Source organism: Trachemys scripta, chromosome 15, assembly GCF_013100865.1.
Source record: "Trachemys scripta elegans isolate TJP31775 chromosome 15, CAS_Tse_1.0, whole genome shotgun sequence".
NCBI lineage: Eukaryota > Metazoa > Chordata > Testudines > Emydidae > Trachemys > Trachemys scripta.
In genome coordinates, this window is record NC_048312.1 from 948,514 (window position 1) to 1,089,436 (window position 140,923).

Sequence of the window (140,923 nt, forward strand, 5' to 3'; positions counted from 1 at the left end):
CCCCCCCCCCCCAGTTCCGGCTTTGTCCCGGGCCCGCTATCCCCCCCCCGTTCCGGTTTCCCCTCGGTCCCGGGCCCCTCACCGCCGCCAACCCGCCCCCCGTCCCGTCCCGGGCCCGTCGTCCCCTTTTGCCCCCGTCACTGCTGCTGTCTCGGACTCCGCGCCGCCGCCGCTCCCCCGTCCCGGCCTTCCCCATTCCGGGTTGCTCACTGTCCCCCCTGCGAACGGGCTCCTGTGATGCTTTTCTGTCACCCTGTTGGGCCCTGTAGTATCTGCCCCAGTGGGCTTCCCCGTCACCTCTCTGGGCCATGTTTCCATCTTGCCAGCCACTCACCTGCTTCATGCACCTCAGCGATACTGCCCCCTCACCCATTAGCCTGGCGCCCCTCTCCCACCGGTGCTAACCCAGTCTGTAACATCTTAGGCCAGGTCTACACTACCCCCCTAATTCGAACTAAGGTACGCAACTTCAGCTACGTGAATAACGTAGCTGAAGTTCGAAGTACCTTAGTTCGAATTAGTTCGAACTTACCTTGGTCCACACGCGGCAGGCAGGCTCCCCCGTCGACTCCGCGGTACTCCTCTCGGCGAGCTGGAGTACCGCAGTCGACGGCGAGCACTTCCGGGTTCGACTTATCGCGTCCAGACTAGACGCGATAAGTCGAACCCAGAAGTTCGATTTCCAGCTGTCGAACTAGCGGGTAAGTGTAGCCAAGGCCTCAGACTGTCACTGACCTGGGCACATTGTGTCTGATATGGGACTGAGTGCCTTGTTCTCAATAAGTAATACTCAGCAAGCCATGGGTTTAGGGCTGCCCAAGGCGGATGAGATGTGCCTTAACTGTGATCTAGGTTTCTGCTGAACTCTCTTGGGAAAGGGAAAAGTAAAGAGGAGATTCTGAGCCTGGACTGTCTTGGAGGGATGAGCACTGAGCCTGATTCCAGAGAGGGCAAGAGTGAATAATTTTCAATAAGTCCTGAAGCACTGGGGAAGATCCATAAAACTGGAAGAAAGCTAATGTTGTGGCAATTTAAAAAAAGGGGTGAATGGAATGAACTGAATAATTATAGGCTTGTGAGCCTGCCATTGATTGTAGGCAAGATATTGGAGCAGCAGATGCTGCACTCCATTAATAAAGAATTAAAGGAGGGTAATGTAATTAATACAAATCAGCATGGGTTTATGGAAAATAAATCTTGTCAAACTATCTCCAGATCTGTGTTCATGAGATTGCAGGTTTAGTTAATGAATAGTGTTGACACACTTAGATTTCTGTGAGGCATTTAACTTTGTACTACATGACATTTTGATTAAAAGGATGAACAGGATAAAATTATTGTGGTACACATTAAATGGATTAAAAACTGGCTAACTGATAGGTCTCAATCTAATTGTAAAAAGGAATAATCAAGCAGATGTATTTCCATTGAGGTCTTGCAAGGGTTAGTTCTATGCTATCTAGAAGAAAATGTAAAATCATCACTGACAGTTTGCAATTGAGACACAAATTTGGAGAATGATAAATAATGAAGAGGGACAGGTCACTGATTCAAAGCGATCTGGGATTGCTTGGTAAATGGGGCAAAAACTATATGTTTTAATATGGCTAAATAGAAATGTATACATCTAAGAATAAAACATATAGGCCATAGTTACATGATGGGGGACTCTGTCCTGGGAAGTAGTGACTCTGAGAAAGATTTGAGTGTTGTGGTAGATAATCAGCTGAATGTGAGCTCCCAGTGTGATGCTGTGGCCAAAAGAGCTAACTAATGCAGTCCTGGGGTGCATAAACAAGGGAATCTCTAGTAGGTGTAGAGAGGTTATTTTACCTCTGTATTTAGCACTGCTCTAGTGCTGCTGGAATACTGTGGTTCAGTTTTGGTGCCCACAGTTCAAGAAGGGAATTGATAAATTGGAACAGATTCAGAGAAGAGCCAGGAGTGTGATTAACGAATTAGAAAACCTGCCTTATAGTGATAGACTCACAGAGCTCAATCTCTTTAGTTTAACAAAGGGAGGTTAGGGTGTGACTTGATTACAATCTAGGAGTATCTACATGGGGAACAAATATTTAATAATGGACTCTTCAGTCTAACAGAGAAAGATCTAACATGGTCCAATGGCTGGAAGTTGCTGCTATACAAATTCAGACTGGAAATAATTACCCTGTCAAAAATGTATAACTTAACTACTTGAACAGTTTACCAAGGGTCATGGTGGATTCTCCTTCACTGACTATTTTTAAATCAAGGTTGGATATTTTTCTAAAAAAGATGCTCTAGAAATTATTTTTGGAAAATTCTGTGACTTGCTTACAGGAGTTCACGCTAGTGATTACAGTGGGCCCTTTTGGCCTTCGAATCCATGAATCTGAATTACACTTCAGAGCAAACCGATATTTACATTAGACCTGAGTGACTGAGTTTTAAAATAACCCTGTGAACCTGGCCTAATAATTGCCAAACAGACAATGTTGATGATTTTACTTCACATGTTCTTTAGTCCTTTTTCACTTTTTGTGGCAGGAGAACCAACTAGAGGTTTTTTCTCTAAAGGAAAGAATGTTCCCTTGGCATCACTGCAGTGTGTTGGCCACACGTTTTAACCAATATGCCAGATTTATCTATTCTGTTTTATTGTTGTTTATGGAACAAAGTGTAATTGTTGAGATTGTACTATAAATATGCAAGTGCAGACACCTATAGTAGTTTTAAGTATGGAAATACAACTTGTGATGTTATGCATCCTTTAACTGTTAGATAAAGGAAATGCTAGAAGTGCAAGAAACCGCAATGACAGATTGGGATGAAATAATTGTCAATTGCAAAGACAGACTCAAACTTTTGCACTTTCTTGGATGAAAACTACATATTCTATCTGACAGTGTCTCTGAGTGCTCAGCTTCTAGAGCCCTTTCATACAGCAATGCCTTAAAGTGTTGGTTTTGCTCAAACTCGAGGGATGGAATTGGCAGCGGCTGGCTTAAAGTGATGGTTCTTTGTTTTAAAACAATTAGCTCTTTTCACCTGTCCAAAGCAATGTCAAAGTTGGTGTTTGGAGGCAATGTCTAAAATATCTTAGTAGCAAATGAAATTGCCTCATTCCCATTATGTTGAAATGTCTCTTCCTCTGCTGGACACTGCACTGAATTTTGTTTTGTTGAAGAAATTCCCATTGTGTCCAGAATAAATCTTCCTTTATGTTGCATTTCCAAGTCAACTATGGTGACTTGTTAAAGGAACATATTTCTTTCTTGTACATAAGAAACCTGGCCAGAAGTTCAGGTTATGTTTGGAGCCCCAGCGTTAGCTTTAGGAATTAATGCTGTGACAACTTTAAGCAATATTTAGCGAATTCCTCTGCCAAGCAAAGGAGTGTCAAATGTGGATCACCACCAACAGTCATAATGTATAGAATAATGCTTCAGCTCTTGTCCTTATAGCACAGATACTGATAATCTTGTTGATTTGTAGTTAATAGGCACTGTCATCCTGTGCTTTATTGTGTTCTATCCACTCTTGTTTGTCCTCACAGTCTCCATGAGAGGGGAGGATTGCATCCCAGTAGAAATGAACATTGCAGACTGTGCAGAGCATCACTGCACTGAGACTCTGTGTTTAGATGGCCAACTTGTTGGAGAGAGAGGGAGGGGTGGTTGGACTCATCTAACAGTTCCCTTCTGATGGGTTATGAGTAATCAGTCAGCTAAAGAAACCTCCCTCTTACAGCAGCAGTTGGGAAAGAGTCCATAGATTCTGGGCTGCAATGTTGGCACAATGACTCATAGACGTCACTGCTCGAAAAGACCAGTTTCATTTCTCTCCCTCCCCTGACCAGTGCAGGCTTGTTCCCTACATTGTTTTCTAATGTTTTTTTTAGTGTAGTTTTGAAGGGCTCAGTTATGGGGCTCTCACCATTTCCATTGGGAGAGTGCTTTTCCTGGTGATGTACAGAAATGTTTCTGTTGCTTAGCTTTATATAATTGCACCTAGTTATGCCCGCTTGGACTCCTCCAAATAATTCCTTGATTCTGGTGTTTATACCCATTCAACGCATTACAACATAATACAACTTTATTTGCATTTTGTATTTGACACAAACTGTGTCCCAAAACCCTTGGATTAAATTTCACATCTGCGTCATTGTCATACTATCCAAACTATTACATACTTAATTTTCACTCTTTTGGCATAAGGAATTATTTCAACCTGTTAACTGTTTATGCTGCTCTTATCAGAATTTGCTTCAGTTTTTGATTTTAAGCATCTTTGCAGTGCTTGAGATGTGGAACAAAGAGTTAAAAATATACAGCATTAAAATACAAGTAAACACAAGATGCCAAGAATCTCCAAATAATTGCTCTCCAAAACCCAGTAAATGGTACCCCATCATCGTCCTCATCTACAAATTAATCCCATCATCCCATCTCCCCATATGCCTAGGGGAAAACATGAGCCTGGGAGAGTGTCCAGAAAATTAACAAATCTGAGGAGTGTCCAGGAGTGCATTCTGGAGGAAGGAGCACCACCTTCTCCTATTTAGACCAAAGGGGCTCTAGTTTGAGCATTTCTGTTGCTTGCAACCACCGGCGTATGCATAGGGAGATGGGCTGTCACTTAATGAGCCATAATAATTAATTTTATTAACCACTTTGCACTTTATAGGTCAAAGCAGCTCTTTCAACTCCACCTGGGAGTCAGTAGATGGATTGATCAGCTATATAATGTGCTCCCCGCAGGAAACCCCATTTAGCAAGTGGACAGCCACATTTGCCACTAACTTTAGCTTCCAAATCATCCCAAGGTCTGACATCACGTGTAGCATGCTGCAATAATCTGAGCTCAGGGTGTCAAAGGCATGAATAATTGTAGCAAGGTCTGTGTCTGATAGAAACACTCACTCCTCAGGCACAGATTGGGTTGTGGAGGCAATGCTCTTGGCCAAAATTCTTAGCTGTGGGTAGTCCCAGAATTTATAAAGAGCTGTGTATTGTAGATCTATGAGACAACTGAACAGGTACCAGTAATTTCAGCAGTCGGGTGCCCAGAATTGGATGTATACAGCATCCTAGCCTAGTGTCTGTGTCTGCATGCCAGAGCTCTAGTGGGAGAGACAATCTCCTCCTGGCTACAAAATGAGGGTGGTGCTACTGCTTTACACATGCCCCAAAACTTCATTGGCCTTTTTTGCTATTCTATCCCATTGCAGTATCTCATCTGGTGTGCTCTCTGCTATCTATAGGCCTTGCAACTACTGCTTCCCAAGCTTTTGCTTCCCACCAACTATCTGTATTTCGGATTATTTTTTCCTGGGGTATTTATTAGCTGTATTTTCCCAAATTGAACCTCACTTTGTTTTGCCTTGTTATAGAATAGGAGAATGAGTCACTATAGTGAGGTTGCTTAAAAAATAATAATTCATCCACTCTAATTCATTTAGGACACAAACTGGTTTCTGTTATTCACCCTGTTTCATTCATGTAGCTTTCCAAATTATTCACCTTTAGGGCTAAAATCTTCTGTTCTTGGTTTCTGTTTGAAGGTGAAATTTTGGAAAGCTCAAGCAAAATGCTTTCAGTTATGGGATAGGATAAAAAATTCTCTGTGGGAAGGCGAATTTCAAAGATCCTTTTACGTCTGAAGTATAAAAAGTAAAACTATGGGTAGTCCAAGATTAAAACCCTATCTTGTTGGGTTGAGGCAAAGGAGAAATAATTTTTATAAGTAATTATAAACCACTTCTAAGCATGCATAGTGAGAAGCTAAAATTGTAGCAAAGCCTTTTGAATCTTGACCCCCCCTTGTGGCATCACTGCGAAATTCTGCTTTACTGGAGGCTTATGCAGGCACAGAAGCTGTAGCTGGGGCATTTTGTGTATATTTAAAAAAAAAAAAAAAAAAAAAAAAGTTTGCAGGTGTCTAATTGAAAACTCCTCCGCTCGACAAGCGTCTTAACATTCGGAGCAAGAGAAAATTATGGGTGGCAAAAAAAATAATAATAATTCACAGCGGTTGATCTGTGTGCAATCGTTCCTGCATTCTACAAATACAAGCTTTTATTTACAGGAAAACTGCCATTCTGTTGCAGAGATGCAGCTCTTCCCAGTGGCGACTGATGTGCTGTAGTTTTAGTAACCCAGTTTGATTTGACAGTGTGGCCAAACAGTAGGAGCAACAAAAATGGGGTATTAATCCCTGTCATCTTTCCATATACACTTTGTTAGTGTAGTATTTAAATTGAGTTTAAATACAGAAAATTCTCCCATCCCCTTTTCTTGGGAAAAACAAACATAAAAAAATTGCAAATTTCTTAATGCAATATTAAGTTGGTCAATTCTTGGGTAACTTTTACATTCCAGATAATTGAGATTTTAAGGTTATTTCAGCAATATTAAGTTGGCTGTATTGCACGTGTGCTTTTAGTGTAGAACAGAATTGGTAAATACTGTATGTACAGAAGCTTAACTGTGGCTGTTGAAATATTAACATTTCCTGATATTTGTGATTTTAACTCTGCTATATTCCATGTATCAACACCATATGTAAAGTACCTGCCCAGTCATACACTCCCTTTGCTCTCCCAAATTCAATGAGGCAATCTGTATTTACTTTTTGTAATGAGTACTTAATAGTTGCAATAATTAAAGAAATTCAGTGCACTCAGACTTGTGGTCACTCTCATTTATTATCTTAGGGCCAGTCTACACTGGCAATGCTAAAGCGCTACTGTGGCAGCACTTTAACCTGCCTTGTGTGGTTGCGGCGCGGCGCTGGGAGAGAGCTCTCCCCACCTCCACAAGGGGTGTAGCTCCCAGCGCTGGTGCACTGTCTACACTGGTGCTTTACAGCACTGAAACTTGTGCTCAGCAAGGTGTTTTTTCACACCCCTGAGCGAGAAAGGTGCAGTGCTGTTGTAAATTGCCAGCGTAGACAAGCCCTTACTTTGCATCATCAGCAGCGGTTATTCAAGGATCTCAAGGTATTGTACAAATCTTCATTCCTTTTTTACAGTCGAGGAAACTGAGGCCCATGAGTGCTGGGTGGTGGTAGTGGCCTGAGATGTACAGGAGGTCAGACTAAGGCAATAAAGGATGGTCAAATCATTTAAAGGCTGACTTTCTGAAGTGACTTGCCTGAGGTGTCACTTCATGTCAATGGCAGAGCTGGATATAATTCTTGGGTCTCCTTACTCCTCCCCTGCTTCAACCACTCAAACTTTTTTCCTTATAACAAGTATCTAACATGGGGTTGTACTTGATTATTTTCTACTTATATAATTTTGTCTTAACTAGTATTGTTTTGTAAAAGGTCAATGAACATAACTGATTTTGCCATTTTTAAGAATATCTTTATAAAGGCTAATACAGATATTGCCTGTGGAACAGATGACTGACTGTTTAGATGCTTATTTTATACATTCAGTTTGTTCCTTTTCTTTTTCAGCCGAGTCGTTTTACCATGCTCAGTGCAAGAGGTATGTACTCTCTACCTTTCTTGTTGGGCTTTATGGTCTTATTTTAAAAACTGATTAGCCTGGATCCAAATGTTGGTTCTGTACTGTGTGTCCATTAGTCTACCAGATGTGAGTTACTGTCCCATCAGGGAGGCAGAGCAAACTTGTCTCAGCTCAATGAACTTCAAAGCAGACAAATGACTACAGGTCAAGAAATGTTAGCTGCTTCCAAGTCAATCCAGTGCTTATGATCAAGAAAAGGAAATTGTAAATCTCTTCATTGCTGCAGAAACTTCCTGCTGATGAGGCATTGTGTGACTCTAGCTAATATACTTCTGTATCCCTTCAAACAGGGATAGGGACACTCTTTACGTGTCTGAAACTGAGGATTTAAATGGCACTGAAATGCACTTAACTAAAGCTCACTCCCCAGAGTCCAAGTTGAACAGAAAACTTCCTGTTCTAAGGGGAAATGCAGCCTCTTTTGTTTACCATCTGGCAGCTAGTTCCAGCCACCTAAATAGCTTTTTCCAAAGAAAGCTTTGTTATATACATGTGTGGTGACCTCATGAATAACTGTGCATGTTAAAGCTAATCATTTAACAATTTTACATGTAAACTAAAAACATTTAAATAGCCATACTTGCATGTCTTTTGCTAGAACAGAAATAGTGTTTTGAAGTTCTCTTGGGTATCATGGAAGATTGTATGCTGTTGTATTAATGTGGAACAAAACAAATAGAGCCCAGAGCCTGTTTTCATGATCCATTAGACATACTTTCCAAAGTTTTGTCATTCTCTAGTATGCACTTTCCTTATAGTAAAGTGTCCATTCGCTTGCATGTAATTATGTCCATACAAAGTTCTCTGGTCAAATTGAAATATCTAAATTCTGACACACTAAACAGTTTTCTTCTGTCACAGTTTAATGTTGAAATTTTGCGTCTCTTAATTTCAGTATCAAGTTGGGCAACTTTACTCTGTGGCAGAAGCTAGTAAAAATGAAACAGGAGGTGGTGAAGGAATTCAAGTCTTAAAGAATGAGCCTTATGAAAAGGATAGTGAAAAGGGACAGTATACCCACAAAATCTATCACTTAAAGAGGTAAGGGATCTATTTGTGTTCTTTCTGTGGGGGAACTACTGACCCATGATTTCCCAGCTTCTATTTTTATTATGTAAAAGTACAATACACTTCAGTCTTGACCAGGAAATATTTAGAGCCAGTTTGGAATTTTATGAAGGGTAATGGGGAAGAAGAGGAGCACACCATAAAATAAGTCTGGACATCCAGAAAGGTAAGATTTAGGCATTTCATTCAGAGGAGACTTTTCTGCTGTTTTATGCAGCTCATCAAATTGCTCATGTTAAATACATGAGTTTTCCCAAAGCTTGTGATACTTCAGCCTGTGCTTTTGTTAGTGAAGAAATTCACGGCAGCAGCATAGCCCTGCTAACATGTATTTCTGATAAGACTTCACTTGATACCTTTCCCTGTGCGACGTGAACACTACCTCAGTCAGGCTACAGTTCCCTAGACTCTTTGTGAAATTGGGCCATATTTGCTGCCAGTGAGCTATGTTTTGTTCTTTTTACAGTTATGGAAGAGGATTTCATCTGAGGTCATTTGCTTGCTTACTGTTTTGACACACGTGCACCAGTGTGATGTCTAGTATAAAAAGTGGTTTAGTATCCTGGCTACAATTGTCTTCCACATCTACTCTTGAATGGGAAATGTTCATTAATATTTGCCTATTAAAGTTGTTGCTGGAATCTTGCTACAGCTACTGGGACCCCTGATCTATTTTGATCTTGTCACTACTGTAAACAGACTGTCCAGAGGACCAAAGAGTATAGTTCTGTATCTATTACGATTTTCTTTGAAGGCTTAAATAATATAGAACAGAAGCTTGTAGTTAAGACCTAGAAAAAATTGACTAATGAGAAACTGAATTGTTGACCAGAACCAACTCCTAGGTCTCTGTGATTGGTAATGTCAAAGTCTTCAAAGTTAGGAACATAACTTTCTGACCTAAGAAATTCCGTCTTGGTTGTCTTTCATTTTCCTTACCTAAAGTGGATCTGGGATTCAACTAAGCCCATGCTTTGTGCTAGTGTTTAATTTGGTAGGTGTATGCAGTACAGATTAGTAATGAAGATGTGTGCCAGGGCTTCATTTCATCAGGAAGATGAAGATTAAGATACTGGTAATTTGTGTTGCTACAATTTTGTGGTGTATCTAGTAGAAATTGACTTGTGTGGAGTTTGATGACCTAAGTTCATGAGCAGTGAAGCCCTCCTCCCTTATTTTCTGTTGGATTACTCACCATGATAGTTGCTGGTGTTGTTTTGCGTGGCTTACTATATTTATTTTACCATTTTACAAGAAACCAGAATTTTCAGCTCTCTTGTAATTGTTTAAACTGCTCTTTTTTTTTCCCTCCAAAAAATTATGAAAGTTGTGGGTATGTTGGAACAGAGTCTCCCAGCTGGCCTGTCATATTTCTAGAGCCTCTGTTGCAATACTATTTCTAAATCACTTAGTACCGAAATGTATATTAAATAAGGAGTCTTAACTTGGGTCATTAGAGTATGACTTGTTTGTAGACTGCCTTTAATGTGGGGTTCCTTACAGCTTTCCAGTTAGTTCACTGAGCTCTAAGAATAGGTATTATCTTTTTTTAAAAAGAGCTCTGAAACTCAGTAATATTTCACTTTTTGATTTGGTTCCCTCAGAATATATTACTCCTGGGGGAATTCTGCGCCACTGCGCAATGCAGAATTTAGCGGAATTCCCTGTTTACTCTGCAGAATTTCTGGCTGCCACTAGGGGCCGCTGGACTCTGCAGAGCCCAGCTCAAAGTGAGCAGATTGCCCTGCCTGGCAGGGCTGGATGCTGCACGCTCTGCTCGATCCTCATTCTCCTGGGACGGAGAGAGCCTGGGAGAACCAACCAGCTTTGGCAAAGGGTGACGAAGGGCAGGGCTGCATCACAACACGTCCCCTGGTGGGACAATAAAGAAATTGGAGCGAGTAAAGGCTCTGAGTGTGCTGGTGCCTGGGGGCTGCCCGGTGGCTGGGCTCTGCGGGGAGGGGAGTGCGGGTATCTGAGCTCTGTGGGCTCCACACAGCCCCCTCCAACACCCCCAACTGAAACTGGGTTGTTGTAGGGGTTTCTTTAACTCTACTCCCGGGGGAATCCTTTTTGCTGTTGTCTGTATTGTTGACATGTTGACAGGTATTTTGAAATAAATTACCAAAATTGAAACTGGAGTGATTATATTGTGTTATTTTGACAAATAAAATATGCAGAATTTTAAAATATTGTGTGCAGAATTTTCAATTTTTTGGTGCAGAATTCCCCCAGGAGTTGTGTGTGTAATGTAATATATAATATATATACAGCCACTTTCTGTGATACATGAGGATGTAATTCCTATGTTTGTTTAAACTTCAACATTTTACATACTTAAAACTAGAAAACTAGAGCTGGTTAAGCAAAACTCCAATAATTTAGCTAACTCTCTTCCATCAGTTCATGAAGAAATTATTCATGAATCACTTCTTCTGTTTGACCAACTCCTTAAAAAGTAAAAAAAACCCAAAGGCACTTTTGCGAGTGCATGCACATTTATTAAACTAAATGTAGAGTTAGGTATGTCCTAGTGCATATTAATCTCTGGATGGAAATATCCCTTAGAAAGGAAAGTATGCCATATTTGAAGGATTGTAGCCTAAATGGGCACAGGGACAATAGACAAACTAGGGTAAGGCAATAATAGCAGGGAAGGCTGCAGATCTCCTTGTCAGACCTGGGCACAGTACAGTACAGTGACTACACTGGTGGATGTTGTTGAAGGTCTCCTGGCAATGAAGATCCACTGTCCATTGCTGATGTTTTCTATCATTGGCTTTCAATACCATTAATTATGAGGTATTGCTGACTTGCTGGAGTGGATATGACTTCTCTCAGGTTGCGGACCATTCCCAAAGGAGGAGGATGGATCCTTGTTCATCATACTCCCAGGTGGAATCAAACAGCTTTCAATTTTATCTCCCTGCCAATTCAAGACATGCATGGAATCAGTGGTGGGGGAGGGATGGTGTTAATGAGGAGTATTTCAATATGTTGATGTGTGCTTTCTCATTTGACCCAGCCAGTGCTGTCCAATGCCCGATTCAGTGTCTGTGGCAGACTGAGGTGACATGAAAATGAGACCTCACTCCCAGCAGAGAGCCAGAGCAGGAACCCCTTTGGTTTAAAAGAGGGAGCTGCTGACAGGGTCCTGAAGCGGTGAATGCATTTCTTAAATAGCCAGATTTGGTGTTCTTCAGCTTGTGCTACCTAGGCATTTGGGGAAGGAGGGGTATAATAAGAGCTAATGTTTATGGTAAAGGCGGGGAGTGGTGGCTATTTGTCAAATTTTAATTTAATCTTTGGTTAATTATTTTTCTGGTTTGGAGTGAGGAGCAGCTACTGGTTCAGCCTTTTTATGTGGCTTTTGTGTTTGTCAGTGGTGCATAGAGCTTGGATGTGTGTCTCTTTTGTATATAAATCAAATAAATGTTGTTCAGCTGGCTCACGTCTGATCCTTAGGTGTGTTTCCTTTTGGTGGAAGAGTGGTACGGGCACTCTTCAGTGTACACTGTAAATTGGGAGAACTTCAGTTGATGTATAAATGTTAGGATAGCCAGATCTGCATGTCGGGGGTGGTCCCGTTAGACTGGAGAATAGCCAACGTGGTTCCTATTTTCAAGAAAGGGAAAAAAAGTGATCCAGGTAACTACAGGCCTGTTAGTTTAACATCTGTAGTGAGCAAGGTGCTGGAGAAGATTCTGAAAGAGAAACTAGTTGAGGACCTTGAGGTTAATGGCAATTGCGATAAATTACAGCATGGTTTTACGAAGGGCAGATCGTGCCAAACGAATCTGATCTCCTTCTTTGAGAAACTAACGGACTTATTAGATAAGGGAAATGCGGTGGACCTAATATACCTGGATTTCAGTAAAGCATTTGATACTGTACCCCATGAGGAATTATTGGTTAAACTGGAAAACATGGGGATCGATATGAAAATCCAGAGGTGGATACACAATTGGTTAATGGGGAGAATGCAGCGGGTCGTATTAAAGGGTGAACTGTCGGGTTGGAGGGAGGTTACTAGTGGAGTGCCTCAAGGTTCGGTTTTGGAACCCATTTTATTTAATCTATTTATAACTGACCTCGGAACCGATTGTAAGAGTGGGCTGATAAAGTTTGCGGATGATACGAAGGTGGGAGGAGTTGCAAATTCGGAGGAGGATAGGGATATTCTGCAGGGAGACTTGAATGAGCTTGTGAATTGGAGTATCAGAAATAGGATGAAATTTAATAGTGAAAAGTGTAAGGTGATGCACTTGGGGATGACTAATAACAATTTTATTTACAAGATGGGGACGCATTGGTTAGAAGTAACGGAAGAGGAGAAGGACCTAGGGGTCCTTGTGGACCGCAGGATGACTGAGTCGACAATGTGACGTGGTGGTGAAAAAAGCCAATGCGGTCTTGGGATGTATTAGGCGAGGTATATCTAGTAGGGATAAGGAGGTCCTGCTTCCGTTGTATAAGGCGCTGGTGAGACCTCATTTGGAGTACTGTGTGCAGTTCTGGTCTCCCATGTTTAAAAAAGATGAACTCAAACTGGAACGGGTGCAGAGAAGGGCGACCAGGATGATCAGAGGAATGGAAAACCTGTCGTATGAAAAGAGATTAGAGGAGCTTGGGTTGTTTAGTCTGACAAAGCGAAGGCTGAGGGGGGATATGATTGCTATCTTTAAATATATCAGAGGGATAAATACAAGGGAGGGAGAGGAATTATTCCAGCTTAGTACTAATGTGGACACGAGAACGAATGGATATAAACTGGCCGTGGGGAAGTTCAGGCTTGAAATTAGACGAAGGTTTCTGACCGTCAGAGAGGTGAAATATTGGAACGGCCTTCCGAGGGGAACGGTGGGGGCGACGGACCTGTCTGGTTTTAAGATTAAGTTAGATAAGTTTATGGAGGGAATGGTTTAGTGGTAAAACATAGTAGCCAAGGAAAACCAAGCAATGGTACGTAAATAGTATAATGGCCAACAAGGGTCAGGCTAGAGACTCTTGCCTACATGCTTGGGGTATTACTGATCGCCATATTTGGGGTCGGGAAGGAATTTTCCTCCAGGGTAGATTGGCTGAGCCTCTGGAGGTTTTTCGCCTTCCTCCGCAGCATGGGGCAGGGATCACTAGCAGGAGGGTCTCTGCCGATTGAAGTCACTAAAACACAGGATTGGGGACTTTAACGGCAGAGTCCAGGGAAGGGTCTTGCGGCCTGCAGCATGCAGGGGGTCAGACCAGATGATCATAATGGTCCCTTCTGACCTTATAGTCTATGAGTCTATGTCTCTGCTAATTAGAATAATTTGGTAATAAAGTTTAGTAAGTAATACCTTATCTATTCACTTTAAATACTGAAATCTCATGTTTGCTATCAAACCAATCAAATCAGTGTCTTGCTATCCAAGATTAAACTTGTTCAAGTCAGATAATTTTTTTTATTGCCAAACAGAGGTTCCAGTTTGGCAGCATGAGCCAAAATATGAGCTGATCTGTTGGGACTAACTACAAGCACATGGAAAATGATATCCAGAACTTGATGTACAGGGTTGCTGTGGCTACTGTGAAGTTGTTAAAATATTTTTGTTGGGTTGGCTCTGGCTGGCCCATCTCCAACCTCAGTGCTTTAAACAGATTTAAATGAATATTTGAAAATAACAATACGTTATTTTGCCATTTGTTCTGGATCGCTCGCATGTGGTCAGTCACCAGTGGTACCTGTAGAGTGAGTGAGCTCCCACTTCAACAATCCTAGTGAAAAGGCGATCTTTACTTACCAGCCATTTTTTAGGGAAAAGATGACTTTTTCCATTCCATTTGAGGTAGAAAGAACCTTGAATGTTTGTCCAGAGTGTTGGACTTCAGCCCGGGTTGCTGGCCTTGTTCTTGGCCCCTTCATTCCTTTCTTGGAGTAACTTCACTGACTTTTCAGCTTGCTTTCTTGATCTAACAGGGCATGGGACACTGAAAATATTCTCCATTTAAAAGGAATCTGTTCAGGAACTGGGAATCATCAAACAGTAGTAGTGAAGTGATTATAAGGAATTAAAGCAGGCCATAGAAATAAATTATTGCATAAGATGGCACTTGAGCCTTTCATCTTGAGAAATCAGATAAAATCCTAACTTGAGTTGCAAGAGAAATGAGTTCAGTAGCAATCTAACTACATAGCAGATAACTGTTACTCACAAATGCCATGTTATGTGGGATTAATTGGTGTCAAAAGGAACAACTAACTCCTGGAAGATTGTTGCAGGTCATTCTTTAAGTGGGCATGGGCAGAGCTGAGTGCAGATGTCTGTACTATACCTAGCTTAAGTCTGTACCACTGATTACAATTGTATAAGCTACAAACTCGCTTGCAGTCTTTAAAAAAAATGTTTGTTTAGTGGTGGAGCTATTCCTGATCCATTAGGGATAATGAGAATGTCCACAACTGTAGATAGAAGCTCTCTTGCTTCAGGGCATAAACTAGGGTTACCATATTAAACAAATTTAAAAAAGAGGACCCTCTGCGGGGTTCTGGCTCCGCCCTAACTCCGCCCCCTCCTCCCTTCCACTCCCAGCCACGCGAAAAGGGCTGCCCGAGCGCTACCGGCTTCATGGTTTGCTGGGCAGCCTCCAGACCCTGCGCCCCCGGCTGGGCGCTTCCCCTCCCAGGCTCCGGCGGCGCAGGGTCCGAAGGTATGGGGGCTGCCCGAAGCCCGTAGCGCTTGGCTCTTAAACAGAGCTGAAGAGTCGGGAGGAGCAGAGCCGCCGCGGCCGGAGGCTCTGCTCCTCCCCTGACTCTTCGGCTCTGTTTAAGAGCCGAGCTGCCCCAGCGCTACCGGCTTCGGGCAGCCCCCATGCCTCCAGACCCTGCACCACCGGAGCCCAGGAGGGGAAGTGCCCGGCTGGCGGCTGGGGTCCGGAGGCAAGGGGGCTGCCTGAAGCCCATAGTGCTCGGGCAGCTCGGCTCTTAAACAGAGCCGAAGAGTCAGGGGAGGAGCAGAGCCGCCACGGGAGGGGGAAGTGCCCGGCCGGCATTTTCCCGGACATATTCGGCTTTTTGGCAATTCCCCCCAGACGGGGGTTTGATTGCCAAAAAGCCGGACATGTCCGGGAAAAACCGGACGTATGGTAACCCTAGCATAAACCAATCACCAGCTGCCTGGGTTTCAGAAAAATGTATCTTTATGAGGTTTCTGTATTTTACTCTGAAGCATCTGGTCTGACCACTCTTGGGGAGAGAATTCTGGACTCGGTGAGCCTTAGGTTTAATCAGGCCTGGCAATTCTTATAGTAGGAAATCAATATTTACTTCTTAAGACATAACTGGGATAATTTAATCTATTCCTTTTCAGGTTCTAGATCAGAACTAACTGAGTTACATGACTTGATCTCTGTTATGCCATGCTGCTAGAGAGCTCAGCAGACCAGAACCTTAGAGCAGAGTTTCTTTAGACAATGGTGTTTCCTGTAGGTGAAGAGAAAGGAAAGCTAAACTGAATTTGATTGAGATCATGCTGCTGAAAATATGCTTAAGTGACTCAATTACTTTGGGAATAGTAACATTATTGCAGTTCATACAAATTAAACTGATTGCTTGTGCATCATAATTTTTAATATGCTTGGGTAAAAACATGTGCCTTTTCAATTAGATTGCTAGAAATCATTGTGGAATCTCATTCAGTTGGCAAAGCTGTAACAAACGTACAATATTTTGCTCTTCACAGTAAAGTTCCTGGGTTTGTAAGGATGATTGCTCCAGAAGGCTCCTTGGTATTCCATGAAAAGGCTTGGAATGCATATCCATATTGTAGAACAAGTAAGCTTGCTCTGAATTGATTCTTACATTTTTGCCATACTGCTTAGAGATGCTATCAAGTGGTTTAGGCCCCAAAGTTTTGTAATTGGGTGGAAAATATCTTACAGATCACTTTTTGGCAAACCTACTCTGGCTGAGCTATGCAGCCATGAAAGACAACGTAAGTTAACCAGCAGATTCTAGTCCCAAGACATAATTATGTGCTAGTGCTTGATGTCTCCTGTACAAGACTAAAGAGTCTGACTAACGTCTCTTTCCAAGTCCAGGATAAAACTTGTTAGGAAAGAGACCTAATTTACAGTCCCTAAAAGCTTCTGCAAAGGATGAGCGTAAAGGTTAAAAATTACAATTGTAGATAGCAATCAAAGTTCCTTTGATTTGATGCCATATTCATGTTTACTGTCCAGAAAACTCTTTGGTCTTTAGAGGAGGAAGTTGTGTAAAGGAGATGCATTCACCATATTCCATTTCTGAAGCTTTGATTTCTTTAAGTTCCAAGAATCCTGTCCCTTTTTATTTTTTGGCCTGTCTTGTGTCAAAGTGTTTAAAATACCTTAAAGCATACTTCATCTTTAACAGTAACAAGTTGTTTCACAGAAGTATGCTGATGAATGGTTTTATTGTGGGGTTATTTTATTGAACAAGGGGTTTTTAATGAGCAATTGTTTTATACCTTCTATATATAACTCCATCTGTATTACAGATTGCTATAGAGTTAATACTTTTGTGACAGACCTGTTGCACATATTAACACTATTTTGAATGCCTTCTTTTCCTTTTCGTTGCATGTCCCTCTGGCTTTCAGTTGTGACGGTGAGTACCTGGATTATTATTTGTTTATGAAATGTGTTTTAATGTGGCTCTTGGCTATTAAAGTTATAACTGACTTCTGATGCTGCATATCTGCCAATCCAGACTCTGGTTTACTGATTAGGTAAGATTTCACCAGTCAGAAATCAGAATTTTCAATCTGATACTTGCCGCTACTTCTCTCCTTATTCTCTTGTTCTGCTCTCATCACTCACTCTGCTCTTCATAATTCCTGATATTGGAACAGTACACCATGCTAAATGATTTAATAACTGTGAATATACAGCTTAAAATGGCAAGAGTTCCACAGGAAGCTATCCAGGAAAGGGGAGAAAGTGCCTTGGGGTCTACTTTCCTCCAGCTTAGCATAGCAGACTAGCTTTGCCCTATTGCATCAAGCACTCTCCACACAGTTACGGCAGAGTCTGGGCATGGGACCTGATCAAATGGACAGACAATGTCTCTGGAGGAGCTTTCTTTTCACCAGAAAGTGGTAAGTACTCTCAAGGATAGTCAGAGGGGTGCAGGCTTTCTCTAGTTCAGTGGTCCTGTGTGGTAAGGTCTTTGTGAAGGCTGGCACTAAGGAATGCCAATTATGTGTCCAAAATGCAAGTACATAACCTCTTCCATTAGGGAAAGCTGAAGTGAAAAAACCAGCCAGCCTAAAACATCCCCCAGCAATCCCTTATAGGATGCTTTAGTTTTCACCATAGTCTTCGAGAAGGGTAAAACCTCCAATAACTCCTGAATCCGTGTGTGTATATATACTGAAAACTGCTTAGTTATCTGAGCTATGACACTCTGTTCCCTGCATAAGGCCAAATTAGCCATACTGTACTGTACTTGTTGGATTCACTCACTGAATTTAGAGGTGAAAAATAATTGGGTCTTTGAACTTCCAGGAGACAGAATACTGTATTAGATGGAGCACAAGTCTACTGGAGTGGCAGTTCTTGCTGTAGTTCCACCCCAGAGCCAGCTGCTGAATTTTCCTGCTGAATGTCCTGCTTGGAATCATTCAGGTTGAGTGCAGCTGTAGAAGGGGAAAGGATTAGCACTTCCTCATTTGATTTGTAGACGTAGACAAGACATGCTCAAAGTAGTGTTATTGCACTGAGCAAAGTTAGTATCCTAAGTGGGAATGGTTTAATATAGCGGACACACAACTGCTATCATAATTTAATGGGAATTTATGTAACCTCGTGCATCACTTTGCAAATTTGGCCCTATAGGCTGATGTGCAAAGTACTTCCCACTGGCAATGCAGTAAAGTGCATTTTAAATGAATGTTAGATTTCTATAAATGAGCAACTTCCTTTGTGACTCTAGTTTGGCCCATCCTGCAACATCATAAGCCAGTGTGTTAAAGCTGGACTAGTCAGAGTAAGAATGACACCAATGGGTATTTAAACATTGAGCTAATGGCAAACAAAAAAGCCCTTCTCATTGTTAAAAACTGTTGCTGTAAAGTGTAAACCAGTTTTTGGGTCTTTTCTATAGTATATAGCCACTGTAGCTTGAAATTAGTCAATTGACCCTGGGATGGTTGGCAGAAACACACCCTGTCAGCATCTGAAAATATCATGGATCTTGCCTACAGAGATAACACTGATTCATAGATTCTAGGACTGGAAGGGACCTCGAGAGGTCAAGTCCAGTCCCCAATGGCAGGACCAAATACTGTCTAGACCATCCCGGATAGACATTTATCCAACCTACTCTTAAATATCTCCAGAGATGGAGATTCCGCAACCTCCCTAGGCAATTTATTCCAGTATTTAACCACCCTGACAGTTAGGAACTTTTTCCTAATGTCCAGCCTAAACCTCCCTTGCTGCAGTTTAAGTTCTGATACTGTCAGAACTTGCAGTCCAACCTTTCCTCCACACTGAGAGCTAAAATGTTTGTAAGACGTTGAGGTGAGGGCATCTTATTGTCCCTTGAGCAGATAATGGATAATCCAGCACGGAGTGAGTTGAGCTTTCTGTTACAGAGAAGGGCTGGGGACCAGACTTTCTCATTGGGAAACTCACATTAACTCAAGCTCCACTTCTATAGTGCAGAAGATTCCTTCCTTTTATGTTTGCCTTGCCAAGAGTTCATAGTTCTTTGTGAGACTGACATCCTGGATAATAACTGTAATTTAAAAAGTGTTTTTTCCTGACAAATGAAACTCCTTCATTTGCCACTTTTTTTTTTTCAGTCTTACCAGTAGGCAGTTAGTCTGAAAAGTCAGCTCTGAGGCAGTATGATGGAGGATCTCAGGTCAAATATATAGGGTTCCTTGACTGTGGGAAGAGCAGGATAATAAGACTGGCTCATATGTGCAAAAATTCCTATTCCTGATTGGTGAAGTCCGGCTGATTTGAATGGGTTACCTAGGGAGGTGGTGGAATTTCCTTCCTTAGAGGTTTTTAAAGTCAAGCTTGACAAAGCCCTTGCTGGGATGATTTAGTTGGGGATTGTGCAGGGGGTTGGACTAGATGACCACCTGAGGTCCCTTCCAACCCTGATATGCTATGATTCTATGAAATGGGCTAACCCAGAATCTGGATTGGTATCACAGAAATCTGTCTTAAATTTGAAACTAGTGCTTGTCATAATGGTAAGTGTCTCTTCAAAGACTGTTTTTTTTTTTTTTTGTTTTTTGTTTTTGTAAAGTGCCTTGTGCCCTTTCTAATGTCTTATTAGTTGGAAGTAATGTTAAATTGCCTGACCTACTCTCTTTCAAGCAGATTTCATTTCTGAATCCAAATTTATTGTAGTCACCACTGTGGACACTCCATGAAAACAGCTCAGCTCTCACTAGAGACCAGCTATGCAAGGAGTTGCAGATGGGGCTGTAAATCAGGTTTAGCCTGATCAATAGTAGCTTGTGTGCACACACACGCATGCAAATGCATGCTTTCCCTTTGTATCAGTAACTGCTTTCCTTGCTGCTCGGGGGAGAGGTGGAAATTTGGTCTGTTAGGTGGAGTTAGCTTTGTTACGTTAAACTTCATGTTCCCTGGATTTTAGCACTAACTCACAGAATATTTAAAAAAGAAGAAAGAAAGAGAAGAAAATTCTTTTGGAACACTTCCTACATTTTAGTACTATAGGAAAGATCCCACAGCAGAATAGTATTTTTGCATGGAACCTTTTGTTAAGACTTCTGTGGTAGTCAGTCTTAATAAAGAAAAAATAAAATCCTGAAATAGAAGAAATAGAAAACTTGCTGTGACATGGGGTGGGGGGGATACTGAAACCACTTGGAGGAGTCCAACTTAGGGTTACCATACGTATTTCCCCGGACATGTCCAGCTTTTTAGTTAATTGCCATCCGGGAGGATTTTTTAAATGTATAAAAACGTCCAGAAAATACGGACGTATGATAACCCTACCCACTGCCCCCCTCCTCTTGGGGTGTCAGCTTGCTCAGCCTGCAGATTGCAACCCCCCCGTGCTGCTGCAACCCTGCGCCCCACGGTTAGGAGCGGTGGCGTCTCGTGCGGGAGACCCGCGGCCACTTCTCCCTCCTCCGAGCATCCCCCGAGGCTCTGGCAGAGCCTCAGTCTCCCCATTCCGTCCCGGCCGTGCAAGGAGCCCCCCCGCCAGCGGTCCGTGCAGCCGGGGCCGCCTCCCCACTGGCGGAGCCGCTGCCCTGGGGCGGGTCCTGGCGCAGAGAAAGTTTCTCGGCACGCGGCGGCTCCCGGGAGTGTGAGCTCCCCTACCCGGGTAGGGCCCGCGCTGCAGCGCCTCCCGCAGCCTTGCCGGGTCCGGCTGGGAGTGGGGTGGAGGCTCCCCTGAGGGAGGTGAAGGGTGGGGGACTCTGAGGTGGGGGGGATTCTGAGGGTAGGGGACTATGGGAGGGGGTGGAGGGCTCTGAGGCAGGGGCTGTGGAGAGTGGGGGGGCTGCGGAGGGCAGGCTGTCAGGAGAGGGGGCACTGAGGCAGGAGAAGGCTGAGGATGGGCCCTGTGGAGAGCGAGTGGCTCTGGGGTGAGGCCTGGAGGGTCCGATGGGTGGGTGGAAGGTGGCTCTGGGGTGAGGCCTGGGGGGTCCGGCGGGCAGGAGGCAGCTCTGGGGTAGGGTTACCATATGTCCGGATTTGCCCAGACATGTCCGGCTTTTTGATCCTCAAATCCCCGTCCGGGAGGAATTTCCAAAAAGCCGGACATGTCCAGGAAAATAGGGAAGCATGGTAAGGGAACCGCCTTTTCCTCAGCACAGCAGCAGCCGGGGGGCGGGAGGGAGGAGGGGGAATGCGGGGTGCTCAGGGGAAGGGGTGGAGTTGGGGCGAGGACTTTGGGGAAGGGGTGGAGTTGGGGCAGGGCCAGGGCCCCATGGAGTGTCCTCTTTTTGCAGTATTGAAATATGGTAACCCTAGTCCAACTGAAGTGTTTACAGATTCTCCATATTTGTATGGGTAGGTGTCATGGGTATCTAGATTTATTAAATGACCATCGTTCAAGTTACATCTTATGCGCTAACCAATATTTCAGGTTGAGGTATAGGGCATCTAAACTTGTCTGTTTCCATGTGCAGTAGTGGGGCCTCTATTTCTGTTTCTATCAGAGTTAAAATGGGAAGCAAAATTGCTAGTCAAGGCCTACAGGGCCTCCCCTGGTGGAGAAATCAACTTGTTAAATGTAAGATTTAAAAGGGGGGAAAAAGTATAGTCACCCTTTTGCTGCCTGGTTTTGTTTTTTTTACAGAATGAATATATGAAAGATGACTTCTTCATAAAAATCGAGACCTGGCATAAACCAGACTTGGGGACATCAGAAAATGTAAGTCAGGGTCCAGTAGTAACCCAGCATTTGCCATACTTACTGCACACATTGAACCTGGTGGACCAGTATTCCTTTTCTGGCTGTGCCGATAACTGATGCTTAAAGGAAGGCAGCCTCCCTCCAATAAATAATATGTACTCCTCTAAACCAATGAAGCTATTTCTCCTACAGCCGTGGAAGGAAGAGGTTGGAGAAAGGCAGATGTTTTTATTTTCAAAGTTTGAGATCTTCAGATCATACAGTAAATGGGAATTGTGTAGCTACCCAGATATTGTTCCTGAACACTTGTGGAAGGAAACCTCTTATCCTGGATGTCTCCTATCCCAACGGCTCCAGCAAGGGTTTTAAATGAATCGTACTGGTCACGTTGAAAGCATACAGTCTTCTTTGTTCAAGCATTTTATTAATGTTAATGTTGAAATTCCTTTTTCAGTTAATTTTCTATCTGGAAATATCCTGGATCAGTCCCTCTCAGTGTAGTTGGTTCAGTGCCAGTAGGGTGGTGTGTGATTTGGACTGTCCCCTTTCTCTTCTCTAATGAAAGAGTAGCCAGATACTAATGGTGGGCCCCTATATAAATATAATTGTCCATTTTCAGTGTTTGGATGACTTGCCTGGACCATTGTTTCTCACACAGGCTAGAAACCTGCAGAGGTGATGACTTATGCTAGTGAAAATAGAAAGTAAAAAGTGTTCCTAGACAATTCTGTGTGTGCTTAATCTGAAGTGTATCTATGGCTAACAGCTATATGTATATGACACATGCTATGTATCTGGGCCCTTCAGTTTGCATTAGGTTACGTCTTTTGAGAGATGCATGTTAATGGATACATTTCAAAACAGTATATGGCTAGCCAACTTCAAAATGTGCTGGAGTCTCTAATGAACTCATTTGATGTATGGCAGGTTACTAATAACTGGATCACTTGCACTTCAGAGCTTTATGTGAAGGTTGCTCACTAAATAATATGTCTGCCTAGCCTATTGAATGCGTAATGATTCTAATTACAGTGTTTGTTGTCCTTAGCTGTAAGGAAAGTGGCAGAAGAATACAATTTAATCTTAAAACCAAGCTCCTCTGAAAGCACAAGAATTGGAGGTTTAATAAAGCTACAACTAACTTCAGAATTGCTTAATTAATTAAATAAGTGGTAACTTCGGAGTGTATTCCCCAGGTGATTCTAAGAAAACTATCCATCTCTGTAGAACTCAGAAAAACCTGGGTAATACAGAACTAACGCAGTGGCTGCAATAAGGCGACAAAGGGTTAAGCCCCTTCTCCCCGTTGCAGGTGCACGACTTGGATCCAAACACGTGGAAGAGTGTTGAAGTTGTCCATATTGACATTGCAGACAGAACTCAAGTAGAACCAGCGGTAAGTAGACACTGTGCTTATTGGGAGATGGTTGTCCTATCTAGCTAATTACTTTGGCCTTTATTTGCACCTTAACATTGTTTTCCATTGATTGTAAATAAACTAATATACCCAATGTATTTGATCCCACAGGTAAATATAAAATTGCTTTAAATAGAAGTATTGATCTAAATTAGGGGATGTCAAATTATTTAAAAAATTAAGTCATTAATCACGAGATTAAAAAAACTAGTTGCAGTTTTATTTGCACTGTTAAACAGAATACTAATTTAAATTTTTTTTGTTTTTCTACATTTTCAAATATATTGATTTCAATTACAACACAAATACAAAGTGCACAGTGCTCAGTTTACATTATTTTGATTACAAATATTTGCACTGTAAAAATAAACAAAAGTAGTAGTGTGTTTCAGTTCACCTCATACAAGTACTGTAGTGCAATCTCTTTATCAGAAAAGTGCAATTTACAGATATAGAATTATTATTATTTTTTGGGGGGGGGGCTGTTAATCACAGTTAACACATTATTTTTTAAACTAGTGTTAATCACACACCTCTGTTTTGACCCTCTTCACTTACGGTAGTTCATCACTTGGCTGACACTGGCACAGTTCTACTGTGTTCTTATGATCTGGAGTGATTAAATATCAGAAAGTTAATAGAGCAAATCAGCAAAAGTTGACTTCTTTTGAATGGGAAGTTTATTTATAAAAACTTGCAGATGGTTCTCTGGATAAAGAGACGGTTATCTGTAGCCAAGGCAAGGCTGAATTCCACTACCATTGAAGTACTTTGAGTCTGCGGAAGCACCTATGCTCTAAACATGCTTTCACCTCCAGTTCTTGTGCTACACATAACCCACCGAGAGCAAATGAATCCCACCAGCCGCAACAGAGTACACTTACAGAGTTTCAAGATCACTGCGATCTCATGGATCAAAGAAAGTATAACAGCTTAACCAATTGTATTGCAAAGTGGATAGCTATCGACTGCAGACCACTCATCATTGTAAATGACAGAGGGCTAAGAAGTGTTATTCAAATTGCATCTTCTAATCAGTCATACACCCTGCCCTCCTGAGGAATCTTTGCATCAGGAATACGTGACCTATATCATAATGAAAAGACTACAAATTTGGAACTTCTAAAAAATGCACTAGCTGTTTGCTTTGGTGATCACTGGACATCCTTGAACGATCACAGCTGTCTTGGCGTCACGACACACCTGATTGATGCTTCATGGATGCTACAGTCGTTTGCTTTAACAGTAATACATAAACCTATGATTAATCACAACTAATTTTTTTAATCTAGTTAATTTGTTTTGCATTAATGGCAATCTAAATGCTCAGTACTTTTAAATTTTGTGGGTATTTGCTAATCTATCAGGTTTGATTTTTATTGGCACATTGAGGGAAATAGATTTTTGGGAAACAGACAGCTTTTAGTTTTAACAATACAGTAATTGACTTGATGAACATTTGTGTGCTAGTTTGTGTGTGAGGCTGAAATTGAAATAGGAATTGAATCCAGCTCTTCTGCATAGCCTGACACAGAGCTCTGACCTGGCCATCCCTTTTTGTTGCTGTTTTAGGAATATATTCTTAAATAGCCCTCAGTTGGGTTATGGCAGGTTCCAGCAGGTCTGTCTTTGCTGCAGAAATCTGTGTTGGAGAATTGCTATTGCTTCTATCTTTTCAAACTTTATTGAACACTTCTGCCCTTCAGTGCAGCAATTATCACCAGGTGAGCTGGTCTTTCATCTCTGCTGACAGATCGGCCAACTGTAGTTAAGAAACACCACTGTCATTTCTTCAGCTTCCCCTCTCCATTTACTGTTTTGCTGCTGCTATTATTTTGAAGCACGTAGTATGCCAAACACCTCCCATGGTCGCTGCCCTGAGAACTTACAACCTAGTTTCAGATGAGATGCAATTCAAGGATAATGCAACAATGAAAATGGCAGAGCGTATCCTGGTAAGGTTACACAGTTACTTAGTGTAGCAGTGTGTCGTTTGGGTGTTGCAGTACTGGAGGTGTTCAAGAAGCATAGCACATAGAACTGGAAGGGATCTTTTGGGTCATCGAGTCCAGTCTTTTGATGTTGGCAACCCCGTCATATAATCATGTTCATAAACTTAGCAAGCTCCGTCTTAAAACTAGTTCGGTGTTTTCCTCCCACTACTCCTATTGGGAGGCTGTTCCAGAACCTCCCTCCTCTGATCGTTAGAAACAATCTTCTAATTTGCAGCCTGGCTATAGGCCTCGCAAGCTAACTTGGGAACGGCAGTGCATGTGTAAGGGGTGGGTGAGAGAACAAGGCATGGAAATGATTGCAGAAGTATTAGATGTCCCTTCAGAAGCAGAAAGAAGATGCTTAATCCCAGGCATGCACTTTTATACAGCATTTAAGCTTTCAATTCATTGTGCTGTCCAGTACATCTCACGCGCACATAAAAAAAGTGATATATTGAATCCATGATTGCATCAGACTGCACTGTAATGAATAGGTATAAGGACTACGCATTCTGTCTTAACCGTGCTCTGTCCTGACTTTGAATATTGAATGTTGCCCTCTTACCATTGGCTTAGCATACTACTTGAAATGTGTATTTTTCCCCTAAGTTTTTGACTCTATGGATGTCCATTCTCCACTGACCAACTGCTGTTTGGTTACATCGTTAATCTGAAGAAGAATGTAGAATACCTTGATTTGTAGGTTAGCTGCTAGACTGCTTAGAACAGAGTTTTGCAAGAAAATTTGAGTTCTGTTCATGTTGCTGTCTTTTGTTCCTCTTTTACTTATGCATGCGTGCACACATACACATACCCTTCTTCCCCACTGCATATCTTTTTTCACTTCGTTTTTTCCAAAGTCCTCTTTCATAACTGTCCTAACCACTGATAGAAGAGAATATACTGTGTATTCATGTGTTGCTTACGGAGGGAAGGAAAATTTTACATCTTAACTTCACAATTCACCAAGTTGTCTTTTTCAATAATTTTTGTTTATTTTTAGAATATTCTGAGACCCTCCATTTAAATCAAGTTAAATATGTCTTGCATATTTTCATGCAGTGAGGAATCACTTTACTGTTACATGTGGTGGTTTTGTCATTGTATAAATGATCTGGAAAAAGGGGTAAATAGTGAGGTGGCAAAATTTGCAGATGATACAAAACTACTCAAGATAGTTAAGTCTCAGACTGTGAAGAGCTACAAAAGGATCTCTCAAAACTGGGTGACTGGGCAACAAAAGGGCAGATGAAATTCAATGTTGATAAACACAAAGTAATGCACACTGGAAAACATAACCCCAACTATACATATAAAATGATGGGGTCTAAATTAGCTGTTACCACTCAAGAAAGAGATCTTGGAGTCATTGTGGATAGTTCTCTGAAAACATCCATTCAATGTGCAGCGACAGTCAAAAAAGCAAACAATGTTAGGAATCATTAAGAAAGGGAGAGATAAAAAGACAGAAAATATCATATTGCCTCTATATAAATCCATGGTATGCCCACACCTAGAATACTGTGTCGCCCCATCTCAAAAAAATCTATTGGAATTGGAAAAGGTTTAGAAAAGGTCAACAGAAATTATTAGGGGTATGGAACGGCTTCTATACGAGGAGAGAGTAATAAAACTGGGACTTTTCAGCTTGAAAAAGAGATGACTAAGGGGGGGGAATATGATTGAAGTCTATAAAATCATGACTGGTGTGGAGAAAGTAAATAAGGAAATGTTATTTACTGCTCATTACACAAGAACTAGAAGTCACCAAATGAAATTAATAGGCAGCAGGTTTAAAACAAAAGGAAGTATTTTTTCACAGAACACAGTCAACCTGTGGAACTCCTTGCCAGAGGATGTTGTGAAGGCCAAGACTATAACAGTTCAAAAAAGAACCAGATAAGTTCATGGAAGATAGGTCCATCAATGGCTATTAGCCAGGATTGCAGGGATGGTGTCCCTAGCCTCTGTTTGCCAGAAGCTGGGAATGGGCAACAGGGGAGGGATCACTTGATTACCTGTTCTGTTCATTCCCTCTGGGGCACCTGGCATTGGCCACTGTTGGACGACAGTATACTGAGCTAGATGGACCTTTGCTCTGACCCAGTATGGCCACTCTTATGTTCTTATGTATATAACCTTAGAAAAGATGAAGTGGCAGGTAAATATGTTGTGTATTTCCTATTCTAAGCCTGAAATTGTGGCAGGCAATACCAGTGCTGTCATCTGTAAGAATGCTGGTTCTGACCACAGTATAGTTTCTGTATAAATAGGAAGCTATGGTAATTATTACACTCCAAGGAAGTGAGTAGTACTTAAATCTTTCCACTCTGAGGGATTCTCTTAGTGTAAATGTTTGTTTACTATATGCCCTTCATGCACCATCAGAGAATGGGTACTACTGTGCTTAGCTGCAGTATCAATACATTTTGTATTGAAGACTGACCAAGCAGTGTAGCTAAATATCTGTGCTCAGAACTCCACTCCCCATCTGTGGCTTTCTTTGCCTGGTTCCTTTGGATAGTCTGTGGAATGCTTTATATTACTTGGCCTATTTTTCCTTTAGTCCCATTAGTTTTGGTTTTGTTGGGGGCTGGGGATAGTGTAAGTGCCTTTCCTGTCTTTGTGTGGTATCTTACTGGTACACTACGGAGAGGGCTTGCCGCTCTCCTGTCTGAGCAAAGTTGTATATATTTTTCCACTACTTCACAATTTTTTCTGAAAATAAGGTAATTACATTTGTAGTTTTCTAGCAGTTTTTCTAAAATCCTTAAACTTTTGTCCTCCGTACTAAGTGAGTAAACTTTAGCCAAATTCTATGCTACTTTCTTTAGTTTCCAACTATAATCAAAACTGTAACATATAAATATAAAAATAGTAAATTCCTTAAAGATTCTTATGGCATGCATATGCTAACCCACACCCATGTAAAAATGTATACAAATGATTCAGCAGACATATGCTATTCTCTTAAGGTATACATTTAAACCTGGCCTCTTAATCATCTCCAGCACTTTGTCTAAGTAGCTTTTGTGATTTGTATACAAAAGTCACTTCCCAAGAGAGGATGAAGCTTTAAAGCATAAGCAAAAATGTACATACAATTAACATGAGAAGAGGTTACATTTTTGGAAGTAATCAGAAGGAAAACAAGCATAGTGAAAACAATAAAATTGAAAGCAGGTTTGTAGCTATTTCTGTGCACTGAGGAGATTACATCTGCCTTGTTCCAGACCATATTTGATGCCTGTTTTGTTTCTAGAACAGCATCTATGTTTTAGTAATATCATTTAGTATAGATCAGTAAACTTTCTAGCAATGGTGCACAAATACCTGACAGAATTTCTATGGAGCATGTGGCACCATCCCTGTTCTGTAGTTCTGACTAGAAATGTAGCTTTAAAATTTGAAATAAGCTTTTGTTAAGTTGTTAAGAGGACTTTTAAAATATTCCCATTTGAGAATAAATACTTGTCTTCTGAAGGTAGAATGGAGCTCTGCTCTGAGGACTCTATTCATGGCATGTTGTTAAGCTAAAAAATTCTTTTTGTTAGCCCAGAAGCTTGGCTAACACAACGTGTGTTGTTGGAAGTGGCCTGGGAACTTCTTGTCTGGGTCACGAAAGTTGAGAGTCTACATTACAAAAACAATCAGAGCATACCCAGTGGCTTGTAAAGGGGTATAGACATTGCGCCTGGATGAAGGGGTGAGTGAGAGCTCTAGTTGTTCCAGGCTGGCTCCAGATCCAGACCTTATCTTATGGATCTCTCCATTTCCATCAGGCTTGGGTAGGTGAAGCACTCAGTGCAGACTGTGTGTTTAATCAAAAAGTGAACTGCAGAAGCTTGGGGAAAAAGAGCTAATCCTATAAAGTGCAGATGTTTCTTCACCAGTCTCATGAAGCCCAACTGCCTACCTCCCTGAAGTGCTGTCACTCTAGAACACATTGGTTTTGAAGAGTGTTTTATTTTAAAGATGGTTTGAAGTGCTTGCTCTTTTTAACAATGTTTGTTTAACCACTGCTGGCCTGAGCCACTGTGCTCTGACTCCATTGCTCCAGAAGAGATATTGGGAGCTGTGCTGTCCCCAAATGATCCATCCTAAGGTGTCAGTGATCAGTAGCCAAGCAGCAGGGTGTCCTGGAACCTAACATTGTTAACAGGTTAGTTTTGTGGGGGGGAAAGGCTGACTTTATTTCAGCACTCTGCTACTTGGACATTCAGCACAGAGTGGTGGGTTAACTAATGTTCCAAAAACCCTTGCAGTTTGCTGTATTTTCTTGAAGAGCTGTTATCTAAGATGGTTTTGCCTGTGGTCACCAAAGTTCTCCTGTCCCTTCAAGTGCCCAGTAATGTTTGTAATAGAAAGGACGGAGGCAAACCTCACTCTTCGTGCCCAGGGTTTCTTCCCTGCTTTGCTCAACATTTCTCTTCTATTCCGGAAGACTGGGCTATGAACTGTTTTGACTTTTTTTTTTTTTTTTTTTTTAACAGAACCAGCAGAGATTCAGTGTTTCTCTTTCTCTTGGAGTACGGGTTGAAAGGATTAGATTGGTTTGCTGAGCTGATATCAAATGCCACATTTACCTTGTCTGCTGTGTACTGCACAGTGTAATTCTCTCAAACTTCAGCCTGCCTATAGGAAGGGTTGTTATATCTCCGGTGGTGCTGACATCAGGTATTGGCTTTGAAAACTGAACAGCTTTAACATGCCTTCCATGATTTGGTCTCCCCTTTTCAGTTCTGTCCTATGGACCCTAGACTATATACCTTATGGTACAAGCGTACCTGACCTTGTGTTGTTCCATGTGGCTCATAAAAACCATGGGGCTTGGGTCTAACTTATTCTTTCCACTTCTCATTATCCTGTTTTTATCTCCTTCATCCATCCCTATCTCATGTCTTCTTCCAGCTTGCCCTGCTTGCCTGAAATAACCTCCGTTCCCACATTTCCCCATCTGTCAACTCATTTAAAATGCTTCTAAAAGACAATCTCTTCCATGAATCTGTCAACGTCTGAATGCTGCTCCCCTCTCTTCAGGTGTGCTTGTACTGTTTCTTTTGCTAGTATATTTACATTATAAGTTAGCCCTGTTACCTCAGATATGAGACTTAGCGAGCAGGAGACAGAACTGCGACTACAGGATTGTTCCAGAAGAGAGCCTAATGAAAAGATTAATCTTGCTAATTTTTTGCTTAATGCTCTCAGCATTTTTACCGTGAAGTGTAACACTCATTGCTTCAACCAGTCTTTACAAAATACCTCCACCAAAACACTCATGCACACATTCTTCCTGGTTGTTGGAGAATGAGCAGAGTAGTGGTAAAAGCTTGTGTATATTTGTACCTCCCTGAAGCACCATGGTGAGAGGGTAGGCAGTATACCTGTAAAAAATCTTCTTGGTGCTGACCTGTTACTGTGTAGTGAGATCTGTGCATTTGAAGTACTGGCATTCAAGCTCTGCCAACAATGGCCGTGTAACGTGTCTGCTAACCAACAATGATGACGCTTAACAGTCTAAAGCTTAAAGGTAAAATTTAACACAGGGCTGAGGTGACAACTTTGAGAGATTCTGTCCATCTGAGCACCCAGCACTGCATCAGTTCACATTCAGGAGGTTTTCTTGAGAAACAGGCATATAGAATCCTAACAAAAATATGAATGGTGCCATGTAAAACTGGCTTAAGTTAAGCCCAGGGATAGAATTTTCTTCCTTATGTACCTTCCCTTTTTACACGTGCCTTTCAGGTCTTACAGTGCCTGGGAGGCGAACGGAGGTATTTGCTCAATTATAATTCTTAGCAGTTGTGGTGACACAAGCCTGTACCACCTCAACAGTACTGTTATCTTTTACTCCCTTGGTCTCTGTTGGCCTGGCCGCTGGCCCAGGTTTTAAAACCATTTCTCTGTGGAGCCTGGGATGGGTCTCTGTCACTCTGAAAAGAATTGCAAAGACCGAAGCATCTTGGTTCATGGTTTCATGTTCTTATTGCTGTAATTTATATAAATAAAGGCTGAAGTTTCTTTGAAGAGTTCTCTATTGCACTGTTGCAAATGATGCCAAAGGTGCCATTGAAATACTGTCCTTGAAACAGCCTTTGAATCCTCCACATGCTGTTGTCCTGTTGTATTATAATTTTTTTTCTGTGTCTCTTCAGCTTTCAAGAAGCTTTCCATTTTTTTTTAGCTGTACTGTTTATTCAACAGTTGCCTGTTTCACTTCCTAAGAAGGACTTGCTGCTGTTGGGAATTATGCTCTGGCTGTATATATATTTTCCTTAAACTTTGAAAAGAGCTTTTGTTTATTTGTGATCTGGCTCTAGTCCAGGCTCCTTCTTTCAGGCCTGGGAGAAGGGCCTGTGTCTGAGAAGAGTGCCAACAATTCTGTCTTGTGCATCGAGAGGTTTTTAATCCAGACAGTCTCACTTTTTCCTTCTACTCTTAACCAGACTTGGGTTAAGTGATTCAGCATCTTTGCACAAATTGGTCTCTCTTGTTCCAGAAAAAAATTAAAATGGATTAATCATGGTAATTTTTGCTTAAATACCAGATTTTACTTATCTGTGACTCTTCATTTGCAATATTTTCTCTCCTGTCTCATCTCATATTGCTGATCTTTCCCGTCCTGCCCAAGAGCAGGTAGATCTCCTCCCCCCCCCCCCCCCCCCCCGCCTTACCCTGTGCAAAGTGCTAGGAGCAGGCCAGACATCATTTGTAGAATAGGGTGTTCTTATGTCTGGCCAAATAATTTCGAAAGAGAATGTATTTTTCATAGACAGAATTTATAAAGCTGCATATTTAGGTATGCAAAAATGCTGACTTGCCAAAACTAAGGTTGCACATGCAACCATGACTCTACCCCTTAGAGCTCATTTACATGGAGGAAAAAGCCTGGAATAGTTATTTCTGAGTAACTGCTCCTCACTCTCCCTCGGTGAACATTGATTCTCCACTGAGTGTCCTTATGTAGTTTAAGTTAATGCATTTCGGAAGCTGATTAATCTAATCCACAAAGAGGCATTCTCAGTCCCGGATGAGAACTTCTACATGGGAGTTAGTGTGGAATAGCTGTTGCACTTTAAATTCACACAAACTTCCCCATGATTTCTGTTGTAGGCAAGACCTTAGTATTCATTATGATGTCTGTTTACATGATCCCATACAGTTTCTCAAGTATAATGTCCTACAACTTTTTCTGCAGGCTTGCTGGAGAGATGCACAGGTGCCATGTCTCATTTACTGCAGATATTGTATGATGAGCTGAGAGTAAGCCCTTGCCTTATTAACTGACATCTTATACGTGCCTTGCATGGACTCTAGCATTCAGTGTACTTAGTAGAAGATGCTACATGTGTATCTAAGATTATGGAGAACTATGGGTGGGACAGTGAGGTTATGTAAAGACTGTTGCAATGTAAATGCACAAGAGGGCAGAGATCAGGTTGTACAAACCCACCTGGACTCCCTGGGTACATACTCGGGGTGTCTAATATGTGCTACTGTGGGTTGTGATCTTTGATTTACATATTTTCAATTAGTCTTTTTAAATATAAATAATACCAATAACCAAATTTAATTCTTTAGGTTTGAGTCTCTGAGGCAGTCACAGATTAATTAAGTTTAGTGGAGGACTGAATGATACAATGATCGATACAGTTAAAGACTTTATTTAAAATAAAATAGCTAAAACAGGCATTACAATATAATCATAGACTTCATTTTAAACTCTCATTCTAAGATGAAATGATGATCCAGGGGTGAAAATAATGGGTATATAGTCCTTTTCCTAATGGTACCCTCATGGTGGGTGAGCACTTTAATCTACCCTTTTTATGACACTCCCTAATTATTTAGTATTAAATACCCTTATTAGCTATTTAATATTAAACATTACCTTAATTAACATCTGTATAGACACCATTCTACTATCAACATAGATAGTATCCTTCCAAAACATTTGCATTTTGTCTAAAATATATTTTTTAAACCAGTTAGAACCAAACTTGTTTACATCATGACCTAGTGTTATGTCCTAACTTATCTCTAGCTTGTCTCTGAGCTGTCTCACTTCACTTCCCCCACAATTTACCAGGTCTCATTGTTCTCAACCCTATATTTAGGCCCCAAAACCTGTTCTCTACTTACATTTAGCTCATTTCTATTTAACATCACTTTTATAGGTCACAGGGCACCAGCACTGTTTTTAGTGCACTGGCTTGATGAGCTAGCACAAGTATGTCCGTGAGCAGGAGGTCACACCCGTGCTCCAAGTGCAGACGTAGCCTCAGATTTGCATGTCGCTAGATTGTCCCACCACTGTGCTGATTGGATCTGCCCTCTGACTTACCCAGAATGGATTATTATAGCACTAATCCTTTTAAATCGGCTTTTTCTTGTTTGAACATTTGTTGCTTTAGTTTTGATACCTTAAATTAAGTTATGATAATTGTGAAGCAGCAATTTTGCTGAAGGCAGTGCTCTGTGTTGACATGGAGATCTTACTGACACAAATACAGCTATTGACTTTAGTTTTCACAATTTTTGAACATTTTAAAGAACTTATTAGCAAACACATTAGATTGCTGAAAATACAGTGGAGTTCACTGTCATCTTTATAGAAATACTGTACATGATTCTTAATGTTAAGTAGAACATTTTAAAAGAACTTTCACTGTAACTAGAATATCACTTGTGCTTCAGACATTCATCATTTATTTAGCTATCGGTGTTGTGTACAATAACATTCCGCTAAGTGTGCTCGTCATTGTAAAAATATTACAAATATTATTAGGGGAGGGGGTTGTGGCCTGCCCCATCCACACTCCCCCTGTTCCCTGACGTTGTCTCCCCCCCCCCGACCCCTGCCCCATCCACACTCCCCCGCTGCCCCATCCAACCCCTCCTCTCATTCCTGATGGCCCCCCCGGGACCCTTGCCCTATCCAACTACCCCTTCTTCCTGTCCCCTGACTGCCCCCCCCGCCCCATCCAACCCCCCCTCCCCAACTCCCCTCATCGGATCCCTACCCCCATTCAACCCCCTGTTCCCTCGTCCTGCCCCCTGACCACAACCCCGAATTCCCCTGCCCTCTATCCAACCCCTCCTGCTTCCTTCCCCCTTACTGTGCTGCCGGGAGCACCGGTGGCTGGTGGCGCTACAGCTGGAGCCAGGCCACACCGCCACCACACAGCACAGAGACCGGGTTACGCCGGGCTCTGCAGCTGCGCTGCCCCAGGAGCTCACAGGCCCGCCACCCAGAAGATTGCGCCAGCAGCGGAGCGAGCTGAGGCTGTGGGGGGACAGCAGGGGAGGGGCCAGGGGTGAGCCTCCCGAGCCAGGAACTCGGGGGGGCCGGGCAGGACAGCCATAGTTGGCCCACCCCTGCTCTAGAGTATGCTAGCAGGGTCCATAGGGGAGAGTTAGAGTACAGCACGCAGCCTGTGGCTTTCACTGAATTCACTGCCCCCAAACTCCACAGGTAGTTGCTGCAGCTTGCCTCTTGTCACACTCTCACTGAACAGCATGTGGGTGAGGAGAAACCGGAGGGGCAGAAAGAGGTGACTGCACCAGAGGAGAGGGGGATACGAGGGGAGGTGGGGGGGCCCAAGCCTGGGACTGGCTTAAGTAAATAAGAGCCCTAGGTAGCAGTGGAGGGCAGCTTTCCTAGGGTCAGTCCTCCCCTTCTCGCTGTTTGGCGCTGGGGGCCAGGGGTGCAACGAGTAAGGGGCCCAGAGGATCCAGACCACCCCTTGAGGAGAAAAGAGATGGGAAAAGAGAGGAGAGGTCCAAATAACCTAATTACTCCCTAATTTTCATAAACCTCCTGAAAAGTCTCTGTAGAACCACATGATTTATCCATACCCCAAATTAGCAGTTTGTAAGCTCTGTTGCACAGAAGCAACTTAAGTGACCATTAAGACCAACATGAAAAGCCTTCCTCCCTGCATCTTCCTTCTTCTGCATCGCGGCGTTCCAGACAAAGAGCTGAGGAGCAAGCTCAACGACAACTTCTCTGGGCTTCCTGTGGTGACTGTGATGGTGGCATAGGGGACTAAATGGTGCTACCTCATGCAAGCATCCACGTGTACACTCCTTCAAAAAGGGGCGTCCACGAGAGACTTTTGGGACTAGTGCGTGAATGGGTGGATCCTTCTCTGGGCTGGGAGTGCAAAGGTCATACTGCATAAGTGGAGAACACAGTAAGCTCAAAGTTATGTCCTAGTGCTGACAAAGTGCTTGGGATGCTGAAGGGCTGCTTACATACCAATTCTAAGAGTCTGGGTAACAAGAGGAATTGGAAAGTCTCATTAAGAAGCAATTTGATATAATTGGCATTACTGAAATCTAATGAGATTAATTGCATTGTTGGGATGTTAAAATCACTGATTATAACCTGTTTAGGAATGATAGAATGGGTAGAAGAGGGTGGAGCTACCAAAGCCCAAAGGGGTCTGGGTGGAGGTCTGTTGGAGACCAGAGAATCAAACTAGGGAACAGGATGAGTTACTGCTTAAGCAACTTTCTGTAAGGTGTGGAAAGAAAAATTGTGGTATTATATGGGACTTCAGTTTGGAGAGAAATATTCTGAATGTCTCATGCAGCCAGTACTAAAACATTATAGATTATGGTTTTGTAACACAAAAGGTATTGCACCCAATACAAGGTAACATTATTTTGAATCTCTTTATGATGGATCGATATGAATTAAATTGGACTGAAAGTTGGTGGTTACTTAGGGACTAGTGGTGATGACAAGATTATATTCAATATGGACAAGAGAGGACAGTCTCCACCAGTACGATATATATTCTTGCTGCTTCAAAAGGGCAAATTCCCCGAAGATGAGGGAAATTGATAGCAAAATTTCACAGTCAAAAAAAGAGGACAATTTTGGTTAAAAATCAGTCTTAATTTAGCAGCAAATTGAACGCAGCAATTAGAACTAAAAAAGCAATATGTAACATGGAAAAAATGGGAAATAGTCAATATAAATGAATAGTTATGCAATGTAGAAGGAAAACTAACGTCATCGGGGAAACTCCATCACTGGCAGGGATAAGGACAATAAGGAGTTATATTAGGAACAAAAGAAATCCTAGTCATGGGATAGACCCATTACTACATCGCTACCTCAATATAACGCTACCCAATATAACACGGTAAAGCAGTGCTACGGGGGGGGCGGGGCTGCGCATTCCGGTGGATCAAAGCAAGTTCAATATAACGCGGTTTCACCTATAGCACGGTAAGATTTTTTTGGCTCTCGAGGACAGCGTTATATTGAGGTAGAGGTGTGTATATAGACATGATAAAATTGTTAATTATTCAGAAAAGGCAGAGGCGTACAATAAATATTTCTGTTTTGTATTTGGAAAGAAGCAGGATGATATGCTTGTATCCTGTGAGGATGAAGTATTTTCCAGTCCATTAGTAACTGAGGATGTTAAACATCTACTAGGGATAAACTTTTTTAAAATCAGACCCAGATAACTTACACCCATGAGTCCTAAAAGAGTTGGCTCTTGGGATCTTTGGCCCACTGATAATTTTTAATTAATAGGTTTCAGTTAATAGAGAGATAATACCTGTCAATGTCATTTTATGGAAAATAGGTCTTGTCAAGCCTGATGTAATTCATTGAGATTACAAATTTGGTTGCTAAAGGTAAAGATCCACTGGAGTGTGCGCGCGCGCGCACACACACACACTTTCTCTCTCTCTCTCTCTCTCTCTCTCCCGGAGCACTGCTTTACCGCGTTATATTCGAATTCGTGTTATATTGGGTTGCGTTATATTGAGGTAGTGGTGTATTACTTAATGATCTCAAAGTAAATATAAAGTCTCTGCTGATAAAACTTGCAGATGACACAAAGGTTGGCAGAATGCTGTATAAGACTGCCCTGTTATTTACCAATCTAGATTGCTGGTTAAGCTGGTCCCATTCAAAGAAAACGTGTTTAATATTGCCACATGCAAAGTTATACATCTAGGAACAAGGAATGCAGACACTATTTACAGAATGGGGGACTGGAAAGCAGGGATTCTGAAAAGAATGTAGCATTATAATGGACAATCAACCCAATAGAGCTCCCAGGGCGATGCTGTAACAAAAGGGGCTAATGCAATCCTCGGATGTATAAACCGGAGAGTAGTGAGTAGGGAAGTGACTTTAGTTCTGTATGACATTGATGAGGCTGTACTGAACGCTGCATACAGTTCTGGTGTCAACTTTACAATTATATGGAAAAATTGGAAAATGTGCAGAGAAGAGCTACAAATTTTTCAAGGCTAGAGAAATGTTACAGTAAGCCTTAAAGAGCTCAATCTGTTTAGCTTTTCGAAAAAGATTGAGGTGACTGATTTAAAATGTTTAAATGCCTTTACGGTGAGAAAAATATCAGGTATTTAACCATGGGAGCACACTACCCAAGGAAGTGGTGAGGGAATTCTCTATCCCTTGAGTTTGAGAACCACTGATTGCCATATGTGGGGTGATGAAGGAAATCCATCCTCCTCCCCCCCCCCCCCCCCCACCTTGTCAGTGGCCTCCGGGAGGTTTTTGCCTTCCTCCACAGCATGGGGTGCAGATAACTTACCAGGATTATCTAAATAGGTCTTAATCAATTTTCTGCCCTTGTGGAGGTCCTCCTATCCTCTCCCTATAGCACATTATAGTCTGTTCTCCTATGGGCTGTAATACCTGGTCTAATTTCAGTTGTTGGGTTTGGTGTGCGGGTGTCGGTGACCTGCAATATATAGAAGATCAGACTCGATGTTCTGGTTGTCCCTTCTGGCCTTAAATGCTGACTCTAAGTTCTGTTGAAGGTGTGGGGTGAGATGGATATTGCAATATACCCTACAGTGTGGAACTTGTCTCCTCCAACAAAGGACTTGTTACCTGCCAGCCTAAGATACAGCTCTGAATTTGCCTAAAAGTCAGGTGATGTCAGAATGCAGATATTCATTAGGTCAAGGCTCAGGGAGGGAGTCTTGATTTTCGTCTTCATATTGTAGTTCATTATAACCTGTAGACTCATAATAGACAGCCACAAGAAATTGGAGAATAGGAAGGAAAGTTGTTTGCAAATTCTACGTCCTACTCCCTGGATGGGGAAAAGTGTTGAACTTTCTGCCTGTCAATGTCCCTGAATGAGCCCTTGCCGTTGTATTATGGAAATGGTGAATAGCAGTGCCCAAACTACATTCTCTGTACCATTCATTATTTTATACATCCTTATGTCTCTTATTTGTCCCTCCTCTAATGTAAATCTCTTCAAACTCTTTATATAGGCATTCTTCCAGGCCTCAAATCAATGGGTATATCTTTATCTGGAATGTTACTTTCTGGTCATTATATCTAGGAAGAGAACAGAATTAAAGGGATTCAGAGATGAACGATGAAGATAATTAATGACACACTTTCAGTATATGCCATTCCGTTATGTATCCTAACATTTTGTTCGCTTTTTTGTCTACATTAAGCAAAGATCTTCACTTAGCTGTCCACAAAGTTGGCTAGGGTTTTCCCCCTAAGCAGGGCCGGCTCCAGGCACCAGCCTACCAAACATGTGCTTGGGGCGGCGCTCCGGCCGGTCGGGGAGAGCGGGGCCCCAGCCGGGCTCAGCGCCCTCCCTGCCGCGCTCCCCGGCAGGAGGCTTTTTTGCCTGGGGCGGCAAAAAAGCCAGAGCCGGCCCTGCCCCTAAGTTGTTAGTTAGGTTGGAATCCAGAGTAAGCTATATGAACAGTTCAAATTATTTCTTCCAATGTTTATTAATTTGCATTTATCAACAGAACTTCTGCTATTGTGTTGTCCATTCACTTAGCAAAATAATATTCTTTAATTATTAGTGGTAAGCCCCTGACTGATTGGGGAGCGGTATGAACTGCATCAAGAAGAGAGTTGTATCCTGTTCTGCCAGTAGGGAAAAACTACCACAACATGAGATCTGTTAGCAAAAAGACATATATTTCAGGAAGATGCATTTTCTGCTAATGACTGGATTCTGACAACTTTCTGACTTGGTTATAGTCCTGTAGGACTTGCCTGGTGTTGAAGAATGGACAAAAGAAAGCCAGTGCTATTTTCTTGAGTCTTCAAAGGCTAGTTTATTGCTAATGAAAAAAATTTTAATGTTACAACACAAAGGTGGAGTCTGAACTCGGATACTACTGTTCAGAAATCATATTTTTAATAATTATATTTGCATATTCAGTGTTACTGCAGATCAGGCTGAAATGTCATTTGTTAGACTGGCTTATGCTGTAGCTTGATGTGGAAGTTACTCGATTAAATGTGAAACACAGGTTGAAACTCTCTAGTCCAGCACCCTCGGGACCTGACCGGTGCCGAACCATGGGAGGTCAATATGTAGCAAGCGGGTCTCTTTATTTTTATCTTGCCAAGACGAATAAACGGAAAAATGCTTGCAATGGCCGCTTACCCAAGCTTTACCGGCTCTCTTCATAACAAAGTGTTAATGTTGTTACACAATTTTACTGTATTTGCACAAGGAAATAAGTAGATAAAGCATAAAAAACAAAATAAAATCATGCCAGACTACGGATGTTGCTGGACCAGAGTGTGACGGACTAGAGAGGTCCAACCTGTACTGTCATCATTCAATATCCTGTGACTTTTTTTCCACCCAACTCTCTTCCTGTAGCTTTTATTTTCAAGGTGAGCAGCTTACTTTTAAATATATTAGTAGGAATTTTTTTAATAATCTCTCACAAGACATTTTTCAGAGGCACAACTTAATTCACAAATTTTATAGAGCAATTTAGATAAGAGCAGCCTGCAAGAAATTATTTTTGGTCTGGATTCAAATTGAAGAGGGCTACTCAGTACTCACTTTAAAAACTCAAAAGAAAAAAAACAGCATTTACCAATACGTGTATTGCTTATGTGCAACTTAGACTAAAACTCTTCACATAATGGCAATTTTTACTTAACAGGCGTCAGATTTAAAAAAAATTCTCCACTAGAAAAACTTTCCTCATTGGCTACCTGTAGCACTCTATTTACTTTTTTTTTTTGCTAATTTAAAGAAAAACACACCCCCAAAAAAACCAAAAAAGGTAAATAGATATTTTTTTTAAAGACTGTAATGGCTTGATGGAATTTTTTTTAAGTTGCTATCTAGGTACAAAACTGCCACTGCACCCTTAAGAATTTGGGGAAGGAAGGACAACAGCATGAAATAAAATTAGTGGCCAAACTCTGCTGGAATGGTTAGGTAAATGGCAGAGTCATTTGGCTGAAGGCTAACTCCTAAGCAAAACTAGGAGGGGTCTTGGTTGCACTCTAGAGAGAACAGTATGTGGGAGATAGGAGCTACCCTACGAAGTGGAACTATGGTTGTAGTTGTACAGAAAGGGCCTTACAGTCCTCAGTGCTGACTTCTCTTGAAATAGTTGCTGCTTTGTGTGAAACATACAGACCAACAAACCCTTGAAAGTCAGTGCAATTACCTGGGCAAGTTGTTGACTCAAAGGTTTGATTGCTTAGGGTTCAGCATACATGATAAAACTGCAGGTCCAGCAATCTGGAGACCATATGCAAATGAGGTCACACCATAATCTCCATTTTGATATGTATTACCTCATTTACACAAAGTCATACTCTTCCCAAAGATTCTCTATATCCCCTTGAGGTTCCCTCTCTTCTGCTTCTCTCTGGCTCCCTCTTATCTCAGTTTCTTCTGCCTGCCTCCCCTCCCCAGTGAGTTTTCATACTGAACATAGCATGCTCCCCAAACAACCCATGTTCATAGAGATAGCTAGAGTGACTGCCTACATAATACTGCTCTAGCTGCATCTCTGTGGCTCTGGGCTCTAGGCAGGGTGTATCTGGTTGTTACTGGAGGACTCCTACATGTCTCCAGGCTTACAGTCCTAGAGTAGTCCTCAAAGATTCTGACCGTACAGATGCGTATTAGAGCGTGCGCACATTCACGTATGCAGCTCCCTGGCTCTTTTTCCGCAAGGTACTGAGGATAGGGTGGCTGAAATAAGGAGCGTCAGACTACTGCAGGAGGCAGACGAGCGCTGGGTTTGGGGAGTTCTTAACTATGAACAGAAAGAGTTACTTGTGTTGGGAGCCACCATTGACTCATTTGACATCAGAGATGGCCAATGAGGAGACAGCTTGCTGGCTTTAAAAAGTGCCATATGAGACACTGTGTTTCCAGCGTATTACAATAACAATGTCTATCTATTTGTGTAATGGGATAAGGGCCCTTGCAAATTGTTCTGCTGCATAATTGCATATTTTATGTAGATAATTGAAACTGAGACAATTAAAAACATAGTAATAAACCGTTGTTTCTTCCACCCTCCCCCCCAAAAGCCTGTCTTCTAAAGTCTATACGTGCACAAATCTTAACTGTTAAAATTCTCAGCTGATCCTTTTTGAAGATTTTAAAAAAACGTAAAAGTCTCAGAGTTCACTGTTCTGATCAGTTGACTATTGAAGAATGACTGTCACAGGTCTCCTGATAATTAGCTTCTAATAATTTGGTATAGTTGATGATTCTGTAAATTTAACTTGAAATGGTAATTGATTTTATGCTTACTTCTAAGTTTAGCGTTTATCTGACTTGAATTATTCTATTAGGCAGGTGGCCACATGCTGGTTTTACTTCCACCTCATCCTCCACTTTCATAGATTCCAAGATTAGAAGGAACCATTATGATCATCCATTCTGACCTCCTATGGCCTGTTTCACAAAACTTGCCCCAAATAATTCCTAGAGCAGATCTTCTAGAAAAATATCCAATCTTGATTTTAAAAATGTCAGGGATGGAGAATCCACCACAACTATTGATAAATTGTTCCCGTGGTTACTCTCGCTGTTCAGTATTTATGCCTTATTTCGAGTCTGAATTTGTATCTAGCTTCAACTTCCAGCCATTAGATCATGTTATACCTTTCTCTAGTAGATGGAAGGACCCTTAATTAAATATTGGTTCCCCATGTAGCTACTAATAGACTGTAATCAAGTCACCCCTTAACCTTCTCTATATTAAGCTAAATAGGTAGACTCAAGGAGCTAAATCACTATAAGGTATGTTTTCTAATCTTTTAATCGTTCTCCTGGCTCTTCTCTGAACCCTCTCCAGTTTATCAACATCCTTCTTGAATTGTGAGCACCAGAACTGAACGCAGTATTCCAGCAGCAGTCACACCAGTGCCAAATACAGAAGTAAAATAACCTCTCAACTCCAACTCGAGATTCCCCCGTTTATGCATCCCAGGATTGCATTAGCTCTTTTGGCCACAGCATCATAGTAGGAGCTCATGTTCAGCTGATTATCCACCACAACCCCCAAATCTTTTTCAGTTATTGCATCCCAGGATAGAGTCCCTCATCCTGTGAGTATGGCCTACATTCTTTGTTCCTAGATGTGTACTTTTACATTTAGTCATGTTGAAAATGCATGTTGTTTACCTGTCTTCGTTATTTACCACTCCCCCAATTATTTCATCTGCGAACTTTATCAGTGATTATTTTTTGTTTTGTTCCAGTTTGATTAAAAATGTTAACTAGCATAGGGTCAAGAACCAATCCTTGCAGGACCCCACTGCAAACACACCCACTCAATGACAATCCCCTATTTACAATCACATTTTGAGAACTATCAGCTGACTTTTAGTTTAATGTGTGCCATGTTAATTTTATATCCTAGTTTTTTAATCAAAATATTGTGCAGTAGCAAGTCAGTAACCTTACAGAAGCCTAAGTACATTACATCAACACTTTTATCAACCAAATTTGTCATCTCATAAAAAAAAAGATATCAAGTTAGTTTGACAGGATCAATTTTCCATAAACTTTCCTCCTCCTCCATTTGCTTGTATTTGGTCACCTAGTATAGTAAATTGTAATCCAGACTGTAAAATCTTTGGTACAGAAACTATCCTTTTGATAAGTGTTTGTACAGTTCTAGCACATTGGAGCCCTGACTGCAATAATATTTATGCAAATAAATAATGTCCCCAGTTCTGTCAGTAGTTTCCAAACCTATCCAGAAGGAGAATGGCATATTTAGCAAGAACTTCTGGCCCAGATTATGGGCGTTGTTATTTCCAGTGTTAGCCATGTTTGTTTGGGCTTCCAGTGGCTCGTCTCAATTGTTCTGTGCATTTGCTGGCTTCTCTATAAATGCTCTTCTAGCCTGTTCTCTAACCACGAAATACAGGTCATATGTTTAGGCTCCTTAAAATGATCGCACTCACTTTTCCAAGGAATTCTACTGAGAAGTGAATAGATATCAAAACATATTTTTATAACATTCCAGGTAAATAAAGTCTAATGCTGCAGTGGGAATATTCTTCCAGCCAGGGTTGTTGGTCAGCAGCACGCTTCAGAGTAGATGCTGATGCAACTGGAGAATCTGTTGATGCACTTGTATGTACCTGAAGTGACCTGTGCCGTTGCTCACTCAGAATGTATACAGACCACGTTTGTAGCACTTTAGATCACCACCATCATAGGAGATTCCAGGCTGTTTCCAAATGCAAAGAATGTTCTCATTTGCAAGCACTAGGATTTGTGCAACTACGTTTATTCATTCACTTTCTATTTTATTTCATTTTTTTGAGAATGAATAGCTTTTATATGACAGTATAAACCAACTTTAATTTTTGAAAAAAATTCATTTAGTATATCCCTAAACCTAATATGTTAGCATTCTTACATAGTTTAATAATTAATAATTTAGAGCAAAACATTTCTCGAATAAATTCTATTCAACCCTTAATATAATTTTATTTAGTAAGTCCCCTCTCCTATGCCACCCAGTCAATCTACTACACGAGCACTTTAATTACTGTTTATCAAAGTTGTATTTAAAAACATGAAATACATTAACAGTACAGAAGTTATTGTGTAACTTGAAACTCATTTAAAATATGCTTCTGTTAAAAAGCAAATTTGCTTTTGTTCTTTGCAAAGGATTTCAGAAAGTGCATACCAAATTCAGCCTTCAAAATACCCAGGAGCTGGAGATTCAAGTAGGCTACAGCTGTCTTCACCCCCGGTATTCAAAAATAACTAATGAGATGCAAAGTCTACAGCTGGTGGCAAGCACCATAAACCGTGAGCCAAGGGCTTCTTTACGTTCGATCCTCCCTTTCCCCTGTGAGATCCTAAAGGAGACAGAATATTAACAAAGCCAGCAGGCTTTCTCATTCCATGCTATTGCTCATTTGCAGCTATAATTGGGAGTTAAGGTTGCGTACTGTATACTGAAACTCGTATATGAAGGATTATATTTGCTCACTGCAGTATGTTTATAGAAAGGAAACATCCAACAACTTTCACTGCTGTATTCCAGCAAAAACACAAATGAACATAAACACCGATATTTAAAAAGTCGATATTTTACTGTTGTATCAGATACTGAGATTATTATCATAGTAACTCAGTCTCAGGGTTAAATATGTGGGTATGCATTTAACTGACACAGATTTTGAATGCAAACATGCAATGGTTATGCTCCTTTCTTAGTTTGTCAGTGTGGTGGATAAAGCACTTTGACCAAAGTTAACACCATTGAGAGCACTTGTGTAGAATTGTCTGGTTAGTGGTTTTGCTTGGCCTTTTAATGTTTTTCAAACTTTTTTTTTGTATCCTTTTTGTTCAGAAGTGAGACAGGTGAGGTGGAAAATACCCTTCATGAAAGGTTATAAAACATGGTGATTAGACATGAAAACAGATTGATTTTGAGCCATCCTTGTCTTTGGATAAAGAAGTATTTAGGCAGTTTTTGAAGTGCATCTTGAATACACCGGTGGACAAGGAAATGTTGCAATCTATTGAATTCATGTTCATGCATCTTTTTTTTTTTTTTTTTTTTTAAAGTGTATTTACTTGGTGGCCCAGAATAGCTTCAGAGCAGCTTCTCCAGTTTATCTTGTTGATGTGTGCTGTGTTTATGTATCAGAAGCAAAAATTCTTGGGGGGTACAAAGTAACTGCACATGAGCAATAGCTGAATTTCCATGGATATCAGTTGGTTGAAGAGGACCTTCTGAGTCTTCCAGTTCATGTGTTACAAGAAATATGTAGTAGTCTACTACAAAGTCCGCATTGTCTGAACTCTATTCTAGCCTAATGATCTTCCATAGTCTTGTTAACCTGGCTGCTAGAAAGATGTCAACCTAACATTTCCTTTCTTAATGTCATTATTTCCAATAGTACTTCAGTAATTTGTGGTTTTAGTTATCTTTCATCCCCTCATCTGTTCTTACTGCAGTATTAAAATACAATCATGAAAACATTTCTATTTAACTTTTAAAACAACTTTTTCTACAAAAAGAACAATCTTGCAGTGTTTCCTCTTATGAATTCTACAGTGAGGAAGAAGAAGAATCTAAGTTAGTCTCAGGCATATGTAAAATTTCCATTGTGGTCAATTTCTACTTCCATTCTAAAGCTCTCAAAATGGGGATTATAAGTGGTATCACTGGCAATTACTACCTATAGTATTGGTAAAGTATCTTAACTATTAGACACCTGGATGAAAACTACTCTAAGCAGGATCTCCAATAGGCAACCCCACTCTTGAGAACTTTTAAAAATATCCTTAGTTACTATTGACCAGTTGATAGACTCATCTCTTTTGTTCAGACTTTTGCTAGTCCTTTGGATTGTTGCTGAAGTCAGGCTTCATTGTAACTATAAAATTAGATACATCTTTGCCATTTAAATCAACCCAGTCATTTGCCTCATTATTACAGGTGTCTAGTTAGTGATTATTTACACACTATTTTTGAAAAGTAGGGAACAAGTGACTCTGTTTTAGCTGCTAGGTTTTTAAGGGGATTTGAGACTTCCACTTTCCAGGGTGGTAACAATTATGCATGTTCTATGCTAAACTGCACAGCATTCTTTGATCGTGAATCTTTGCTGCCTCTCTTTTCATAGACTCATAGACTTTAAGGTCAGAAGGGACCATTATGATCATCTGGTCTGACCCCCTGCATGCTGCAGGCCACAAGACCCTTCCCTGGACTCTGCCGTTAAAGTCCCCAATCCTGTGTTTTAGTGACTTCAATCGGCAGAGACCCTCCTGCTAGCGATCCCTGCCCCATGCTGCGGAGGAAGGCGAAAAACCTCCAGAGGCTCAGCCAATCTACCCTGGAGGAAAATTCCTTCCCGACCCCAAATATGGCGATCAGTAAGACCCCGAGCATGTAGGCAAGAGTCTCTAGCCTGACCCTTGTTGGCCATTATGCTATTTACGTACCATTGCTTGGTTTTCCTTGGCTACTATGTTTTACCATTAAACCATTCCCTCCATAAACTTATCTAACTTAATCTTAAAACCAGACAGGTCCGTCGCCCCCACTGTTTCCCTCGGAAGGCCGTTCCAATATTTCACCCTTCTGACGGTCAGAAACCACAGCATGAGCAGTGGCTTCAAATTGTCTTACTTTTCTGGTCAGGTAAAGCCACATGAGCGTCACCTTTTGTGGATGAAATTTGGACATAAAAGCAGATAACTAATAACAAACAATACCACGTATTTATGAACAGTGTGGGGATGTGCCTAGCTTTAGGCTGCTCCAAGACACCCCATGCAACCCCTCAGTGTTTAAGTCCAACTCCAACAGTTTAGGTTCTTCTAGGCTAATCTTCTAGGCCACTCTGACTTGCTGACTAGTTACCTTGATAGCTAAGTCCATAGTTTTCAAAAACTTTGTTTTGGATAATGCTTGCTTTGACTGCAGTAGATTTCTGAGGTAAGAGAAGCAGTGTCTCCTGAGATGGTTATAAAAAATATCAGTGTACTTCTATAAGAATTTTGTATCTTCTTTACATTGCCAATAGTGTGGATTGTTGTTTTAATGCAAATGATTCGAATCCTTGTCCCAGTTCTGATCTGCCTTATTATATGGCATTAACGATATATGACGATATATATAAAACCAGTTTGTCATACAGAATGTTGCAACATCACTTAACAGTGAGACAATATGGGCTATAATTTCTGCTCCCAGTGGATCTGTGCACATAGTTAATTAGTTTCCAGTTTGATGATTCCTATTTGGATTAGGGAGCGCAGATTTCCCATTAAGTTTGTGAGCAGTGATGCTGACCTCCTAAATGGTTTTAATTTGTGTAGCAAATGAATATTAAGAACTGACTAAAACCAGACAAGGGCTTAACTTAGAGACTTAAATGTGCAACCAAAATATTTAAACAAATAACACTTATTTTTTCTAACTTCATTTTAAAATTGCTATTGAAGATTTTTGTAAACCCAGTTCAACTCATCTCTTCATCCTGTCAGCTCATCCAGTTTCTCTGCTTAATACATTAGTCATCACTGAAGGTATGTCTACACTTAAACTGTTGCCGCTATAGCACTTGAGTGTAGACACTACCTATGCCAATGGGAGGGGTTTTCTCATTGGCATAGATAATCTGTCTCCCTCAGAGGTGGTAGCTACGTCAGTGGAAAAATTCTTCCATCGACATAGCACAGTCTACACCAGGGGTTAGGTTGGTTTAACCACATATCTCGGGGAGGTGGATTTTTCACATCCCAGAGACATAGCTATGCTGATGGAAGTTCCCAGTGTAGACCAGCCCTAAAATGCCACGGTTAGAGTATTTTTAATTTCATTATGTAAATGAGCAGCGTGAATTTATTTGAGAGAAACTCCTTCAGTTGCAGATGTATTTTGATATTCACTTCTTTTCTGAAGGATACCAGACTGCCTTAATAATTAATGTTCAACCTACCATCATCAATATTCCCAAGCACATTTTAACCCCAGACTAGATTTTCTTCTTCTAAAAACTTCATTCTATTCTTTATCCAACCTTTTAATTATTTTTTTGAATGATTGCTGTAAAATTTTCATAACTAAATTTCTATTTACCCACTAAAAAGTTGAGTTGTTTTATTTTGTGAATGCTCATCTCGTGCCACCCAATAAAATGATAGTTAACTGGAAATTCTTAACTAGCTGTGTTGGATCCTGTTTTATCAGACAAGTCTTGCTTATTAGCTGTACGTTGGCAGTTGAATAAGCTGCCATGGTCCTGTGAAGTTGAAATTTCAAAAGTGGAGCTAGTTTTAGCTCCTTTCTACCTGCAGTGGAGAATTCTAGATTTAAAAATCCAATATGCAGTTGAGTTCTGGGTATGGTGGTATGCCACCAACTTCTGTGTAGAGAAAGATGAATGCCACAGAATTTTCAGTCTTAAATTAGTACTTCTGTCTCTTGAGTTCCTGTGGCATTTGTTGCAAATAAAGGATGAAGGAACAGAACTGGTTCTGATGGGTTGAGAAATGCTCACCAGAGTTGTGACCATCGTACGCTGCTTGTTATTTCCAGCTTGAATTGTGACTTTGCCTTGCATTCCACAAAAATGAATGGTATAGAGAAGACCTGCTGGGAGCTCCTACTTTGCCCTATCTTATAATAAAGATCAAGGGGAAATCCAGTAAAATTTAAAACAGGAAAAAGTTTTTTTCTGCAACATGTAATTAACCAAAACAACAAGGAGTCTGGTGACACCTTAAAGACTAACAGATTTATTTGGGCATAAGCTTTCGTGGGTAAAAACCTCACTTCTTCAGATGCATCGAGTGTAATTAACCAGTGGCACTCACTGCCAGAAGAGATCACTGAGGTTAAGAATTTATGGTTGAAAGAAAGGATTAGGTACTTATATGGCACCTTTGCAGTTTCATTAGACAGGTTTGTTTTGTTTTTTTTAAGTGATATAAACTCTTGTGGGGTAAATCAACCACTGACTGTTGTTTAGAGTTATTCCATGATTGTCCACAATGGAATTTTTGGTAACATTTCCTGAAGCATCCAGTACTGGCCACTCCGAGACAGGATACTGGGCTAGTTGGGCTCTTGTGTTAGTCTGTTCTGGCAGTTCCTGTTAGTAAGATCACTTTGTATAAACAACTCTGTGTGTTTGTATTATAAGATCCTGAGTGCTATATTATGTTTGTGCCAAATACAATAGATCATGCTCTTGACTACTGGGACCTGATCTAGCAACAGAGAAAATGGACTTTTCTAAACTATGTACTTTCTGCAATTGACCCGTATTTGGTTGTCTTAAACTTTTTTTCCAGGAAGGAGGAAAGGAAGGTGTTCTAAGTTAGAATTAAGTGACTTGTTTGATTCAGTTACTTTGTCTCTGCCTAGGGATTGATCACACTTCATTTTTAATCTTAAGGGATGCAGTAAAAGGTGACAGATTAATTTCACTTTTCATCTTCAAAACACTCTGCAAACATGATTCCCTGCAACAGCCTCTGAGGCAGGCTTCGGGAAATACCAGTAACTTCTTTGTGGTAGTTCTCTCTTCTCACTCCACAAATTTTATCCTGATAAGCATCAGTCCTATCCCCTCAATCTTTTAAAAAATTATATAAACCAAGCTTCATTTACCTTGTCATAGTTATATCTCCTGTCTCTCTCTACCTTTCTTGTCTTGGGGTTTTTTAACAGTCTGCCACTTCTGTATCTAATTGTTTTGAACGTAGGATAAAAATTTAATGAAGTATTAAAAAAAATTATTTTTAGCAATGTTAAGTTAGCATTTAAATGTGAATGTTATTCAAGACTGAATAGTTACAAAAGAAATTAAATTAAACAAAACAATCACATAGCAACTATAAAAGGGAAAAAGTCATTAAGTGGATTTATGCAACATAGGCAGCCTGCCAAGTCTTAAAGCATCTTGCTTTTCATTATTATCTACTTCATCTGTATCTTTGTGGTCATTGCCTTCAAATTCATCAGTAGCTCAGTCTTCCTTTTCAACCATCTTGCTTTTTCATTATCTTTTTCTGAATCAGCTTCAACTGCTTCATCTATATCCTTGTCATCTTCAAATTCATCATTATCTCCTTCTTCCTCTTCATCTGATGAATATTGAGTCAACTCTTCATCTGTCATTTTCTTCTCTAATTTTAAATTATGATGCATGGTCACCAGTGTCCCAACAGTAGAGGTCTTCAATCTGTTTCTGATTTTTGACTGGATGACTCCCCAAACTGACTGTTTTCATTCCCCACATGCAGTAGTATATGGAAGTGTTAAAATAATTTTTGCCCCCATAGCTAGAATGCAAGGATGCAACCCTTTCCACTATGCTGAATGAGCAAGCTGTTTAGGTTAAACTGCTGGGCTTGCATTCCACATTGTTTTACAACTTGGTGGGATACTTGTTGCTTTATAACTTGCTACTTCCATGAGAATAGTTTGTTCATTTGTACAGTCTTTAAAAATTGTAACAGCCACTTTGCAGTCAGAAGCTGTATCAAATTCATCGTCAGAAAGGTCTTGGCCCTGGAAGCATGGATCAAGATTATGTCCAGGAGTGATCTCTTGTTTTTTCCATGATGCTATTTTATTATCTTTTTCTTCAGCATTTTTAAGTGAACTGTGTTTAGTGTTCTCATAAATGTTCCTTAATGTTCAGGAACTCATTCTTGGCACCAGACAATGTAGAACTATAATTTTCCATATTCAGGATGGACTGAGCTATGGTTTCAAGCAATTAAATGAATTTACAATTTTGCATCCAAAAGACAGTCTTCAAGAATGTCTGCTGACTTGGGGGTAACACCCAGCCATCCCTTCTTCAGGAGCAGCTGATTGAAGAGACTTCTTGCATATTTGAAGATTTTAGACATTTAATAGATACCCATTGAGTATGACAAGGCTTCCTCAGCGTAGATAAAATACTAAATGATGCAGAAAAATGGCTGCTAGTATTTTTTTGTTTGTTTTTGAAAACCTTGAAAATGCTCTTCATTTTTGACACATGATGAGAAAGTTGTCTGGTCTTAATAACCAATGAAAAGCGGCATCGCATCCAGAATACAGACAACGTGGCTACTCATTTATCAACAAAGCCCAAGTGTCTTTCATATTAGCCTTGTTGGTCAGAAGTTAACAACTTTCCCTGGATCCAGTTGTTAATAGTTTTAAACAGGTCAGCAATGTATTGGGCGGTGTGGTGATAACGTAGTCCAGTGCAAAACTGAGAAAACAATGGTTGTGAAGTTTTTTTTACTGTCAAGTTGATGTTATCATTGTGAATATTGCTCCGTCCATCAGACACTAGACACGTGAGAACGCCAACTGTTACACTACACATCTGCTTTGGCACTTAGACTTCCTACAAGCCATTTTCTACATGATACTTTAAATTAGGCACAATTTATGAAAAAAATCTAGTATATAAGGAATTTTGACTACATGAAATGTGTTGCTGTTATAAATTCATCTAGCAAATGTACAGTCAAGCTTGTTTTTCTGGTCATGGGACATTCTATCCAAAAATCTCTCAAAACCAATTTGATGAACATCTGAAGATGTTCCAGGAGTAGGAGTTCTCAATGCTGAAGCAGATGGAGTAGCAAAATCTTATTAGAAGATTAAGAAATTGAATTAGTTTCACTTTCATTGTCACTCCTATCACAGCCTTCATTTAAAGAATCCAGGCTTCATGATGATGTTGAGGACGAAAGAGAATGCATAAAAGCAAACAAATTTTGATGCCAACCAGTTTTCATTTTTTGCTGTTTGACAGTAGCTGGACATGTCACAAGAATTCAACAAGTGTTTCTCCATTCTGTCATACACAGACGAACAGAACTTGCACTTAGCTTTATTAGTTTTTCCATGTTCATATCTAGTAACAAAAATTTCCATACAAATGATTTTGGCTTCCCCAACTCTGTATAATTTGTCACTGTTAAGGACTCACTACTTTTGGAATGCTGTTTAGATTAGGAAGTATCTCTTGTATTAAAATCAACCAGTAGCCATTCAGTTCTGTTTCTAACTGCTGCTGTTTCAAAAGATTCCAATCAATCAAAATGTTTTTAGGCATATGGCCCCTCCCTCCCAGGATGCTTAAATTCCTGGATCATATGGAGAGTGTAGGGGTCAGTTGGCCTCTCCTCGTTGCAGCAACCACAATGGAACTGTAAGCAGCGGCAGGAGGAGGAACAGAGCAGGAAGGGAGGGTCTGTACAGAGATGTGATATGTCACTCCTCCTTGGCTGAAAATATGAATATTTCTATGCTAGGTGTGGTTTGGAGGGATAATTGTGAAGGGGTTTTCTGTTGAGAGGAGAGAAATGGGGGTTTATTTTACATGGGCATTTAGTGTGGGCTGACTGTTTTGCTCCGGTGACGGAGGTCTGGAGGGTTTATATCTATGATACTTTTGTTTAAGGGACAGTGTTAATAGCTGTGCATCTTTTTCCCTTTTGTGTTGGGGGAACAGGTTTAATGACTGAGCCCTCCTCCATTCCCATCTGAGTTAATTTTTATGTAGGTCTTGTCAGTTTAGGCTTGTAAGCTTTTTGGGGCAGGGATCATGTCTTTTTAACTTGTATTATGTATTTTGTGAACTTTCTTGATGGCCTGGTATACAAACAAAGATATAGATACATACCGTGTTTGTTCTAAAAGATTTCAGCCAATCAAGATGCTCAATTTTCTATTCACCATTTTACCAACAGGTGGTATTAGCATGTAGTAAAGTGAGTGACCAAGACATTTAAGTAGGCTTGTTAACAAAAGGCATTATGATGCGATCAAAAAAGCAGGCTGCCACCTGTCTAAGGACATTCTTGATGGAATATTTGACTTTAGTCAAATAATAGGCATTCAGTTGACTGGCTTGCCAAGTCTATTTGAAGGTAAATTAGGCTTGGTCCACACTGGGGCGGGGGATTGATGTAGGAAACGCAACTTCAGCTACGAGAATAGCGTAGCTGAAGTCGACGTTTCCTAGATCGAACTAAGTTTACTTACTGCGGGTCCACACGGCTTTCTCCTCTCGGCGAGCAGGAGTTCCGCAGTCGACGGGGGAGTGCTTCTGAGATCGATTTATCGCGTCCAGATGAGACGCGATAAATCGATCCCAGAAGATCGATCTCTACCCGCCAAATCAGTAGTAGTAGTAGTAGTAATGTGGACCTAGCCTTAGATTTGCATTGCAAGATTGCTACTAAGTCTCATGGAGTCTTGTGCTCTTCTTGCTTCCCTGCCCTCACTTTCAGTATGCATCTGGAAGGTTTTTCCTCTCTCAAAATGTATCCTCGATAGTTGGCCTTGAGTAGCTTTCCTGTAATCGGCATCCAAAATTATGCCCAGCACTCCAGGAGTGCTTGTATCCTCCCACTCTGCATGGACCTAATGGTCTCTTCAGACTTATTTTCTCCAGCTATTACTTCAACTCGGTATTTTTTCCTTTCTTGCTATCAGCCATTTTGTTGGTGATAGCGTCTATCCCTATGGTTTCACTCCTAAGTCCTAACTTCCTAATCAATCTCTTGCTCAGATACTACAAAAATTAAGGCTATAGAAATGCTTAAAGTAAATTATAGCTTGTAAACATTTAGCACCTTTGGTCTTGTTTAGCCTAATTTTAGTTGCTTGGCATTTTTCTATATTGTGTAAATTGGTGGGAAAATGTTCTGTACTCTTGCTTAAAGTGAACTGTTCAAAGCAGTTTACAATCTGAGGGTAGTATAAATGGCTTTGCAGTGGATATCTGTCCCTTCCCTCTCAAATATTATAAACCTACTTCTGCCGTAATGTCTACAAAAAATCAGCCAATGTGTGATTACTAGGTTGAGGGAGTGTTGTGGAAATTTGATAGTTATGTAATAATTACAACTCAAAACAGTGCATGTATAGATGTGTGTACTTTGTAAACTCTGTGGACCCAGGATAGTGTCTACCTTTGATTTTGTACGAAATGAGTTATAGCTATAAGAGGTTCTTTTAACTACATTGGAAGCAAGAGAGCGACAAAGGAAAGTGTTGGACCACTACTTATCGGAGATGTGGCGCTAATTACTGAGGACATTAAAAAAGCTGAGGTGTTCAACGCCTATTTTTCTACAGTCTTCACTAAAAAAGTTAATGGCAACGAGATACTCCTTACAATTAATATTAAGAACAAAGGGGACGGAATGCAAGCCAAAATAACGAAAGAACAGGTTAAAGAACATTTAGATAAATAAGATGTATTCAAGTCAGCAGGGCCTGATGAAATTCATCCTAGGGTGCATAAGGAACTAGCGGATGCAATCTTAGAACTGTTAGCAATTATCTTTGAGAAGTAATGAAGGACAAGTGAGGTCCCAGAAGACTGGAGGAGGGCAAACATTGTTCCCCTTTTTAAAGACAGACAGACACTAAGAGGACCTGGGGAATTAGACTAGCCAGATGAACGTCCGAAGGATACTGGCTCAAATTATTAAATCTGTTTGTAAACATCTAGAGGATAATAGGATTATAAAGAATAGCTAGCGTGGATTTGTCAAGAACAAATCAATCTAATTTTCTTCGTTGACTGGGTATTGGCCTATTGGATAACTAACACCCCCCACCTCCCCCCATTTACATTCATTCTTATGGGAAAATTGGATTTGCATAACATTGTTTGGCTTAAGGTTGCATTTTTCAAAAAGATAACTAGGACGTTAAGTGAGGAGTTACTGTATGGTAAGGGCTGTTTTTAGATCAATTGTTCTCCATGTCTACTGAAGGTAGTACAAGAAGTAATAAGCTTAATCTGCTGGAAGGGAGGTTTAGGTTAGGTATTTTAAAACAAAACAAAAAAAACCCCTTTCTAACTCTCAGGGTAGTTAAGCTCTGGAACAGGCTTCCAAGGAGATTGTCAAACCTGTTTTTAAAAAACTTCCAATGACAAGGATTCCACAAACACCTGTCGGGGATGGGTTAGGTTTACTTGGTCCTGTCACAGTGCAGGGACTGGACTTGATGACCTCTTGCGATCCCTTCTATCCCCATTTGGCTCAGTAATTTTGCTGCTTTGCACTGGTGGTGGTGGTGGTGGTGGTCTCAGGTTTCCCTCTGACTGTCTAGCTTTTTTTCTCTTTTCAGGACTATAAAGCTGATGAGGACCCAGTATTGTTTCAGTCGGTGAAGACCAAGAGAGGACCTTTGGGGCCTAACTGGAAGGTATTCTGAGCTGACCTTACTGCCTTACAAAGTCTTGATCAGCAGAAAGTAAACATTTGACAGCTCTTGAGGGCCTTGAAGAGTTGGTGGTGGCTTTAGTTACTACTGAGATGGCCGGAATATACTTTAGTTTCTTTTCCTTTTCAAATCCAGTTAAACTAAGTCAGTGCATTTGTTATGTTAGTGAACAAAATATACCCAGTCTGCGCTATAACAAAAATACTATACTCATGTTAAAAATAGACACCGTGATTTAACCTTTTGGGATCATAAGGTTAATTACGAAATTGTTATATTGAAAAAAGTACTAATATCTTTGTTATAAACACACTGCTGAATTTCGTACTACAATGAATTCCATGTGAATCATTTGTCCTAAAGACACTGTCCGTGGTTTGCCATTTGAAGTAGTTTTAGACTGCAAGAAGCTATAATTGGGAGTAACTTGGTGTTTTTAAATTTGAAGAATCCCTGGTTACATCTGATGAGTAGCTAACTTAATTTTCTCAAAAGAGATAAGAACAAGTTCTTACCTTGTATGACCCTTGTTTAATTGTATTTGGAGGGGTGCTATTGGGAGGCTGATTTATCTGGATGTCATATTTTTATAAATACAACATTTACTACACAAGTTGCTATTCAGAAAAATATGCTGGTTCACTGAGTTTCCCTTGTTCTGCAGCAAAATATTAGAAACGTGTAGAAATATTAGGGACTGTGTGTGGATTCCTTGAGGCAAATTTTCTATACTGGCTGATTAAAGAATCCAACATGCCTCCCAGAGTTTTTGTCTTGGTACCTGACCATCTTTACTGCTACAAAACCTTCCATCACTCAGCTTCCCTCAGCATTGCATGCCCCATTGTCCTTCCTCCTGATCCTTCGTTGTTGTGTATCTCATTTTACATTGGAAGGTTCTGTAGTCTGGGACCTTGCCACCTTTCATGATTGCTAAGCACTCTGCATCCTGTTATACTATTTAGGGCTATTGCGCACTTTAAAAAAGTGAACCGCGCAATTTAAAAAAATAGAATACCATTTATTTAAATATTTTTGGGTGTTTTCTAAATTTTCAATTGTATTGATTTCAATTATAATACAGAATAGAAAGGGTACAATGCTCACTTTATCATGATCGTTGTAGAATTACATACCAAAAAACCTGCATTCAAAAATAAAACAATGATCTGGAGAAAGGGGTAAATAGTGAGGTGGCAAAGTTTGCAGATGATACTAAACTGCTCAAAATTGTTAAGACCAAAGCAGACAGTTTTGTGAGGTCTTTTTGAAGTTCTTCACAAAGTGATTGGGCAACAAAATGGCAAATGAAATTTAATGTGGATAAATGTAAAGTAATGCACATTGGAAAAAATAACCCCAGCTGTACATACAATATGATAGGGGCTAATTTAGCTACAAGAAGTCAGGAAAGAGATCTTGGAGTCATCGTGGATAGTTCTTTGAAGACGTCCACGCAGTGTGCAGCCGCAGTCAAAAAAGCAAACAGGATGTTAGGAATAATTTAAAAAGGGATAGAGAATAAGGCGGAGAATATCTTATTGCCCTTATATAAATCCATGGTACACCCACATCTTGAATACTGCGTACAGATGTGGTATCCTCATCTCAAAAAAGATATACTGGCATTAGAAAAGCTTCAGAGAAGGGCAACTAAAATATTAGGGGTTTGGAACAGGTCCCATATGAGGAGAGATTAAAGAGGCTAGGACTTTTTAGCTTGGAAAAGAGGAAACTAAGGGGGGATATGATAAAGGTGTATAAAAGCATGAGTGGTGTGGAGAAAGTGAATAAGGAAAAGTTATTTACTTGTTCCCATAATATAAGAACTAGGGGCCACCAAATGAAATTAATGGGCAGCAGATTTAAAACAAATAAAAGGAAGTTCTTCTTCACACAGCACACAGTCAACCTGTGGAACTCCTTTCCTGAGAAGGTTGTGAAGGCTGGGACTATTAACAGGGTTTAAAAAAGAACTAGATAAATTCATGGAGGTTAAGTCCATTAATGGCTATTAGCCAAGATGGGTAAGGAATGATGTCCCTAGCCTCTGTTTGTCAGAGGGTGGAGATGGATGGCAGGAGAGAGATCACTTGATCATTACCTGTTAGGTTCACTCCCTCTGGGACACCTGGCATTGGTCACTGTTGGTAGACAGGATACTGGGCTGGATGGACCTTTGGTCTGACCCAGTATGGCCATTCTTATGTTCTTAATGTAAAACTTTAGAGCCTACAAGTCCACTCAGTTGTATTCCTTGTTCAGCCAATTGCTCAGACAAACAAGATTGTTTACATTTGCAGGAGATAATGCTACCTTCTTCTTGTTCACAATGTCACCTGAAAGTGAGAACAGGTGTTCTCATGGCACTGTTGCAGCTGGCGTTGCCAGGTATTTACATGCCAAATGCATTAAAGATTCATATGTCCTTTCATGCTTCAACCACCATTCTAGAGGGCATGCGTCCATGCTAATGACGGGTTTTGCTCGATAAGCATTCAAAGCAGTGCAGACCGACGCATGTTCATTTTCATCATCTGAGTCAGATGCCACCGGTAGAAGGTTGATTTTCTTTTTTGGTGGTTTGGGTTCTGAAGTTTCCGCATTGGAGTGTTGCTCTTTTAAGACTGCTAAAAGCATGCGTCACACATCATCCTTCTCAGATTTTGGAAGGCACTTTCGATTCTTAAACCTTGGGTCGAGTGCTGTAGTTATTTTAGAAATCTCACATTGGTACCTTCTTTGCGTTTTGTCAAGTCTGCAGTGAAAGTGTTCTTAAAATGAACAACATGTTCTGAGTCATCATTCGAGACTACTATAACATGAAATATATGGCAGAATGTGGGTAAAATAGAGCCGGAGACATACAGTTCTTCTCCCAAGGAATTCAGTCACCAATTTAATTAATGCATTATTTTTTAATGAGCGTCATCAACGTAGAAGCATGTCCTCTGGAATAGTGACCAAAGCATGAAGGGGCATATGAATGTTTAGCATACCTGGCACATAAATACCTTGCAATGCTGGCTACGAAAGTCCCGTGCAAACACTTATTCTCACTTTCAGGTGACATTGGAATTAAGAAGTGGGCAGCATTATCTTCCATAAATGTAAACCAACTTGTTTGTCTCAGCGATTGACTGAACGAGAAGTAGGACTGAGTGGACTTGTAGGCTCTAAAATTTTGCATTGTTTCATTTTTGAGTACAGTTATGTAACAAAAAAAATCTACATTTGTAAGTTGCACTTTCATGATAGAGATTGCACTACAGTACTTGTATGAGGTGAATTGAAAAATACTGTTTCTTTTGTTAATCATTTTTACAGTACAGATATTTGTAATCAAAAATAATATGAAGTGAGCAGCGTACACTTTGTATTCTGTGTTGTAATTGAAATCAATATATTTGAAAAAATAAAAACATCCAAAAATATTTAATTTCAATTGGTATCATATTATTTAACAATGCGATTAAAACTGTGATTAATTGCAATTAATTTTTCGAGTTAATTGCATGAGTTAATTGCGATTAATTTACAGCCCTAATATTATGTCATTAACCGACTCTTAACTCCTTTGTTGTCCAAAGAAACTTAACTCTGTTCACTTTTATTCCTTGGACTAACAGGAGCTGAGTAGGAAGAATTTATAAAAATAAGAGGGAAGTGGCCAGTAGGGAAGGAAAAAGTAAGGTGCTGGTAAATGAAAATAAAGAAAGTAACAGTTGAACGAAAGCAAAGCCCAACCTATCTTTGCGTGGCTGGTACTCTAACTCCTAGTGCACTGGACCCCTGCAGCAGTAGGGCTGCTTATGCTGGTGTTTAATTTATGAGTTTAGATGAGCGATCATATACCTTGGTAGGAGTGCGTTTGGGTTCTTGAACTCTTTGGTTCTGATACATATACACACTTATCCTTTGGAATACGTGTCTATCACATTTTTCATTATTTAGGAAACAACCTATTAAGTGTCCTGTGTGCATAGTGATGAGAGAGTGATTTAAACAGTAACTTGACTCACCTTTTTGCTTCAAGGCAAAGCCTTCAGGCCTGTGTCTCTCAGTAGTCATGGCTACAAATACCATAGTGGTGGTTTTAAATGCATTAAAAGCTGCTTGTTCACGTTTAGTTTAAAAAAAAAAAATCATGCCTGGGTTGATTGAGTTTTAGCTTTTCTCTTAGTTTTATGTTGGGAAAGGGTTGTTTTGTAAAGAGAAATATTAAGTTCTTTGAAACCTCGGTTTACATGAGTGGTCACCTTTCTGTGTAGACAGACAGGCGTAATTTATTGACATTATTTTGGTGCATAACATGATAGGTGGTCATCAAGTATCACAGTGACTCCCATGTCTCATTCTTGAGATACAGACCTGCCTTGGAAATCTTCTCACAGGAGCGGAGACCCATAATTCAGCTCCTTCTGCATTGTATCGTCAGCAAAGTGCTTTACAGTGTTGTCTTTTTTGCCTTCTGAAGCATCAGGTTGTGGCTGCCTTACTTGTAGTGGTTTTCTGGACTTGATGGACCAGTTATCTGATCTAGCATGGGTAGCTTCCTATCTTTCTCAGAATGGTTGCTCATCTCAGAAACTGAGGTCAAGACCTCTGAGATTAAAATTTGACATTTGGGGGTAGTTTACATCCCCTGAAGCAGCCCTAGAATAGAAGGATAAAAATATACTTCAGCTAGAGGCTGAGTGCAAAAGTTGAACCAGTGTGGGTATGGCTTTATGGTAGAGTTATCTTAAGTTTTCAGGTGTTTTGAGACTTGTGTTCTGTGATGTTGCATGTCCTGGGTGGGAGTAAGTTCAAATGACAGTGGTTTAAATGAGGTGAGATTTGGGGTGAAACATTGATATGATTTTATATGCTAAGGTCTGTATATGGTCTGATGAATTGGCCTCAGCTGAATGAATGTTTCTTGTAGAAATGTATTGCATAATTATCCCAAGATTTCATTTTAAAAAGTTTCCTGTCTTTGGTTGCAAATAATCAGAATCTGAAATGAGTGTACTTGAGTCTGCAGACAGCATAAAGTAATAGCTCTTAGCGTTATGAACTGCCCCAAGTTTTAAGTGTAAACCAGGCCTTAAAAAGCTCAAAGGCACAGTAAGGCTAAGTTGCTCACTTAATAGGAGTTGGTGGCAGTCTGTGGCTTTATATCCTGTTTTCCAGCATGGTGAAAGAGTGGATCCCCTGACAGTCAGGCTGTGCAGACCCTGCAAAGCTGCCGTGTATTTGTCTCAATGTTGTAGTAGCAGCTTATTGGCTCAGTAATGAGTGCTTGTACAGGGGACTCCATGGGAGAGGGATTTCAGCAGTTGATGCTCTGTACACTGGTTTGTGGGATTAAAATATTGACACTGGCTGCTTGCTGTTCCCAGGAGGAAAGATATGGTGACTTCAAAACATCAAGCTAGCATTCTAGTGTAACTTGGCAGCAAGGGCTTTCCACTGCCATGAATCATGGACGTGGATAGGTGTTCACAGCCAATTAGCGATTTGGATTTGCACAGAAGGATTAGGTGCGTCACCCAAAATTAACTGATTTTGCATCTTAATTTCTCTGTAGCCTCAGTAGAATCAAGGGATTAAGATGCCTTTTAGTAAATCAACAATGTACAAAGAAAGTAACTTCTTTGCCTTCAGGTCAAGGAAGAAAAACAGTGTTGGTGGATGCATTTTCCATTCAGGGAGGAAATTGGTGGAACCAGCTACCAGAGAAGAGTAGATTGGGCCTATGGGCTGACTGATTTTTTTTCTGAGCGTGCGGCAAGGCCTCTTTGCAAAAGTTCCCCATAACAAGTGTTTATATTCGGGTGACCAGATGTCCTGATTTCGATAGGGACAGTCCCGATTTTTGGACCTTTTTCTTATATAGGCTCCTATTACCCCCCGCCCACCCTCTCCCGATTTTTCACATTTGCTGTCTGGTCACCCTAGTTTATATTAACCCTGCTTAACCAGGTTCTAGGAAGTGGACAAAGAGTAGAATCCTCTTGTAGGTCAGCGTGCAGATCTAAGCATCCTGTTCAGCAGTCAGATTCTACAGTGATGGGCACTATAGAAAAACCAAAGTGGAAACAATCCTTTGTGTGCGCCTTCCAGTACTCTGTAGTGTTCCGTGTCCTAGTGAAACTCAGCGAGAGGTGGAAACATTATAATTTCTGATGTACCGCTGTTAGTTTGGAGCAATATCTCCTACCCCCCTTTCCTCAAAGAATGCTCATAGCCCACCTTTTACTATAGAGTTATCTGGACGTTTGATTTAATTGTATTTACTAGTCCAACTACATCTCAGCTGTTTTCAAACAAGAGTGCACAGTGTTCAGTATTACTGATGACATTAAAAAGAATCCCACTCTTCTCTCATAATAATGATCAAAGGCAGAGTAGTTCTGATGCCCATATCCCTGCATTAATCATTCCTGCAGCAGGCTTTGGCTTTGCCCTCTAAGACAGTTTGGATTTATCAAGCTTCTTAGAAATGATGAAATATTCATTGAAATAAAAAATATATATATTTTGATGTAATGGTCTCTCTGTTTGCAGATGTTTTCATGAACTTAATTTAAATATCTTGTGAAAAACATGAAATGAAATGTTGTGAATTGATATTTGGCTTCCTGTTGAACATTAAATGATTAATTAATCCTACCTTTGAAGTCAGGAGCATCAAGGGAGTAAGGATTTATTCAGTGCTTGCTCTAGAGATTTTGCTTTAAGTTCTTTTTTATCTGTAGATTGTTTAAAACATCAAGCAAAAATGGCTTTCTCATCAAGAAGCCACTAGTTTGAATGTTAGAACTATTTCTTTGGAGGTGACGTGTGTTTTATTTGTAAAGTGTTACCACAGTATCTGCCTAGCATTTTGATCAGCTAGTCATGGTGCATTTGTGCAACAAAAATAACTGAACACTGGGCCACAACACACTTGCAGTAATCATGTTATAACATGGCCCGTGCAGGCAAGAAGAAACCACCTTGAAGAATTATTTCTAGACAAATGCACCACGAAACCAATGGTATACCAGTGATACATAGATGATATTTTCATCCTCTTGACAGACAACCTAACCTCCCTCATAGATTTCCACCACAACTTTAACCACCACCATCCATCCATTAAACTCTAGTCTAGAATACTACCATATTAACATCAACTTCCTGGACACCACAGGACACCATTATTTGATTATGCTAAACAATGTATTCCCCCCTATATTTAGCTGTGACACTTTGAGGCCACATCTATAGGTACAGTGCTGCAGCCTAGCAGTTGTACCGAGACAGCTGTGCCGCTGCAGCACCTCTGGTGAAGACACTCTGTGCCGACAGAGATCTCCCAACTGCAAAGAGGATGGATCTAGACTGTTCTCAGGGGTGGCAGATGACAGAACAAGGAGTAATGGTTTCAAGTTGCAGTGGAGGTGGTTTAGGTTGGATATTAGGAAAAACTTTTTCACTAGGTGGGTGGTGAAGCACTGGAATGGGTTACCTAGGGAGGTGGTGGAATCTCCTTCCTTAAAGGTTTTTAAGGTCAGGCTTGACAAAGCCCTGGCTGGGATGATTTAGTTGGGGTTGGTCCTGCTTTGAGCAGGGGGTTGGACTAGATGACCTCTTGAGGTCCCTTCCAACCCTGATATTCTATGATAATAAAACCACCTCGTGAGCGGCAGAAGCTATGTCGGCAGGAGAAGCTCCCCAACTAACTAGCGCTGAGCGCATGAGCTCTTACAATGGTGTAGCTTACATCACTCAGGGATGGTTTTTTCACACACCTGAGTGATGAGAGTTATGCCAACATAGGCTGTAGTGTAGACAGAGCCTAAGTACCTTCCCCAGAACTGAAAAAGAGCTCTTTGTTGCTCAAAAGCTTGTGTCTCTCACCAGCAGTAGTTGGTCCAATAAAAGATATTGTCTCATCCACTTGTCTCTCTTTTAAAAAAAAAAAAAAAAAAAACTGATTTAAAATAGGTTCCTTATCACGGTTATCTAGGTATACACCAGAGTTGCAACAATTCTGTTATGGGGTTATCACATGTTTTTCTGTCTTCAAAATGGTGACCCATGTTATAATTTGCATCAGATTCCATCCCTTCTAATACATAGGGCCTGGTTTACTGAGCTTCAATGAATATTAAGGAATCTCTTGTATAATCCAAGTTTTTCTATTGCATACAAAAATACATTCAAATAATGTGACTTAGGTTGCAAAGTCAAGCACTTGGAAGTTAAGTAATGCCAGATTTACAGTTGCCTACACAGCCTTAATTCTTGTCCCTTATTCATTCAATCTGTGCTTGTTGAGGCTGTGGTACTGTGGAAAAATAGTATGTGATCATGTAATTTAAAGTTATATCCTAATGCATGCACACAAAAGGGTTAGTTCTGTAATAGACCTGTACCCCTTGAGCTACAGAGCTAACTATACTAGCAGACAGCAAGAGAAGGCTGTTATCCCAGAGTGGAGATGGACTGTTACCACATATACTGGTCTCTAAGGTTAGGGCACCTGACCTGGCTGATCTTTCTTCCTCCCTTGCTGAGGAGGTGGGGGCTTCCTGCCCCGTGTGGTGCTGTGGGGGATTGGTGGGGGGAATGACTTGCTTGAGCCATATGCTACATCTAAGGGTTGTGAGGTGGGGGGAAAAAAGAGGGTCTGACTGACCATCCTTGGTCCATAGCCTCAGGGTCCTTCCAGACTCCGTGTTGCTCCTGGACTTCCAAATTGCCTCAATATGCTTAACAGCCTTGCACCTGGAGCTGACAGACCATGCCCTTCCTTTTGCTTATCCACAGCTTTGTAATGTCTCAGCTATGCTTGTTTGCCATTTAAATTCTTGGTGGTGTTCGAAGTGCGGGTCTCTATACAAAGCCTCATGTTGACCAGTGTCATTTCTGAGAGTTAGTACACTCTAGATGTGGGGCAGATGGTGGCATATCGGAATCTCATGCATTCCCTTATACAGCCTGAATGTTTAGCAGTGACCTACTCAGATGGAATTTTTCCTATTCTGATCAAAGTAACTGAAACACTTCACATTGATCAAATTGGGAGAAATAAACCTCTCACCCTCCATCTGCATTCTTGTCCCCAATGGTTTCTCTGTACTTCTGCCTTCTGTAACAGAAAACTCCAGTATTTCCATCTCATTACATCATTCTGAGTCTTACAATATTTGGTTTATTTCTTAAAGCTTCAGCTTCTAAAAAGTAAGCCTCTAGCCCTCGTGGTTGCATAGAACCTTGAAAACATGATGCCTAAAGGCTAAAAAATCAGAAGGCAAATAAAAACCCAACATTTATTATTTCTTAAAATTTCATTATTTTAAGCCAAACTCATGATTTTTGAGTGCTGGGGGTTGGCTGCTGAAACTGTCCTCTTTTTTCCTCTCTCTTAGTGGTACCTGGGTTGAAGATTTGTGCAGTTTCAGCACATAAAGCAAACATTGCATTTTAAATCTTCTGTTTGTAAACAGAACATGAGTCAATTCTGGATACACTTATTTCCACTTACTACTGATAACCAGAGCTCTGTAGTGAGAAATTAGTGTAGTAAATAAATGCACATAATTCAGCTCTAGTGTGTCCTATATTTTTAAATGTCTAGAAAATGTTCAGCAGAAAACCTTTTACTGTCTGCATGAATAATGAACTGTCATATATTAAAAAGAATGTTAGTTTCAAAAATTAATTTTACTCTCAACTGGAATTCCACCTTTAATAAGTCCTTCTGATGTATTTGCCATAGATATAAGAAATGAGAACTTGTCGTCTTCATATACTGACTGCTTCCTATTCTAGCCAAACACACAGCTTTTTGTTTAGTTAAGTTATGTAGCCCAAATATACATTACTTTCCCTTAGGCCTCTTCTGCATACCATGGAGTAACTTAATATGCATTGTTAAATTAAAAACATGGTTTAGCCTCTTGGATTACATTTAAACCTAGACATACAAAATCTAAAGAATCCAACAAAAATAAAACGTACGTTAAATAATCTGGAGGCACTTTGCAGCTGCTTAGTAGTAAGGAATATCACAATAAAATCAGTTTGTGCTACTCACATTTTCCAGGATTATTCTGATTTAATAGTTCTTCTGGCTTGCTAATAGTGTTTCAGTGAAATATCTTCAAAGACCTTCGTATTAAAGATGCCTCCACTAATTGTGTTTTTCATGTGATTGTTTCAGAGGGTCCCTAATTCGCATCATGTAAACTAAAAAGTAATTCTTAGTGCAGTGTATTTATATGTTGGATTTAAGAATTGGCAGGAAGTGCTTCCAAACTTAATAAATTGTAAGTGAAAAAGACTATAAATTATTTTGAGATTAAGGTGTTTGTAAATGTTGCAGTAATCATATGTAGATGAAAAACATTCCTATCAAACAATCTACATATTAGTCGATTTTAAAAATAGACAGGCATATATAGTCAGATGAAGGAGGACCTAGGAAAAATACTTGCCAAAACTAAAATTGCTTAATTTCCCCTGGAAATAATTTTGAATATTTTTTTTTGTTTTTGTCAAGAAATAGAATTTTTATATTTGCATTTTTAATAGCAGATTTTAATTTTAACATGGAAGGGAATGACAAAATGGATGCTAGTATTCTTAATAATTTGCCTAAAATAGATGTGCTCTAGCATGAAGTTATCACAAATGCTCACAAGGTTCAAGTACAATTAGAGGGATTTTTGGAAGCAGAATAAATACTGTTAGTTGAACAAGTTGCTGTCACTTGTTGAATTGCCCTTATACTCTGGATGTCCAGAAAACAAAGCAAACCTAATGTAAGTACAAATAAACTGATTTAAACGTGCATTATTATCTGTCCTAATTAGGATGGCTAATTTCAAACCGAACGTACAATTTCAGTTGAAAATGTATTAACTGAAGTATTTGTTTCTTCTCTAAGAAAATAAACTTGGCATGCTGTGACTTCAGGTGTGTAAGAATAATGGACTTCATAAAAGTGCACCTGTAACTCAGGTTCTATTAACAGACTAAGGCATTTAGGCCAAAATATCACTTGTCTTAAAACTGGCATGGGGTGATGAATATCTTCCAAATTCTAAAATCTGGATTTAAGTCATTAGTCTGTGCTTAACAGATAACCACAAGGTGTTGAGTTCTCCTAGTACATTTATGGCAGAGGGAGCATCAGGTTCACGTGAGGCTTGTAATCATCAGCGATGCATATACACAAACAAGAAAGTAACCAAATTTCACATTAATGTCAAGGTTTGTTTAAAAGCCTAGCTGAATAAATCAGTGTCCCTTTTAATCAAGGATGACATTAGTAGGGAAACTTCAGTGAATAATACAAATCCCATTTAAAAAAAATTAAGCTCGTCTTCCTCTCTGAAGCCCCTTTCTGATGTGAAGCCTGCCATGGCATGCAAATATGGTTTATAAATCGTTACATAATTTCACTGTGCAAAGCACCAAAGTGTTACTTTGCTTACCGATGTTACTGTTATAAACCGGTTATCGTGAAAATTGTCTGGAGTTGAGTAGAACGTATGTGTAGCTGTGTAATCGTGCCCTTTTATATTGCAGAAGCCTTGGAGTCCAACGTGTGTACTTGACTTGTGACACTCTCCTTTTGTTTGTAGGCATTTTTGGTGCTTTAAATTTGTTCAGCTGAAACTGGGCTTTGACTTACTGCTTTTGTGCAGTTATTTGAAAATGTCAAAATAGCCTTTCTACTTTGCAGTAAAAACTATATTTTTCACATCAGGACTAGTCAGCTGAAGTGGTGCCCCAGACTATAGCCTCTTTCCTCTTGGAACTCTCTAGAGTTCAGCACCTGATACACTGGACTTCTAAATTAATTAAGCCATCTTAAAACTCCTCTGTCTCAGTGAATTTAGAAATCCTGTTGTAACCTAGATCCTGAGTTTAAAACTGGCTTCAATGCAGTTAAAGACCATTAGACAGGGAGTTAGGCTGGGTCTACACTACCCGCCTGAATCGGCGGGTAGAAATCGATCTCTCGGGGATCGAATTATCGCGTCTCGTCGGGACGTGACAATCGATCCCCAAATCGACGCTCTTACTCCACCAGCGGAGGTGGGAGTAAGCGCCGTCGACAGGGAGCCACGGAGGTCGATTTTGCCGCCATCCTCACAGCGGGCTAAGTCGGCTCCGATAGGTCAAATTCAGCTACGCTATTCGCATAGCTGAATTTGCATACATTAAATCGACACCCCCCCCACACCCCCCGTAATGAAGACCTGCCCTTAGACTTCCTATTCTTCAGTGCCAATTACGAATAGTAAGAGAAGTGGTCTGCAAACAGTCATCTTCTCAACTCCTTTTGCAGAGATCTGAAATAGCCTCTGAGGCCACAGATCCCTGAGTGTTGCAATCCTTAAAGGACTCAGTGTAAGTTGTCCGACAGTAGGTGGCATGTTGGTTAAGAGAAGATATTTCTGTTGTGCTCCAGTGACCGCAGGCTCTATGAACAGAATGAGGAGGGAGAGCTCAGTGCAGTACCACAAGCTTCTCTTCACTTCTGAAGAGGCTCGGCACTTCGGGTTTGCGGTTCCAGGCGTGTCCAGCGAGTGGCTTGTCTACATTACCAGCCTTTCTTTTGGGATCCTGACTGATTTTTCTGGGATCAAGAGGGCAATGTGAAGAGTACGCATTAATTAATTTTTTTGTTAGTCACTCTTGTGACTGTGGCAGTGCTGGAGAAGACAATCCTCTGTCCCCACTACAGGCAGCAGAGAAAGCTTCCCCATTAAAGTTCCTCACTCTTAATATGTAGAGGCCATCTCTTGTGTGAGAAGGGAATTCTCTCTGTAGCCTTCCAGCCTGTTGTCTCTAAGGCTGTTAGTCAATTAGTGCCATCGTAGCTTTTTTTTTTTTTTTGGTGAGGAGCACGTCTGGCCCACTGGGAGTATCCATGTGGTTCTGGGAACTGGCCACTCATTGGAAATAAACTGCAGTTTGTCAATATTTTCATTAAAGCATAAGCAATGTTTGTCAAGCTTGATTGAGACTCAAAGATTGCAGTAGATATGGGACTCTATTTCAATATCCTAAACCTTATCTCCACGGATAATACTGGTCACCTGTAACTTTAGATTTTTTTTTTTTAAGCTAACTAATTTTGTTTCACCAGAGAATTGCTGTCAGAAGTGTAAATTCAAAGTCCAGAGTTTCATTTTTAGGCAAGTAGAAAGAAAACAGCATGCAGACTAATCCCATGGGAAAGAAAGAACTCGTGCTTTAACTCTCTTCACAAGGCCTGATTAATTTAAATTTTATTTATTTATTTATTTATTTAATCAGGCCTTGTGAAGTAACTGATATTTTATGAGGCAGTGAAATACTGTTACTACTTAATAAACTGCTGCAAGGTAAAACGTTACAAATTGCTTTGCTTCTGTCTTGGATGACTATACCTCTGAGACCTAGGGACGTCTTTCCTCATCTTACATTTTTTTTTAATAAGATTCATCTCCTTTTCCTCAGTGTTGACAGGCTAAAACTGGAATCTTGGCTAAGTCAGTGTAGTGTTGCATTCTTACATTTGAAAGCAGGATTTATCTGTTGTTCACCTGGTCACAAACAACTAGTCAGCCACCATAGTGTTTTTAAAAAATACAAAATTATGTGTGTGTTTGGAAAAAATAAATTAATGGACCTATTCGTTACCACCAACAGCTTACATACATTTTGATGTAACTAGTGTTACAGAGGCTGTGAAGTCACAACAGTAGCTTTTCAATGAAGGTTGTAGGACAGTTTCTATTATGTCTGTTTTTTGCCAACCCACCCACTCCCAATTTCTGAAAAAACATTTTCTGCTTCTGCACAGAATTTCTTACGACGTCCCTTGTCGGAGTAGATTTTCATTTTGAAAGTGGGGGTTAATTGGCCAAATTGTTTTGTTATGGCACTTTAACAAGTGCTGGTTTAGCACCTTCTGAAATGTCCTAACTTTTTTGTCCACTTGTAACTTGGGAACAACTTAGTGTAAGATCTTCAGTTTTGTCTGGTCCAGAATCCTCAATGAGAGCAAGTAAGCCAGGTCCTTGGTCATCAGAGGTGTTCTCCAGGGGTGTGTGAGCCTCCACAAATAGTCAGCAGACTACAAACTCTGTTCCACCTAATCTGAGCTTTGATTTAAATGATTTTAGCCAAATGTTAGGCTTAAGTTTGTAATGGAGAATTTTAGGAGATATACTGCCTCCATCCGACTGCGCTCACTTGCTACAGCTGGCAGAAGTCCAGTAATTTCCCAACGGCTGCATCTCTTGCTGTGGGGAGGGCAGGTGATGGTGGGCAGCTTTTCACTCCCCTTTCAGTTCAGTCCCCTGGGGGGGGGCCCACACTCCCCATGTCCCTGAGTCTGAACCTCTTTCTGTCATTCCAATGAGATGAAGTCTCCATAGGGCTGATAGCCACTTGCCAGTACTGCTGGCCATTAAGGAGAATGGGATGCCCCTGCCTGATTTACTCCTGCAGGCAGAAGTATGATATTTGCACCTACAATTAACTAAGTGCAAACAGACATATGCAGATTATGCTAAGAAACTGGACACTGACTGTAGTACCAGTTCCCAGGAAAGGAAGAAGGGTATGACATTTATCTGTCTGCACTGCGGTATGTAGGCACAATAGGCGTGAGGTAATGGTATTCTAACAAGCCTACTGCTGAACTGTCTTGGTTCTTGGGTTTTATGTTGTTTTCAGTGGATTTTTGTGTTATGAAATGTGGAGAAAATAACTTGGGTTTCAAGTGTAAATGCAGTGTTCCACCCATTGTCAAATGGGGTTTAATGTTTAATTGGACATTGTCAGGTCAAATTTGTGAAAAATAAACTGCTACAAAACCAATAAAAACATTTTACATGGATCTCTTTTCAGTTCAGTGGAAATAGTTTCAACAAATATTCCCTTGTAGTGTGTTAGCTACCCAAACAGTGCAGAATTGTTATGCTAATGAACAACCAGAAAGGGAAAATGATTTGATATTTACTTAAACCAAAATAAAACCCACCACAGTAGTCTATTTTAATTGTCAAGCTAAAATACTCAAAAAGTAACCTATTGGCATAAATCATGACAAGGAAATGTAATTTTTTTAATTATTTCAGATTTAATTATAAGACATGTTTTATAACAGAGGTAAAGTAGTTTTTTAAATATGGCTTTAACCTGACAGTGTCTTATTAATCCTTGGCACTCTGCATGTTCAAATCGCAGTACAACCATTGTCTAAGCCTTAAAATGGTGCTTTGCAAGAATAATACTAAATATGTACATCTGAATCCTTGTTTATTATTCATATTTATAAATTTCCATGCCAGCAAGTTTTTATTCAAATACGAACATTAAATGAAGAAGAGTTTTACCTTCCCCCCCCCCCCCCCTCCCAATTCTCCACAAACAGAAAGAGCTAGCAGCTGATGAAGACTGCCCTAAAATGTGTGCTTACAAGTTGGTGACTATCAAATTTAAATGGTGGGGACTACAGAACAAAGTAGAAAACTTTATCCAAAAGGTAAGAGTTGCTTTTTAAATACTCTGTGGCATAGTTGTTGGATTTTTTGTTTGTTTGTTTGTTTTTTAGTAGAAGTGAAAAGTTGGGACATTTTTCTTCTATTAAAATGAAATGTTAGTGAAGACATTGATCCATTCAATTTTTCAACAAATCAAACCATTGACTTCTAAGGTCCCAAACCGGCAGCCACTTATGGCTTAACTTGACTTCTGTGAGTAGGTGCATTGATTTCATCAGAAGTACTCATGATAGTAAAGTTAAGCACATGTGTAAGTATTTGCAGGATTGGGGTCTATATGTATATGGCACTTAGGAATGTCCTTTGCTTCCATTATTCTCTCAAGTTCAAAAAAAAAATCTATTTACGTAAAACATGAGTGCTTTGATCCTTTTCCAGCAGTATGTGCACCAAAAGGCTTGTGAAAGTATCTTATTTTGGTTTTTTTGTAGCATTAAATTTTACAACGGCCACAGAGATTGAGGGATTACAAAGCAAAATGTAACATATACCAATGACTTAGTTAAAAGCTGCACCATACCTGACTGGTTAAGTGTCCAGAGGGATCATTCCCAATGTGGTCGAAAAACAAAAATGTATCTTGCAACTTGGAATGTCCATACTCTGCTAGACTAATCAAAAAGTGAAAGACCCAAATGCAGAACAGAAATTATTGCCCGAGAACTCTCAAGGTAGAACATAGACATCACTGCTGTCAGTGAAACAAGACATGCAGATGAAGGCCACTTGAGGGAAGAGGGCAGTAGTTACACTTTCTTCTGGAAAGGAAAACCAGCAAGCGACAGGTGAGTACACGGTGTTGGCTTTGCAATCAAAAACCTTCTAGCCTGACTGAGCTCCCCATTGGCGTCAACAAGCACTTTATGACCCTCCATATCCAATTGGTCAATAAGTCATTTGCCACTATCATCAGTGCATATGCACCAACTTTTGATGCTGAAGAACAGAGAGAATCCTTCTACACTGACCTTGATAAATTTTTATCAACCATTCCAAAAACAGATAAGATAATCCTCTTAGGGGACTTTAACACAAGAGTTGGCTGAGATTCTAACCTATGGAGTAGTACCATTGGGAAGGAAGGAGTGGGCAAGACCAATTCCAATGGCATCCTTCTTCTCAGGAAATGTGCAGAGTATGACCTTGTGATCACCAACATAATCTTCAGACAAAGCAACAAGTACAAAACAACTTGGCAACACCCCAGCTCAAAACAATGGCACCTCCTAGACTGTCATTGTAAGAATACAGGATCTATGAGATGTCCAAATCACCTTTGTCATGAGAGGAGTAGACGACTGCTGGACTGACCACCATCTGGTAAGGTCAGTCATGTCCATCAGGATTGCATTGAAACATAGAAAGCAATCCAAATCTCACAGATGGCAATACAACAGCCAAACCCTTCAATCCTCAGTGCACCAAGAGAACTTCCAAACATTCCTCAGTGAAAAACTGGCCATATGCACACTTGGAAATGACAACATAAGTGTCGAAGAAGGCTGGGAAGCCCTAAAACAGACCATCCATGAGGTTTGCGAGGAATCCATTGGTCTTAATACCCCCTGTCATCAAGATTGGTTAGACAACAACATTGATATTACAGCCATTTTGAAGTAGAAGAGAAAAAGCTTTTTGCAAGTGGCAAAACCAACCGCTATCCAGTCAGAAGCAGAGTTCTTTCCATCTACTCAAAGCTGAAGTTTAAAGGAGGATCCGAGAAATCAAAAACAAATGGTGGGAGGACAAAGCAAAAGAAATCCAAACATTTACTGACAGACATGATATGCAGAGCTTTTTTTTTTTTTTTTTTTTTTTTTTTTTTGAGACAAAAACCCTGTACGAACCAAGCTCATGTGGCCTCACACCTCTGAGATTCGAAGATGGTAGTGCCCTTCTTAAAGATAATTAATCCATCAAAGAGCACAGGAAGGAACACTACCAAAAGCTTCTAAATCGAGAATCAACTGTGACTGACGATACCATTGACTCCATCCCTCAGCACCCAATCTGGGAAACTCTTGCCAACCCACCAACACCTGAGTAGGTCTGCAAAGCAATTAAACAAATGAAGAACAATAAAGGACCAGACCCTGATGGCATACCAGCTGAAGTACTGAAAGTGGGGGAAGAAACACTGACTAACAAGTTTCGCTTGCTGCTCCTCAAAATCTGACGCATCGAAGAAATCCCTGGTGACTTATGTAATGCGACTGTAATCACCATTTTCAAAAAGGGAGATGGCCGACTGTGGCAACTATAGAGTCATTGCCCTCCTCTCCATCGCTGGGAAGATTCTTGCTAGAATCTTACTAAATTGCCTGCTCCCTCTTGCAAAGGAAGTACTTCCAGCGTCCCGGTGTGGCTTCAGACCATCATGAGGCACAACATACATGATTTTTGCAGACAGGCAGATCCAGGAAAAATGTCAAGAACCACACCAGAAACTGTATATGGCCTTTATTGATCTGACCAAAGCCTTCGACTCTGTCAACCGTGAGGCTCTACGGAAAATCACATCAAAGTTTGGCTGCCCAAGCAAATTTATCATGGTAAGACTTCTCCATGGCCAGATGACTGGCTCCATCCTGTGTAGTGGCGCTACCTGAGCCTTTTGTCATCCGAATTGGCACCCACCCTTTTCTTCATTTTCTTAGCAGCTATGAAAACATTAATCCAAGACGACCTACCCCAGGGCATTGGCATCCTATGTCGAATTGACAGCAACCTCTTCAACCTCCCTTGTCTCCGTGCCAGAACTAAAGTAATATCAGCAACAATAACCGAACTCCAGTACACAGATGATTGTGCTGTAGCTGCACACTCAAAGGAGAATCTTTAAACAGCCCTTAATTACTTCTCTGAAGCTTACAAAAGCCTACGGCTAACTCTGAACATCATCGGCAAAACAAAAGTTCTCCACCAGCCAGTCCCCGGTCAATCATCAGACCCAGCAAGGAAAATCTATATCGACAAAGATGAACTGGAAAATGTAGAATACTTTGCCTATCTTGGCAGCCATCTCTCACAGAGGGCAGATATAGACATTGAGATTCAGCACAGAATTCGCTGTGCCAGCCTTGCCTTTGGCAGACTGTTTCGTCGGGTGTTTATCAGTCACAACATTGAAACACACACTAGACTTTTAGTTTATAAAGCAGTTGTAAGGACCAAAAGATGCTGGGACCATGCTTGCTTTAGGCTTGTACTTGAGTTGTTTGCTCTCGTGGGAAGAGGAGCCGCACATGTCACAGATTTCAAACCAAAAAATACAAGAGGATAAACCAAGCAGAAGATCCAAAACTGTTTCCCTGGTACATGGCCTCATCACTTACGTTCTAATGTACTTGTGTTCTTTCCATCACTAACTCAAGTCAGTCCACTCCCCTTCACAGAGCGTTAGTCTGACTCTGTTTTCATTTATTGGCAGTAGCCCTAACCTTGCTTTATGTAATCAGCATAGTTTCTCCAGAATGAAGCATCCCAAAGGAGAAGAGTAGAAAAAATCCCATTAGTAGTTACTATTTACATGGCACCACATGTGTGCATGGCGTTTACAGATAACACTAGGGCAGGGTCGCTGCTCTGAGGAGCTTACTGTTTGTGTTATATGTACCTAATGTCATGACCAAAGTGAGCCACAGTCCGGGGGGTGGGGGAGTGTCAGTGAGGCAACAAAACATTCTGTGAGAGAGCTTTGGGTTGCATCCTTGAATAGTTCACTATTAGTTTTTGTGTACGTGTGTATATATAGGTACAACACAGAACTATACCTATCCATGTAATTCTAGCAAGGTAAGAAGCAGGGTTGGCAATTCTATGGTGAAAAAAGTTTGTATCATTGGTATGAGAAAACTATCTTACTTTTCAACTTGAAAGCTCTCACAGCACTACAAACTACAGGAATTGCTACAGCTGCTTTTGAATTAGACAGGTACAGCTCTTTAACAGAACAATACTACACATGGTTTAAGATTGGCAGAAATGCAATATCCAAAGGAAATCACCAGGTACCTTAAATATAGCAGACAGATGGAAATACCCAAATTGGAGCTGGTCAGGACGTAGAAGCTAACTCCTTTAACTCCTAACAAAAGGTGCCAAGGAATCCTTAATTTGACTTGCATGTGCACGGTTATCTCTCTTAAAGATGCCCTTTGCAGCAGCCAATTTTCCGTGCACCATATCTGGACATAATTCAGTTCTAATACGAGGAGGACAGAGAGGAGGCTGGGCATGTAAATGTGCCACCTACTGAATTCCCAGTGTCATTTGCTTCTTCACCTCATTTTACCACAGATGGTTTTATTACTGAGCTTGTACAGTAGCTGTGGGGTTTTTTAAAAATGGATTCTGTCCCTTATGTAGCTCATGCATTAGTGTTTTAGTTCCTGTGTGGTATGTATATTCTGTCTAGGATCAGATTCAGTGGAGTAAATGTATTTTGGAGAATGCATCCACAACCTTTACAAGTAACAAAATTGCCAAACTTTTTTCTAAGAACAAGTTGTTATTACAAAGTGCATTTCATTTTCCTTGAGAGGCAGAGAAGAAATGTGAAATCATTAACTTAGTAGTGCCATTGTGAAATAAAGAGCATGAGACTATATAGCTGCAACATCCTTTAAAATTTAACTCCATTCTCCTTTGGACATTTATTGATAAATCCTGAGCATATTTTCTAATGCTGCTTTGTCTCCTTAAAGCAAGAAAAGAGGATATTTACCAACTTCCATCGCCAGCTGTTCTGTTGGATTGACAGGTGGATTGATCTGACTATGGAAGACATCAGGAGAATGGAGGATGAAACCCAACGAGAGCTTGAAGCGGTAAGAATGCTTTGAGGGCTGTTTATAAATGTACACTCTATGGTAATTGGGGCTGTACAAGAATCAAAGAAGGCTACATCAATGGCTTGTGTCTATCCTGCCAACTCTGTGTGCTATGGGATAACACTGATAAATGCTATGCTCTTCACTGGATATCCTCCACAGAGCCACGCTCGTGGAGCTTCTGCATACCATGCTGCAAAGAGCCAGGAGCTGTTGAAATATAAATGTTTCTGGTAAGTATCCCATGTCTTGAATGCCTGCACTGAGCATCTCTTTCCACTTGTGAAAACGTTATCTATACCTAGTGCACACAATCCCACAGCTCCCTTTTCACCACTTGTCAGTCGGACCTTGGAGCTGTCCCCTCACTTCTGCATCGTGTCTTGTTTTGTTTAGTTTTCAAGTTGTAATTAGAGTTGATTTTTCCCTTTAAACGTGTCTTGAAGTGAGTGTGTCCCCCCGTCCGCCCCATGAGGACAGTTGGACTTGTCTTGATGAGCGTGATAGACATTGAGAAACTCATTCCTGAAAAAAATCTGTCATCAGAGAATTAACAAGCACTTGGTGTTGCCTCCTTCCGTGTCTTAGAGGCTATGAATGCTCATAGTCTGACTTGTCTGTATGGTCCCAGAGCGTCTGAAAGGAAGCTCATCCTTCAAGCAGTTTTCTCCCTCTTCTGTCAGATGCTGAGGAACACAACAAGCTAGGAAAGGACCTTTCTGCTGCAAAGTCATTTTTCAGGCTGTGGTTCTCCCACTGTGAGCATTTTTCTGTAAATTCTAAGCCTCTCCGATTTTTTAGCATATGCCAAAGCTACAGTTCTTCTTCGAGTGCTTGCTCATATCCATTCCATTAGGTGTGCGCGCGCTGCGTGCACGATCGTCGGAAGATTTTCTACCCTAGCAACACCGGCGGGTCGGCTGTGGAGCCCCCTAGAGTGGCGCCTTCATGGCGCTGAATATATACCCCAGCCGACCCGGCGCCCCCTCAGTTCCTTCTTACCGCCCCTGACGGTCGTTGGAACTGTGGAGCGCGGCATAGCTGTCCTCCACTCTCCCTAGCTTTGTTCTTGTTCATAGTTGTAGTTATAGTTATAGTTCTAAAGTTGTAGTTAAATAGTTAGTAGTTTCAAGTTGTTTTAGTTGTTATAATAGTCCAGGGGACTAAGGGGGTCGTCTCCCCCTTTCTCCCCCGGCCGCGGGCTCGGGCTCATGCCCAAAGCTCCCGGCTTCAAGCAGTGCGCCTCCTGCGCTAAACCTATGCCCACGAGCGACCCGCACGACTCCTGTCTGAAGTGCCTGGGAGAGTCCCATCAAACAGATAAGTGCAAGATCTGTAAGGCCTTCAGACCCAGGACCAAGAAGGAGCGGGACTTTCGGCTCCGGCAACTCTTGATGGAAGCGGCACTTAGTCCAGACGCTCCATCTACAAGTCAGGCCCCGGCACCCAGCGCCTCGGTGCGCAGTGCTCCGGCGGCATCGGCCACGACGACCACGCGAGTGGTGTCGGACAAGCCGCCCCGGCACCGGACCTCGTCGGCACCGCAAGTGCAGCAAGTGCCTCGACGCCGGTCATTATCCCCGGGGCATAAAAAAGCCCATAAGACGGGGACCTCCGCGCCGAAGACGCCGGCTCCCCCAGTACCGGGGGTAGAGCCGCGTCCGCCGGTGGAGCACCGGAAACAGGTGCCTCCAGCACCGTCGACTCCGGCACCGAGGCCGTCGAGTCCGGTGCAGATAGCGTCTCCACCGAGGCCGGCGGTGATACAATGCCTCCCGTCGACTCCAGAGACCTTCACGGCGGCGAGAGACTTAATAGCTCTCACGGAGCCGGCACCGCCTCAACCACCGGCACCGACGGCACCGTTAACTCGCCCGGTCCAGTCGAGAGGGAAACCTGCACTAATCCGCCCTCCATCACAAGGGCTGGAACCTCGGCACCCATCCAGGTCCCGAAGCAGGTCCCCACGCCGCTCGCAGTCCCGGCACCGAATATCGCCTCGGCACCGGTCGTACTCGCGGCCAAGATCTTCTTCGAGACAACGCTCTACGTCTCGGCGCCGCTATGATCGTCGGCACCGATCGACGTCGAGACGTAGTTCTCGGCACCGCTATGGCCGACGCTCGACGTCGAGAGGCCGCTCCCGGCACCGGGCATACTCCAGGTCCTCGTCGAGGTCCAGATCTGACTCCCGGCACCGACGAGGTCATCGGCACCGATCGCGGTCCCGGCACCGATCGCCGGCACCGCGTAGAGATAGATCTCCGGACCGGCACCGTGCGGCACCGCAGACCGCGGGAATCGCCTCGACGCTCTCGGCACCGCCGTGGCCATCGAGATCGGTATCCCACTCATCGGAGGACCTCTCGAGATCGGCATATCCCCCTCAAGGGCAAGCCGAGGAACAGGACTTGGGCCATTGGCGGGAGATGGCAGAGGACCATTCTCATGGCCCATCTCATTGGTCATTCTGGACCCCGTGGGCGTACCATCAGGAGCAAGGGGCTCCAATACCCTCGACCTCTTGCTCGGGTCATTCCGTTAGAAGGGCCCCGGAGTCCACAATCTCTCGGCCTCCGCCAGGGGACATGGAGGCTTCCGTGTCCGTACCGCCTGACGCCCTGGACCCAGGCGCAGGTGACGCTCCGGCCCAGGAACAGGAAGACCAGGACCAGCCCTTGGATCCCGTTCCACCGGAGGCATCTTCCTCTTCTTCGCCGGACGAGGCAGTGGCGGGCACATCGTGCACGGGCCCACCTCCAATAGATCTTCGGGCTCACCAGGATCTTCTGCGCAGGATGGCCCGTAATATGGACCTGCAGGCGGAGGAGGTAGTGGAGGTGCACGACCCGATAGTGAATATCCTCGGAGCGGATGCCCCATCGAGGGTAGCGTTACCCCTGATCCGCACGATACAAAACAATGCGGATACGATATGGCAAACTCCTGCCTCTATCCCACCCACAGCGAGAGGGGTGGAACGGAAATACTTTGTCCCGTCGAAGGACTACGGGTACTTGTATACCCACCCACAACCGTGTTCACTGGTGGTGGCATCAGTGAACGCACGAGAGCGCCACGGCCAGCAGGCTGCAGCGCCAAAATCAAAAGAGGCCAAACGGCTCGATTTGTTTGGCCGTAAGGTTTATTCAGCCGGAGGGCTGCAACTTAGAGCGGCAAACCAACAGGCACTGCTGAGCCGCTACAATTTTAACTCCTGGAACTCCATGGGGAAGTTTAAGGAGTTGATTCCCCAGGAGTCCAGGGAAGAGTTTGGAGCCATGGTAGAGGAGGGTAAGAAGGTGGCTCGAACCTCCTTGCAGGCCTCCTTGGACATAGCAGACTCGGCTGCGAGGACCATGGCTTCGGGTATCGCTATGCGGAGGATCTCCTGGCTTCAAGTTTCGGGTTTGCCTCCGGAGCTGCAGCAAACCCTACAAGATTTGCCCTTTGAGGGACATGGTTTGTTCTCAGACAAGACGGACTCTCGCCTGCAGAGCCTCAAGGACTCGAGAACAATCATGCGCTCCCTGGGGATGCATGTTGTGGGCCCTCAGCGCAGACCATTTAGGCCGCAGCCTCAGCGCTTCTACCCCCCCCCGCCTCGTCAGAGACAAGACTCGGTCCGGAGGCGAGGGCGAGGTGGTAGGAGACGGTGGACTGGCCCTCAACCCGGCCAGAACCAGGGGCCACCTAGACCACCTTCAGGCCCCAGACAAAACTTTTGAAGGTGCGGTCGAGGACGGTGCACCAGTCATCCCCCAGGATTCAGCCCCCTCCTTTCGGGATCGTCTCTCCCACTTCCACCATGCTTGGTCCCTTATAACTTCGGACCGTTGGGTCCTCCGCACGGTGGAAGAGGGATACGCTATCCAGTTTTCTTCTATCCCCCCCTCCCACCCCCCCTCCCCGTCCCTCTTCAGGGACCCTTCTCACGAGCAACTTCTTATACAGGAGGTCTCTACGCTCCTGGCCATGGGGGCCATAGAGGAGGTTCCGATAGAGTTAAAGGGCAGGGGATTTTACTCCCGTTATTTCCTGATCCCCAAGTCCAAAGGAGGTCTACGGCCCATCTTGGACTTGCGCGGACTCAACAAATTCGTAGTAAAGTTGAAGTTCCGCATGGTCTCTTTGGGGGCCATTATCCCTTCCCTCGATCCTGGAGACTGGTTCGCCGCCCTCGACATGAAAGACGCATACTTTCACATCTCAATTTACCCACCTCACAGACGCTTCCTGCGATTCGTGGTAAACACGGTGCACTACCAATTTGCAGTCCTTCCCTTCGGCCTATCCTCGGCCCCAAGAGTGTTCACGAAATGTATGGCTGTCGTGGCAGCGTACCTTCGTCGGCAAGGGATACAGGTGTTCCCGTACCTAGACGACTGGCTGGTGCGCGGTCGCACCAAGGAGCAAGTTCAAGCTCACGTCCACAGAATAGTGCACACATTCAACGAGTTGGGCATCCTACTCAACAAAGACAAATCCACTCTAGAACCTACCCAGAGAATAGAATTCATCGGCGCAGTTCTAGACTCCAGACGTGCACAAGCCATCCTGCCAGACAACCGCTTTGGCACCATCACGAACCTCATTCAAGGGCTCAAGGCCTTCCCAACTACCACGGTGAGGTCGTGCCTTACCCTGCTGGGTCACATGGCTTCATGCACGCACGTAACCAGGCATGCCAGACTTCGGCTTCGCCCACTTCAAACCTGGGTGTCATCAATATACCGTCCACATCGGGACACCCTGAACATGGTGGTCACGGTCCCGAACTCGATCCTGGCCTCCCTCACCTGGTGGCTAGATCACAATGTGGTCTGCGAGGGGATGCCATTTCACGCCCCACAACCCTCTCTGCACCTGGTCACAGACGCGTCATCTCTGGGTTGGGGCGCCCATCTCAACGAACACCATACCCAAGGCCTGTGGACTGCATCCCAGTTAGCCCTGCACATCAATGTTCGGGAACTGATGGCGGTGCGCCTGGCGTGCCAGGCATTCCTCAATCTCCTACGTGGCCGCTGTGTGTTAGTTCTCATCGACAACACCACGGCCATGTTTTACATCAACAAGCAAGGAGGAGCACGTTCGTCAATTCTATGCCAAGAGGCCATTCGCCTGTGGGACTTCTGCATCGCCCACTCAATCCATCTCACGGCATCGTTCCTCCCTGGAGTCCAGAACACTCTAGCGGACCGACTCAGCAGGTCCTTCCAGACGCACGAGTGGTCTATCCGTCCGGACATCATACATTCCATCTTCCAGAGGTGGGGGTTTCCCCAGATAGACCTGTTTGCATCTCGAGACAACAGAAAGTGCCACGTGTTCTGCTCCCTACAAGGTCGAGCTCCGGGCTCCCTCTCGGATGCGTTTCTCCTTCCCTTTGAAGACCACCTGTTTTATGCCTTCCCTCCGTTTCCTCTGGTCCACAAGGTACTGCTCAAATTGCGCAGAGACCAGGCACAGGTAATTCTGATCGCTCCAGCGTGGCCGAGACAACATTGGTACACCACACTGTTGGAACTCTCGGTTCAGACACCGATCCCGCTTCCATTATGTCCGGATCTCATATCTCAGGACCACGGTCGGCTGCGTCACCCCGACCTGCAATCACTCCACCTCACGGCGTGGCTGCTCCATGGTTCACCCAGGCAGAGCAGCAATGCTCGCACTCTGTCCAACAGATTCTGCTGAGCAGTAGGAAGCCCTCAACACGCACCACGTACCTGGCCAAGTGGAAGCGGTTCTCCTGTTGGTGCGAACAACGAGCCACGTCCCCGTTGCAGGCACCCATTCCTCTCATATTGGAATATCTCCTCTCCCTAAAACTGCAAGGGTTGGCGATATCTTCAATCAGAGTTCACCTGGCTGCTATATCAGCCTTTCACCCCGGGGAACTCGCGTCCTCGGTATTCTCTAACCCGATGGTCGTTAGATTCCTCAAGGGCTTAGACCGGACGTACCCACAACAGCGTCAGCCCGTCCCGACGTGGGACCTTAATCTGGTCCTCTCCAAACTCACAGGTCCTCCATTCGAACCACTAGCCACCTGTTCACTTTTGTACCTGTCCTGGAAGACAGCCTTCCTCGTAGCCATCACCTCAGCAAGGCGAGTTTCTGAACTCAGGGCACTTACATCCGAGCCCCCTTATACAGTTTTCCATAAGGATAAAGTGCAGATTCGTCCACATCCTGCCTTTCTCCCTAAGGTGGTTTCTCCATTTCATATCAACCAGGACATATTTCTCCCGGTCTTTTATCCCAAACCACATGCCACTCGCCAGGATCAACGTTTGCATTCCCTGGACGTAAGAAGGGCCCTGGCCTTCTATTTTGACCACACAAAGCACTTTAGAAAGACGATATATAGAAACTTTAGAAAGGGGTATATATTCAGCGCCATGAAGGTGCCACTCTAGGGGGCTCCACAGCCGACCCGCCGGTGTTGCTAGGGTAGAAAATCTTCCGACGATCGTGCACGCGGCGCGCGCACACCTAATGGAATGGATATGAGCAACACATCTCGAAGAACAACAGTTACAACGGTGAGTAACCGTCTTTTTGAACTTTGTAAGGTGCTTTCTGACCGCCTTATTGCCCAGCACCCATTTGCCTTGCCGTCTTTCTCCTAGCACTCTGGTTCTGCTCAGTAATGAGATGTGAGACTTCAACACATTTGGGCTGCCAGAGACCTAGAAATAGTCTGGCTTTCTCGCCACAGACCCAGTATTGCTATTAATACTAGTTCTTCTCCAATACAAACTGTTGCTCAGGTCAAACAGACCTACTTTGCTATTGATATGAACACTATCTTTGACTCGCCCATCCCCAGTGTTACCCTGGGCACGTGTGGCTAGATCAGCCTTATCCACTGCTGTTTGCATTGTGGGGAAATGTTTTTGAGGAGGAATAGAGATGCTTCTGCTCATCCCCATGAACATGAGCCCAACAAACCTTCCTAACCTGGGAGTTTGGACCAGCTCTGCTCTGGAGACTGGAGAGGTTGTAGGAATCCGTCTTTTAGCACAGGAGTCCCTGAGATCGGCTTTGATCAGCTCTTAATAAAAGGCCAGATAACCATCACTCTGCTCACCCTTACAAGACACTTGATTCTTGGACCATTGGATGGGCTCAGTCTTGTATGTCTTAGCCGTATGGAATGCCAACTACAGTACATGACCACCTGATGCTGAGAAATGTCTCTGTCAAAATATTCTCTTTTTTGGATAAACTACAGATCATTGGTTTCAGAATGGCAAATTACGTTGCCCCATTGACCGAGGGTTTGCTAGACTTTTTTTTCAGATCACAGAATTGGGTATTGCCTTGATTACCTTTAGTAGTTAAGTGCCTGCTGTATTCCTGAGCCGTCTTAGATATCTGACCTTCCTTTAAGAGTTAGTACTAGTATAATACAGGATGACTGGAATTTCCTACTCACAGACCTGTAGATGGCAACAAACCCAACCACCTTCAGGACAAAATATGGAGAGACTATCAGACAGCCAAGGCCAGACGCAGTTTCCAAAGGCCACATGCTTAATATTTATACTGCTTACTGTATTTTTCACTCCATGCATCCGATGAAGTGGGCTGTAGCCTACGAAAGCTTTTGCCCAAATAAATTAGTTAGTCTCTGAGGTGCCGCAAGGACTCCTCGTTGTGCCCAATAATGGCTCTCAGCAATATGCCTTTTTTCAAGCAAAATTTCGCAATCAAGATGGCTCAGAACCATTAGGCAGGTTACTCAGACAGTGTTCAACTGCATGTTTGAAATAGGAGAGATCTGTGTTGCCTTTGAGGGGCAAAATGCCCCATTTACTAACCCTATAGCGAGAGTGGATGGAAGAAATGTATTTGTCTGTTTACTCTGGTTCTAAATGCCTTCCCATATTTCCTAACTTTTAAGCCAAGGGAAAATAAACTGGCTGGCTGTTTTATCAACGCAGCTGGGTGCAAAATGTCCTTCCCCTTCAAGTAAGGCAAAAGAAGGGGCTGCTTTGGCAGATCCCAAAAACACTTTTTGGAATAAGATGGATATCTCCCTCTCCTTATGAACACTTCTGCCTAGATGCCAATATGAAAGTGGATGCTTGTTGTGGTAGGACATCTCTACATTATTTCCAAAAGAAATAATTTCTGAATTTCCCCTTGTACTCCCACTTTATCCCAAACTGACGAGTTTGGGAAACTGTTTCATTAGTAGGGATCTGTGAAAGAGGAAGTGGTTTCCTATCTGTAAGGAGTTCATCGGAAGGGTTGTCTTTATTTTTTTTTTTTTTTTTAACAACAACCTCAGTTCCTAATCTGGTATGAGCCAGACATCATCCAGTCCCTCTGGGAAAGAGGGAAATATAGTATGAGGTGTGCACACCGCAGGTATGTGTAGGACAAGCCTCAGAGATCATGGAAAACTTCCCTAAACCTTCCCCTTTTTGTGTCTGCATGGACTGTAGATGCTTGTCTTTGTGGAGGAGGCTACCCGTTGATAGATATTTCATAGGTGAGTAATTGCTTTTTTGACTTTGCAAAAGTGATCTCAAAGATCAAATGTTCAGATTCACAAATGTTTCACATAAATAGAATGTGCTCTCTGATCTTTTACTTCCAGAAGTACATGCTAGTTTGTGAAGATTTTCCGCTAGCTGGCTTAAAAGAACATGGGCTAAAGAGAAATTACCAGTAACTTTTCTGTTTGTGTTCACTGCTATGTAACTACTTACATGTTGTCAGTCTACTAGCAAATACTTTAATCCCTAAAATATTTGCTGTACATTAGCTCTTATCTGCCATACTGAAGTTAAACCTGGTTTTCTTGCTTTCAAGATATAACTTTTAACCTCGTCTTTTTTTCAGGATTGTGTCAGTCCTGGAAGCTGGCTTTTACTTCCCTTTTCATTCCTTGCAGAATAAAGCAGATGGTTTTGTCTCTCAAGATTTAGTAGATTTAAAGCTCCTCATGATAACTTATTAAATTATTTTTTTTCAAATGTGTACTCTGGTGACCAGGGCTGGCTCTAGGCACCAGCCTGGCAAGCAGGTGCTTCGGGTGGCCGCTCCGGAGAGGGGCGGCACGTCCAGCTATTCGGCGGCAATTTGGCGGACGGTCCCTCACTCCCACTCGGAGCGAAGGACCTCCTGCCAAATTGCCGCCGCAGATCATGATCGTGGCTTTCTTTTCTTTTCTTTTCTTTTCTTTTGGATGGGGCTGCCAAATCCCTGGAGCCGGCCCTGCTGGTCACTGTTTAAAAAACGTGTGGTCTTGTAGCTGGAATATCTTATTGTGAGCCACGTAGAAAGGGTTGGCTCCTGCTGTTTTAAATACTCTTACCGCTCTTTCTTTACTAACATCATAGAGGTATCTGCAGGCACCTACAAAACACATTCCAAGAAGATTTTTGTGATGGGGGTATCCTCGTGAGGGACCTAAGGGTGGGTAGAATGTAACTGCGCATTGGGTCACTCACAATATAAGTTGAACATTCCTTTTAATTTTATCCCCAAAGAATTTCTGCTCTCCACGTGCCACATTTAACTAGCCACTTGCTGAAATGTTGTGGCAAATGGTAATTTTCACTATGTGGTCTGACTCTGTGAACACCCAGAGCACTTCTGCCAAATTAGACCCTCTCCATCAGCTGACTGCTGGACAGTGCGGATCCTAATCAGAGCATAAGAAGGAAGCAGCTTGAAACTGCCAAAATTGTGATCCTTCAGCCCTGAGAAATAGTAGCAGTGCTGTATGCTTCAAGCCGTTTGGTATAGGCTTCAGATGGCCCTTAGGAACTGAGAGGCTGCCTCCCTTTACAGCAGCTGTCCATTGCTCACTCTGACTTTCCTGTCCTACTGTATGCCCCTTCCACCTAGCTGCCTCCACTCCTTCGGCTGGACCTGGGACTGGCTCTGAGCCATTTAGTTCTCCTAATAACCTGGTGACCGGTTCTTTATTTGGTAGCTCACCGTTTTATTTTACATTTAGATGCGTAAGAAGGGTTCCGTTCGAGGCACAGTGGCTGCTGACGTCTAGTGGAATCCTCTGTAGGTTCAGAGGCAAAATCAAGCTGTGTAAGTGAATTCCTGGGGGAGAGGAGGAATCCTTTCTGGTGATGGGTGTTACTGGCGGAACAACTATTCTAGAGCGGTGCAGCCAGATTCCTTTCTTGGGACTGAGCTCCTGCTGCTCCCCTGCTCTGACCAATCAGCAGCAGGACAGCAGCCCCATGGCTAGGATTCATTTGAGACCTTCCGCATGCGTTTGGCACCATGATGGGCTCTGGGCACATGCTCCATTCAGTCCGTAGGATGCTGTAATTTGGCACAAGCTAGCTATCACGTCGTACTTTATGCTTGTCTGGTGCAAGAGCTCAAAGTGCAGGCTCTACCGTTTGTCTCCTGACGTGTGTTTTGGCTTCAGGACACTTAGGCTCCAAAGCCTGCAAGAGGCTTCCTGGACAGAGTGACATTTTGCTGCTCTATTAGACCCTCTTTGTGGTTAAAGAAAATATAACTGCATTTAGGAAAAACTGTGCAATCAAAATGGGTGTGTGGAGGGGACGCCAGTCTATTTCCCAGATCAAGAAAAAAAACCCTAAAATGCTGCTGCCCGGGACTAATTTCCTCAAGTCCAAACCTTTATATTCACACCCAGTACCTTAATGTTCATATTTCCTGCTCTGAGCATTTTCTCACCTGCCTTTAATGGTGGATCCTGTATTTGCAGCTAACTTCAAATCCCAGAGATCCAGCGTATGGGAGTGCTTTGTACTTATTTCCATTGTTTGATGTCTGAGTTGCTGTTCTAATCACAAGACTGATGTCCAATCGAAAAGATTCCCTAGAAAATTTGAACTGATATAATATGATCCAGCTCAATGCTGGTGAAGGTTTGACTGCGCTGCACTAACTCTTTTTCTTAGAGAATTAGTAAAATCTGCATTTTTAGAGTTTAATTTTACTGGAGTAACTGTTAGCACTTATTGTATCTTTTGTTTTTTCTACAGTTACGTAATCAAGGCCAAGTGAGAGGAACAAGTGCTGCCAATGATGAATGATAATGGATCTGACCTGTCACTTGCAGTGTTGATATACAGATGTGTGTGTGGATGCATGATTATCTGTATATAATTATATATACATACACGCATACTGAGGGGCTGTTACAGTTTCTCCAGGGTACTATACCCACCTTCAGCAATGATACAAAGAAACTGCTTTCATTATAAATACCTGAAGCAAATACAAATTGACTGAGTAGTGTCATTTAAAGGATAAATTGACTGCAGAATTATGCTAACTGGTATGTTTCCTGAATGTCAGTACTGGACCAATTTATTCCCTACCTTTGTTTTATTCCCCTCTTGAATCACTCTGCTATAATTTGCCTCTCTCATTATAAGCCAACAAATTCAGATAAAGTAATTTTCAGTTTTGTGTTTTCCCTATGTGATTTTGGAATTGGAACTATGAATGTATTTATACCTATTTATTTCTGGATTGTCATCTAAGTCAAATCAGAAGATTTTTTTCTATTGGCGAGAATTGGAAGACTTTTGCTGTTGAATGAGGAATACAATAATGGCCCAACTTTTACCCATCTTGCTGAAAGAAATCACCTTTTTATTGGAGTTTTGTACATTGAAATTCAAATGTTTTCTTCATTAAAAATTGGCAAAATTAAGGAAAAATGGCTTGTGATTTATAACAGTTTGAACAGAACAATTTTCCAGGAGGCTTTCAGACAAAATAACTGACAATACCGGTATTGAGCCTTTAAAGGCTGTGTAGTTTAATTGAAGGTGTAACACTTCCCTAGAATAACATTTATTTCTGAAATTAATTTTTTTTCAAAGTTTTCATTTGGAAACTATGCAAATGGTCTCAATTTCACACGGATTGCGCAATGGAATAGAACGGTGACTTTTAGCTCTTTTCATGTTGAAAATTCACTTTTAAAAAAAGATGTTCACTTTCAGATATGATGAAAGTTTAAATTGTAGCATCTGATGTTTCTCTGATTTATTAGAAGTAGACATAAAAGGAAAGATGGTATAATAAAGGCCTTTTTTAGATAGTTCTCAAATAGTAAGTTGTCTTCATGATTTTTTTAAAGAAAATATTCCAATGGATCATATCATAGATTTATTATCAAAATGCTTGTTAAATCAGGAACAACTTATTTTAGGACCACTAGTTAGGTAAGGTTTCCTCCCAGAAGCCTCTGTAGGGCGAGGTTTGCTGAAGGATCTGTCTAGTTTTTCAACCCCACACCCACACCAGACACTTGGGAATAATTGCTTATTTAATTAGAATCACTCTCGCTATCAGCTTTCTTCCTTTACAGTCAGTGGCAAAACTCTCATTGACTTCAGGGGAGCAGATCAGGCTTTGAATATGACTAGCCCACCTAGTGCATCGCCTGTAATGACGGTCAGACAAGTGGACATGGATTTTTTTTGTATGTCTGTACTGTATTATTGCCTCACTATCTTCCATGCTACAAGGTCAGTCTTTGGTTAGTCCTTCCTCGCCTAGCAATGAAAATAGATGTCTATTCTCTGTACCAGCAGAAGATTGGTTTTGTAAAAACTTTTAAACCATGTTTATATAACTTGCTACAAGGAGGGTTTTTGCAAATTTGTGAAACTAAGGGCTGAGTTCTCTTTTCAGTGCAGGAATGTAACTCCCACTCTCACCAATGGGAGCCAGAATACATTCCAAGGAGGGAAAGGAACCCCTATCGTTTTCATGGCTTTTGGACTAGCTATGAAAATTTGAGGGAACTTTGTAGTGAATGTAAATGTTTAGTTTACTTTGGCAGTCTCTGATGTGAACTACAGTAAAACAGTCAATGAAATGTAATTAAATAAATTTGATCATAAAAATCCCTTGTCGTGTCTTGGGTATCATTAATGTCACTTTGTGGATTTCTCATATTGCCATTTTAATTCTCTCGATCTGTGGAAATTGTAAGAGATGGTTAAAAATCTGATGCTCTTCTTTCATTTAAGCTGAAAAAGAAAAAAAATTCAAATACCAATGGAAAGCCTTGAAATACTTGGAATCCAAACTGAGTAATATAAATATTGAGGTGAAATCTTATTGGTAGTTGTGGAGTGTACTGTTTAACTGATCGTGTTGCTGCAGTGCTGTATTGTGTGTGTTCTGCTGATAACTGATCCTTTTTTGCTGGTCACCTTAGGAATTATTTGTCTGGAAACAATGGCACAGTCTGCAATAGAAAATAGGAACCCCTCAAAGTAACTAGAACAGTTTGGTCACTGATGTGGACAGGGCCGAAATTTCTTCAATCTCAATACAGAAAGCATGATCATCCCCTTCCTAACAGTTTAGTCATGTTTTCTGCAAGTTATTGCAGTAGCATTCAAAGGTCCACTGAGGATCCTATCGTGCTAAGCTTTTGTGCAGATGCAAAGGAAGACAGCTTCCATGCCCAGAAGAGCTTGTGCTTTTGTTGCATCTTGTTTCAAATTACATTTTAATGGACAATAGTTGGCAGGTTCCTATGTGCACCCTAACAGAAGTGATTGTGCAGGAGGGATTTCAAGGAAAAGGGTAGTGACTTCACCAAGTTCAGGAGGAATGTTCCACATGCGAGGAGTGGTATGGAGAAAATGAACATGCTTTGGAAGAGACAGACGGGTAGATAGCTGAGGCTGACGACATTGATTGTTGTTTTTCTCTCATATCACACTGTCAAATTACAGCTATGCGGGGCTGGGGGAAGCAGCCCTACTGTTACAGCAGACACAGCATTAATGGAGGCCTGGGTTGGTTTGGTTTTGCAAAAGCTCTTCCAAGGCTGATACCCTATCAGGACTGGCATGGGAATATGGCTACACAGGGATAAAAAACCTGCCACTGGCCCAAGTCAGCTGACTCGGGCTCATGGTGTTGGGCTCTGGGGCTGAAAAATCACTGTGTAGACAGTCAGGTTTGGGGTGGAGGGTACCAGAGCTCAGGCTCTAGCCTGAGCCAAAACATCTACACAGTGATTCTTAGCCCCGCAAGCCTGTCAGCTGACCCAGACCAGCTGTAGCATTGCCATGGTTCTTTGATCCCCGTGTAGACGTATCCTTAAAGCCCAGTTCATGCTTAAGGACAGTGCATCGTATTTCCACATCCTTTGACCTGTGGCTGCTGGCAGTGTTCTAGCGAATTCTGTGCTCATACATGACAGGAAGCAGGAAAGCATGACCACTGTGGTCATGGTAATAGCAGTGTGCTCAGAGGAGCTGCTAATTCACGTTGGTTTTAAGGCAGGGATAGCCATAAGACTATTCCCATGCATGTTTCAGCGCCTGTCGTGGGGGCAGTAATGTTGTGGGGTGATGGGCCAGCTGCAATTGGAAGTGTATGCGTAAAGACTGAAATAATCCGGACTCACCAGCTCACTCCTCCCTGCCCTGCTCTGACAGATGCCTCAGTAAGTGGATGAGCCTTTGACCGTGCCATGAAGGGCAGCCCTGGGCTCTGCTAGCCCAAAGGGAAATCAAATTCTAGTGCTAAGGGCATTGTCCAGTGAGCTCTGTGCCCCTGTTATTTAAATCTAGGGCTATTGGATTGGGCATTTTGGTGAGTCTCTGCTGCTGCAAAATTGTGGGGGAGAAGACATCTTGGGTAGACTGAACCCAAACCAGGCAAGTCTTGTATAGATTAATCGGCAGCTTCAGCTTGCACTGGGGAAGTAACAGAAAGCTAGTAGAGCCTTTGGCCCACTGCGGGGATCGGCAACCTTTGGCATGTGGCCCGTCAGGAAAATCCGCTGGTGGGCCAGGACGGCTTGTTTACCTGCAGCATCCACAGGTTCGGCCGATTGCAGCTCCCACTGGCCGCGGTTTGCTGTTCCAGGCCAATGGGGGCTGCAGGAAGTGGCGACCAGCACATCCCTTATTCACACCGTTTCCCACACCGCCCATTGGCCTGAAACGGCGAACCGCTGCCAGTGGGAGCTGCGATCGGCTGAACCTGCGGACGCTGCAGGTAAACAAACCACCCCGGCCCGACAGCGGATTTCCCTGACGGGCCACATGCCAAAGGTTGCCGATCGCTGGCCTAGTGATTGTTAAATTTACACTGTGGGTGATGCTGTTCAACAGGTGTCAGCTATGTTCTGTGCTAGCTGGAGACCTAGTTACCTCCAGGCAAAGCCTCACATAGTTGGTATAGAAGGAAGTGATAATGGGTAACATTGGCCAGACCTGCATTGGCAAGTTGGACACAATCTTCTAAATGCAGGTGGGAATAGGTGTTTAGGATGCGAAGAGCAGTCATGCCAAGAAACTCCGCCTGACGGGTGAACCTCTGTACCCATGATGTGAGCAGCAGATACTAATTAAACAGGCAGGTACTACCCGTTTCCCTCTCAATACTTCATGTTGCCGGCCATGGGCACCTCAGCCTTGCCTGGACTGAGCATCCATCATCTTGCTTTGATCCAAGCCCAGTCTGCACTTGGTCAGAGTCCAATTAAAGAACCCCGTGCAGTGAGAAATATTCAACTCTGCTTCAAGATGAAGGCAGCTTGGCTTCACAAAGCTGTTCCCAGCAGAGTGTGTTCATGGGTTCGAGATTTTGTGGGCAATATGGTGGAGGAAAGTCTCCGCCTTCGGCCAAGTTCAGGCTCCCAATATTGTGAGAGACAACGTGTTTGGACTCCGAGCACATTTTAAACTCTACCTCGTATGCAGGGTCTGTAGAGATGCTATCTTTAATCTTACTTGGTATTTCAATAGTACCTGGCTGTTCTAGTGGCAAAATGTCTCTCATTGTTATATCAGCTTCCCAGAAAAGGCAGAAGTTGAGTTTGTCTGTTAGAACCCAACATTTTGAGGGATAAAAAGCCTAGAAAAAATGTTTGTGCAAATACTCATAATAAGTAAAATGAGTTCTGATAGGATCAGGTGAGAGCTACTGAATTGCAGAGATCAGTGAAAATTCACACCTGTAAAGGTTTTGTGTGTTGTGATAGTGAAACAACACATGTGGCTTCCCTGTTTGCCTTGAATGCATTCTGATACTGCCTATGAATCAGTCAGAAGCAGAACTGCCCAGTGCAGCAAGCCGAGGCAGGACTCAGAAGGGGAACAGGAAGAATGACTTTGTGTTTATTAATATATTTGCTGAACAAAAGCTTTGCCTGTGGGCATCCCATTGAAGCCAGCTCCCTTCCCTCCCAAACTGACCACACAAGCTCAGCTTTCTCTCTGTAGAACAGTTCTGGTAACTATTTTCTCAAAACATGGAGTGCCAGTTGTCTTAATGCATGTTCTTCTGCTCTGACCAGTATGTGACTGACGGTTTCGGCTTATCTAGGAGGCACACAACATTGTTCTTTAGCAGTTTCCAGTGTTTAGAAATAATGCAAGAAAAAGGAACAAAGTGCCCATGTGTGGGGCTCCGAGTGATATCCAGGCATAAGGGAAGTGCAACAGAATCTTTACAGGAAGAGGATTTTGTTCTGTCAGTAAGTTGGTAAGATACAGAGATGCTTAGAAACCGTGGCTACTTGAACATGTAAGGTGTCTTTTGAAGTCCAGTCCCTAAAATACCAAATAAGTGACTCATTCCTATTTTTTCCTTCTGTTTGCTTTCTCTCGTGTCACTGTTTCCCAGTGTTACTTGATGGTGTCATTGAGCACCGAGCATTCACACCGCACCTTGGTCTTGTCTGTCCATAAGACTGGCCAGACTGGGTCAAACTAGCCCAGTGTCCTGTCTTCTGACAGTGGCCAATGCCAGGTGTCCCAGAGGGAATAAACAGAACAGGGAATCATCAAGTGATCCATCCTCTGAACTTTTATCCTACGTATTCCCACTGCTGCTATCACCAGTGCTTCTAACAATGGGAGGGATAATGTCATCGGCTTTACCACCAGATAATCTCAACCTTATCTGAGCCAGGTTAGACTACACAACAAATAACGTGGTGACCATTGGTGCCCTTTCTCCACTAGCACCACCGGGAGCAGCACATGTGGCCACAGTCTGGAGGGAGATTAGTGCAGGTGCAGCCAGAACAGCAGTTGCCCTTACCTCAGTTTACCTGCATATTGACCCAGGCTCTGTGGTGGAGCTGAGGGTGGATGTTTCTTAAGAAATTTAGCATGTTATTAAAATAAAGCATTGTTCCAGCAAGGCTGACAAGAACAGTGTTTGCCTGTGAAATGGTAAGTGACTTTCAGAGTGAGAACAAATCATGTATTGACAACAACGAAATCAAAGGGGAACTGGCTAGATATCAGAGGCTGCCCCTTCTCCCAGCCCCACCCCAGTGGCTGTAGGTGTGTTTGGAACAGCACCAAACTAAGAGTGTTGTCATAGCCCAGATGGAGCAAGGAAAGTTTAGCTTCGGGCTGATTTTATTCTGTTTGCAGCAGTTCGTCTGTCCGCAAGAATGACATTTATATAACCTGAAAACAAGTCAAATGGCTACTTGCAGAACACAGTGCAAGCTGCGTGTAAAGACCATCCTTCCTCCATCGCAGGGGACAAGTGCTTGCATCTAAGGCACTAGTCCAAAGGCTGAAGAACACAGGCCCAGGAGGGTTAAGGGCTGCTTAACATTCCCCTGGTGCTGCGGATGCTGGCTTTGGAAATCGTGGCCTCTGTTCTCTCTGCCTGAGCGTTCAGTGCCTCTAGATGCAAACTAACGCTTTCCAGGGCTGTAAGACACCTTGCTCTCACCTGTCCTCAGCGTGAGGGATCCTTGTCTGTGCCTGCCCAGGGTTCATCTCCTTGACGCTACTAATCGTAGGCAGCGCAAGGACTCCTGGCCCGCTGCAGGTTAACAGGCTGCAGCCTTCTGCATGTGCCCCCGTACGGCTTGTCTCCACTAACTGGGGGATCCATGCACGGCGATAGATCCACCGGGGGTCGATTTAGCGGATCTAGTGAAGACCTGCTAAATCGACTACTGATGGCTTGCCCATTGACTCCGGTTCTTCGCCGGAACGAGAAGCGTAAGGTAAGTCGACAGGAGAGTTTCTCCCGTTGACCTAGCGCGGTGTAGACACCGCAAAAGTTTGCCCTAAGCTCCTAGACTTAGGGCTGGGCGGTCGGGGGTTCGCATGCTGCCCCGTCCCCTGCCCACAGGTGCAGCTCCCATTGGGCGGGGCGGGGGAAAAACTAGCGCGCCTAGCAGGTGGCTGTTGAGGTGTCATGGCGTGCGCCTCTCCCCACTGCTGCCCCCGCCCTCTTCTCACGCTGCTCCTGTGCTGGGCTCGAGCTGCGGCACATGCCCTCCAGTGAACCGCGGTCTGTCGCCGGCACCCAGGAGTTTGAGGTGTGTATCCCTGTCTGTGTTGGGAATGGAGCAGCACCTGCATCCCCCTCACTGATCCGGCCTTGTCCCCCTCCCCTACCCATCCTAGCCCTGTACCCCTTTCAGCATTCTCCAACCCATCCTCTCCACCTCCCAGAGCCGCCACCCCCATGTCCCTCACCCCCCACAACCCTGCATACAGTTCTGCACTCCCATTATATCCCTATACACCCCTGTGCCCCCCACATACTCGTGCACCTGTAGCCTTCTGTCTCCCCCTGCATCCCCATCCACCCCACAGCCCCCCCACGCCCCCTCCTCTCTCCACTGCCCCCTCCCACCCCCACCCTGCTCTCGTCCTTGGCCTCTTTCCCTCCCCATCCCCTCTCCTCCACACGCACCCATCTTTTCCCTTCCAGCCCACCCACTCTCCTCCCTTCATGGCTGGGTGTGTCTGTAGGGAAGTGTGTGCATGCATGCATTGTATGTGTGTAAGAGCCTGTTTTTGTATAGGAAAGTGCATGTATTGCCACATGTGAATAAAATTTGCAGCCTAAGTCTTTCCTCTTGCTGGCTTGTGCACAAAATTGACGACATAACATATGTCTTTGTTTCATAACAAGCTTTTAAAAGAGAAGGGAACTCTAAAAGAAATGTATTATTTAGTAAAAAGTTAATGTTGTTGACTAGTAATTGTGAAAGAGCCAATGTGTCATACATTTCTCCCCACCTTTGTCTAGCTACAATATAAACTTTGCTGCAGACTCTTTTTGTGCATGTCCAGCACCTACCACCCTGCAGCCCTGATCTTAGTTGGAGTCTCTAGGCACTAAACAACTGTAATAATAAATAATTTGGAAGTATGTGTGTTAGTGCATGCTAGATGTGCACATGAATACACGTGTGTATCTGAATGTAGATGTGGGAGTCCGTTTCTACAGATTTATTTATACAGGTTTCAGAGGTATCTGGACAGGTGCATTTCTGTGGTTGTGCTCTGTGGATTTGTATTTGGGCTTCAGGAGTGGCCTTTAATGGACCCATTGCAGCTGTGATAATGTGTGGTCCTAATTCCACATATAAAATTACAATAACTTTACTGAACAAAAAACATGGAGCTGATTAAGAAAAATGGGAAGAGGGAAGGGAAAGAATCATGAATACCTCTGTGAAATTTCATTTTTTTTAAATTACCCTTTTTGACTATTTTGCTGCCAGCTCTAGCGTCCTGTAACAAATAAAAACTGAACTTAGCATAATACATCTGTCAAAACAATAAATATGCCTGTTTGGGCCTTGCAGTGAAAATGAGCATGTGAGCGAGGGTTGGGGACAGCAAGCGATGGGAGTGGGGGGCGGATGGAGTGAGCGGGAGGTGGGGTCTTGGGAAGGGGTTGTTCATTTCTTAATCTTGATTAGCTGGTGGCTTAGTATGCAGATAGGAATCCATTGTGCAGTATACAATACTCAATTTGCATGTAACCCGACAGATAGAGGAGTGTGTCTGACCTGACTGAAAGGAACATGTTAGTCACCTGGTGACTAGCTTTAATTCAGACCATAGAAACCGAATTTCCAGTATAAGTCTCTAGCTCATTATCTTTACATACATTGCCCTGGTTATGATGACCAGTGAGTTAGTCAGTAGAGACCTCGCAGGCCACCCTTTAATGAATTATTATGCACGTAACTGACCCAGAGGATCCCTGTAAAGCTCTATGCATCCCATGTGCTCTCAGCCAGTTGGTATCAGGAGGTTCCTGGGTGTGTCAAACATCAACACCATTGTCTCATTCAGGTGCACAGTCCTGAGGTTTTCTTATGACAGTGAGAATTATTGGGATGAATGCGTCAGCTTGCATTGTTTGTCTCTAGAGCTGTGTCTCTAAGTAATATTCCTTTTTCTTGCATGTCTTAAAGGCCGTTCCTGCAAGACTTGCATAAAAATAAACGTGTGCATGGATAGTTCCATTAAAGTAAATGGGACCACTTGCATGCACGAGCATTGGTGGGGTTGGGTCCATAACGTGTGAATAGTCTTTGCCGCCGGAAGTTTTTTCTATAAATGCGTCTACAGCAGTAGAGAATTCCATGCAGTTCTGCAGGTTCCGCTTGCAGCACTGGTGTGAATCTTACTCTCTGTGGAGAGATTTTGGCCTGCTAAGAATGCATAATCTCTGCTATAAATTGTAACTTGTATGGTTCATTTTGGTAAATGCAAAATTGGATTCTCTTCTTTTTACTACACGCCGCATGTTTAGTTTCCAGATGGCAAGCCTACATGAAGTAATGGGAGTGATACATAGTTTTGTTATAATGAATATGTAAACCTAATATTTATTCACTGCAATGGACTGCTGTGAATGATATTTTAGCAGCAACCTTTTAAGTATATGACTTAACTGCACAAATGTGTGTTTCTAAAAGGGAACTGCAAAGAATATTTTTAAATTGCATGTTCCCCTATTTTTTCTGCTTTTCAAAAAAGTTTGCGGTTTTTTTTTTTACTTTAGCATTTCTTACAAACAAAGTCTGAGTCCCCTCTGGTTTTTCTGGGGTATCCCTGGTGGGTGCTCATTCTGTAAAGCCATCGCAACACTGCTGAACCTCGGCACAAATTTCCCAATATTATTAGCACTAGTTTAGCTTCCCCTGGAGAAGCAACACGGGGACCTGTGGTGCAGTGTTGCTCTGGGTCTGTCAGACACTCAGGCTAGCAGCAGCCTTAGCAGGTTCTGCGGCACCACGGATGGGGCTCTTGATTCTTGTGATGTCACTATTTCTCCAGTTTTCCAGTCACCACACTTCTCTCTCGCAATGATGTGTGTGTATAGACTATCCTAGCAACACAGTATCTGAGTGTAACACCGACAAAGCCCGGTTGTCGGCAGGCAGGATCGAACCAGGGACCGCTGGAGCTTAGTGCATGAGCCTCTACCGCAAGGGTCGGCAACGTTCGGCACGCGGCTCGCCAGGGTAAGCACCCAAGGGATGTGCTGGCCGCGGCTTCCCGCTGCCCCCATTGGCCCGGGACAGCGAACCGCGGCGAGTGGGGGCCGCGATCGGCTGAACCTGCTGCGTCAGCAGGTAAATAAACTGGCCCGGCCCACTAGGGTGCTTACCTGGCGAGCCGCGTGCCGAACGTTGCCGACCCCTGGGCTACCGCAGGAGCTAAAAGCCACCTGGCTCTTAGCCAAGGCCGCAGAGCAGACTCGTTTTCTCACTCTCTAAGTGGCCTCGGTGCCACTAGATGGGACAGCACCACAGCCAGTAGGTATGTGGGTTACATACGCACTTTTCACATGTCTAAAAATAGAAACAGCACCCCTCCCTCCTCACCCTGTGGGAGCAATAGCTTACCTAGTTTACAAGATCACTTTTCCCTTTTTCTTCACACACACACACACACACACACTCTCTCTCTCTCTGACCAAAAGAGGTTTGCATTCTGTTCTGAAGGGGGCAGGGGAATCTCAATCTCCTCAGGGAAAGAGTCACCCATGCTTGCTCCTGTGATCTGCAGAGCACTTGATGGGTCCACAGAGCACTGTCAGGCCATGTGGGGTGGCCGCCTTCCAGGACCCCTCATTTTCTCCAGATGCTGAACTGCACTGATAGAAACTGAAAAGGCGTCAATACTTTCCCAGTGTTACTCTTCCATCTTGAAGTGCTGCAGGTGCCACAGGGATGTAGGCAGTGGCCACCAGGAGGAAAGGTGTCCATGGGTAACAGGGTTCCAAGAGGAGGATGCGGTGGGGGGAAAAGGTACCTGCGGGGGGGGGGGGCACTCAGTGTCGGTCCCTGTCATGGCGGCTGGTGCAAGGTCCGGATGCAGCGACAGCTGTCAATCAGCACCTCCAGGTGCGACCCCTTCCCCAGAGCTGGGAGTCAGGAGCTGGATGGGCGGGATCTGGCAACTGTCTGCAGGGGAATGGCCCAATCAGCTGCGAGTGCAGGGAAGGGACCAATCAGGGCTCTTTCTGAGCTGCAGCCCCTGCTCCTCAAAACCCCTAGACATTGCCTGGTGTTTGAAAAATCCCCATGGACAGTGTCCGGATGCTCAAAACAAATTGGCTTTGTCCAGGAAAACCTGGGTGTCTGGTAACCCTATCCAAGGGGCAAGGTCTCCATTCAGATGTGGCCCACGCTGGCAGGTGTTTGGGAACCCCTGAGGTAGCTGCTAGTATCCAGCTGGCTCTCAGAGGGCAGCGTTGTACTGGATGCATTTATTTTTGAGGAGGATGATTTGAAAATGTAATAATTGAAATCCAGACTCCATGCCAGCGAGCTGGTTCAGTGTGTAAAGGGTTAAGGTTCTTGATCAAAGAACTGCAGGCTCCGTCCCTCTGAGCCGGAGTCAGCGTCGGCCCAGGCCATCCCTCAGTGTAATCAAGTGCACAGGAGGAAACTGGCCGAGATCTTATTTTTAACATGAGCTTGCAAAGCAGCCAGATGTAAACTATTTCTTTCTCTTTCTGTTCTCAGCCCTGGTATGGGACATGGGGCCCTGGAGGCTGGGAACCTGTGGGGAGGGACTGGGGTGTGAAAAACAGGTTGCCAAATTCAAAACAAGTAAGGAAACCACTTAGCACTTAATAAACCATCAGGAGAAAACGACCCCCAGCAAGATAATGTTCACAAGCTGTTTGAGCAAACAGCCATTAGGTCCAGCAAGCTAGCGCTGCTGTCAGTAATGCTTCAGCATGAATAAGCTAGTGCTTAGCAGGGGCGAACGAGGGGCTAAGGAGATCTTCTGTGGCAATTGTAGAAGTTATTACTGGCCTGTTTGCTATCCTTCACCATCAACGTTCTACAGCCTCTTGAGATAGGGTTACCATACGTCCGGATTTTCCCAGACATGTCTGGCTTTTTGGGCCTCTAATCCCTGTCCGGGGGGGGATTGCCAAAAAGCCGGACATCTCCGGGAAAGTGCCGGCATCCCTGCCCCAGTCCCCCGCTTACCTGAGCGGCTCCCGCAGGCTGCGAGCTGCAGGCGGATTCCCCGCTACGGCGGCAGCTGCTGCTGCTCCCCCCAGACACCTCAGCTCTGCGCAGCTGAAGAGCGGAGTTGCCCGAGTGCTACCGGCTTCATGGTTTGCCGGGCAGCCTCCAGACCATGCGCCCCAGGCCACGCGCTTCCCCAGCACTGCCAGAGCCCGGGAGGGGAAGTGCCCAGCCGGGGGCGCAGCGGGTCTGGAGGTCTGGGGACTGCCAGGCAAACCATGAAGCCGGTAGCGCTCGGGCAGCTGTTTCGCGTGGCTGGGAGGGAGGAGGGGGAATGCGGGGCACTCAGGGGAGGGGGTGGGGACTTTGGGGGAAGGGGTGGAGTTGGGGCAGGGCTCTCTTTTAAAACCTTAAATATGGTAACCCTACTTGAGACTGTAGGAAATGTTAGCCAGCCTCCCATCTGTGGCCCAGAGGTGATTTAATACCTTTATGTACTGGTGCTTTTAATTAAAACTCTAATCGTATCTAGCATTATCAATGAGGTTTATATTACAACTCATTTCATGAAGAGAGCAGGAGTTTATAATAAGCTGCCTTAACAGGAAATGCTTGTCTTAACAGCTACCTCCATGGGTGCCCCATGACAATCTCTCTCTCTGCTTCTGAATGCAGCCTCCAGCTTTGTAAAGGAAAGGGTGTTGGGTGGGCCCTGCGCAGAGGACAAAGTGAGTTCCTAGTGGCATGGGAGATTGCAAGGTTCTCTCCTGTCCTTTCCGGGAACTTTCCTGCATGTTGAGTAAGCTGCTGCCTTTTGTCATAGTTATGGTGACCTTTGTTTTTATGTGTCTATGATTCATAGGTGAACCTAGATTTTACAACAGATAAAATGTGCTAAGCAAAGAACAGGCTGAACAATTTGGGTTAGTCCCATAGAGCCGAACATAGGACTACATGCCACTTGCTGCACCAAAGCAGAGAAGTGCCGGCACTACAAGGCCTGTCTACGCTGACTTCCCTGGTGCATCTCCACTGATGGTAGCAGCAATGGGCGCATCATAAATTTTGCAACAAGGCAGCATTGAGCGGGTTCCTGTTGTTTCAGGCGTTACCCCCACCAGTGTGCGCTGTCTGGAGCCACAGGGCAAAATAAAAACATTGATAAGAATGTGTTCAGCTGAGGGAGTGGTTACAATATGGAAGGAATAACTAGCCATAAAGTGCACAGTCCGTCGACACTAGAGAGCTGATGGTGAGCTCCAGTGCCCAATACCAGCAATGTGAAATGGAGAGAACGTTGCACCCCATTAATGTCTCGTTGTGACGGCACACGACAAGCCCATGACACGTGTGATGAGCATGCGTGGCAGAAGTGAGTGAGGCTTTGTGTGGGTGAGCGAGACTGACTGCAGTTTGTCAGAGGTAAGGGAAATGCTGCTCTCCTGCTATGCAGAAGGCCTGGCAGCAGAGGGAATGACCCGGGGAAGGTACCTGCAGGGAGTAGCCTGGCATGTGTGTGCAGCTGTGGGAATGGAGGTCACCAGTCTGGCGCACAGCAAGGAGGGAACTGAAAGGTGGGGCTGAGGTTCTGTGCTGCCTGAGTTGGAGCTTTCTATTTTGAAAGATTTTCCTGTTTCATAAGCTGCTGCGCCTGCCCTCGTGCTGGAGAGGAGCTGGCCGAGGAGCAGCAAAGGAAGCAGAGGGGTTGCTGCCCCAAGGGAGGTCTGGGTCACTGTTTTTCACAGAAGATTCCTCCGTAAAGCTGAGACTCCTGACTTTGCAGGCAACTTGCTACGAAGGTCTCCGTTTGGTAACGAGGCGCCTAGGGGCCCGGCTTAGCGCTGGAGTTGAAGGTTGTCTCTGAAGCTGGGGAGAAGTAGCAGCAACAAATCAGGCCAGTAATGTTTTATACCAACATCTGAGCATGCCATGGCCACTGCTCTCGTTGTCCTCATTCTGCTTCGGCTAACGGCCTCTCCGGTCCCTTCTCTGCACCAGTGCAGACGTCATTCTCTGTGCCTCCAGCATGGCCCCAGTTATGAACCTTGGCTCGAAGCTAAACAGGGCCTTTCTTTTAATCTCTCTCCATACGACTCTCCCTCCGGCATCTGAAGAGTCTTGTTGCCATTCTCTGAAGCCCCCCAGTTTCTGTTCTCTCCTTGCTGGGATAGGATGGCCAGAAATGCACTTGCAGTTCTAGGCCTGGACCTCCCACTGGTTAACAGTAATGTGGTAGCATGTTCTAGGGCCAGGCTGTCCCCAGCCTTTCAGCAGTACCTTAGCAGAGTGTCTCATGGATCCCTGGGCTCCTCTCGTTCCCGACTGCACATGCCACTTCCCTTCTCGTTCGTAATCATCCTTGGGCAACCACAGCCCTTGCTGATGGTGACCAGGCATCTGGTTTTTGTCTGGAACACCCGGTGATCCTCATTTGCCCTGTCTCGGGTGCTTGGGTGAGGGTCACTTTGGGGGTAAATTTTCCATTTGTTGTTGCTTCGAGACCAGGACAAAGGAGCTGTGGGAGGTGCCTGGAGGCAGCCCAGAGGCAGCCCAGAGGCTGGCGTTCGAATCCCTTGGCCATTGAAGGGCAGTTCCTCAGCGATGCCTCCCCAAAGGGCTCCCTCAGCCTTCCCAGCAGAGCAGAGATCTCCATCACCAGGACCAGGACTCTAGGCCTTCTGAACTGTGCCCACCTCAGAAACACAAGAAAAAATTGGTCTCCAGTTCCTTGAAGTCCAGAGTCTGGGACTCCTCCACAGAAGGCCAGTCTGGTCTGATGGCAGAGCATGCCCTTAAGCTCACTACTCCTGGCACCGGCTCATCCAGACAGCCCCGAGCTATCAATATCGATGCCCTCGCAGGAACCGTCAAGACAAGCTACTTAGTTGGCTGCAACAGAGCAGTTGTCCTGAATTTCTGCAGGTCAACAGCCCATGTCAGTCCCAACCACACTATGGGCCTCTGCGGGGCCAGAGACTTGCTGTGCCTGTCCGTACCATGCTCCCCCTGGCTGGAGACGCAGCGCCCTTGTACGGGGTTGGTACAGCAGCCAGAGCTCTCAGCTCTGGAGTGCACAACTCACATACAAATACCCCTGCTCAGCCCTGGTACCCGTTCCTGCCTGGTCTTTGAGCTGGTACTGGTTCATCCATGCTGCCTCTGCCAGCAGCTAGGAAACCCTCTCTGCCTCCTCCGGCACTGCATCCTTTGCACAGATCCAGATTGAGTCTCCCACTTCCGCATCACTGACTCCTCCTCAGACTCTCGGGAAGCCCTGTACGAGGAGTCTAGCACTTCCTCCCATTCCTGTTCCCACACTTGGCCTGGTTCCAAGAGGGTGTCCGCTAGAGCCTGGGATGCTGGGGCCAGACATGCCTGAGGCCTGCTACCAAAGCACCCCCAATAGACCTGTTGGATGTCTTGCGGGATACCGCCAGCATCCAGATCTACTTCAGCACTTCCTCACACAAGTCATTCTTCTGCCAGGGAGCCTTCTTCTGCAGGCGCCAATTAACCTTTGAGCCCTCAAGCCCAGAACTTACTCAGCCTGTCCTGAAGCCACAACCCATCCTCGTACTACAAGAGCAGCTTAGGGAGATTTCTACCTTGCCTCCACTGCAGCCATCCTCCTCCTTGCCACCTCCTCCTCCGCACCAGATGACTGTACAGTGTACCTGGAGTTCCACAGGCGAAGAGCAGCCTCCCTGGCTATGCGAATGGAGCAAGTGGAAGCGAATATCCCCAAACTTATTGACGTTCTCCATCCCACCATGTCGGGGTGGTGACGCTGCCTGAGAATGAGACCATTACGCAGCCAGCCAAAACCATCTGGCAAGTCTTTCCTCCATTTCACTGGTTGCTAAGAGAATGGAACAAAAACGATCAGGTTCCATCTCAGGGGCTTGGGAAGTTGGTTTACACCTGACACCTGGGTAGTTAGTGAATGAGAAGAGTAGACAGGGCAGAGCTAAGGCTACCCCTGAGGACACAACCACCAAGAGACTTGACCTTTATTCTGAGCAGTTCTGCATGGCCAGTCCTGAATCCTGGCACTTTCCCATTGGCTCATACATGTTACCCCTGGCAGCAAAAGCAGTCTTTCCTCCATCACGATACGTGGTTTTCAACCAGGTTCAGGTGCAGCTGAGATCACATCTCCAAGTTCCTTCTGAAAGTGGTTTCTAACTTCCATCCGAATCTATTTACCTGCCAGTGGTCTTCCCGCAACTGCTTTTACATAGGGATGAGTGAAAACTCCACCCCTCAACCTCGGCTGAGACATTCGCTTTTTACCTCAGTAGGACTAAGGCCTTTCGAGTTTTGTCCCCGCTGTTTACCCTATACACCGAACGTACAAGGGCTCATTCAGTCACCACTCAGCCTCTCAAAATGGATCATGATCTGCATTGCCATGCCTTACGCTGCCCCGGGGTAACACAGCTTGACAGACTCATGACATGCTCCACCAGAGTGCAATTCACCTCCGCAGCATTTGTGACCCATGTCCCTGTTATGGACACCGGCAGAGCAGTAGCGTGGTCCTCCATCCATGCTTTCCCCAGACATTACTCTCTGTGCAGGCTGGAGAGGATGCAGATGTAGGCAAGGCGGTCCTTACAGTCCTCCTTCCCATGAGAAAATGCTGGAATGCCAGAGAGGGAGTTCTGAACTGGCCAGAATGAGGTAAGTGAAGTTGGTTTCTTTGCTTCTAGACTTTCTCAGCATAGTCCAAAAGGTTGACAGTTTTCAAGGTCACACTACAAGGTTGTCTTTTAAAGATGTCAATTTTTCCATTAAATACATTCCAGATTTTCTGGAACCAATTGCTTATTTTAGGCTGATGTCTAGAATTTCAGTTTGCTGCTAGTTCTGTAACAGAAAGTGAGTGAGTTTAGGAGAGGCATGAATGGGGTTATTCTCTGTAAACTGAGAGGGCCATTTGTGCTTCCCAGCCTGGTAGAGAATCTGCTACAGTTAGATATGTTGAAAGAGATTCCTCCAGTAACGTAACTGTTGGTAGTCACCCAGTGAGAGACAATTATGCCAGCAAGAATCAAATTTTAGGCAATCCATGTGAAACACTCACCTCAGTATCAGCTAGAAGCAAAGGATTTTGTATTGGGTTTCCATAGAAGCTGTGGAAATAGAAAGATTTGAGTGTTGTGTAAAAGGGTGAAAATCTACAAAGCAAAATCTTTGCTTCATAAGGTGTTGGGGAAGGATTTTTTTCCTCCTCCATCAAACTGGAATTAGAATTCTAGCCCCTTTCCACTAGGCCTGATTTTTTTACAATGAACAGGTTTGTTTGAATTGAGTTAACTTCAGTTGTGATCATCCCCATCAATGTTCCATTTCCACAATGATTTCAACAAGTGAGTTTGGTGACAGGAAACAGTGAATTGTAAGTGACCGTTCATGGTAAACAAAATTGGTTTCATAATTGTGAGGTTTGCACCAGACACTGAGTTCTGTACAATCAGGTCACATTGTAGGTGTGTGTCCCGTCAAAACAGCTCAAGATTGAATTGTTCAATCCTTGCAGTTAACTGCTCGTGACCAAGAATTCTTCTTAAAAAAAAAAAAAAAAAAAAAAAATTAGTGAACAACAAATTGGGAACAATGTTACATTTGCAAACAGAGGTGAAATTCTACCGACAAATTAGCTGTTGATTATTTGCAAGCCTTGTTCCTGACTCCGGCTGCTTCTGAAGCTGTGGGTAATACCAGTATAAAATGTTACCTTGTGTGCAGTTTCTGCTGTCTAGGTTGCTGGTAGATTTGCAGGTTTTAACATCTCTGGGCACTGCTGTTAACTGCCTGCATCCACCAGCGGAAGAGAAGAATTAATATTGTTCCTGTCACTTGAAACCTTTGTGGTTGTAGCAGCTGAACTTGTGACCCCCAGTGGGCTGGCCTGGCACCACGCGTGTCAGGAAGTGCACAGTGCGCTGGGTAGGCAGATAGTTATTTGGGGGGCCCTGATGAACATGAGTTTCCTTCGCTTTGCGTCGCATCCCTTTAAATCCCAGAACTATTGAACAATGCGGTCTTACAGCCTGGTTCTTACTTTATTTCTAACCATGCTTGACAGACACATTGTAACATCTCGACCTCTGCTAAAAGAGTTGGAGTAAATAAGAGTTTCACTTTAAATATTGGAAAATGATGGTTATGTTTGTCAAGAAGGATAAAATAGCTTTGTAACCTTTAAGAAGCTTGTAACCATAAGAGCTTCACAGCTGTCCTGTGTAGTGGCCCGTTTAGGCCTGGAATTTGTCCGTTCTAGATACCTAGGAATCCTAGCTGGTGCTGTTGTTAAAGCTGGGAAATGTGGAGAGAACTAGTTTGTAAAATGTGTTGAGCTCCTCGGGTGGCAGGTGCTACAAAGATCAAGGTTTGGGCTGTCTCTTGGGAAGGACTCATTGCTCTGCATTAAGTAAGTCACCCTGGCAATCGTGTGGTCTTGTGCATCCTCCTTGAGTCTGTTTTTAATGCCACACTCTGCCAGTTTATAAAATCTGACTCCATCCTCACCATGACATCCATGAATTTAGCATCATGGCTCTTGTATGTGCAGGTGCATGTTATGAAAGATGCTGAGGAAAATGACTGATAGTGTCCACAGCTGTCAGACAAACATGTGCCCAGTAACAGTGCACATGACCCTCGTAATGAGAGCAGTAGAAATGGCTAAGTAGCCAAGACCCTTAGCTCCATGCTCTTCACCAACTCATTTACCCCTTTTGCCACCACTGCAGCCACTGTTTGTTCCACAAACCCCAAGGACTGGCTGCTACCCTGTGTGCCATTCCTCCCTGCCATGCTGTGCTGCTGAATGTCTCTGGAGAAAATCCAGGTATCACATTAACTTCCGCCTCTACAAACTGAGATTTCTGCCCTCTTCCTAACAAAGCTTTGCGTCCCCTCTCCACAGTCAGCCCCACTGCTACAACCCCGATGCCATTTTCCGATCTGACACAGTCCCTTGAAGCCCTCTTCACTCTCTGCTCCCCTTCAGCCAAAACAATATGAAGAAACTCCCCATATGGGCACAATTGGATCTGAAATATAATAACCATGTTTACTTGCTAGACACAAACCTGCAAGGACCGGCTACAGACACTCTGCTGCAGTGGTGCCCTTTTGGCAGCTTCTGGAACACACAACACCGTGAACACCACTAGAGACTCACATACCACCCTCTTCTGATGCATTACAGCTGGTATATTGACCAGCAAACTGCCTGGCCACACTGCCTCTTCCCCAGTCTCCCTTTGGTTCATCTGTATCAAGGACCAGTCTGGTACCACCTGTGCCAAAGCAAGTCCCGCAGTATCGCCTAGCCAAGCCTTTGAGACATGCGAGGCAGGAGCTTTGTCTCCTACCAAATCACTGATACTTTCTTGGCAGTCAGCACAAACTGACACCCGGGATCCTCCTTCACTGACACGCAGAGAAAAACGGGAACTGGAGATGCAAGGCAGAAGCATAAGTCAAGGTGCTTCACCATATTATAACCTCCTTATCTCTCCATGCCCATGGCCATCACCCCAGCGGCCAAGGGATCCAAACCATCACAGGCATCCACATCCGCAGCTCACAGCAGTGCCACTCTACCCTCATCTCAGCCACCATGGGGCTTTAGCAGGGCACCAACGTGGGGGCCTCCAGCACGGGCTGCCAAGGGGATCTCCATGTAACTACCAACCTCCCCCTAAGCAGGTAAAACACCTCCGCAAAAGGGCCGTGATAACCCCAACCAAGTCAAAGAAAAATCTTCTCCCCCATCTAATGTGGCCCCTGCCCTGGCCCAGCTGAGACCTGCTCAGATCACTCACCCCTGGGGGTGACTTTGACTATCTCCAGCTGGAGAGAGGGAGTTACCCTGTACCCAGACTAGAAGCTGAGACGTGCTTAGGCTGATGTTAGCTACAACTTAACTAACCTGGACCACTTTTCCTAGTCCCAACACTTGTTGCCTCTCTAAGGCAATGCCTGCACGCCACGCCACTTTTGTAGAGTAGGTACAGTTACATGCTGCAATGAAAATCAGGCTGTGCCCACGCGGCAGTGCGGAGCTGTGCGTCAGTGAAAGGTTCTGGCGGCAGGGAGATGGTGCGGGAAAGCTTCAGCAGTTCCCTTCTGCCGGAGCCTTTCGCTGCACTGACACTGCACTGCCAAGTAGGGGGTGTGGGTGTGGGGTGTGTACTCTCTCTGTGTCTCACTCACACACACCCCCTTCAGGCATGTTGTTACTCACCTCCAACATGCCTCATTGGCTGCACTGCTATTTATACCTGTGCTGGGGGGGCTATGGGGATCTGTACGCTACACACCGCAGAAAATCCTAAGACCCAGTCCCTCTCTCATTGTTGCAGGGGCTGCCCAGGAGTTGTGGTTTGTGGGGCCCTTGCTGGTGCGTTCTGTGCGACACTCTCCAGTGGAAGGAGGGCTAAGCATTGTGTGTGCGCCACAATGTGGGGCATAGGGCTCTTATTTTACAGGTAAGGTTTCCTGTAGCCACAGTAAAGTCATCTTGTCCTTTCTTCTGCTTCCAGTTCAGGAAATAAACAAACCTGCCAGTGTAACAGCACCTCTGTGCCTCCCACAAGCACAGCTGGTTTTGTTTTATTTGTGGGATGCTTTACAAAGTTACCGATGGAATGGAGGAACCTGTGGCTGATTTGTGGTTGGAGTGGTTGACATTTCTATGTATCACTAAATCATAATTGCTAGGCCAGGAGTAATTGAGCATTAAAAATAAAATAGCCATGTTGGTTACTTTCATAAACATCTTTATTTGCATGGCTGATGGCCTCCACTGAGATGGATGTGATATGAATGCTGAGTTCCAGGGATACATTTAAAGGTCACATAATGTTAACATTGTTTTTCAGGCAATTGCTTATTGGTGTTCAAGGATTTAATATCTAGTCTTTAATCTCTGGACCTCGGTCTTTGGTATGTGACTATTCTCTTGCGTGGAAATGCTGAGGTTAGAACTATTTCCTACCTTCTTGTGTGAAAAGCTCCCTGAAGCAGTGCAGACGTCCTTATCAAGGAATGGCCTAGATAACTGTATCCATATTACTGGCTAGCAGTGACATTGAAGATCTGGAAACCCTGGATGCCTCCTATATAAAATGATTGGTTAAGATGTCCACAGTGTCATGAATGGGAAAAAGGTCCGTCTCACAGAGAAACAATAGCGCGGGAAGAATACCAATGACACTGTTATTAGTCAGTTTTTGGACAGGCCCTTTGCTGCTCCTTAGGCTTAGGTACGCTGCTCAGCAGTAAGTCTGCAGTGAGGTACCGTCTGTCTAGAACTGTTTGTTCCTCACTGTTTTGACGTGTAACCTACCTGTCTTACGGTATAAGGGTATGTCTACACTGGCAGAGTTACAGCGCCACTCAGAGAGCACTGAAGGGAAACCGCTGTTGTGTGTTCACACTGTCAGATGCCTGTGCAATAGCGTGTTCACACTTGCGGTGATATTCGGAGTGGTGCACTCTGGGCAGCTATCCCACAGAGCAGTTCTTCCTCTTCTGCCGCTAAGACTTGTGGGAAGGTGGAGGGGGTCGCGGGGCTTCCTGTCCCAATGCCCTGTAATGCATTGCTTTGCATCCCAGCAATCCCTGTGCGTCTGTCTGCATTTGGCACCATCTTTCAATGGTTTGAGTACTGCGCGCTCTGCTCTGCCTTTTCGGTTTGCAGGAATGGATCCCACGCTGTTTACCAGAATGCTGCTCGCTCTGACCGACATGTCACGAGTGGCAGTGGAGTTATTCCTTAAACTACAAAGGCAAGAGCAGTGCAACATTGATCTCGCCACACGTTGTAGCTGCGACACGAGATTGCTTGTTGCATTCATGGAGGTGCTGACCACAGGGGAACGCTGCTTTAGGCTTGGGAAACAAGCACTGAGTGGTGGGATCCCATCATGATGCATGTCTGGGATGACGAGCAGCGGCTGCAGAACTTTTGGATGAGAAAAGCCACATCCATGGGACTGTGTGATGAGCTCGCTCCAGCCCTGCAGCGCAAGGACACGAGATTGAGAGCTGCCCTGTCATTGGAGAAGTGCGCGGCGATTGCACTGTGGAAGCTGGCTACTCCAGACTGCTACCAATCAGTCGCTAACCAGTTCTGAGTGGGAAAGTCGACAGTTGGATTTGTGTTGACGGAAGAGTGCAGGGCCATTAATCACATCCTGCTCCAAAAGACTGACTCTGGGCAACCTGCGTGACATTGTGGATGGCTTTGAACAAATGGCTTCCCTAACTGCGGGGGGAGGGCGGAGATAGGGGGCACGCATATTCCAATTCTGGCACCAGACCATCTAGCCCCCAAGTACATTAATTGGAAGGTGTATTTCTCAATGGTTCTCAAGGCGCTTGAGGATCACTGTGGGCATTAATACAGGCTGGTTCGGAAAGGTGCATGATGCCTTCGCAGTGGAGGTGGGGTCGCCACCGAGTATCGTGTCCAACTCTTTTTGTAGAACTGGCAGCTCGTGGTGCAGCACTGGAGCGGTGGTTTGCCTCCCGCACCTTGTGGTAGGCGTTCTGCAGCTCCTTCACTATTACCCTGCACTGCATGTGTCCCGGTCATGGCCCCTTTCTGTCATGCATCGTGAAATCTGTCCATAGGAATCATCATTCCTACGGCTGGGACTGGACAGCCCGCTCTCCCCCAAATGCTGATGAGGTCCAGCAGCTCGGCATTGCTCCAAGCAGGGGATTGCCTGGTGCGTGGAGCAGGCATGGCCACCTGGAAAGATGCGCTGAGACCACTGCACGCATCACCAAGCAAACAGGAAGGGGACTTTCAAAATTCCCAAGGAATTTAAGGGCTGGGGATGACGGTTGGTCACCTGAAGGCAGGGCAGTAGAGTTCAAACCGATGACCAGAGAGGTGAGAACAGGAATTGTGGGACACCTCCCGGAGGCCAATCGCAGGTCTGTCATCGACCAGGGTGTCTACACTGGCACCGTGGCACTGTACCCCTGGCGCAGAAAACTGTACACCTCTAGTCGGGGTGTTTTGTTTTTGTTTTTTTTACAGTGCTATAACTGTGCAGTTTCTGCACACTAAGCGGCTTGGCAGTGTGTACACCTTGGGAGTTACAGTGCAGAAAGCTGCTTTACTGCGCAGAAACTTGCCAGTGTAGACAAGGCCTAACTACTTAAGAATAAGCCCCCAAAATAGAGGGGTTTGATTTATTTATTTTACAGTGGCTGAGATCTTGAAAATGACATTCCTTTCCTTGAAAGACAGGTGGGCCGGGTAATATCTTTTATTGGAACAACTTCTGTTGGTAGAAAAGACAAGCTTTTGAACTTCACAGAGCTCTTCTTCAGGTCTGGGAAAGGGAACTAGAGTGTGCTAGTTTAATATGTGGTGGGACAGGTTGTTAACCATAAGGGGTTAACACATATTGCAAGAAACCACTTAAAATGAAGTGGGCAATTGACACTTCTGTTGTGCAGGTTTCCTTTCTCCAATGAAGTGAGGCACGGCTGCATACTTGTTCCAGTGCTGTTCAACTTGTTCTTTGCCTGTGTCCTCAGCCATGCCACAAGGGAATTGGATCAGGGGATATACATCCGCTACCGACTCAATGGCTCCCTCTTTGATCTTCAAAGACTCAATGCTAAGACCAAGTCACTGGAGAGACTTCTCATCGAGGCACTTTTTGCAGATGACTGTGCCTTGATGGCCTATAGACATGACCACCTTCAGGTCATCATCGATAGGTTTTCTAAAGCATCCCAGCTCTTTGGCCTCACCATCGCTCTCGAGAAGACAGAGGTCTTGTTCCAACCAGCATCTCATTCCAATGCCCCAGCACCAGCCATCTTCATCCAAGGCATACAGCTGAAAAATATGGATCAGTTCAAGTATTTGGGCAGCACCATCTCAAGTGACGATTCCCTTGATAAGGAAATTGCCTCCAGAATTAGTAAAGCCATCCAGACCCTGGGCCAGCTCTGAACAAAAGTCCTTAACCAACACAACATTACTCTCTACACCAAATTGAAGATACACAGTGCAGTGGTTCTAACATCTCTCCTGTATGGATATGAGACGTGGACTCTTTATAGACGTTACATTTAAACAGCTCAATTTCACATGCGCTCCCTCTGCTCAAAGTGAGCATTTGCTGGCAGGACACAGTGACCAATATTAAGGTCCTTGAGAGAGCAACACAACCAGCACTGAAGAAATGCTACTGAGAGTATAATTTAGATGGACCGGACATGTCATCAGAATGGAAGACCACTGTCTCCCAAAACAGATCCCGTATGGGGAGATGAATCAGGGTAAAAGAAATAAGCGTCTTCCATATAAACACTTCAAAGATAATCTGAAGAGCAATCGCCAGTGGGCTGGCATCAATCTCAAAGAACTCGAGCAAATGTCTCAGAACAGGACTCACTGGCAGTCTCTGATGAGATCAGCATGTAACAGGTTTGAGCAGGATCATTCCCAAGCTGCACGTGAAAGACATCACAGAGCTGCATCATCAGATTTCATGGATATGGACTTGCCAGACTGTCAGTGCAGCCGACTCTCTGCATCAGGGTTCAGACTTCAGAGTCTATACGTAGCCATAGATGAGAATTATGACAATACTGTTGTCATTGTCAGCGATGGACTACCAACAACATGAAGGTTTCCTTTGAGGATGAGGACTGAGAGGTCAGTTATGGAGTGATCACTTTGTGACAAGTGTTTGCTCAGAGGCGATATGTTATTTTTATCTATTTTTCTATGTGAGTTCATTCAAGAGCGTAGTGACTCTCGTTTCATCCACATAGTTGTTATTGGGGCTTTTACACCACATATTGTGATAGGCATGTTTAGGAGCCATGGATCTTGAAAAGGTTGTTTGTGGGGAGGGGGTTTATTCGTCGTAGCAGTGGAGAGATGTCTGTAGATTTTGCATCTGTTCTGGCAGAGTCTGGTGCTGCTTTGAGTTGGTGTGGTGTGGTCTTGAGGCATTTGTTTCTGACCATGAGTTTGGAGAGGTTGAGGAGTTGTTTGGTCCAGAAGAGGAGGCTCAGGAAAGGTTTCTTTCAGCATGTGGTCTCCATCAAGTATGGGTTATAACGGTTGAATGATACTCCATATGGGTTCCAGTTTGGGGTGGTAGGTGACAACTAGGGGTGGGTGGGGGTTCTTTTTCTGCATTGAAGCAGGTTCTCTGATGTGATCTACTTTTCTGATGGAGTGTCCTTATTTGGTGAAGGTGGTTATTGTGTGTATCCCACACTTTCTCCTTGGAGTATATTCTGCGGTATCTGAGTGCCTGGCTGTAGATAACAGATTTCTTGGTATGTTTGGGGTGGTTACTGGATCTGTGAAAGTAAGGGTGGTGTTCTGTGGGTTTCTTGTCTATAATTGTCTGTAGGGTTCTGTTGCTGAAGCTGATAGGAAGTTGATGCTGATGCGGGAGCATTTTAAAGAGCGTTTAATGGATGGGTGGTGGTTGTTGTGGTGGAAATCTATGAGGCAGGATATGTTGTCTGTCCAGTGGATAAAAATATCAATTGATCTCACATATTATTGGTTTCGTGGTATATTTTTCCATAAATTCTTCCTCAAGGTGGCCCAGGAAGCAGCCGGCATATTGGGGAGTCATCCTAGTACCCAGGGCTGTTCCCATGGTTTGGACAAAGTGCTTGTGAAATGTAAAATTGTTATGGGTGAGGATGAAATGGATGAGTTTGGTGATGTTTGGGTTGGATATCTGAAAATTGTCCGTTATCTTATAGATATTTGAGGCAGGCAGTGATGCTGTCATTGTGAGGGACTTTGCAGTATAAGGAGGTAACATCGCTGGTGGCAAGGATGGTGTTCTTAGGGAGGCTGTTAATGTTTTGGGGTTTCTGGGGGAAGTTGGTTGTGTCCTGGAGGAAGTTGGCCTTTTCTCTGTCAGATACCCTGGGACTAACATGGCTACAATAACACTGCAAACATTCCTTTCCTTAGCACTTCGTGTTTTCTTGTTAGCAAATATTGTTTCCCTGTCCTCTTACTTGAGAAGCAAAAGCTCTATGGCTCAGCTTTGTTTGCTTCCTGGTTATACACCCACATCATCAATGATATTATGACAGCCTTGGAAACATGTTGTTAGTTAATTTGCTGCTCCCCTTGCCAGCTGGCAAAATTTGCTATAGTCAAACAAAAGCACTGCAGGATTTGCACAACCCATGATTATAGTGTGTGTGTGTGTGCGTGTGAGAGAGAGAGAGAGTTGTGTTGTACTCTGTCTTGCAAATATAAAAATTTAAGAACTATTTTAAATCAAGAATTGGTCCTGAACAATAGCAGTCCCTTGAGGAGGATAAGAAAATGATTCCTTGCACCAAATATCTATAGGATGCAATTTATCTATATTTTCATCTGAGCCTATGGCACATGTAAAATACACAAATCAATGTGTTCTAAAATAAGAGAAGATTAACACTAGACTAGTGCACTGAACAGGAAAAGCTAAATATATGGTTCTCATCACCATAATTACATCATCATAACTTTTCTCATTAGATCATTGGTAAATTGCCAGCTTCTTGAATAGATGTAACCTACTCTAATTGGAATGAAATGTCTCCTAACTCACTTCTTGTGTTTAAAATAAATAGAAATATGACTGGGGATGTAAAGGAAAACCTGCCTGGTTGATTTATATTAGATGCATTTTGTTAGTTAACCCAAGAGTTAGATACTTGTAACTGACAGTTCATCTCATCCACTTCTTGTTGATCATTCACTAAACAGATTTACATAAATGCACATACTGTTCACTTTCATTTTTCTCAGCCCTCAAATATCAGTGTTCCTGAACTAGTTCACAGACCATCTGTCTAGGGGAACTAAACTGATGCATTAGTACCTGAGACATTGATATGAGAGAGAGATGTGCAGACAGGGGTGGGATCTACAGCTAATGTGAAAAACTTCAGCTGTGCAAGAATGCTGAGGCTGGAGAACGTGTTTGAAACTCTGTATCTCAGGGTGAGAGTCCAGATCTCCCTGAATTCTAGGATTAGACCAGACCTGACTTAATATGAACTTTTTATTTAACATGTTTGCGCCAGTAGTTTTGCTGCTGCTGTTTGTTATTATTTGCATCACTGCAGCACCTTTAGGCTACAACCAGGTCACAGCCCTGTTGTGCTGGGACTGTATGTGCACATAGTCAGAGATTGTCAACTCTTTGGAATAGGGACTATCTAGCTGGACAAGGCAAGGATGGGAGTATTAGCCCCATTCTACACATGGGGGACTGGAGCTCAGGGATGAAGGCCCAGATTTTCACATTGAAATCAAAGGGTGTTAGGTACCCAAATACCTTTGAGGATCTGGGCTTTGGTGACTTGTCTCAGGTCTCCTGGGAGTCTGTGGCAGTCATGGCTTGAACCCAGACATCTCGAGTCCCACAAGACTAGGGTGACCAGATGAGGAAAGAAAAAATCGGGACACATGGGGGGGGGGGGGGGGGGGGAAAAAAAAAACTGGGGCAGGCCCCCCCAGGGGGGCCAAAAAAAAAAAAAAAGGCGCTGCCGGCAGATATCGGGACACACCCTACACAAGACCATCCTTCCTTTGGATGACCATTCATGTTCACTATGGAAACGTGAGTCATGAAAACACAAAATCAGAGACATTGGAAGATTTACTACCAGGGTTGGTACCTCGAAACCTCACTGGCGGGTGCAATTGAAATGCCGTAAGAATGATCTAATCTTACGTTTTTATACAATGCCCATTACCAAAACACATTGGGGGCCAGACCAACTGTGAGCAGAAACACACTGGTGAAACCCAGGCCTGCTGGGTGTGGTGCTCTCCCCCTCTCTACTGCCACTTAGCCCAGCGAGAGATTGATGAGTCTGCTACAGCCTCAGCTAAGAGCCCTTTTAGCTTTTAGCTCATGCAGTAGAGGCTCATGCACTAAGCTTCAGAGGTCCCAGGTTTGATTCCACCTGCCGCCAACTGGGGTCTGTCAGCGTAACAGGCACACTAGAACATGAAGACAGAATGAGCCTCAGGGCGCCTGGGCCATTCAGGTGCAATACGGGGCCATGCACCTTTGAACCTGCACATAGAAACATGCTACAAAATCATTAACAAAGCTGTGGTGCAAAGAGACAAAGTGGAAGCCGTCCACATGTACCTGAGAAACAAGACTTGCCTGTTAAGTGTTCCATACTAGTAGGCCTCACTTAATCTTCAAGAAATATCATGATTAAAAGTGACATGGGGTGGGGAGCAGGAAACCTGTGAGTTCCCACCACTGGCTGTTCTGAGGTCTAATACATTTTGGGAAGGTGGGGGACAAGGGGAATATTTTTGTTGCTCCTGCTGTCAAAGTAACACAAGTTACAGAAAGATAATTGCTTTTGGGGATGCTAAAAATGTAGGTGAGAAAAAAAAACTTTTCATGGTTATCTTTAATGTTTCTGATTGTGAGTAAGATAAAACAGGAGATGAGACTGGAATTCAGAGTGCATTCCAGTTGAAAATGCTCTGACTTGTTCTTAAAATCAACTACAGTGTTCTTTGCAAACCTCTTACCAAGCCACCACGCAAAGTAGAGGATGTGAATGTCCCAATGGTGCCAAGACAAGTTCATCCGTGTTGGAGCAAAGTCTCTGGTTCCAACACACCAAGGGAATAAGCTGCAATTACCATGTTTCCTGGCTAGTACTTGCTTGTATTTTAGTTAGTGAAAGTGGCTCCTCTACCTTAGGTATTTCTTTTAAATTAATTATTTTTTTTTCACTGCTACTTTTATATTCTTTCTGCAGAGATATACTTGGGCTGCTACTACTCTGGTGGCCAGCAGGGGTCACTGAATACTGAACATTTGTAGAAAATCTGAGTTTCTCTTTAGGAATGAAGGTATAATACTTACTAAACAGGATGGTGGGATTTGTTTAGTTAAGCACAGAAAGGAAAACCCATCTTTTCCCTTGCTTAAGTAACCGTGGCTTATGTGGGCTCCAAACATTTAATAAAAGGATTTGTGAATGGGAGGAGAAAAGATTTGAATGCATTAACTATATCTTAAACAGTATATACCAGTTTACTAGAAAGATTATTTGGTGGAGAAACACAGTACTGTTAAAATGTTCTGTTCCTATTAATACAAAGCTGAATTATGTTGAATGTGAAAATAAAAAATGCTGTAGATTCACTGCCACTTTGCTCCGTGACTTTACTCCCACAGCTCTGATTTTGGGTGTTTTCTTAATTCTGGCTGTTTTAAAATCTGTGCTGGTTGTCTTGAGCCTTTGGCCTACTGGCACTGTGTAATATTTTTATAAATCCCCAAACACAGGAATGTAAAAAGTCTGTACCGGCATTCAAGATTTGAACCTGAATGTTTCCGAGTTAGGCATACCTTCCCCCTAGCTAAGTGATTTAACATCTTTTCTGAAATATAAACATACTGTCTAACTGCAAAGCAAATATCCCATTGGGACTTTATTCCACTATGCATCGACTCATAGCAGGGCTTAGAAACACACTCTGGGTTCATCCCATCTCACCCCAGCATCACACACCACTCCTACCCCCATTAGTATGAGTTCTGTATTTAAATTGATGCTTTAAAACGTTTTTAAAAGGACTTCTGTCTCAAGCCTTGGGCACCCATGGCAATCTCTTTAAAATTATACAGAGAATAAAAGTTCTATATAATGCCCATAACCCTGGTATCTGAGGGCTGGATTCTCAAACCTGTTCTGGCATCTCTGCAATGGCAGTGCTTATTTGACCTAAACCATTGTATCTTTAGACCTCAACCATTTTATAGACTCATAGAAGATTAGAATTGGAAGAGACCTCAGGAGGTCATCTAGTCCAACCCTCTGCTCAAAGCAGGACCAACCCCAACTAAATTATCCCAGCCAGGGCTTTGTCAAGCCGGGCCTTAAAAATCTCTAAGGGTGGAGATTCCACTACCTCTCTAGGTAACCCATTCCAGTGCTTCACCACCCTCCTAGTGAAATAGTTTTTCCTAATATCCAACCTAGACCTCCCCCACTGCAACTTGAGACCATTGCTCCTTGTTCTGTCACCTGGTACCATTGAGAACAGCTGAGCTCCATCCTCTTTGGAACCCCCCTTCAGGTAGTTGAAGGCAGCTATAAAATTCCCCCTCTCTTCTTTTCTGCAGACTAAATAAGCCCAGTTCCCTCCGCCTCTCCTCATAAGTCATGTGCCCCAGCCCCCTAATCATTTTTGTTGCCCTCCCCTGGACTCTCTCCAATTTGTCCACATCCTTTCTGTGGCAGGAGGCCCAAAACTCGATGCAGTACTCTAGATGTGGCCTCACCAGTGCCGAACAGAGGGGAATAATCACTTCCCTCGATCTACTGGCAATGTTCCTACTAATGCAGCCCTATATGCCATTGGCCTTCTTGGCAACAATGGCACACTGCTGACTCGTATCCAGCTTCTCGTCCACTGTAATCCCCAGGTCCTTTTCTGCAGAACTGCTGCCTAGCCAGTCGGTCCCCAGCCTGTAGCGGTGCATGGGATTCTTCCTTCCTAAGTGCATGACTCTGCACTTGTCCTTGTTGAACCTCATCAGATTTCTTTTGGCCCAATTCTCCAATTTGTCTAGGTCACTCTGGACCCTATCCCTACCCTCCAGCGTATCTACCTCTCCCCCCAGCTTAGTGTCATCCACAAACTTGCTGAGGGTGCAATCCATCCCATCATCCAGATCATTAATGAAGATATTGAACAAAACCGGCCCCAGGACCGACCCTTGGGGCACTCCGCTTGATACCGGCTGCCAACTAGACATCGAGCCATTGATCACTATCTGTTGAGCCCAACGATCTAGCCAATTTTCTATCCACCTTATAGTCCATTCATCCAATCCATACTACTTTAACTTGCTGGCAAGAATACCATGGGAGACCGTATCAAAAGTTTTGCTAAAGTCAAGGTATATCACATCCACTGCTTTCCCCTCATCCACAAAGCCAGTTATCTCATCAGAGAAGGCAATCAGGTTGATCAGGCATGACTTGCCCTTGGTGAATCCATGTGGACTGTTCCTGATCACCTTCCTCTCCTCCAAGTGCTTCAAAACGGACTCTCTGATTTTTCCAGGGACTGAAGTGAGGCTGACCAGTCTGTAGTTCCCCAGATTCTCCTTCTTCCCTTTTTAAAAGATGGGCACTATATTTGCCTTTTTCCAGTTGTCCGGGACTTCCCCCACTTGCCACAAGTTTTCAAAGATAATGGCCAATGGCTCTGCAATCACATCAGCCACCTCCCTCAGAACCCTCGATGCATTAAATCCGGCCCCATGGACTTGTACATGTCGAGCTTTTCTAAATAGTCCTTAACCTGTTCTTTCAGCACTGAGGGCTGCTCACCTCCCCATACGGTGTTGTCCAGTGCAGCAGTCTGGGAGCTGACCTTGTCTGTGAAGACTAAGGCAAAAAAAGCATTGAGTACTTCAGCTTTTTCCACATCATCTCACTGTCCATCATCTGTCATCTGACACTTTGTCTGGTTTGAGCTTCCTCAGCACTCAAGGTAAGAGAGGGATGGGCAGGAATGTGTACGTTAGCTGTTCCACCACTGTACTGGAAATGTCCCCTCTGGAGTTGTGTAGGGTTACCATACGTCCGGTTTTTCCCGGACATGTCCGGCTTTTTGGCACTCAAACCCCCGTCCGGGGGGAATTGCCAAAAAGCTGAACATGTCCGGGAAAATGCCGGCCGGGCACTTCCCCTCCCGCGGCGGCTCTGCTCCTCCCCTGAGTCTTCGGTTCTGTTTAAGAGCTGAGTGCTATGGGCTTCGGGCAGCCCTCATGCCTCCGGACCCTGCGCCGCCGGAGCCCGGGAGGGGAAGTGCCTGGCCAGGGGCGCAGGGTCCGGAGGCATAGGGGCTGCCCAAAGCCCGAGCGCTACCGGCTTCACGGTTTGCCAGACAGCCTCCAGACCCTGCGCCCCTGGCTGGGCGCTTCCCTTCCTGGGCTCCAGCTGCGCTGGGGAAGCGCCGGCCAGGGGCACAGGGTCTGGGGGCTGCCCGGCAAACCATGAAGCCGGTAGCACTCGGGCAGCCCTTTTCGCATGGCTGGGAGTGGGAGGGAGGAGGGGGCGGAGTTAGGGTGGGGTTGAAGTGGGGAAGGGGCGGAGTTGGGGCGGGGCTGGGCCCCGTGGAGGGTCCTCTTTTTTTATTTGTTAAATATGGTAACCCTAGAGTTGTGGCCCCAGCCCACTTGGGAGCAGGAGACTGGGCATTTCTTGTTTTCATGAAAGACAAAGAGATCCTACAGTAGGAATTGCCATTGTTGAAAGTGCTGCATACCACTGAGTCATGCAATTTCCACTCGGGGTGTCTGGAGAAATGTCGGCTGAAGCGTCTACCAGTGTGCCCCAGCCTGGGCAAGGGGCACTGCTGAGAGGGTGATCTGGCGGTGAATGCACCACTTCCAGAGATGGACAAGTGTCTATGCAAAGAAGGGTGGGCCTTTTGCATCTGAAGAAGTAAGCTTCTTACCCACGAAAGCTTATGCTCCCAATACTTCTGTTAGTCTTAAAGGTGCCACAGGACCCTCTTTTGGTTTTTACAGATTCAGACTAACACGGCTACCCCTCTGATACTTAGATTCCTAAGACATCCAAGTACCTGTGCTATTGGATTGTCCAGATGGGCTCCCCAGTCTAACAGGGAGGCATCTGTAATTAATCTTTTTGTGGGTGGGGAGGATGAGGGGAACCGCTATACACAGTCTTCCTGTTTTCCCATTAGGTGAGTGAAGCCAGAACTCTGTGGGGGAGTGAGACCAGCTTGTCCACACTGGATTTGCTTGGCACATGCCATCCACAATGATGCCTACAGATATCACAGACAAAGTTTAGTGATGGGCGTCCCATATATTCTATGTAGCCATGCGGCCTACAAAGGATGAGACGTGATCGTATTATCATCTGAGGACTCCTTCATAGCTTGGAACTGGCCGTGAGGTTGGTTTGCTTGGGCCATAAGCAAGTCTGCTCCAGCAAAGTCTCTAGTCTGCATGGGCCCTAAAAGGGACTTTTTTGCATTTAGTTGGAGTCATGTTGCTTGCAGGAGTCGGAGTAGGGACAGGGCTGCTAGCTGCACTTCTTGGTCTGACTTCCCCAGGAGCACTCATCACTACCCCAGTCACTGAGCTAGAGGAACACAAATGTGCCCTGGTAAGGCTGGTGAGCTGCCACTACCAATGACACCTGAATGCTCTCAGCGCTGTTGAGAGGCCAGAGGGGAGCACTGTGTATTGCTAGTGGTCTAAGCCTCTAGTAAACCCCAGGGACCTCCTATGTGCAGGACAGATATCTATGTGGAAATAAACATCCCTGAAACTGAGAGCTGCAAACCAGTCACCTTGGTTTTAACAAGGGGATTATAGAGGCCGGGGTGATCATTCTGAAAGGCGGCGGATAAAGGCTTCCAGCTGTCTGCAATCCAGTATGGATGTCTTAGATCTACTCCTAAAGCTACTCTAAAACTAACACTACCTAAGAGTAAACTTACCTAGGGACAGGTACAACTATGTACAACTGATTGTACTAAAGAAAACGTTAGCTAAAGCTGCAGAGAGGTCCATCTCAGACCACAGGCAGTAGAAAGGAACTGGAAAGGTCGTCTGTCTGCACTGCCTTTTATAGCATTGATTTGAAGCACAAGGAGGAGAAGGGCACAGGCTTGGACCAATGGACACTGCTAGTGAAAAATCTTCCAGTTTCAGGCACATGGAGTACATGCACTCCCTTGAGTGGAATACACATAGGGGCCATCACTCAAAAAACTAACCCCTCTCTGGATGCCTGAGAGCAGGAGTGGCTTTTTTTCATCCCAGTAAGCACCACTAACTCATCTAAGGCCTGGTCTACACTATCTGTTATTTTGTAATTAGCCGAGTTAATTTGGGGGAAAAAAAATCATTCCATCCACATGACCAAACCGTTTTTTTGATTTAATGGGCTCTTTAATCCGATTTCTGTACTCCACCTCATCTTAAATCAAGATTGCAATCCCCGGTTAAAGGTATTGTGGACGCAATTGGATGTTATTGGCCTCCAGGAGCTATCTCAGAATGCTCTCTTGTGACCACTCTGGACAACACTCTTAACTCCGATGCACTGGCCAAGTGGGCAGGAAAATCCCCGGGAACTTTTTAATTTAATTTCCTGTTTGGTCACCATCAGCACAGGTGACCATCAGCACAGTCCACCATCCCAGGCGACCATGCCGAGTCCACCATCACAAGAGATCACGCAGTCCCAGAGTCGGAGACGAGCTCCAGCATGGTCCGAACGGGAGGTACTGGATCTCATTGCATGCTGGGGAGACGAGTCTGTTACGGTAGAACTACGATCCAAAAAAAGGAACACAAATACGTTGTCTGTCTTCTTTCAGATTTCTTACATACAGATTTGCTGTCTTCTTTCAGATTTCTTACGTACAGCTGTCCTCCATGTTTCTCTGATTTTCCTTACCAGAGGTGTAGAAGTTTTTTTCAGAACTGAATCTTTAAGTCTTGCTTGGTGAGTTCAGTATACACCACATAGCGCGTCTACACAGAGCAGCAATGCACACTAATGGGGTTGGATTTCTAAAGTGCACCAGTGTGTCTCTCACTAACTGGCCTGTACAGACCCTGCTGGTGTGAACAGAAAGTTTCCTAGTTTGCATTAATGCAGTGCTGTTTCAAACAGTACTACATTAATGTGCACTAGAGAACTTTTAGTTCATGCTAGCAGGGTCTGTACAGGCCAGTTGGTGGGTGACACATTGGTGCATTTTAGAAATCCAACCCCGTTAGTGTGCATTGCTGCTCCGTGTAGACAAGCCCTAAATCTGAACTCCACATGGCTCAATTTGAATCTGGGCACATGAATTTGTTTTACTTTATTTTAAATAAATAACTAAATTAAATAAATAAATAAAACCCCAAACCAAAACCCCTAATTGTAAAATCTCTGGTCTTTATACCATTAGAGAAAAGCAGTTTATGCTGCTACTTTTAGCAATGGGCTGTCACCCTTACGTATTATATACAGTAGTCCAAGACAAGTGATGTGAATTTGATTAAAATGTTTCTGGAAAACTCAGTAGTCACAGACCAGCTGTACCAACCCCGGGAATCCCCACAAAAGCCTGGAAGGAAAATGGTTATAATTAAAACCTGAAAGCAACAACTTCATAAAGAGGTAAACGAAGAGGTGGATTCTCTGTAAATGATGATCTAGAAGTGTTCTGGGCTGTAAGACCTCATTTCAAATGAATTCATTAAATAATATTTGAATCATTTAACAGTTTGAACTTTACTGCACTGGTAATATCTTTAGGGATTTTTTTTTCTGTAACAAAGTAGTCTTTGTTCCTAGGCTCTGCTTGGGCTGTGCTTTGGATATTAGCTGGAAACCTGACAGCCTGACATTGCTAGAAGTCCGTGAGTACAATGTGAGTCTCTGCAACCGGGATTAAAGCAGGCCTTTTGTACCAAGCTGGGCTAGGCTTGGAAAAGGAATGATTATGGCTGGTAAGGGATTTTTAACCCTTGGTAGTTATGGCAAGGAGCCATGCAGGTTTGCTTCTGGAAAGCAGGAACGCCAAGTGTCCTTGTCAGCGCAGGTGGTGAGTGTTGTAATCATTTCTCTAGTATGTGTAGCCTCCACAGCATCATTTATAAAATGGGAGCATGAATGGATAATTTAATTAAAATAAATAAATAGTGTCTGGCCCAGGGGTGTGGGAATAGGCTCGGAATGAAGGCAAGCACCTCGCGAAGTGGCAGGCTACACTGGGGTTCTGTGAACACTGGGACAGGCCGAGGTAGCTCTGCAGTGGTTTACACTAATGATGGAATTTGAATTTTCAAAAATGAAATCTGCAAAGACTAAGAGAACAGCGCCCCCCCCCTGCCTCCTTCTGCCCTCTACAAGCTTAATAATGCATGAATCTAGGTAGTTCAATTTAATGTTCTTGTTTTTAGAATGGTCTGGATTAGGAAAAATGGTATGCATTCAATATTGTGACTACTCCAGAACCTCCTAATGCCCTCTGGGAAAGGGGTGCACAGGTGTGTTTGAGCTGTACATTCTAGTTCACTAAAGAATACCACAAGAGGTCTTAAATGAAAGCTGGTGTCACACTGGCCGTCAATATCACTGAGAAATGCTCCTCCGGATGTTGTGAAAGGAGTTATGTATATACACTGAAAATATGTTCTTGGAGTCTGGATCAAGGCACTGGTCCACCAGCAAAGGTGAAAAACAAGTTTTCTGTCAGACAAGAATAGCTGTGTATCCAGCTGTTTACATGTAAATTGAGTAGTGGCTCACATCTGAACTGAATGCAAATGAAGGCAAGATCGTCCTAAAGAAACTAACAGGGAAGAAAAACAGCAGGAGAGGAGAACCTTATTTTGAGGTGCACTTCAAAGGTGTGCTTAAGAAGGAGATGCTTAGGGTTAGCATAGGAAGTAAATGGACAGCAGGCGTGCTTAATGAAGGTGGGATCTCAACCAAGGTTTGTTAAATACACTGGAGAAAACTCTAGGTGAGATAAGCTTCTTTAGACAGGCGGTTAACCTGTTAGCTTAAGTTTAGTCTCTAGAAAGCTGGTTATGATTTTTTTATATGCAACCATTTGTTTCCAGGGTTCTTACTATCACGCAGATCTCTTTTCTTTGATTATGAACTTATTCTTGTTTGCACTATAACTATCTCTCAAGGCTGAGGTGTTAAGCAAATGCTGGTTCTGAGTTGACTCTTTCAAGCTGGTGTGTCCTATTCCTTTGGGAACAGCAGGCCTGGTAATTCTGTGGCATTCAGTGGATAAGGGGCTGGAAACTACAGGGAATGCTCGGGCGACTCAAGGGTTGTACGTGTACATAAAATAACCCAATTCGGCTTTGAAGTCTACCTCTGGCGGAGGTGACTGGCACAGAACTTGTACTTAACTGGGGCAAATCAGCCTTTCGCTCTGTAGATTTACATGGGACACTTACAATCTTTCTTGTGAAAATTGTTCTAGTAGCAACTTCTTTTGTGCCGGTCAGGACCCTGGACAGACCAAATGTACATTGTGGTGTCACAAAAGGTGTAGACTTGTATTAGGGTTTGTTTAAAATCTTTGCAGGTCCCTACTAAGGGCTTGTCTACACTGGCACTTTACAGCGCTGCCACTTTTTCACTCAGGGGTGTGAAAAAAACACCCCCCTGAGCGCAGCAGGTTTCAGCGCTGTAACGTGCTGGTGTAAACATTGCCACAACGCTGGGAGCTGCGCCCCTCATGGAGGTGGTTTTTTAGAGCGCTGCGACCACACAGTGTAGACTAGCCCTAGGAATGGTCAGTACTTTTTCAGTCACTTAACTTTATTGTCCAACCAGTTTTTTTCATGTGTGAGAAATATTTACAAGCCAAGTTTCAAAATTCAGCTGCTTCAACTAACTGTGTGTGTGTGTGTGTGTGTGTAAAAATGTGGCAACTTATTTTGTTTAAATGAGATTTTTTTTTAACATTACAGAAGTCAAATGACACAGGATTTTGCACAAACTCTCAAAAAAAATCATAATTGACTAAGACTAATCATGGAATAGTTCAGTCTCTAAGGTGAAATTTTCAGAAAATTAGTACAAAATAAGGGTTTAAAACAGTTTTAGTTTCAGTCTGAGCTATGAACAGTCCGCCCCACCTGCTAAAACACAGAGAGACAACAACTGAAAAGGGTTCTCGGGGTGGGAGCTGGGGTGGTTCAGTGAAACTTGAGGGGAAAGGAAGGAGTGCAGTATGTCAAGGGAGATACAAAGCCAAGATCCTGAACACTTGTGCTGCTTCAGAAATCCCAGCGCACTTTTTGTAAGCGTCACGATTCAGGGTGTCCTTTCAATGTGCAAACAAAAACAAAACGAGGAGTCCTTGTGGCACCTTAGAGACTAACAAATTTATTTGGGCATAACTAGAGCCCACTTCATCAGATGTATGAAGTAAAAAATACAGGAGCCAGGTATAAATACATAAAAGGATGGGGGTGCTTTACCAAGTGTGACGTCAGTCTAACGAGATAAATCAATTAACAGCAGGATACCAAGGGAGGAAAAATAACTTTTGAAGTGGTAAGAGAGTGGCCCATTACAGACAGTTGACAAGAAGTGTGAGTAACAGTAGGGAGCAATATGTATTGGGGAAATTAAGTTTAGGTTTTGTAATGACCCAACCACTCCCAGTCTTTATTCAGGCCTAATCTGATGGTATCTAGTTTGCAACTTAATTCCAGTTCTGCAGCTTCACGTTGGAGTCTGTTTCTGAAGTTTTTTTGTTGAAGAATTGCCACTTTGAGGTCTGTTACTGAGTGACCAGAGAGATTGAAGTGTTCTCCTACTGGTTTTTTAATGTTATAATTCCTGATGTCAGATTTGTGTCCATTTATTCTTTTACGTAGAGACTGTCCGGTTTGGCCAATGTACATGGCAGAGGGGCATTGCTGGCACATGATGGCATATATCACATTAGTAGATGTGCAGGTGAATGAGCCCCTGATGGTTTGGCTCATGTGGTTGGGTCTACTTGCTAGAGTAGATCTGGGGACAGAGTAGGCAACGGGGTTTGTTACAGGGATTGGTTCCTGGGTTAGTGTTTCTGTGGGGTAGTGTGTAGTTGCTGGTGAGTATTTGCTTCAGGTTAGGGGGCTGTAAGCGAGGACAGGCCTGCCTCCCAAGGTCTGTGAGAGTGAGGGATCGTCCTTCAGGATAGGTTGTAGATCCTTGATGATGTGCTGGAGAGGTTTTAGTTGAGGGCTGTAGGTGATGGCTAGTGGCGTTCTGTTACTTTCTTTGTTGGGCCTGTCCTGTAGTAGGTGACTTCTCAGTACCCTTCTGGCTCTGTCATTCGGTTTTTTCACTTCACCAGGTGGGCATTACAGTTTTAAGAATGCTTGATAGAGATTCTGTAGGTGTTTGTCTCTGTCGGAGGGATCGAAGCAAATGCAGTTGTATCTTAGAGCTTGGCTGTAGACAATGGATCATGTGATGTGGTCTGGATGAAAGCTAAACTTAATTTCCCCAATACTAATTTCTCCCTACTGTTACTCACACCTTCTTGTCAACTGTCTGTAATGGGCCACTCTCTTACCACTTCAAAAGTTATTTTTCCTCCCTTGGTATCCTGCTGTTAATTGATTTATCTCATTAGACTGACCTAACACTTGGTAAAGCAACCCCCATCCTTTCATGTATTTATACCTGCTCCTGTATTTTTTACTTCATACATCTGATGAAGTGGGTTCTAGCCCACGAAAGCTTATGCCCAAATAAATTTGTTAGTCTCTAAGGTGCCACAAGGACTCCTTGGTCTTTTTGGGGTTTTTTTTTGCTGATACAGACTAACACGGCTATCAGTGAAACCTTTCAATGTGCCTAACTTATGGATTTGCAGCTGTTTACAAGAAATATCTCTACAGTTTTAACCAGTGAACTTACTTTTCTCTTCCCCTTAAACTGTTTTGAAATTTTGTTGCATAGTCTTTGTCATGCCCTGCCTTACAGGGGGCTGCATCTCCTTGGTGAACAAACAGTCCTCTACAGAAAGGTGTGTGTGGGTGTGTCTGTTTGTGTAGTCCTTTTGCTAATCCTGCTCTGATTTCACTGCCCTGTCAGTGTTCTCTACTGATTCAGGACATTTGCATTAGATTTGAAAGGCATCTTCCTTTTGGGTCCGTCTATCCATCCAAAACACCGGCTTTCTTGTAACAGTGACTGGCTAATGCTGTATTGGTTGAGGTGGAGGAGTTGTAATACGTCCAGATTCCAGATAGAAATGTTAAAAACTTTCCTGCTACTATTAATGTTAGCCACTAAACTTAGACACCTCTTCTCAGAAGCATTCATGTTTCTCTTCCTGTGCAGGTCTACTAAAAGTACAGAGTATTGCCAGGAAAAATCAGTTCTTCAATGAGCACCTTTTATGGGACCATGCTCTGACCTTAAAGATAATCACTTTGGCTAGTACAAGATAGGAAACACTAACTAAATGGGGTTTTTGGTATGCTTTCAGGTGAATAAACAATCAAAACTTTGCAGTGCTGACTTAGCAGTAAAAAAATGATATTCTTGAGGCCCTGAGACATCTCACTGAAATGGTACCTTTACAGAGAATTGGAGGTATAAAAAGCAAACAAAGGTAAGATTTTTGTTTTTGTTTGATAGAGTGATTTAAAAGGCTTTTTGCTTATGATTGGTCAAGCTGAAGTTTCTCCCACATGTGTGCTTGTTTTGAACAGGCTATGGTAGCTTTCAGTTAGATTCTCAGTGGTAACAAGCCCACATAGTTAATTGCTGCAGGGAGGAAAAATCATTATGAATAGATTTGCTGAATAATTATGAACTGAGCTGAACTCTTGCATTTGCTCACTAATTGTACCAGTCATGATGCTTGTGTATGATGCACTCATTTTGTTAAAAAAGTTGTTTTTTTACTGAGCAGCAACTTTTCTTAGTGCAAGCTGAATAGGCCTCTTTCTAGTCCTGGTTTCTTGAGCCTGATTGTTTTAAGTTGTTTGAATTCTTTTTAAAACAGTAACCCCTTTCCTTGGTTTTAATGATCAAATTTAGAGTTTGTAACAGGGAACCTTACATCACAATATTGTCTTGAGTATAAAAATAAATAAATCCTCCAAAGTTTGGATTTGGCAGCAGCAATTAACAGTCATTTTCAAAGAAAACAGAACAAATGAATATAACAGACTATATTTCTACTTTAAATCTTTGGGTACAATATTCTATTCAGTATCGGGGACAACTTAAGAGAATCCTCATCTTTACTTGGCTGAACGATCAGTATGACCCTCTGATTTTCTCCTGACTGGGATGGTAGTGTGGACCACCATTTGTGCAGTGGCAGTCTTCTCATGGGGTTTTGACACCACGTTGAGATGTACATGTTACTGACATCAGTGCTCCAGGTTTGTTTTGGTGAAAAGACTCTGTCAAGCACTGGAACTGAGCCTGGTGATGGTGTTTTATAAATAATAGACATATTGGTACTGGCCAGTGGCAGACAATTGCTTGGTCAGAAGTTACCTTGAAATTCCAGTCAACTAAATCCTCTTTTCATTGTCAAGACATTTAGGCTGGTATCAGTTTGCTCGTTGCTATTTTTTGCGTTGTCAGTTCTGTAGTACAGTGATTCTCAAACTGTGGCTGGTCCCATAGAGCCCTCCCTGATGCTCTGCAGATCTAAACACTTTGAGATTAGTGGTGGGAGTTTTGGATGCTGGGGAAAGAGGTGGATCCATTTGTGGTCCAAAAAATTAAGAAGTTGGATAACCCTGGCTAGTGAGGTGTGCTGTGCTACAGTGTAGTGTGCTGGCACTGTCACGTGGTGCCCATCTACCACCACTTCCACACACCTGGATGGACTCTCTGCTCTTACTAGTATTGGAACCGTTCTGTTTCTTGGGGAGTAACTCTTCCAACTTGCCAAAAGGAAGCCGTCTGTTGGTCACACTGGTAGACATTTCTCATCAGGAAGTAACTGTCCATATATCATGTGGTCCAGTTTTCTACTTAACCAGTTATCTGAGGCTGACCACTCCTTTCCCTCTGGAAAAGAGAGATTACACTAAATGGACATGAGAAGCTGATAGAGGCTGTTGTACCCTTGCTATGCAAGTGCAGCTGAGTGCTTATGTGGAGGCGAGTAGGGTGTATGCATGGGGGGGGGGGGTGAAGAGACAAACATTGATTCTGCAGCAATGCATTTGAGACTTTCTGCCTAAGAAACAAGGAAATGTCCAGTTGCTGAATTTTATTCGTTCAGTGTTATTCTGCACGTCAGGAAATATGGCTTTTGTAGCCACTTGGAGAATGAGTCTGAGTTTTGATTCCTCCCAGTAATTTGAGTGAGTCTTCCTTCTAATTTAATTTAATTTAATTTAACTCAGCAAATTCTGAGTAGATGGTTCCTAATTACCCTTCCTTGGATGCTAGCTTGCAAATTTTATTTCAAGAAAGAAACCTGAAAATATAAGCTGATTGTGATTTCACTGGGCCAGAAGTCATTTGAGTTTGTGTTTTTTTTTTAATGAAATGACATTACGGGCGCATGCACGCGCACACGATTTTTAAAGTAACATTTGAATACACTATACAGTGGAGAAAGAAAAGAAATTGTATCAGGCAACAGAAGTATTAGCATTCTGCAGTGAAGAATTTCTGAATATCCGTCTTGCTGAAGGTAACTAGCCTTTTCACACTGTTTATCAGATGGCTGTCATCGCTAGCACCAGTGCAGGGAAGATACAGCATTCTCTTTCAGAACAACCTGCAAACAGGATAATGGGACTGTGGTAAAAAAAAGGACAGTATGCAAGTAAAATTGGGTTTCAGCTAATAACAAAAACAAAAGTATTGACATTTTACCAGCAGGAAAGAGTCTGTCTATCTGAACCTTCCCTTGTCTGGTTTAGCTTAAACTGGGCCACATAACCTTCCCCCCACCCAACAGCCTCAACCCTATATGACCCCTGTCAAGACTAACATTGGGACTCTAATATTGGTCTGGTTTGTTTTGTGATGTTTGTATTTATTTCATTGCACCTGCACTTAAAGTTTAGGCACACTTTTAAAAACGTACATAACTAACTAACTAGATGGCCTTTTGATCTGAAAATGTCCCTGGTATCACCAATAAGTATATTGGTAAGGATTAAATAATAACATAATAACATATCCATACTGAGCCAATGCCATAACAGAATAAAATAAAGAATTGAGTACCTGGCACTTTTATAGGTCAATGAAGTGTTGGAGCTAAAACCTCAAAGCATAATACTTTCATATCATTGTAGGCTCACACCCTTGCCTTCAATAATAACCATATCAGTGCTCAGTTCAGCTGTCTTACTGTTGGTAAAGGTGAAAGTGTTTTCAGAAGAGCAGAAAACAAAATATTTTGGGCCTGAGCTTTGTGGGGAATAAAACCAACAAGTTTCATCTTCATCTCTTGGAACAGTTTGATAGTGACAAATCTCTTTCTCTTGGACACCAGTATTGAAGTCTGTCCAAGGTTTTAAGTGGTCTTGTTAATTACAGTGGAATCTTCCTCTGAAGCTAGGGAAAACAGAGATATGTCCACACCACACTAGTATTCAACAAATGCAAATCTCTTCCTTTTGGAAGCTAGTACAGAAGCCTGGCCAGGAACACCAAGGTGCCATATACACTACAATTTCTAACTAATAGCTTCTTTTCCCTGACTTGATTATAGAACTAATTCAGACAAGACCAGAGTGACCGGACATACCAATTGGCTTTCTGGGAAGAATAATGTATCAAGAGACCTTGCTTGCTTCAAGATCTTCGTTCTCATCTGGGACATGATCCAATTCCCACTGAAGTCAACAGAAATTATTCACTGGAGAAAGACTAGTTCTGGGAGAGACTTTGGCTGCTGATTAGCGGGTCCCTGAGCTGGAAGCTGGAGTAGGGGGCAGGCCCGGGTTCCCCTATCAGCCACTGAACAGTGGCGTTCCCGGATTGGAGGACTGCTGGGAATGATACCCAGTCAGCCAGCCGGTCCAGTGAGACTTTGATGCTGTGGAAGGGGGAAAAACAGTGACTTGGCCGGGGAAAGGGAACACCCCAAGTCATGAGGAGGAAGCACTGAAACTCCTGGAGTGTGAGAGGGGCCACAGCACGAATGAGAGACGCAAAGAGATGTCAAACCATGCGGAGCTATTCCCCAGATGCATCTACAAAGAGAACCCTGTGACACCACTCAAGAAAAAGATCTTGGAGTCGTTGTGGATAGTTTTCTGCAAAGAGCTGCTCAATGTGCAGCAGCAGTGAAAAAAGCAAACAGAATGTTAAGAACCATCAGGAAAGGGATAGAAAATATCAGAATGCTATGATATAAATCCAAGGTACGCCCACATCTTGAATACTGCTTGCAGTTCTGGTGGCCCCATCTCAAACAAAAAAACAAACAAACAAAAAAAAGTATGAGAATTGGAAAAGGTGCAGAGATGGGTAATAAAAATGACTAAGGGTATGGAACTGCTTCCAGGCAAGGAGAGATTAAAAAGACTGGGATGGTTCAGCTTATAAAAGAGATGACTAAGAGGGGGATATGATAGAGGTCTATAAAATCACGATTGGTGTAGAGAAAGTGAATAGGGAAGTGTTATTTACCCCTTCACAGAACACAAGAACTAAGGGTCACCTGATGAAATGAATAGGCAACAGATTTAAAACAAAAGGAAGTACTTTTTCATGCAACACACAGCATATGGACCTTGTTGGCAGGAGATGTTGTGAACAGGCTGACCAGATAGCAAGTGTGAAAAATCGGGACAGGGCTTGGGGGGTAATAGGCATGCATAAGGAAAAGCCCTGAACATCAGGACTTTCCCTATAAAATTGGGACATCTGGTCACCCTAGCTGTGAAAGCTGAACCTATAACTGAGTTTTAAAAAAATAGACCTATCCTCCATGAACTTATCTATCAATGACCGTTAGTCAAGCTGGTCAGGGATGCAACCCCATGTTCCAGGGGTCCCTAAACCTCTGACTGCCAGAAGCTGGGACTGGACAACAGGGGCTGGATCATTCAAAATTGCCCTGTTCAGTTCATTCCTTCTGAAACATCTGGCACTGGCCCGTCAGAGACAGGATACTGGGCTAGATGTACCATTGGTTTGAGCCAGTTTGGCTATTCGTAGATTCTTAAGAGGATCTTTCTCTTTCATTAATATTTTTGTTCAACATTTTTGCTTCAGTTTATCTGCTGCAGAAACTCCTAAGTCCTGCTGAGAAGTTGCGTTGTCAGTTGTACAAGTGCAAACACATGTTCCTGCAGACTTAGAACAAAACGTTGCTGTTTGCCAAGCTGTGTCCATGTCACAGACTAACACAGCTACCCCTCTGAAACCTGTATCAGCAAAAACAACGAGGAGTCCTTGTGGCACCTTAGAGACTAACACATTTATTTGGGCATAAGCTTTTGTGGGCTACAGCCCACTTCATCCTGACAGGTCCCTGCTCTCAGTCATTCTTCAGTTAGAAGAAGCCCCTGTACTTAGCGATCAGGAGATGTTTTACACTTCACTGAAGTTTTAGATTATCACTTAACCTTACCTTTGGGTTCCCATAGCCAATAAACAGAATAATTAAGGAGGTGATTGACCAACCTCCATCCAACTTTTCTTCTGAAAGAACCAGCTTTTCCATACCTAGATCCTCAAGGAAAAGCCTTAACCTACCTCTCATCTGGCATGTAGCTGCTTCCCTTTCCATTAGCGAGACAAGGGGGTGGGAGGATGTCATATCTTTGATGGGACTAGCTGGTGTCTGTAAGTGAGGCAAGCTTTGTGGCTTAGGCAGAGCTCTTCTTCAGGCCAGTTTTTATTAGCATTAATTCTGCTGTCCAACTGAGGCCTGGTTCAGAAACTGCAGTGGAAACGTGTGTTTGCTATGTGTAAACACCCCAGAGATCCAAACTTAAAGTGTGTGTGTGGGGGGGGCAGGGAGAAACTCTTGCACCATTTCAGCAGGGCCTGGCTCTCCCTCCTGGAAACGAATCCTGCTCTGAGCATTACTGGAGAACACTGGGCTGGAACCAGCTGGGTTCACTCCTGTGCCACAGGCAGGCCAGGGACAGGGTGGGGGATCCTGCTGGCTGGTGCTGGGGTCAATGTGTTACTGCCCCCTGAAGCTCTAGCTCTTGCAGAGGACGAGAGGTCCCTCGCTGCTGAGCAGGGCTGGCCTGCGCGCTTAATCCTTTAGCTGTTGCTGCTCACGTCCCTGGGCTGGTACTCAGCAGGGCAATGGGGCCTCTGCTCTGGCTGGGACCCTTGGCTCCTGTTTCCACTGCTCTGCCCCATGTCACAGCCACCTGGACTAGAGCTTGTGCGCTGGCAGGGTCCCCCGATCGCCTGCCTGAAGGGGTGTTGGTAGTGGGGGGCCTCAGGCCCCCGCTCAATTAGCCAACAAAAGGAAACAGAAAAGGGGCCTTGAGCTCAGTGTTCAGGTGGCTCTTGGTGGAGGAGGGGAGGTGAAAGGGGTGGGGGTGGGTGCTCAGAGAAGTGACTTTGGATGAAACCTTTCTGTTGAGGGACACCGCTGTACTCTCCTGGATCACTAGCACCTCCTCAAACTGTACACGGATCTTTATTTGAACACTTGGTCATTTCCCTTCCTCGGGCAATGGATTAAACCCAGCCGGGCGGCAGTGAGCACGTTCCGCTCACCGCCCAGTGACACCTTGGCGTCTGTTGCTAAAAGGCGATTTTTGGTGCACAGGATTTTACTCCTAAGCAGGAAGTGCTGAACGTTAAGGACACAAGCCGCTAAGCACTTGGTTTTACTGTGCAGGGATGGGACTGAGCACTGGCAACTCAAATACTTCTGGGTACTTACTCTTGGTGGGCTGCACGTCAGAGGGAACAGCCTTTACTCCCTACCACCCTTTCCAAGGCATTCACCCAGCTGGGGCTGGGTCCCCCTCGGTGCACGTGGCTCTGTAACTAGTAGCACCAGGTTGTTTTGGCCCCTGCTGTATGTGAGTGGAGCAGCTCTTCTAGGGGCCTGGAGATAACATACATGCAGCTATTACACATGCAAGGTGCTTGCACCTGGTGCTAGTTCTGGCTCCAGAGTTGCTCGCTCTATTTCTTGGTAACTCAGTATTTTAATCTGAACTCATAAATCTTTCTATCCTTAGGTAAAAATACGTCACGGTTCCCTTTGTAATCCCCCTTGCCAGAGGTGCTATTGTTCAGGTTTAAACATCAGATCGAACTTGAAAGAGCCATGGTCTGTGAAATGTAAGGGATTGGTTTAGAACTTGGCCTCATAATTTCACTATTCATTAAGCCAACCACCCTACTTTAAAATAAAATCCAATAATTTGGGACTGGTTCCCCTGCACTACTTTCAGATAGTTCATGAACCTACCCAAGCCCTGGTCTATGAATTGTCTAAAGCGGTAGCTACCCCCTGGCTCAGGTGGGCTGCACTTGATGTATGCAAACAGCCTCTTTGCATGTTCATATTTCCCGCACGATCTACTTCCCCAGCTGGGGCCTGGAGAGGAGAGGAGAGGGGTGGCCGGGGAGCTGTTTCTCCCTCATTTTGCCTTGGTACAAAGGGCCAGTACGCCTGCGAGGCGAGGGCTGACGCAGAGCAGGCCTCAGCACCTAGCGCTGGGCTGCGCCCCTGCGAAGCGGAATTTCTGCTCCCGGGGCCGGGGCCGGGGCCACTCCGGAGCCGTGACGGCCCAGCTGCTGGGGCCGCCTGTGAGTCTGTAACGCGAAGCTGCCGTTTGTTTTCAGGCTGTTTTCAAGCCCGCCCTCTGCCAGTCTGGTGCAAAACCGGCCCTGTAGCCACGGCTCGTGTGGACGCGGGCGGTGGAACTGCGCCTCTGTCCCTGCTCGGGGGAAGCCGCCGCTGCGGCAGCCCAGGGCAGCGGGAGGAGCCCGGGTCTCCTGCCTGCAGCCTGCGCTGGGCTCCGCGCGGCTTCCCCGGCTCTGCCCGGGCTCCAGGGACGGGTCGCTCCGGCCTCCCGCAGCCAGGCTGGAGCCCGGGCCCGGGCCGGCTTTGATGCTGCTGCGCCCCGCCCGGAGGGGCCAAGGCCGGGCAGCCCGAGCGCCTGGCTTCGCCTCTCGCCCTCCCCGTGTTTCCCGGCGCTGCTAGCGGGGTATCGGGGCGGGAGAGACGCCGGCGAGGTCTCAGCCTGCAGCCGGGCTGAGACAAAGGACAAGCACAAAGATCAGGCAAGGCAGGAGCAGGAAACCTCAAATCGCGGCCGGGAGGGGCGCGTTGATTCTGCTCCAGCCGGGCGGTGTGGCCCCGTTCCCCTCCCTTTGCACCTTCGCCCTTTCGGGGCACGCAGAGCACCTCGGGCCCTGGGCATGAAAACCCACCAGGGGCTGTGACTGCTTCCCGCCTGGAACAACTGTAACTAGGGACCGTCTAACCGGAGCCTCCTGTGTCCCACGGGTGCCGCTGCTCTGAAATTGTGGGCGAAGCTAAGGGATCGGCACCGCAGTAGCATTTCAGCACAAAGGTTTATATGGGACTGATACTGTATTTCTATGTTCCACAAATAAAGGCTATTAAATAGTTTACCATCATCTCAATTTCAGCATTTGCAATCATGGGAGGCTGAGAATGGATATTGTGAAACTATCTTAGAGTAGCAGCTTTGAACATCCTCACGACTGATTGAATTGTTTATCACTGAAGCAGAAATAGTGCATTTAGTATAAGTACTTTACCCTGTATAGGAAGAAAAATCTAACAGGAGAAGGTTGAAAATAACGAGAGATCCGTGTTTCATTCAGATCCTTTCTCCTGTAGGGTTTGTTTCTTTTCTCTCACAATCTGGTTGGGATTTGTATGTATCTGTGCACTAGGGGGCAATGTGTCTGTTTCAAAGAAACCATCCCAACAACACTATTGCAAACACAAAACCCCACCACTCACTTAGAGAAATTCAGAGTCTCATACAGACATTAACCGAGAGAGAGATACACAATCCCTCTTTTACACACACAGTTTAGCCTGAACTGACTGAATATAAGACTTGGTACTTGGGTGCCCTATAATTAGGTGTAGAAGTGGGTGGCTGGGGAAGGTTAGAAAAGCGACCACACGTCTTTCCATTAATGATCTGGTTCTGGGGGGCTTCAGTCCTGGCCCGTAGAAAGGGTATTTTTGAAAATCAACTTAAGGTCCGGGCTGCTGTAGAATAGTGGGACAGCGCTTGGTCATTCCTACATACCCCACCAGGCCGTGTTGAATAAGACTAGACCCTCCAACTTTATTAAAATAGAAGTGCTTTGTCTAAAATGCTGGTCTTTTCCTGTAACGTTTTGAACTGGGTTAAATTGTATTAGCCGCTGGTCTGGGGGAGCTGGCATTTTCTTTTGTCACTATTTTCCCTGGAATCGGTAAGATTTTCTTTTATTCCTTTGTATTACTGTCAGTCTTTACTTATTGTATTTTCTGCCCATCGCCTGGTATGAACTACGCACCCCACCCCAGGCCTTCCACAGCTCTCCTTCTCCCCCTGTCACTTTGCTAAGTAATAATTTCCATGTCCAATTCCATTTCTTTTCTAGTTCTGAAATCTCTAAGCCATCAGCGAGGAGGATAGTTCACATGAAAACTAATTACACAAAATCAATATTTAATCACAGCCCAGCATCCTGATCCTGCAGAAAAAATCCTTTTAAAACTCTACTGCCATATACAAATACTTCTTCTTGGCCGGTATTTATAGATCTCATTTTTTTGGTTGGAGTAATTTTCATTTTTATTTTTTTAAGTCTATTGACATCTAGGAAATGCGAACACCTGAATTGCCTTATAGTTGTAGTTTATTTCTAAATCCAAGGATTTTTAAAAAAAGAAGTATTTTCCTTTAGAAATGCTGTCGCCTGACGGTCTCTCGTTGCATCTCCACAAATACGGGAGAAGTTTCTCCCAATATTTGTAAAGCCTTTGGAGTCAGCCTAATCCCGCTTTCTCGAGCAGGGTGTGATGGGGAGAACTGGATAACTTCTATCATCCCGGTTTGTAGGCTTGCCTGTTTGGTTAAAGTCTAAATGGAAAAAGACATAGGGTTAGAATAATTTCTGTATAACATTTATTTAATGCGCAGTTTAGAAAAAAGTGGAACGAACCGGACCTACACCGACCTTAAACACATGTTTAAACGGAGTTTCTATGTACAATTTTTATTTATATTGAACTGAGTAAACGTAATTGTAATTGAGGTTTTTTTAAATGTAACCCTGTTGCCAAGATCCCCTTTGCCTACCTGATTTCAAAGCTGTCCACGCTTTTTACAAACTTCTAATTGCGGGGGGTTTCAGCCCCAGTGGAGAGCCGAAAGAGCTAAACATTTTAACTAAGATTATTGGGATAAATATTTCATAAAGAGCAGAGCAGATATTAAATTACACTTATTGATTTTGGTATCACAACCCAATTCCTCTCCTTAGCCCCTCTAGACTAATTGATCTCTTAAGGAGGCTTGGCTGTCTGGCCATTACTTTGAATGATAATAATAATAAAAAACACTATAAACGTTACAACAGAAATCTTGCTCAGACACACTAGTACTTCGCGCAACGCTTGAAGCAAGTGTAGAAATAAAGACCAGAAATAAAATGTGTAGCCTGTACTTGGCACTGGCTGAGTCTAATGCTCATAACGGATTTCTGTTGTCCCTCAGCCCAGGTCCCTAAGGACAGCAGCGAGCAATAGATCCCCCTCCCCCACTGTCCAGTCCTCTTTCATTGCAAACTGACAAATAAAAGTGGGGAGAAGGGAGGCAGGCGTCTTCACTCCTCTTCAGCGGCGCTGCACCGAGCCCCGGCCCGCTGGAGAGAAGAGCCTTGGAGATGGGAAAGGGGAACAGTTGTTGAGGCGCGTTGGGGGAGTTCAGGCTCTCCCGGTAAACTTACCATTAACCAAACCACTTAGCGCGGCCCCAAAGGCGATACCCTGACAGATAGCGCTCGCCCCCTCGCCTAACGGAGCAAAGGCAAACGTGTGTGAGGTCTGTGTAGACATGGCATTTACATCCCTGCACCGCCGCGATGAGCAAGAGCATTACAATGTCAAACCGCTGCCGAGACGGTGCACTTCGGCTGTAACGTCTCCTCCATGGCAGCCGGGGTTTGTTTTTATTGCCCGCAATGGGACTCCGGCCCGGCCCAGGCGTGCCCTGTTTACACGGGAATCGCAACTCCCAGCGCCAGAGCGCGCACCGCCCGTCTGCGCCAAGCGGGGAGCCCTGCGCTGCGCTCCGCTCGGGCGGCCGGGCCGGGCCGGGCCGGTCCCGCTCCGCGGAGCCGCAGCGAATCGCGGGCGCTAACAAAGGCCCCTCGTTCGGGCCGACATTTGTTGATCGCCTGGTTTGCCGCGGGGCTGGAGGGGAGGGTTGGGGAGGGTGAAGAGGCCGAAAGGCGCGGCCGGCCGGCGCCAAGGCCGGGCACGGAGGTGATGGGCTCCCGAGCGCAGGCCGACGCCGGCTGCCAGGGGCTGCGGAGCGAGGGGGAAGGAGCCACCTTAACGGAGAGCCCCGCCCCGGGCCGGAGCATGCGTGCCGCTCATTGGTGCAGCTCTAATGGCTGAAATTGATTGCTGAAATGCAAAACTTGTTGCTGTTTCTCCAGCTCTGGGTGAGAGAGGGAGCGGAAGAGAGGGGAGCGGAGACCCTGCAGCGCCCCGAGCCGGGCACCCCGCACCGCCTGCGGCCGACGGGACCCTGCAGCGCCCCGAGCCCGGCCCGACGGGACCCGCCAGGAGAGCCTGGGTCCGGCAGACCCTCGGAGCCCCAGCGCAGCAAGGCGCGGAGAGCGGAGCCCGTGCGCCCGGCACGCAGAGCCCGCCGGACCCGCTGGGCTGCCCGAGGCTGAGCCGCGCTGCCAGCGCCTCTGCAGCCCGGCGATGCGGAGCGGAGCTCCCGGGGACTGGAGCCGATGAGCTGCGGAGCCGAGCCCCGCCGGAGGTCGGGGAGAGCCGGCCGCCCCACCAGGTGTGAGAGAGCGGGGCGCCCCCAGGCGTAAGTGCCGCGGCCGCTCGGAGAGCCCCGGGCTGCGTGGGGCGGAGGCCGGAGGCTCGGACCCGGGCGGACAGATTTCATTTCCTTGAACTTTGTTTGGCAGCCGGGGCGGCCGCTGCCTGTTTCTCCGCGCCCGCCCCGCCCGCCCGCATCCCCGCTAAGCGCCCCCACGCCCTGGCCACCTGCCCCGCAAGATGTGAGCGCGGGGGCAGCTCCCTGGGGACCCGGCTCGCCCCGCCACTGCCTGCTGCAGGGACACGGCCCGTCGGCTCCGCGTTGGGCGCTCTCGCTCGCTGCGGTTCCGAGCGCGCTCCTGGGGGAGCCGGTCCGAGTCGCGCACCGGGGCGCGCGGGGTGCCATGCCCTACTGAGCCCCAGAAGTATGTTTGGGCTGGAGCAGTTTGAGCCTCAGATCAGCAGCAGAAACGCCGGACAAGGAGAGAGAAACTTTAGCCAGGCCGGACTGACCATGAGCTCCCACTTCAAATCGCCAGCTTTCCACTCGGGGGGCCCCGCGGATCCGGCCATCAGCGCCCTGGCCGAGCCTCCCATCCTGGGCATGAACATGAACATGGCTGGGGAAGCGTACGGCTTCCATGCCCGGGGACACTCGGAGCTGCATGCAGGGGGGATGCAGGCTCAGCCGGTTCATGGCTTTTTCGGCAACCAGCAGCCTCACCACGGCCATCCCAACACCCACCACCCGCACCAGCATCACCCGCACTTCAGCGGCAACTTTGGGTCCGATCCCAGCGCCTCCTGCTTGCATGGAGGGCGGCTGATGAGCTACAACAACATGGGCAGCCAGCAGGCGTTTGCGGAGGGCTATGAACATATGGCTGAGAACCAAGGAGGCGAAGGCTTTGGACAGCAAAGGTCAGGTACCATGCCCGATTTCCAGCACCACAACTCCAGCGCCTCTAACCACGCCGTGCCAGCACCCTGCCTCCCCCTGGATCAGTCTCCCAACCGGGCTGCCTCCTTCCATGGGCTTCCAGCCTCCAGCTCCTCGGATTCCCATAGCCTGGAGCAGAGGCGGCTTCCCAACCAGGGCGGCGTCGATTCTTTGGAATACAATTACCCCAGCGATGGCCCTTCAGGACACTTTGATTTGCCAGTGTTTTCCCCTTCCGAGTCAGACGGGCAGCTTCCTCACTATGGGGCTGGCAGACAAGTTCCTGGGGGCGGCAGTTTCCCTGGCACATCTGTTTTGCCCAGAGCACCAGGCATAGTGGGGATGTCCAAAGTTCACCCGCAGCAGCAGCATGGTGTATTCTTTGAAAGGTTTGGAGGTGCTCGTAAGATGTCTGTGGGCATGGAGCCTGGTGTTAACGCCAGACATCCTTTAATGCAACAGCAGCAACAGACAGGTTTACTGGCCAGACAAAACTCCTGTCCGCCAGCAATTCCTAGGCAACAGCAAACAGAAGCCAATACTCCCAACCCCAACTTGCAGGACAATGGGCCAATAATGCAGAACCAGCATGCACAGTTTGAATACCCTATTCACAGACTGGAGAATAGGAATATGCATCCATATACTGATCCCGTGTTTAATATGCAGCACCCTGCTCCGCAACAGCAACCAAATCAGAGACTGCAACATTTCGATGCCCCCTACATGAACGTGGCCAAGAGGCCTAGGTTTGACTTCCCCAGTAACCCCGCGGTCGATAGGTGCGCCTCCTGGAATAACAATCTGCACAGCGCGGGGCTGGAAAACCATCTCTCGCCTTCCGCCTACCCCGGCCTCCCGGGCGAGTTCACGCCGCCCGGCCCGGAGAGCTTTGCCCCGGGCCCGCCGCTCCAGCACCCGGGCCCCGACCCACAGGCCCTGCAGCAGCGCCAGAACGCCGCCCTGATGATCAAGCAAATGGCCTCCCGGACCCAGCAGCAGAGACTGCGGCCGCCCAGCCTGCAGCAGCTGGGGCACCACGGGGACGTCGGCCCGAGCGGCCTGGGGCACGCGGGCCCCGCGGGCGGCCTGCCGCAGCCCGGCTTCGAGCGCGACGGCGCGGGCCGGGGGCCCGCCTTCGAGCCGCAGACCCCGCACCTGGCCCCGGACAGCGGCTGGTTCCCCGGCCCGCCCCCGCCGGGAGAGCTGCTGCCGCGGCGCCTGGGCGGCCCCGCCGAGCCCGGCCCGCACGAGCTGGGCCTGCCGCAGCCCGGCTCGGGCCTGCTCTTCCGGCCGGCCGTGGGCGGGCTGGGGCTGGCGGGGGAAGGACACGGGCCGGCGCTGCACTCCCCGGGCGTCCACCCCCCGTTCGGCGCCGGCCTGGCCCCGCTGCAGTCCCCGGGCGGCGGCGTGGGGCTGCCCAGCGCGCCCG

General features: G+C 44.2%; 2 protein-coding genes across 3 annotated transcripts in view; both read left to right on the top strand.

The window, feature by feature from the left end:
- The first annotated feature begins 7,373 nt into the window (after positions 1-7,373).
- PITPNB (phosphatidylinositol transfer protein beta) lies at positions 7,374-88,652 on the top strand. Of its 2 annotated transcripts, XM_034790985.1 has the most exons (10): positions 7,374-7,477; positions 16,306-16,397; positions 17,203-17,210; positions 21,903-21,977; positions 23,272-23,355; positions 55,290-55,367; positions 70,801-70,911; positions 75,637-75,759; positions 85,748-85,833; positions 86,769-88,652. In XM_034790985.1, the coding sequence occupies exons 1-9, from the start codon at positions 7,389-7,391 to the stop codon at positions 85,793-85,795; spliced, it is 708 nt and encodes a 235-aa protein (XP_034646876.1). In that variant the 5' UTR covers positions 7,374-7,388; the 3' UTR covers positions 85,796-85,833; positions 86,769-88,652. The 2 variants fall into 2 exon arrangements, with proteins under 2 accessions (XP_034646876.1, XP_034646875.1); XM_034790984.1 differs by lacking the exon at positions 85,748-85,833.
- A 49,502-nt stretch (positions 88,653-138,154) lies between these two features.
- The window catches only part of MN1 (MN1 proto-oncogene, transcriptional regulator), a 45,546-nt gene continuing 42,777 nt past the window's right edge, over positions 138,155-140,923 (top strand). The window contains exon 1 of the mRNA XM_034791432.1: positions 138,155-140,858. Within this exon, the coding sequence (XP_034647323.1) occupies positions 138,979-140,858 (1,880 nt within the window). The 5' untranslated portion in view covers positions 138,155-138,978. The remainder of the gene's footprint in view (positions 140,859-140,923) is intronic.

What these genes read in the sequence shown, in the direction of transcription:
- PITPNB (XM_034790984.1), top strand. Translation starts at nt 7,389, where the DNA reads ATGACTGACTGTTTAGATGCTTATTTTATACATTCAGTTTGTTCCTTT. An exon ending in CTTTGGGGCCTAACTGGAAG is followed by an intron (nt 55,368 to 70,800) that starts GTATTCTGAGCT and finishes CTCCACAAACAG; the next exon opens with AAAGAGCTAGCAGCTGATGA. An exon ending in CCCAACGAGAGCTTGAAGCG is followed by an intron (nt 75,760 to 86,768) that starts GTAAGAATGCTT and finishes TTTTTTCTACAG; the next exon opens with TTACGTAATCAAGGCCAAGT.